A 144179-nucleotide genomic window follows, 5' to 3' on the forward strand; every position below is an offset into this window, starting at 1 on the left:
ATCAAGATTCTATCTACCTCTGCCCTAAAAATATCCATTGACTTGGCCTCCACAGCCTTCTGTGGCAATGAATACCACAGATTCATCAGCTCAGTTCAGTTTAGTTTATTGTCACGTGTACCGAGGTACAGTGAAAAGCTTTTTGTTGTGTGCTAACCAGTCAGCAGATAGACAAAACATGATTACAATCGATCCATTTACAGTGTATAGATACATAATAAGGGAATAACATTTAGTGCAAGGTAAAGTCAGCAAAGTCCGATTGAGGATAGTCCAAGGGTCACCAATGATGTAGATAGTAGTTCAGAATGCTCTCTGGTTGTGGTAGGATGATTCAGTGACAATAGACAATAGGTGTAGGAATAGGCCATTCGGCCCTTCGAGCCAGCACCACCATTCAATGTGATTATGGCTGATCATTCCCAATTAGTACCCCGTTACTGCCTTCTCCCCATACCCCCTGACTCCGCTATCTTTAAGAGCTCTATCTAGCTCTCTCTTGAAAGCACTCAGAGAATTGGCCTCCACCGCCTTCTGAGGCAGCCTGATAACAGCTGGGAAGAAACTGTCCCTGAATCTGGAAGTATGCGTTTTCATACTGCTATATATTTTGCCTGATGGGAGAGTGGAGGAGAGGGAATGGCCAGGGTGCAACTCATCCTTGATTATGCTGCTGGCCTTGCAGAGGCAGCGTGAGGTATAAATGGAGTCAATAGAAGGGAGATTGGTCTGTGTGATGGTCTGGGCTGCATCCACATTTTGCTGCAATTTCTTGCGGTCTTGGATGGAGCTGTTCCCAAACCAAGCTGTGACCACTCTCTGACTAAAGACATTCCTCCTCATCTCCTTTCTAAAAGGAACTCCCTTTTATTCTGAGGCTACGATCTCTGGTCCTAGACTCTCCCACTAATTGAAACATCCTCTCCACAACCACTCTATCCAAGCCTTTCACTATTCGGTAAGTTTCAATGAGGTCCCCACACATACTTCTAAACTCCAGCGAGGAGAGGTCCAGAGCCGTCAAACGCTCATCATATGCATATCATGGATAGTGTACAAAACACCGAACCTTGCCACACATGACAATAATAAAACTAAACCTAAAGTAATTCTGATCATGACATAGAAAGTATGCGATTGCATTGGAGAAAGTGCAGAGATTCACCAGGATGTTGCCTGGATTAGAGATTTTAGTTCTGGGGAGAGATTGGACAGGCTGGGCTTGTATTCCTTAAGGCAGTGACCTGATAGAAGTACAGTTAACCCTTATTTTAACGGGCCCCAATATGAAGAATTTTGGTTATAGCAGATAGACCTGCTCATCCCAGCCAAGGTTTTTGCACCGCCTCCCCTCGACTTACAGCCATGTCTCACTGTCCCCGTCCCTCTCCCCTCACACTCACCCATGTCTCTGTCCCCTTCACACTGATTCACCCATGTCTCCACCTCTGCATCTCCTCTCACACTCTTCCCCCACTCCCTGTAACTCACCCATATCTCCCTCTCTCCCCATCCGACTCACCCAAGTCTCCCCCTGTCCCTGTCTCTCCCCACACACTCACCTGCATATCTCTGTCCCTCCCTTACTCTCCCTCCATCCCCTTGTCTTCCCCTTACTCACCCGTATCTCTGTCTCCCTCTCCCCGTCACTCACCAATGCCCCTATCTCCCCATGTCTCCCCCTGTTCCTGTCTCCCCACGCTCACCCATCTCCCGTCACTCACCCATGCCTCTTCCTCTCCCTCCCCTCTCCCCGTCCTCACTCACCCACGCCTGTATCTCCCTCTAACCCTCTCCCCCCACACTCTCCCCTTGACTCACTCTGCCTGCCCCTCCCTCCTCTCACTCCCCCATGTCTCCCCCGTCCCCACACACTCACCCATGCCTCTCCTCACTCCCCTCGCATTAACCTATGCCTCTATCTTCCCTGTCTGCCCTCACTCTTCACCTGACTCACCCATATATGTCTGTCTCTCTCCCCTCCCATCCCTCTCACCCCATATCATCCCTGTCCCTGTCTCCCCTCACTCACCAATATCCCGTCTCTGGCGCCACATCCCTCTCACCCCTCACACTCACCCCTTATCTCCCCGACACACCCGTGCCTGTCTTCCCCCCACTCACCCGTCTCCCCTCACACTCTCCCCATCAGTCTCCCCCCACTCTCCGTGTCACTTCCCCACTCACACCCATTTCCCCGTCTCTCTACCCACTCACCCTCCATTTCTCCCCACATTCCCCGTCTCTCCCATAACTCCATGTCTCCCCACACTCCCCCGGTCTCTCCACATTCTCCATGTCTCCCCCAGTCTCCGTCACTCCCCCGTCTCCCCGTGCCCATACTCCCCTATCCCCCGGTCACATCCCCATGTCTCTGTGTCCGTGTCCTGACCTTGCACTCTTTTGCCCCCCAAACTCGCCCATATCCGTGTGTCTTCGCCCCTCACCCATGTCTCTCTCCCTCCGTGTCTATGTCTCCCCATGTCTCCACACTCCCCATGACCGTGTCTCCACACCCCGGTGTCCGCACTCACCCATGTTTGTCTCCCCGCGCCGTTTCCAGAATGTTTCCGGGCCGTGTCCGTGTGTTACACTCCCCGTGTCCGTGTGTTACACTCCCGTGTGTCCGTGTGTCACACTCCCCGTGTTCCCCACTCACCCATGGTTTGTCTCCCGCGCGCCGTTTCCAGAATGTTTCACAACCAAGATGGCGGCAGCGCTACGGAAGCCGAGTGGCGGCGCTGCGGTTGCGATTCGTTCCAAACATGGGTCCGGTTGAAGTGATCGGGCCGAGCGGAACAAAACACACCCAACACCAGCTTTCATGTTTTATATTGGATTTTTATGTTAAATAAATAACAACGTTGACAATTACATAAAAGAATGTTCAGAGACCGTGGGCATAAAGACTTTGAGACAACCTTGGATAAGATACAATGGAGGCAGCAGCGACAGAGAGCTGCAGTTGCCCCTCCCCTCCCATCCCCATCCCCCTTCCCTTCCAGACCACAGGTGAGATTCTACCAGAGTCCCACTTTTCTGCCATTGCCCGGCGCTTCACCCCCACTCATTTCTTTCCTCTCTTCCCCCACCCCAAACTTTCTGCTTCCGCACAGACCACTCTCCCCGAAACTCCCTCATTCCGCACTCTAACCTCAGCACACACCCCACCCTTCTCTGGGCATTTCCCCTGCAACCAACATTGTCCCTAACCACCTCCTCCTGCTGCACCACTACCCAGACAACCTTTTCAGGTTAGACAGAAATGTACTTGCACCTCCTCCAACTCATGTTAGATCCAGTGTCCTAGACATGCTGCCTCTACATCAGCGAGATGACTCACTGTGAGATGACAACACTCCTGTTTTGGTCACCTGGAGAATTCATCTTCCCCACGCCGACCTAGGCAGTCCTCAGCCTCCTCCCCTGCTTGTCCAAGGCCAAATACAAATTAGAAGAAACTAGAAGTTGCACCTCATATTCAGTCGAGGTGATATACAAACCAAAGACATGAATATTGAATTCTCCAATTTCAGGTAACCAGCTCCCCCTCTATCCCTTGCTCTCTCCTCCCATATGCTCTGGTCCTCTCACATACTCTTTTTTCAACCCCCCCCCCCCATCATTTAGTTTCCACCCCTCACCCCCAATGCCATCTGCCCATCACCGACATACTTTGTCCACTGGCTTTCCTCTCCTCCCTCATTTGATTCAACGTTTTCGATCAGAATTAATGGTTCCATAATTTGCAGCCCTCCATAGTCTCCAATTATGCTCCCCGCGCCTCGTGCGATCTTCACCCTTGCCCGCCCCACACCCAATCAACCCCTCTGCACCTGGGTTCATCCGACACGTCTCGTGCTGCAGGATCAGGCTGGAATTCCAGTAGTTCACAATATATATTCATTACTTACCGATTGGTGAAAGGCTTTGATAGAGTGGATGTGGAGAGCATGTTTCCACTAATGGGCGAGCCTAAGACCAGAGGTCGGAGCGTCAGAATTAAAGGACATTCCTTTAGGAGATGATGAGGAATTTCTTTAGTCAGAGGAAGGTGAATCTGGAATTATTTGTAGAAGCCAGGTCAATTACTATTTTGAAGGCAGAGATAGATTCTTGATTAGTACGGCAGTCAGGGGTTATGTGGAGAAGGCAGGAGGGTGGGGTTAGGAGGGAAAGATAGATAGCCACGATTGAACGGCGGAGTACACTGGATGGGCCAAATAGCCGAATTCTGCTATCATTTATGACCTTATGATTTTGATGAGGGCACCAAATATAGCACATCTAGGTTTGCTGATGACACTCAGGTGAAGACAGTGTAACTTGTGGGAATGAAGCTTCAAGAACACAGACAGGGTCAGTTAGAAAAAAATGATAACAGTAATTCAATAAAATATTTTAAGAAAGGCTATCCATCTTGGTAGGAAAACGTTTTTCTTCAAATGATGACAAATTGAAAGGTTTTGGGTTCAGAGGAACTCTAGTGTCTCAGCCCAGGAAATACCACAAATTAGCAGGTTAAGGAAGCAATTAGGAAGGCAACCGGTACATTGGCTTTTATCACAAAAGAATTTGCAGACATAAAGATGTCATTCTCAAATTATATTGGTCCCAAGAGAAATTACACTTGAAATAATGTGTGTAGGTCTGGCCTTGCTACCCACGATGAGATATACTTGCAATAGAGGGAGTGTAATGAGGTTTACTGGACAGATTGCTGGGATGGAGAATGGCTGCAAGAGGAGAGGTTACAGTGACCACGCATTTACTCGAAAGTTAATGTGAATCAGAGGTGATCACATTGACACACACAAAATTCCAAACAGGCTCAAAAGTGCAGATGCAACGTTGACATATCAAGAATAAGGGGCTGCAAACCCATAATAAGGGTCAGCCATGAAGATCTTCGGCATCTTTTCCAAAGTTTCCACATCCTTCCTATAATGGGATGACCAGAGCTACATAATACTCCAAATGTGGCTGAACCAAAATCCTATAAAATCAACATGACTTTCTGTCTCTTGTACTCAATACCTTGTCCAGGAAGGTTGCATATGCAGATGACCTTGCCCTTGCCTACCAGGGAGCTGCCCTTGAAGATATCAGCAGAGTGCTAAACCAAGACTTGAAGGGGATGGAGGAGTACTTCACCTTATGGCGACATCGCTCCAAGACAACTATCACTGCCTTTCACCTCAGCAATTGGCTCGCCAATGCAAAGATCCGAGCGTCCTTTTGTGGTGAGCTGGTGAAGAATGAGGAATTCCCCAAGTATCTTGGAGTTGCCCTGGACTGCACCCTCACCTATCGTGAACACCTGAAGAGGGTGGCTGATAAACTGAAAGCAAGGGTCAACATCATCAGGAAACTTGCAGGCAACAGCTGGGGATCCAATGTACACACCCTCCGTACCGCAAGCTTAGCCCTGGTCTACTCAACAGCTGAGTTTTGCTCAACAGCTTGGTCTAATAGCTGCCACACCAAACGAGTTGACACTGTCCTTAACTCTACAATGCGGGTCATCACAGGGACGCTTAAGTCAACACCTTTGCAGTGGCTCCCTGTCCACTCCCACATCGCCACTCCCAGCATACGCAGAAGGGAGAGGATGTTGAAAGATTGGTGCACCATCGAGGCTAACCCTAACCTTTCCATCCATGCTGACTTGAACATACGCCTGAAGTCCCGCAAACCCTTCTGGTCTTCAGCCAAATCTCTGGAAGACTTTGACCCCAAGACTGAGTGGCGCAGAGCCTGGAAAGATGCCAACACCAACAACGGAGAGGTCATCACAGACCCCAGTGAAACCACCGGGATTTGACCACCATCGCAAGCAATGGCTAATCCTGAACAGGATCCGCACCCTCCATGCAAGAACAGCCCATCACCTGCACAAGTGGGGGATGAAAGACAGCCCTTCTTGTGACTGCGGATATCCAGACCAGGCCATCCCACACGTCGTGAATGACTGCTCACTGAGGCTTTTCCCTGGTGGCATCAAGGCCATCCACCCAGCAACTGATGCTGCCCTGGCCTGGATGTCTACCCTTGACCTACAACCTGAGGCTGTGCACTCCATACACAAGACTTTCTGTCTTGTACTCAATGCCTGAGCGATAAATGCAAGCATACTCTATGCCTTCTTTACCACTATTTACTTGTGTTACCACTTCCAGGGAGCTGTGAAATTTAATTCCAAAATCCCTCTGTACATCAATGCTGTTAAGGGTCCTGCCAATAACTGTATACTTTCCCCTTGCATTCCACCTCCCTAAAATGCAACACCTCACATTCAGCTTAAACTCCATCTGCCATTTCTCTGTCCATTTCTGTGACGATCTATTCCTTCACTCTTTGACAACCTTCCTCACTGTCTGTAACTTCAATTGTGGTGTCATCTTCAAACTGACTAACCATCTACATTTACGTCCATGTGATTTATACATATCACAAACAGAGGTCCCACTACAGATGCCTGCGGAACACCACTTGCTACAGACATCCAGCCAGAATAATACCTTTCACCAAACATCCTTTGCACCACCTCGCCCAGGATTCACAGCAACTGGGACCTCAACGCCTGTCATCTCGTCGCCCTTTCTCTCGTCATGCAGCGACTCTCTGTGGCTCCGGTTTCAACATACTAGGAGCATGGAGAACCAGCTGGGAACAGACATCGCGACCTCCTCAATTCACTGTCACTCCGAACACCCTAGCCCCACCCGGCTCAGACATGCCCCGCAAAGAGTGGGTCGCCCTGAACCGGCTCCTGACAGGGGTCGGCCGGTTCAACGCCAACATGCATCGTTGGGGGTTGCTTTCATCAGCAGCCTGCATGTGTGGAGCAGACCAGCAAACAGCGCAGCACTTCATTTTCGACTGCACTGTCCTCTGTCCCCCTGGTGGAGGGGTAGATCTCACGGCCGTCGACAATAGCACATTGCACTGGCTACAGCGCCTGGAGGGCGTCACATAATTCTGCTGCCTCAAACGCAAGAAGATACCTTTCACCACAACTCTGTCTTCTATGGATAAAACAGACCAAAATAATATCAGAGTCATACAGCATGGAAACAGACCCTCCGGCTTAACGTGCCCATGTCGACCAAGATGCCCCATTTACACTGGTCCCATTTGCCCATATTCCTCTAAACCTTTCCTATCTACGTAACTGTCCAAATTTGCAGTCATGTGTATCAGAAAAACTAAGGGGAGGTAGAAAACGAGTGTTGAAAACATGCAGGAGGTCGTGCAGCAATGTGTAAAGTGAATCTCAAAATTCCTTCTCTTTTCACTATGTTCCCTGAAGTGCAAAATGTTTTTCGCACTTTGTTTTCAATTCAGGTTTCCAACATAACCAGTTTTTTTTTTAAATGGTCAATGTTAGGATGAGGAGATCAGCAGAGTTTATTGACAAGCAGAGCAAGCTTAATTATCTTTTTCAGAAAGTCATCAAGCACAAAAGATCAAAGAATAATGGCTGTTTGACATACAAAAATATTTTAATGCAAGTTACACGAAAAGAACTGTAACAAAAAATACAAAGCTTGATCGTTTTAATAGACATTGTGGGTAAGGGGCAACATATCTAGTTTACTTTACTCTCCGAATTTCCATTTGCAGAATATGAATATGCTTTGCCCAGAACGATTCTGTCTCGGAGTAGTTTAAAGAAGGCATAATAATTGCTGAAGAGAATCAATGCAAGAGATATTGTTTGATGCCACTTTTCAGAACATATTAAGGAGTACAACTGATAGAGGATGACGAGTCCTTCTATAATTATAAGAATATTCAGGATCCTCAGTGGTTTATTGAAGAAAAACTGCAGAGAGATAAAATACACCAGAACTTTTACTCAACAGCCACATGTGCAGCAAACTTCAGTCCTGCTACATATTTTTCATTTTTTGAATGAAGGCATCATTTGGTAGCAATGGTGTAAGCAGTAAATTTGCAGCATGCATAACGAACACAGACGAAAATGAGTAGAAATATTACGTCATGATTGATTGATTGAATATTTCATTGTCACATGTGACAAGTCACAGCAAAATTCTTTGCTTGTAAAGTCGCCATATAAAGGGTGTTGACAAAGTTAAAGTATCCCTCACAAGGTCCACCTATGTTCTCCCCCTCCCAGCAGTCCCTCCACGCTGGGTCTCCATGGTTCTTCCCCCTCCCTCCCTCCCTCCCGTGCCTCCATGCTGGGTCTCCATTGTTCTTCCCCCTCCCTCCCTCCATGCTGGGTCCCCATTGTTCTTCCCCCTCCCTCCCTCCCTCCATGCTGGGTCTCCATTGTTCTTCCCCATCCCTCCCTCCACGCTGGGTCTCCATGGTTCTTCCACCTCCCTCCCTACCTCCCTCCCTCCCTCCATGCTGGGTCTCCATTGTTCTTCCCCCTCCCTCCCTCCCTCCCTCCCTCCCTCCACGCTGGGTCTCCATTGTTCTTCCCCCTCCCTCCCTCCCTCCACGCTGGGTCTCCATTGTTCTTCCTCCTCCCTCCCTCCATGCTGGGTCTCCATTGTTCTTCCCCCTCCCTCCCTCCCTCCACGCTGGGTCTCCATTGTTCTTCCCCCTCCCTCCCTCACAGCGGTGCCCCCACACCGGGTCATAAAGAAGTTAAAAATAAAGTGATGACAATAATTTTGGCCTAATTTAAATCGGAACAGAACCATTCTTGTCCAGCTGAGATCCCACAATCACACCTGCTGACCACACATGCCTCCAGCTGGAGATCCATATGCAGTTCTATTCAGCACACTTTTAGGAAAGATGTTATCACAAAATGCTGGAGTAACTCAGCGGGACAGGCAGCATCTCTGGAGAGAAGGAATGGGTGATGTTTCGGGTCGAGACCCTTCTTCAGACTGATGTCCGGGGGGGGGGGGGGGGGGGCGGGACAAATAAAGGATATAAGTGGAGACAGGAAGACAATGGGAAAACTGGGAAGGGGGAGGGGAAGAGAGGGACAGATGAGCTATCTAAAGTTAGAGAAGTCAATGTTCATACCGCTGAGCTGTAAACTGCCCAAGCAAAATAGGAGGTGCTGTTCCTCCAATTTGTGGTGGGCCTCATGACGGTGAAGGAGGCCCATGACAGAAAGGTCAGGCTGGGAGGGGGAGTTGAAGTGCTCAGCCACCGGGAGATCAGGTTGGTTAAGGAAGACTGAACAAAGATGTTGAGCAAAACGATCCTGCGTTTGGTCTCGCTGATGTAGAGAAGTTGATATCTGGAACAGCGGATACAATGAGGTTGGAGGAGGTGCAGGTGAACCTCTGCCTCACCTGGAAAGACTATTTGGGTCCTTGGATAGAGTCGGTAAAGGGACAGGTGTTGCATCAGTCTGTAAAGGTCGGGAAGTTGGAGAGAGGACGACCGTTGGCTGAAAGTAAGTACCTGCTAATAGTGGTAGGAACGGCAGTTTAAAAAGAGCACCAATAGGGCACTGTTAATCAGTCTGTAAAGGTCGGGAAGTTGGAGAGAGGACGACCGTTGGCTGAAAGTAAGTACCTGCTAATAGTGGTAGGAACGGCAGTTTAAAAAGAGCGCCAATAGGGCACTGTTAATCAGTCTGTAAAGGTCGGGAAGTTGGAGAGAGGACCACCGTTGGCTGAAAGTAAGTGAGTGGCAATTACAGTGTAATAAGTCAGTTAGAAGTGAATACGTGGATTGGTTGATCATTTAAGTGAGAAGTCTGGTAAATTGGACAATCAGGCAATTTAATTGGTGATATAAGCAAGACTTGCAAAAGGGTGCAGCCCAGTGAGAAAAGTGCCCAGTGAGAAAAGTGCCCAGTGAGAAAAGTGCCCAGTGAGAAAAGTGCCCAGTGAGAAAAGTGCCCAGTGAGAAAAGTGCCCAGTGAGAAAAGTGCCCAGTGAGAAAAGTGCCCAGTGAGAAAAGTGCCCAGTGAGAAAAGTGCCCAGTGAGAAAAGTGCCCAGTGAGAAAAGTGCCCAGTGAGAAAAGTGCGAGTCTTAGTGCCCAGTGAGAAAAGTGCGAGTCTTAGTGCCCAGTGAGAAAAGTGCGAGTCTTAGTGCCCAGTAAGAAAAGTGCGAGTCTTTGGCTGCGAGTCTTCGGCGAGGAGGCTGAGGTGAGGAGGTTACGATTGTTTTAAGCCTGAACTGTTTATAGACACAAAGTAATGGCGGAAAAGTTGGTGCAGTGTGTTTCCTGCAGGATGTGGGAAGATAGGGAAGTCGCTGGAGCTTCTGGGAGCTACACCTGCAAGAACTGTGTCGAGGTGCAGCTCCTGAATGGACGTGTGGTGGAGTTGGAGAGGCAGTTGGATGACCTCAGGGCCATCCGGGAATGCGAGAGTTTCCTCGACAGGACCTATTGTGAGGCTGTCACGCCAAGGGTTCAGGTCGAGCGAAGGTGGGAGACTGTTTCAGGGGGGAGTGGACGTGGACTACAGGAGACCCCAGTGGCTGTGCCTATTGCAAATAGGTATACCCTCTTGGGAACTGTCGGGGCAGAAGACGTTTCCAGTCCGAGTGGCGGACCTGTTGGCAAGGATACTCGACAGGGGAGACCGAAGTCAGGAAGAGCCGTAGTGGTGGGTGACTCCATCGTCCGAGGGACGGACAGAAGATTCTGTGGCAGGAGGGACTTGAGGATGCCTCCCTGGTGCCAGGGTTCAGCACATCACGGACCGGCTTCAGAAAATCCTAGTGAGGGAAGGCGAACAACCTGAAGTCGTTGTGCACGTGGGCACGAATGACGTCGGGCGGAAGAGGAAGGAGGTGCTACAGCGGGAGTTTAGAGTTAGGAAAAAGACTGAGAAGTAGGACGTCGAAGGTGGTTATCTCTGGACTGCTACCGGTACCTCGTGCTGGTGAGGCCAGGAACAGAGAGATAGAGGGTATGAATTTATGGCTGAGGGGCTGGTGCAGAGAGCAGGGATTTAGATTTCTGGACCACTGGGATCTCTTCTGGGCTAGGGGTGACTTGTACAAAAGGGACGGGTTACATCTTAACAGCAGGGGGACAAACATTCTGGCAGGCAGGTTTGCTAGTGCGACACCTGTGGCTTTAAACTAAGTAGTGCGGGGGAGCGGTTAACAAATTGTGAATATGAAGATGAGGTTAAAGGGAATACAGGAGATATTGCAGAAGACTCTCGGAAGAATGGGAACAGAAGTTCTAGAGGGGAAAAGAGATTAAGGGCAGGGCCATTTGTGACCGATGTGAGAGGGGAGGTAAATACAGAAGTTAAAGTGTTGTACTTAAATGCGCGTAGTATAAAAAATAAAGTGGATGAGCTTGAGGCTCAGTTAGTCATGGGCAAGTATGATGTTGTAGGGATCACTGAGACATGGCTACAAGAGGACCAGGGCTGGGAACTGAATATTCAGGGGTACACAACATATAGAAAAGACAGACAGGTGGGCAGAGGGGGTGGGGTTGCTCTGCTGGTACGGAATGATATTCATTCCCTTGCAAGGGGTGACATAGAATCAGGAGATGTTGAATCAGTATGGATAGAAATGAGGAATTGTAAGGGTAAAAAGACCCTAATGGGAGTTATCTATAGGCCCCCAAACAGTAGCCTCGACATAGGGTGCAAGTTGAATCAGGAGATAAAATTGGCGTGTCACAAATGTAATGCTACGGTGGTTATGGGAGATTTCAACATGCAGGTAGACTGGGAAAATCAGGTTGGAAATGGACCCCAGGAAAGAGAGTTTGTAGAGTGCCTTCGAGATGGATTCTTAGAACAGCTTGTACTGGAGCCTACCAGGGAGAAGGCAATTCTGGATTTAGTGTTGTGTAATGATCCTGATCTGATAAGGGGACTAGAGGTAAAAGAGCCATTAGGAGGCAGTGATCACAACATGATAAGTTTTACTCTGCAAATGGAAAGGCAGAAGGGAAAATCGGAAGTGTCAGTATTACAGTATAGCAAAGGGGATTACAGAGGCATGAGGCAGGAGCTGGCCAAAATTGACTGGAAGGAGGCCCTAGCAGGGAAGACGGTAGAACAGCAATGGCAGGTATTCCTGGGAATAATGCAGAGGTTGCAGGATCAATTTATCCCAAAGAGGCGGAAAGACTCTAAGGGGAGTAAGAGACACCTGTGGCTGACAAGGGAAGTCAAGGACAGCATAAAAATTAAGGAGAGGAAGTATAACATAGCAAAGAAGAGTGGGAAGACAGAGGATTGGGACTCTTTTAAAGTTAACTAAAGTTAACTAAAAAGGCAATACGGGGAGAGAAGATGAGGTACGAGGGTAAACTAGCCAATAATATAAAGGAGGATAGCAAAAGCTTTTTTAGGTACGTGAAGAGGGAAAAAATAGTCAAGGCAAATGTGGGTCCCTTGAAGACAGAAGCAGGGGAATTTATTATGGGGAACAAAGAAATGGCAGACGAGTTAAACCGTTACTTTGGATCTGTCTTCCCTGAGGAAGATACACACAATCTCCCAAATGTTCTACGGGCCGGAGAACCTAGGGTGATGGAGGAACTGAAGGAAATCCACATTAGGCAGGAAATGGTTTTGGGTAGACTGATGGGACTGAAGGCTGATAAATCCCCAGGGCCTGATGGTCTGCATCCCAGGGTACTTAAGGAGGTGGCTCTAGAAATAGTGGAAGCATTGGAGATCATTTTTCAATGTTCTATAGATTCAGGATCAGTTCCTGTGGATTGGAGGATAGCAAATGTTATCCCACTTTTTAAGAAAGGAGGGAGAGAGAAAACGGGTAATTATAGACCAGTTAGTCTGACATCAGTGGTGGGGAAGATGCTGGAGTCAATTATAAAAGACGAAATTGCTGAGCATTTGGATAGCAGTAACAGGATCATTCCGAGTCAGCATGGATTTACGAAGGGGAAATCATGCTTGACAAATCTACTGGAATTTTTTGAGGATGTAACTAGGAAAATTGACAGGGGAGAGTCAGTGGATGTGGTGTACCTCGACTTTCAGAAAGCCTTCGACAAGGTCCCACATAGGAGATTAGTGGGCAAAATTAGAGCACATGGTATTGGGGGTAGGGTACTGACATGGATAGAAAATTGGTTGACAGACAGAAAGCAAAGAGTGGGGATAAATGGGTCCCTTTCGGAATGGCAGGCAGTGACCAGTGGGGTACCGCAAGGTTCGGTGCTGGGACCCCAGCTATTTACGATATACATTAATGACTTAGATGAAGGGATTAAAAGTACCATTAGCAAATTTGCAGATGATACTAAGCTGGGGGGTAGTGTGAATTGTGAGGAAGATGCAATAAGGCTGCAGGGTGACTTGGACAGGTTGTGTGAGTGGGCGGATACATGGCAGATGCAGTTTAATGTAGATAAGTGTGAGGTTATTCACTTTGGAAGTAAGAATAGAAAGGCAGATTATTATCTGAATGGTGTCAAGTTAGGAAGAGGGGATGTTCAACGAGATCTGGGTGTCCTAGTGCATCAGTCACTGAAAGGAAGCATGCAGGTACAGCAGGCAGTGAAGAAAGCCAATGGAATGTTGGCCTTCATAACAAGAGGAGTTGAGTATAGGAGCAAAGAGGTCCTTCTACAGTTGTACCGGGCCCTGGTGAGACCGCACCTGGAGTACTGTGTGCTGTTTTGGTCTCCAAATTTGAGGAAGGATATTCTTGCTATTGAGGGCGTGCAGCGTAGGTTCACTAGGTTAATTCCCGGAATGGCGGGACTGTCGTATGTTGAAAGGCTGGAGCAATTAGGCTTGTATACACTGGAATTTAGAAGGATGAGGGGGGATCTTATTGAAACATATAAGATAATTAGGGGATTGGACACATTAGAGGCAGGAAACATGTTCCCAATGTTGGGGGAGTCCAGAACAAGGGGCCACAGTTTAAGAATAAGGGGTAGGCCATTTAGAACGGAGATGAGGAAGAACTTTTTCAGTCAGAGTGGTGAAGGTGTGGAATTCTCTGCCTCAGAAGGCAGTGGAGGCCAGTTCGTTGGATGCTTTCAAGAGAGAGCTGGATAGAGCTCTTAAGGATAGCGGAGTGAGGGGGTATGGGGAGAAGGCAGGAACGGGGTACTGATTGAGAGTGATCAGCCATGATCGCATTGAATGGCGGTGCTGGCTCGAAGGGCTGAATGGCCTACTCCTGCACCTATTGTCTATTATCTCCTGCGGTTGCAGGGGAAAGTGCCTGGGGAGGGGGTGGTTTGGGTAGGAAAGGATGAGTGGACCAGGGAGTTACGGAGGGAACGGTCTCTGCGGAGAGCAGAAAGGGGAGGAGATGGGAAGATGTGGCCAGTCGTGGGATCCCGTTGGAGGTGACAGAAATGTTGGAGGATAATTTGTTGGATACGCTGGCTGATGGGGTGGAAGGTGAGGACAAGGGGGACTCTATCCTTGTTACGAATGGGGGGAGGGGGAGCAAGAGCGGAGCTGCGGGATATAGAGGAGGCCCTAGTGAGAGCCTCATCTATAATGGAAGAGGGGAAGCCCCGTTTCCTGAAGAATGAGGACATCTCTGATGCCCTAGTGTGAAACACCTCATCCTGGGCTCAGATGAAGCATAGACGGAGGAATTGGGAGTAGGGGATAGACCTTTTGCAGGAGACAGGGTGGGAAGAAGTGTAATCCAGATAGCTGTGGGAGTCAGTAGGTTTGTAGTAGATGTCGGTCACTAGTCTGTCTCCTGTGATGGAGATGGTGAGATTCAGAAACGGGAGGGAGATGTCGGAGATGGTCCAAGTATATTTAAGAGCAGGATGGAAATTGGTGGTGAAATGTATGAAGTCAGTGAGTTCTGCATGGGTACAAGAGGTAGCACCAATGCAGTCGTCAATGTAGCGGACGTAGAGTTCTGGGATGGGGCCAGTGTATGTCTGGAACAGGGATTGTTCGACGTACCCGACAAAGAGGCAGGCTTAGCTAGGGCCCATGCGAGTGCCCATAGCTACGCCTCGGGCATGGAGGTAGTGGGAGGAGTCGAAGGAGAAGTTGTTGAGGATAAAAACCAGCTCTGCTAGGTGGAGAACTGTTAGTAGATGGGGATTGGCTGGTTCTACGGTCGAGAAAGAAACGGAGAGCTTCAAGACCATCCTTGTGGTGGATAGAAGTGTAGAGTGACTGGACATCCATGGTAAAGATGAAGGAGTGGGGGCCTGGAAACCGGAAGTTATTGAGGAGACGGAGAGCATGTGAGGTGTCTTGGACATAGGTGGGGAGGGATTTGACCAGGGGGGATAGGATGGAGCTCGAGGCAGGTGGAGATTAATTTGGTGGGACATGAACAGGCAGAAACAATGGGTCTCCAGGACAATTCTGTTGTGGATTTTAGGGAGAAGGTAAAATCAGGCCATGCGGGGCTGGGGAACGATAAGGTTGGAGGCATTAGAGGGCAGAGCTCCGGAATTGGTGAACTCAGTGATGGTGTTAGTGATTAAGGTCTGGTGCTCATCGGTGGGGTTATGTGAGGAGATTCACCAGCATGGTGTCTGGGATGGAACATTTCAGGTACAAGGAGAAAATGGAGAGACTGGATCAGTTTTCCCTTGAGGAGATTCAGGGGGAATATGATTGAGTAATACAAAATCATCAGAGGTGTAACTAAGGTAGAATGCAAGGCATTTCCCCCATATCAGGGATAGATAAAATCACACGACATATGGTTAGCATAAGGGGCAAGAGATTTGTAGTGTATCTGTGGAGGATCTTTTTCACCCAGAGTGGCGAGTACCAGAAATACCCTGAAAAACTGAAGGATGCAGAGTGGCTGACAGTATTTAATAGTTACAGAGTCATATAGCGTGGAAGCAGCCCAACTGACCCATGCTGACCATCTTGCCCACCAACAACTATTTCCACCTACTATATCCCTCCAAACCTTTCCTATCCATGTACCTGTCCAAAAGTTTCTTAAACATTGTGATAGTACCTGCCTTAACCACCACCGCTGGCAGCTCATTCCATATAATAATCATCTTTGTACAAAAAAAGTTGCCTCTCATGTTCCTATTAAATCTTTCCCTCCTCACCTTAAACCCATGTCCTCTGGTTCTTGATTTTTATTTCCCGTTTGTAAAATTATTGAAAAAGCTATTATTCAACAGCTTGATGTCTTCCAGTCAGGTTTTCGTCCACACCACCGCACTGAGACTGCACTTGTTAAGGTCTCCAATGACATCCACTTAAATGCACAGTGGCAAGATTTCAGTCTTAGTATTACTGGATCTCAGTGCTGCATTTGACAAGGTCGACCGCACCATATTACTAGACCGATTGGAAAACTGGGTTGGCCTTTCTGGCACAGTACTAAACTGGTTTGAAACCTACTTAAAGAACAGGGACTATTTTGTGTATACAGGTAATTACACATCAGAGCGGACAAATATGACAATGCGGAGTTCCCCAGGGCTCCATTCTGGGGCCACTTCTGTTTAACATCTACATACTTCCACTGACTCGGATTATGGAAAACAACAAAATTAGTTACCATAATGAACGACAACACACAAAGTTACATAACAATATCACCAGGGGAGTGTGGTCCATTACAAACACTGAGTCAGTGAACAAATCAACAATTGGATATGCCAAAACGAAACCAAAACTGAGGTCATGTTTTTGGAGCCAAAGAGGAACGATTAAAAGTCAGCGCTCAGCTTCAATCGGCAATATTAAAAACCACGGACAAAGCCAGAAATCTTGGTGTCGTCATGGACTCAGACCTGAATTTCAACAGCCACATTGAGTCAATTACAAAGTCAGCCGACTATCACCTTAAGAATATATCAAGGGTTAAAGGACTTGTGGCTCAGCAGGATTTGGAAAAAACTTGTTCATGCATTTATCTTCAGTAGATTTGACTATTGTAATGCTGTCTTTTCAGATCTCCCTAAAAAAATCAATTAGACAGCTGCAACTGATTCAGAACGCTGCTGCTCGAGTCCTCACTAAGTCCAAGAAAGTGGATCACATCACTCCAGTTCTTGACACTGGCTTCCAGTCTGTCAAATAATTGATTTCAAAATACTACTGTTGAATGAATGAATAAGTTTATTGGCCAAGTATGTGCATATACAAGGAATGTGCCTTGGTGCTCCGCTCACAAATGACAACACAAACACACAGTTAACAATTAAGAATAAAGCATAACACATCAAAACAATAAGGATACAAAATTACAGTCTAAACATGTGGGTGAAAATAAACCAGAGCAAAAAAAGAGACCACAGACTTTAGTTATTGAGTAGAACCACTACTCTTGGAAAAAAAGCTGTTTTTATGTCTGGCTGTGGCTGCTTTGACAGTCCGGAGTCGCCTTCCAGAGGGACGTGCTTCAAAGATTTTATGGCCAGGGTGAGAGGCGGGTCAGAGATGATCTTGCCCGCTCGCTTCCTGGCCCTCAGTGTACAGTTCGTCAATGAGGGGAACGTTGCAGCCAGCAACATACTCAGCTGTGTGAACGATCCGTTGCAGCCTCCGGATGTCGTGCTTGGTGGCTGAGCCAAACCAGACCATGATGGAGAAGGTGAGGACGGACTCAATGATAGCAGTATAGAATTGGACCATCATTGCCTGTGGCAGATTGTGTTTCCTCAGTTGCCGCAGGAAGTACATCCTCTGTTGGGGCTTTTTGACTGTGGAGTCGATGGTGGCCCCCCATTTAAGGTCCCTGGAGATGATGGTTTCAAGGAACTTAAATGACTCAACAGATGTGACTGTGGTGTTGTTGATGGTGAGTGGGGGGAGGGGAGGGGGAGCTCTTCGAAAATCTACAATTAGTTCCACTGTCTTAAGACCATTGAGCTCCAGGTTGTTGCGATGGCACCAGGACGCCAGCTGTGTCACTTCCCGTCTGTCGGCAGATTCCTCCCCATCCTGGATCAGTCCAATCAGGGCTGTGTCATCCGCAAACTTGAGGAGCTTGACAGAGGAGTCTGTGGAGGTGCAGTCGTTGGTGTAGAGAGAGTAAAGGAGAGGGGAGAGTACACAGCCTTACGGTGCTCCTATGCTGAGGGACTGCAGGTCTGAGATGTGCTTTCCCAGCCTCACATGCTGCTTCCTGTCTGTCAGGAAGTTGATGATCCACTGACAGAGGGGTTCAGGCAACAGTCAACTGGGATAGTTTGGAGTGTAGTAGCTCTGGCACAATGGTGTTAAATGCAGAGCTAAAGTCCACAAACAGAATCCTGGCATAGGTCCCCTTGCGGTCTAGGTGCAGGCCTAGGTTAACTGCGTCATCCACCGATCTATTGGCCCTGTATGGAAACTGCAGAGGGTTCAGCAGGGGGTTTGTGATGTTTTTCAGCTGGGCCAGCACAAGTCTTTCAAAGGTCTTCATGGCTACAGAGGTCAGTGCGACAGGCCTGTAGTCATTAAGACCAGTGATCCTTGTCTTTTTGGGTACAGGGACAATAGTGGAGACCTTGAGGCAGGCAGGGACAGTGCAGGTTTGCAGGGACTGGTTGAAAATGTCTGTGTAGATCGGTGCTAGATTTTTCAGCACAGAGCTTGAGGGTAGAGGGCGAAACATTGTCCGGTCCTGGAGATTTCCGGCTTTTCTGTTTCCTGAATAGCCTCTCCACCTCCGCAATTTCTATTGTTGGAGATGAAGAAGTGGCCAGACTGACGTTGGGCAGAGGACGGGGGCCCAGTCTGGAGTCAGGCTGTATGTGCAAATTGGTCTTTGCAAACTGGAGTATGTCTGTGAGTAGGTGTGAATTGCTGCTTGGGGAGGAATGGGTGGGGAAGGATCCAGTCTTTTCAGAACGGTCAGGCTGCGAGTACATGTGAAGTGATGATTGGAGGGGGGGGGGGGGGGGAGGATCCCAGGATTATGTTTCTGTTTCTCGAACCTGCAGTAAAACTCATTCAGGTCGTTGGTCAGCTGATGATTGTCCAAGGAGCGCGGAGGTTTTCCTCTTGTAGCTGATTTCTTGCTAGCCCTTCCAAACTGAAGAAGGGTCATTAGCTGAGAACTTCTTCCTCAGCTTCTCAGAGTACCTTTCCTTGGCAGCTCTGATTCCTCTTCTCAGCTTGTACTTGGCCTGCCTGTAGGTCTGTATCCCCGCTCCTGTAGGCCTCATCTTTTGACTGACAGAGCTGTCTGAGTTCTGCTGTGAACCAGATCCGGGTCTTCGTGGGAATGCAACTGTCCTCGCAAAAGCTGACATTTGATGTCACAGTGTCTATGTACTCCGAGGCTTGTGGTTGCTTCCCTGAACACATTCCAATCAGTGCAGTCAAAGCAGGACTTAGTTTTTCAATGCCCTCGCTTGACCCCCTTTTTGTTGTTTTGACCACAGGTTTAGCAGATTTTAGTTTCTGCCTGTAGGTAAGAATAAGGTGAACTAAACAATGATCGGAGAGACCCAGAATTGCCCGAGGAACAGAGCAATATGCGTGCTTGATTGAAAAGTAGCAGTGATCAGGTGTCCTCTCCCCTCTGGTGGGGCAGGTAACATGAAGTCTGTACTTTTGGAGCTCACGACTGAGGTTGGCCTTGTTAAAGTCCCCCAAAACAATGACCATGGAGTCTGGGAAGTCACTCTCTACCCTCAACACCTAGTCAGTGAGTTGCGTCACGTTTGTGCCTAACGTACGCAGGTTTTAGGGGGGGGGCATACTGTTGGTTTATAAAGCACTGAATGGTTTAGGGTCAAAATACATTTCTGATCTGCTGCTATATTATGAACCATCAATACCTCTCAGGTCAACTGGGACAGGTCAGCTTTCTGTCTCCAGAGTCAGAACTAAACATGGAGAAGCAACGTTTGGTTTTTATGCACCACATATACGAGACAAACTCCCAGAAAAATGCAGTCCGCTGCAACTCTCAGTTCTTTTAAATCGAGGCTAAAGACTATTCTGTTTGACGCTGCCTTTTATTAAATCAAATATTTATTCATTTCTTACACTGCACTGTATCTTTTAAATTTGTATTTTATACCTGTCTTATTCCATTTTAACTTGTTTTTATTTTCTATTCTCTTTAATGACTGTTTTTAATTGCATTTAACTGCTCTTTAATGTTTTATGTAAAGCACATTGAATTGCTTTGTTGCTGAATTGTGCTATATAAATAAACTTGCCTTGCCTTGTCTTGATTCCCCTACTCCAAGTAAAAGACTGTGCATTTACCCTATCTAATCCTCTCATGATCTTACACACCTCCCAGACCCTCATCCTACAGCGTTCCAAATAACAAAGCCCTAGCCTGTTAAACCTCTCCCTATCGTTCAGGCCGCCCGAGTCCTGGCAACACCATCGTAAATCTTCTCTGCACCCTTTCCAGCTTAACAACATCTTCCCTATAACAGGGTGACCAAAACTGAACACAACTCTAAATGTGGCCTCAGTGTCCTGTACAATTGTAGCATGACCTCCCAACCTCTATACTCAGTACTCTGACTGATGAAGGCCAATGTGCCAAAAACCCTTGTGACCACCTGTGACGCTACTTTCAAGGAACTATGTACCAGCACTCCAAGATCCTTTTGCTCCATAACACTCCCCAAAGCTGCAACATTCACTGTGTAGGGTCCTGCCCTGGTTACACATCCCAAAATGCAACACCTCACATTTCTCTTTATTAAATTTCATCAACCATTCCTCAGCTCACCTGTCCAACCGATCATGATCTGTTGCATTTTTCACAACAATCTTCGCTACCACCCACTTACTTCAGTGTCATCTGCAAAATTACTAGTCATGCTTTGTAAGTTCTCATCCAAATCATTGATACAGATGACTAACAGAAATGGTCTTGGCATGAAACCTGAATCAGTAGTCAGTCATTAGTCACAGGCCTAACCCTAACTTCCACCATCACCCTCTGTTTCCTTCCAGTAAGCCAATTTTCCAGATAAGACAACTGCCTCCGTATAGAAGGCCATGGGCCAACTCTGGATGTGGCGGGTGACCACTGGTTGGTGTGGATATGGTGGACCTAATGGCCAATTTCCATGCTCCATCAGTTGGATGTGGTTTTACCTCAGTCTTGGTTCTTGGTCCTCCAAAATATTCTAAATGGAATTTAAACTGGAGGTGGCGGAGTATGGACTTAGCAAGAAGGGCTTCTTGGAGAAGAGCTGCCTTAAGTTTAGTTGCGTCTGGTTGAGTAACTATAGTAGGGTGAAGACTATTCCACGCTTTAATTGTGCGAGGGAAGAATGAATTGCTATACACATCTGTCTTGATAGCTGGTTCTACTTAATAACCAAAGTCTGTAGTTTATTTTTTGCTCTGGTTTATTTTTCACCCACATGTTTACCGTAATGTTGTATCCTTATTATTTTGATGTGTTTATGCTTTATTCTTAATTGTTAACTGTGTTTGTGTTGTCATTTGTGAGCGGAGCACCAAGGCACATTCCTTGTATATGCATAGCATATACTTGGCCAATAAACTCATTCATTCACTACAAGAACATTTAAAAGACATTTGGTCAGGTACATGGACAGGAAAGGACATGGAGTGTTGTGGGCCAAATTTAGGCAGGTTGACTAGTGGAGTGTTAGCAGTTTGGTCACCATGGGCAAGTTTCCGTACTGTATGACCATGACTTCTTGTAATTTAATTTAAATCAGATAAATAAACTGCTGTATTTTGGCACAGTTAACCAGGATAGGACTTATGTATAGGACCCAAAGAAGTGTTGTAAACCAAAGACCAAGGGCTGCAGGCACACAATTCCATGAAGTTGGCATCAAAGGCAAATAGGGTTGTGAAAAAGGCTATTGGTCACTTGCCTTCATTGGTATTGTATTGATTACAGGATAGAATGTCATAGAAGCTGGAACAACATTTTACAGATAGTTGGACTGGTACATGGATAGGAAAGGCTTGGAGGAATGTGGGCCAGGTGCAGGTAAAAGGGACAAGTTTGGTTAGGCAACTGCGTCAGCCTGGATAAGTTGGGCCAAAGGGCCTGATTCTGTGCTTTGTGACAAAGAACATTTCACATTTAAAATAAATACAAAGTAGGGAATTCTTAAAATCAAATGATTACAAATATAGTTGTTATAATAAAAATAGAAAATTCTCTTAAGATGCTAAGCCATACTTACATAAAATCTGAAGTGTGAAACGTCGGAAGGAATTGCCACGTTGTAATTTCCCATAGCTTTGTATACATTCTTATTATGTTTTACTAATACTCCCTGTGGCCACATATACTCTTCTGACCAGCTAGAAGTATGGAACAAATAAAAGCAATCAATATATATTCAAAGTAAAAAATAACCAGCTTCTATTAGTCACTATTCCAAACTTAAAGCCATATTATATATATATATATATAAATAAAATATACGCCAGTAATCTAGGAACTCTGCCCAAAAATATTCAATTCCTGAACTGCAAGGTGGTCTTAATTCCTCAATGCATTCCTCCAAATTTCATGCAATACAACTTTCTTTGGGGTTGAGGGGAAAAAATAGATCAGCCATGATTGATTAACAGAGTAGACCTGATAGGCCGAATGGCCTTATTCTGCTCCTAGAACGTATGAACTTTGCTGAAATTTCAAAGGATACATTCATAACGATTTTTAAAATAATTTTTATCCTACATTACAAGAACACAGTCATTTTGTTTGGAAATAATCTTTAACTCTGTTTAAAGTAGACTGGACGGTAATGTGTTAATGGTTTTAGCATGACACTACATACTCAGATAAACAATACAAATCTGAATAAAAGACAAAAAGGTACGAACCTCATCAATACTTCAACCAAAAATTTGGTAAAAGCAAGGAATGTAGTGCTTGAGATTTTAAAAGTTACTTACGGGTGCTGAAGTACATTGGAACAGAGTGTAGGATCTACTTTCTGCCAACAACCCAGATGTGATGCTGCCTTATGCAGCAGGTCACAATAGCGTGGTGGTAAGAGGTGCCTTGTGAGTATTACACAGGTGCTGACCCAAACCAAGATAAAAAGCTCACACGACCACCTCTTGTCATAATATTGAGTACTCTGTAAAAACATAAATATATTAACATATTACTGAATACATATTATTTTCTTGGGATGAAAAAAAAAAATTTGAGAATTTGTATGCACATATCAATTACACAGAAATTGATTTTTTTAAATGCTGAAATCAAAGATGATTAAGCTAGTGGACAATTCACAAGCCAAAGTCCTTATTCTCTACCTTTATTTACAGGTTTTCCTTTTTCAGTTTACACATATTATCCATTGGTGGATAAACCCACAGAGGAACATGATTTATTTGCACTAACTATTTAGAGATGGAAATAATTAAATATTGGTTTCAAGCAAATCCCATAAATTTTCATGGGGTGTGTCCAAGCAACCAACAAGATGGCACGAACTTACACCTGACTTCGTACTGCTTTTGACAAGGCCCACATGATTCAAAAAGTTAATAAACAGGCGATCTGATACTTGTGGGCAAATAAGATCTGAAATGGGCTGGGTTTTTCTTCCAACTCAAAGTCTATAACAAGTGGTGCACTGCAGTTAATTGGTGCTGGTATTTTGTTGTTTACTGACTTGGACGAGAATGAAAGGGATTTGATTTGTAAGTCATAGAAAATAGGTGCAGGAGGAGACCATTTGGCCCTTTGAGCCAGCACCGCCATTCATTGTGATCATGGCTGATCATCCACAATCAGTAACCTGTGCCTGCCTTCTCCCCATATCCCTTGATTCCACTAGCCACAGGAGCTCTATCAAACTCTTTCAAATTCATCCAGTGAATTGGTCTCTATTGCCTTGTGTGGCAGAGAATTCCACAAATTCACAACTAACTCTCTGGGTGAAAAGGTTTCTCACCTCAGTTTCAAATTGCTTCCTCTTTATTCTTAGACTGTGCCCCTGGTTCTAGACTCCCCCAACATTGGGAACATTTTTCCTGCATCCAGATGGTCCAGTCCATTTATAATTTTATACGTCTCTATAAGATCCCCTCTCATCCTTCTAAACTCGTGAATATAAGCCCAGTTTTTCCTCGTATGACAGTCCCTCCATCCCAGGGATTAACCTCGTGAACCTACGCTGCACTGCCTCAATAGCAAGGACCTCCTTCCACAAATTAGGAGACCAAAACTGCACACAATACTCCAGATGTGGTCCCACCAGGGCCCTATACAACTGCAGGACCTCCTTGCTCCTATACTCAAATCCTCTCGTTATGAAGGCCAACATGCCATTAGCTTCCTTCACTAACTGCTGTACCTGCACGCTTACTTTTAGTGACTGGTGTACAAGGACACCAAGGTCTCGTTGCACTTCCCCTTTACCTAATCTGACACCACTGAGATAATAATCTGCCTCGTTATTGCCGCCAAAGTGGATAACCTCACATTTATCTACATTATACTGCATCTGACATGCATCTGCCCACTCACTCAACCTGTCCAAGTCACCCTGCAACCTCCTAACATCCTCTTCGCAGTTCACACCGCCACCCAGCTTTGTCATCTGCAAATTTGCTAGTGTTACTTCTAATTTCATCATCCAAATCATAAATATTGTAAATAGTTGCGGCCTCAGCACTGAGCCTTACGGCGTACGACTCAACACTGCCTGCCATTCTGAAAAGGACCTGTTTATTCCTACACTTTGCTTCCTGTCTGCCAACCAATTCTCTATCCATGTCAATATCCTACCCCCAATACCATGTGCTCAAATTTTGCTCACCAACCTCCCATGTGGGACCATATCAAAGGCTTTCTGAAAGTCTAGATACACTACATCCACTGGGTCCCCTTCATCCATTTTACTTGACACATCCTCAAAAAACTACAGATTAGTCAAGCAGGATTCCCCCTTCATAAATCCATGCTGACTTGGACCAATCCCTTTACTGCTATCCAAATGCACCGTTATTACCTCTTTAATAATTGACTCCAGCATCTTCCCCACCACCGATGTCAGGCTAACTGGTGTATAGTTCCCCGTTTTCTCTCTCGCTCCTTTCTTGAAAAGTGGGATAACATTAGCTACCCTCCAATCCACAGGAACTGATCCTGAATCTATTGAACATTGGAAAATGATCAGCAATGTGCCCACGATTTCTAGAGACACCTCCTTGAGTACCCTGGGATGCAGTCCATCAGGCCCTAGGGATTTATCAGCCTTCAGTCCCATCAGTCCACCCAATACTATTTCTCGCCTGATGCAAATTTCTTTCAGTTCCTCTATCCCCCTAGATCCTGTCCTCTACTACATCTGGGAGATTGTTTGTGTCTTCCTTAGTGAAGACAGATCAAGAACACAAGAAAATAGGAGCAGGAGTAGGCCAACCGGCCCCTCGAGCCCGCTCCGCCATTCAATACGATCATGGCTGATCCTACCCCAACCCCCTTCCCACTATCGCCCTTCTTCCCACTCAAAAGAACCGTGTGATCTCCTGGGAGAGGCAAAAAAACAGATTAAAACCCAGGCCAATTTGGGAAAGAAATCCGGGAAATTTCTCTCCGACCCCAAGCTAGGCGATCGAAACTTGTCCAGGAGATTACTCAGGTCTTACTATACTAACCATAGCTCATGTCCACTTCCCTGCCCACTCCCCATAACCCCTAATTCCCTTGTCTATTAAAAAACAATCTATTTCTGTTTTAAATTTATTTAACGTTCCTGCATCCACAGCTCCCTGAGGCAGCGAATTCCACAGACTAACCACCCTCTGAGTGAAGAAGTTTCTCCTCATCTCAGTTTTAAGAGCCCCCTCTTATTCTAAGACTATGCCCCCTAGTTCTAGTCTCCCCGATCATCGGAAACATCTTTAGCGCATCCACCCGATCAAGGCCCCTCACGATCTTATACGTTTCAATAAGATCGCCTCTCATTCTTCTGAAAGTAACTGTTCATCTCTTCCACCATTTCCTTGTTACCCATAATAATTTCACCCGTTTCTACCTTCAAGGGACCCACATTTGTCTTTACTAATCTTTTTCTCTTAATATACCTAAAGAAGCTTTTACTGTCCTTTATATTCGTGGTCAGCTTCGCTACGTACCTCAGCTTCGCTACGTACCTCAGCTTCGCTACGTACCTCAGCTTCGCTACGTACCTCAGCTTCGCTACGTACCTCAGCTTCGCTACGTACCTCAGCTTCGCTACGTACCTCAGCTTCGCTACGTACCTCAGCTTCGCTACGTACCTCAGCTTCGCTACGTACCTCAGCTTCGCTACGTACCTCAGCTTCGCTACGTACCTCAGCTTCGCTACGTACCTCAGCTTCGCTACGTACCTCAGCTTCGCTACGTACCTCAGCTTCGCTACGTACCTCAGCTTCGCTACGTACCTCAGCTTCGCTACGTACCTCAGCTTCGCTACGTACCTCAGCTTCGCTACGTACCTCAGCTTCGCTACGTACCTCAGCTTCGCTACGTACCTCAGCTTCGCTACGTACCTCAGCTTCGCTACGTACCTCAGCTTTCCAGCCCGTATTGCCCTTTTGGCTATCTTCTGTTTTCCTTTGAAAGTTGCCCAATCCTCTCGCTTCCTGCTACTCTTTGCTATGTTATACATCTTTTCTTTTAGTTTTATTCCATCTCTAACTTCCCTTGTCAGTCACGGTTGCCTCTTACAAGACAAGACAAGAAAGTTGGTGGAGCTAAAGATAACAAAGGCAATTGTCTAAAACGGAAAAAGATCATCTGGAAAGTTGGGCAAAACAGTAGGAATTTATTCCATGCCAGTGTGATGCTATATATTTTGGAAGATCAAATATGTTGAGACAGAGGCCTTTGGATGCAAGTCTAAAGCTCTCTGAAAATGGTGACACAGCTGGATATGATAATGAAAGGGGAATTCGGTATGCTCATCTCCACAGGCCAGGGCACTGAATGCAAGTTGAAACGTCATGTTGCAGTTGCACAAGCCATAACACTATGAGAAAGATGTGGTAACAATGGGTAGTGAACAGAAAAGATTCATGAGGATGATGCCTGGAATGGGTGATATTAGTTATAAGGGGAAATTGGACAGGCTCAATTTATTCCGGCTAGAACGTAGAGCCGAGGGATGATCTTAGAGGTTTATAAAATTATAAGAGCCATAGATGAGATAGGCACTTAGAATCTTTTGTCATGGCAGGGGAATCTAGAACTAGACCGCACAGGTTTAAGGTGAGAGGAAATAAATGTAAAGGTGATCTGGTAAGTTTTTCCACAGGGCATGATGAATATCTGGAATGAGCTGGCAATTACAAAGTTTCAGAAGCATTTGGACGGATGGGAAGGCAATGGAGGGTTACGGGCCTAATGCCTATGCGTGCAGATAGGCATCAAGGTCAATGCACTTCTCAAATTTCTCTCGACTCTGAAACATTCAGCACTCAGCCAGAAGCAAGAAGTACATGATATATCTCGACTTCTTCCCGAGATCCTCATCATTAAAGAAGCTGGATGTCATTTCACAAAATAAAACAAATGGATGAGCACTGGATTTATTTCTAAAAAACAGAGGGATTAGTCAACATCCCAGATATTGTAATAATATCTGTGCTTCAGGACAACTTACAACTCCAGGCAAATTATTCAGAACTATTCAAAAGACATTTGGACAGCTACATAGATAGGAAAGGTTTAGAGGGATATGGGCGAAATGCAGGTAGACAGCACAAGTGTAGATGATGCATCTTGATTGGGATGAGCAAGTTAGGCAGTGGACTGGTTTCCATGCTGTGTGACTCAATAACAATCACAACAGTGACTATATGGAAAATTGCCCAGGCGTGTAAATAAAGTCCACTATTTATCAATCAATTTATTTTGAATAATCAACAGAGATGAAATGTGTTGTTGACAAGTGTTGTCAAATGGTATTTACTTGTCATTAACTAGACCACTCAGCTCCAACCCTTATCATGGCCCTGGTCCCATTATGGACTGAAAGCAATAAATTCCAGAGACAAGCACAGCAAATAACATTGAAGTTAAGGCACCATTGGCCAAGTATGCATCAAAGTGACTTGTCAAACTGGAAGGAGCATTAAAAAGGGAAAATACTCAAATCTTTGCAATCGTACCGTACTCAAAGTAAGATGTCTGTGGTTGCTGATGATCAAACATCCCAACTCCAAGTTACAAATGCAGAGGCTCCTCAAGGTAGTTTCCTTGGCCCAACAATCTTCACAAATCACCTTCCTTTATTATAAGGTTGGGACTGAGGATGTTGGCTCAATATTCAAATCCAAAAAGTTAATTTCCATTTTAACTCTTTAATGATTAAACAGTTCATGTGAATGTGCAAAATGACTTAAATGCTCAGGCATGAGCTGATAAGTGGCAAGAAACATACATGCCAGAGAAGTGTCTAGGAATGCTCACTTCCAACAAGAGAGAGCACACCCTTCCACCCGTTACATATTAACATCACCAAGTGCACACTATCAAAATCCGGAGCCATAGATTAGAAGAACCTGGAAACAGACCCTTTGATCCCCACTTGCCTTTGGCGACCAAGATGCTCATCAAAGCGAGTCCCAACTGCCTGCTTTAGGCTCATGTCCCTCTAATCCTTTCCTATCCATGTACCTGCCCAAATCTCATAAACGTTATTATCGTACCTGCCTTAACCACTTTCTCCGGCAGCTAATTCCATACATGCACTACCATCTGTGCCAAAAAATGCCCTTCAGGTCCATTTAAAATATTACAGCAGGAATAGTTACAAAGCTTAAAAGACATTTAAACAGATCATTGACTCACAACACAGATACAGGCCCTTCAGCCCAACCTATCCACACTGCCTAAGATGCCCCTTCTAAGCTAGCCCCATTGGCCAATATTTTATCCATATCACTCCAAACCTTTCCTATTCATTTACCTATCCAAATAAACGTTGTTGTTATATCTTCCTCCGGCAACTCGTTCAATATACAAAACATTGTGTGAAAATGTTTTTATGAAATCTTCCCCCTCTCACCTGAAACCTATGCCCTCCAATTCTTGATTCCCCATATGTAGATAAAGCTGTATCACTCTCTCTGTGTCCCTCATGATTTTATACACTTCTGTAAGATCACCAATCAATCATCTACGCTGCAAGGAATAAAGTCCTAGCCTGCTCAACCTCTCCCAATAGCTCAGGCACTTGAGTCCTTACAACATCATAATAGTATTATAATAGCAAGACTTCATGTAGCAGGATTATCAAAACTGAACAGAATTTCTTTGGTGCGACCTCACCAACATCTTGTACAACTGCAACATAACATCTCAATGTCCCTACTCATGGCCTTGATGAGTAGGAACTACTCATCAAGGCCATGAGTAGCTCACGAACAGCTTGCAAAAGCCTTCAACATGATGCCCATTTGTGACATCACTTTCAGGGAACCATGTATGTGTCCCATTCCCTTTCCTTCTACCCAGAGATGCTGCCTGTCCTGCTGAGTTACTCCAGCATTTTGTGTCTATCGTCGGTTATACTTCTTGATCTCTCTGTTCTAGAACAATGTCCAGGGCCCTACCCTGGCCTGACTCTGCAAAATATAACATTGCACACTTAGCTGAATTAAACTTTATTTCCCATTCCTCCATCTACTTACCCACCTGTAAGATGGACTGATCAAGAACCCACTGCAATTCTTAATAACATTCTTCATGACCTGTGATATCACCTGTATCATCTACCAACCTGACATAGCCTTACACATTTGCATGCAAATCGTTGTGGGTGAGAAACAACAATGGGCCCTGCACAAACATCTGCGACACCTAACCCTAAGACACACTAGTAGTCACAGGTCTCCATCCCAAACAAGCTTCCACCACCACTCTTTGCTTCCAGGCCAATTATGGTATTTCTCCCTGAATTCCTTGGAATCTAGCTTTCCGAAGCAGCCTTACATGCAGAACCATATCAAAACCTGAAGTCCATATAAACGATGTCTTCCATCCGCCCTTATACATCTTCTTCAAAACACTCAATCAAATTCTTGAGACATGATCTCCAAGCATAAGGCCATACTGACAATCCTTGATCAACCCATGTCTTCTTATTCCTCAGAATCCCCTCCAGTAAATCCTTGATCAACCCGTTTTCTTATTCCTCAGAATCCCCTCCAGTAACTCCTTGATCAACCCATGTCTTTCCAAATGCACATGCATCTTATTCCTCAGAATCCCCTCCAGTACCTTAACACCCAACATTTATTCTTTAGCTTCTGAGAATTATTGGATATACCCGATCAGGTTCAACTATTTATCTAGCTTCCTATGTTTTCAGATATCCAGCACTTACTCCACTGTAATGTGGACTATCCCCAAGAATTGCCCATTAACTTTCCCAGGTTGTCATATTTGTGTCTTACTCCACTGTAAAAAACAGGAGAAATACTGCTGCTCATCTTCTCTGGCACCATACAGAGGTCCACTTTGTCTCCTGAGCTACTCTTTTTTTCCTTTATATAAAAACACTCTTTAGATTCTCCCTGATCTTTTCTGCTAAAGCTATCTTATGTCCCCTTTCAGCCCTCCTTTTCCATCTCATGTGTAATCATGAATCCCCTTTATTCCATCAGTGATTCACAATCCTAGAGGCCAGGCGAATGATTGTGCCGGTGGTAAAGCACTTTGGGCACAGTGCCAAACTCAAAGTTTCAAAGTAGTTACAAAAATGGACCACAAGTGTTCAGAAACTGTGACAAAATTGGGGAAAGGACAATTTCAACATTAAAGAAGATTGGAAAACAAACTGGGAGCAGATACCTGCAGGTAAGGGAAGTAGGAGTCTTTTTAAACAGTAATAGTTCAGGGCAAACATGTCCCTGCAAGGACAGGAAGTCCAGGGGTCCTTTGATGTCTAGGGTTACCAAGGGTTTGATAAAGAAAAAAAGCAAAGCATATATTTATTATATAGTGTGTGAAGAGGCAGGTCAGGGAGCACCTACAAAAAGATTTGAGAGGAAAGAGGGCCACAAAATATAATTGGGAGCATTGTTGTGTGTTACATGCATTAGTGACTTAGACACAAACACAGGAGCTGTTATTAACAAAGTTTGCTGACGTCCCAAAAATTGATATTTACAGAAGTTAAACAAATACAGTTTAATGTGTTTAAATATGAAATTATCCACTTTGTTTTTCCAAAAGAATGTCAGATTAACAGATTGGCAAAATGGAAGATGCGACCTGGTTTCAATAGACAATAGGTGCAGGAGTAGGCCATTCAGCCCTTCGAGCCAGCACCGCCATTCAATGCGATCATGGCTGATCACTCTCAATCAGTACCCCGTTCCTGCCTTCTCCCCATACCTCCTCACTCCGCTATCCTTAAGAGCTCTATCCAGCTCTCTCTTGAAAGCATCCAACGAACTGGCCTCCACTGCCTTCTGAGGCAGAGAATTCCACACCTTCACCACTCTCTGACTGAAAAAGTTCTTCCTCATCTCCGTTCTAAATGGCCTACCCCTTATTCTTAAACTGTGGCCCCTTGTTCTGGACTCCCCCAACATTGGGAACATGTTTCCTGCCTCTAATGTGTCCAATCCCCTAATTATCTTATGTTTCAATAAGATCCCCCCTCATCCTTCTAAATTCCAGTTTATACAAGCCTAATTGCTCCAGCCTTTCAACATACGACAGTCCCGCCATTCCGGGAATTAACCTAGTGAACCTACGCTGCACGCCCTCAATAGCAAGAATCCTGTTTCCTGTTGTGAGGGACGGTGGGAGAACAAAGGGGGACCCGGTTGGGGGGGGCTTTAGTTTCAGAATCCTCTGCCATGGGGATAAGCCTGCATTTGTTTGTTTGTTCCGGTTAAGGCGCTGTGCACACAGCAACCAGCCAACAGTCGCTTGTCTTTTTCTTTTTTTTTCACTTTAATTTAATTTTAATTTCAAGTTTTCATGGAACTTGTTGTGTGTTGTGACTGTTGGCAGACCAATTTCCCTCCGGGGATGAATAAAGTTCTATCGTATTGTAAGGAAACTTGGTAAATTAGACTTATATTCACCAAGAATAGAGGATTGAGTAGAGATCTCACAGAAACCAATAAAATTCAAACAGGATGCTGTGCTAAAGTACTGACATGCAATTTGTCAAAGGAAACTATAAATTAAAACCAATGCTTTCCAACTGTCAGGTCACCATAGTGTACGCTATCTACAAAGTACACTAGTTATTTCCCCTAATTACCCAAACAGCATTTCCCAGAAAGCAAAAAAAACAGCAACATGCACATGGGAACACCATACGCAGGGGGTATGGGGAGAAGGCAGGAACAGGGTACTGATTGAGAATGATCAGCCATGATCACATTGAATGGTGGTGCTGGCTCGAAGGGCCGAATGGCCTACTCCTGCACCTGTTGTCTATTGTCCTCCAAGCCCCTCATTACTTTAAGAAATATAATTGTTGGCCCTCCAATGCAGCTGTAAATCCTGAAATGTTTATATGTTAAAAAGTATAACAAAAACATCGTTGCAGAGGACACCAAAACAGATTTATGAATCTGTGTTACAAAAAAATGTTTTTTTTCAAGCTCTGTGATGATATACTCCAAATTGTGTGCAGACCCAGAGAGACACCAACTAGAATACTGTGCACAGATCTGAGAAGAACATAATTATTCTCGTGAAAATATTTCAGATAGAGGGAAAAATAAAAGAGGTAATCTCTTTTTGAACTCGAACAGAATCAATAAACCACAAGCTCTCCTGTGTCTTAAATTGTTCATCATTATCTTGAGGCAAAGATCAATGAACCAGAACCAAAATTCTGAATCTCACCATTACAAATGGGTAATATAAAATAATTAAATTTCAAAAAAGGATGGACCATCAATAAAAGTAAATATGAAGAGACAAAAAGCTGGAGTAACTCAGCGGCAGATGGTTCCCTAACCAGTCTGAAGAAGGGTCTCGACCCGAAAGGTCACCCATTCCTTCTCTCCAGAAATGCTGCCTGTCCCGCTGAGTTACTCCAGCTTTTTGTGTCCATCTTCAGTTTAAACCAGCATCTGCAATTCCTTCCTACACATAGTAAATATGAAGACAGGAGACCAAACGTAGACTGGGTAATCGTTTCGCTGAACACCTTCGCTCAGTGTGCCGGGACCCATCTGATCACCCGGTTGCTAAACACTTTAATTCTCCTTCCCATTCTCACACTGACCTACCTGTTCTAGATCTCCTCCATTGTCAGAGTGAGGCTAAACACAAATTGGAGGAACAGCATCTCATATTTCACTTGGGCAGCTTACAGCCCAGTGGTATGAATATTAATTAACTTCAAGTAACCCCAGCATTCCCTCTCTATCCACCAGCTTTTTGTGTCTATCTTCGGTTTAAACCAGCATCTGCAGTTCCTTCAGACATAGTAAATATGAAACCAGTGAAGCATAAAATTCAACTTACAACTCCTTCTGCAAAGCAAACCTGCTGCCCCTATCTGGTCTGACCCATGTGTAATTCCAGACCAAAACAGCATAAATAACAGAATTAGCCAAGCAAGCCACTACAATGTGCAAAATCACAATGCCAACATACCCAACATAACGGATGGCTACAATTGTCATAATAAAATTATCCGTCTCGCTACACTGCTGTTAGATGTCATGGGCTCACTCAAGAATGAGTCATGAACAGTGCTGTGTAATTTTCAACACCAGTCCTAAATCCAATCACATTTGATAGCTTCAATTATATTTGGCCACCAAAACAAGGTGGTAAATGGAGATGTGAATGATTTCAAAATGTGCAACTCATCAGATAATTAATCCATATAATCCAGCATGGTGCAAAATTTGGTTAGCATTCAAATTTTGGCAATTGACATTGCCTAATACTGAAGCATGGATGCTCATCTCCAAATTTAATAACCTCAATATCTATCAAGGAAACAAAAGAAAATAAACTTTCAGTCCTGACTCTCAGAGACTTGTTGACAGTTTACACAAATGGAATAGACAAGCAAAGATTAAGCTGCACCCGACATAAATTTATAGTTATACAGCACAGAAACAGGCCAGGTTCAGCTCAAACTCCATCATCAAGTTTGCTGATGACACTGTGGTGGTGGGCCGGATCTCCAACAACAATGAGAAGGCCTACCGGGAGGTGGCTGATCTGGCACTCTGGTTTCAGGACAATAGCCTCCTCTTGAATGTCACTAAAACGAAGGAGCTGATTGTGGACTTTAGAAGGGCTAAACGTACACGCCACTGGAGATAAATGGGTCTACTGTGGATAGGGTGAGCAGTTTTAAATACTTGGGAGTCCGCATCACAGAGGATCTGACATGGGCAACGCACATTGCCGCACTGGTGGGTAAGGCAAAGCAGCGCCTTTAGCACCCCTTTAGCACCTTAGACAGCTGAGGAAATTCAGTGAGGATCCTTCATTGCTTCTACTCTGGGGCTGTAGAGAGCATCCTGTCCGGCAACATTACAGTCTGGTTTGGGAACAGCTCTGCCGAGGACAGGATGGCTCTGCAGAGAGTAGTGCTTTCGGCAGAACGCACCATGGGAACTACACTCGTCCCCCTGCAGGACCTATACATCAGGAGGTGCAGATCCAGAGCAAGCAAGATCATGAGGGATCCCTGCCACCCCAGGAACAGACTGTTCCAGATGCTACGGTCAGGCAAACGCCTCAGCTGTCACGCTGTGAAAACGGAGAGGATGAGATGGAGTTTCTTCCCACAGGCCATCAGGACTGTCAACTTTTATAACTCCGGAGACTAAATTTTTGTCTACACTATAGTAACTTATTAACTTTATTTATATGCTGTAACTGTAATTCTTTTTTTGTGCACAATCCGCAGGCATTGCCACTTTCATTTCACTGCACATCGTGTATGTGACAAATAAACTTGACTTGACTTTCGTCCATGGCAACCAAGATGCTTAAGCTAACTCCCTTTACTTGTGTCTGGTCCATACCCCGCTAAAGCTTTCCTATACATGAACCTGTCCAAGTGTTTTTAAAAATTGTAAATGTCATCAACACCACTCCCAGCTGACTACCAATACTCATCAAAGCAAGAAAAAACAGCTATATTACCTTGCAGCTTCCATCGCAAAGCATCCTGACTTGTGTATAACAATGTAGTTTCATTTGCAAAATAAAATAAGCTATGTGCAAGTCAAGATCCTAAAGTTACACATTCGTCAATTTCCTTTTGTTATTTACGAAAACTTGTAAATCATTATTTGCAAGCACAATGAGCCTTGAAACATTATACACAATGCATTAGAAACTGCATTACTTACTTTTATAAACCAAACAGGCACAAATGCTATATAATAAGCACTGAGCATTGCATTAACCAGAACTTCCTTCATGCGCCAGTTGAAGTCCATTTTCAGGTGTTCCACTTCATTTCTTATCAAGTCTGGAGACAAGCAGCATGCATGTGTTGGCATAGAATTTAAGCTGTGCAGCTGGTTTGTATGATTTTTTAAAGTTTCCTTCAAAACTGTTAAATAATCTTTACTTCTTTCAACTGCTGTTATTGTTTCATTGGGGCCTATGTTCGCCACAGATGAGAGATTAGACTTTTTTGCATTGTATTTCAAACGGAAGAAAGGGATGTACATTCCAAACCTGCAAAAACAATAAATATAAAGAGCGACTATCATAATTCATTACAAAGACAGGTCTGAAGAAGGGTCTCGACCCGAAACGTCACCCATTCCTTCTCTCCAGAGGATGCTGCCTGTCCTGCTGAGTTACTCCAGCATTTTGTCTACCTATCATAATTCATTGCTGCATTTCTTACTGACAAATATGCATTAATTTATGAGTCAGAAGATCACTCAGCACTTCAGGATTAGAAAAAAGGTATGCAAAGCCCCGTCAGGAAAGGTCAGAGGATTTGAGTTGGGAGAATGCAATGGGGAAAGTGAAATTCTACTGCAAGTCTCCATAAATAAAGAGGAATTTAATATTTTCAGAAAGCTTGATAGTGAAAATCTTCCGGAGCCATAAGAAATTTATCACAGGCTGTGAGCAGCGGAACTGAAGAGTTTGCATTAGCTCTAACTGAGATTTTTTAATCTTTGCTGACCACAAATGTACCAGACAACAGGAAGACAAAAAATGTTGTCTGTCTTTTCAAGAGGGCAGGAGGGAAAAGCCTGGCAGTGACATAGCTACTAATCACATTGTTCAGTATTTGGACCGTCTACTGTGCTTTGGTGATTAAAGTGGCAAACTGGATACTTAAATATTGTAGGATATCCCACCAACCTGTCCACTCAGACAGTGTTTTCCAAAACATAACCACCCTCTGGGTGAAAACAATTCATCAGATTACCTCTAATCCAACATCCCTCACCTTCACCTATTCATTTGGCTTTTATACAACTCTGCTATGGGGAAGAAAATGTCTTATTTTTTTGCAGCTTTGTCAGTTTCTTCATCAGACAGCTCTACTCCATGGAAAACAAGCCCAGCTCATCCTTCCCTTGCAACACCCTGGTGAAATTTCTCTGCATCATCTCCAGTGCAATCACATTCTTCCTATAGTGTGTCAGTATTCTTACTGCAGCCTAATCCATATTTTATAATGTTGGACTATAGCCTCAATTGTGCCCTGTATATTCTGTGCACCATGTTCACTATCTTACTCACCTGTTCTGCCACTTTGTACACCAAGGATCCTCTGGTTTCTGGTCCTCAATATTCCTGAGGGCACTACCATTCATTATTTATTCCAAAGCCATATTAGCTCTTCCCAATGTGAATAATATCACTCATGAGAATTAAATTTCACTTTTGATTACTCTGCCATCTTAATAAACTCACCAATATCATCATAGTCAGTGAAATATGGCACAAAACAGTCCCCACCGACCATCATTCACACTAATCCTATTTTATTCAACTCAACTGACATTCGAGAGTGGCTTAGGTGGGGCATTTTGGTTGGCATGGACGAGTTGAACCGGACCTTGTGGGAAGCTGGAGAGGAAATTGAGGAGGCCCTTGCAGCAGTATTTGCATCATCTTTGGCCACAGGTGAAGTCCTTAAGGCTGGGGGGCGCCTAATGTACTGCTATTAAAGAAAACCAGCAAGGACAAGACACGGAGCTCCAGGCATCAGCCTTGACTTCAGAGGGGATTGTTGGTCAGAATTTCCCAACATTTGGATAGGAACGGACAGATTAGGAATAGTCAGCATGGCGTGGTGCAAGGGAAACATAGAAAATAGGTGCAGGAGTAGGCCATTCGGCCCTTCGAGCCTGCACCGCCATTCAATATGATCATGGCTGATCATCCAGCTCAGTAACCTGTACCTGCCTTCTCTCCAAAACCCTTGATCCCTTTAGCCACAAGGGCCACATCTAACTCCCTCTTAAATATAGCCAATGAACTGGCCTCAACTACCTTCTGTGGCAGAGAATTCCAAAGACTCACCACTCTCTGTGTGAAGAAATGTTTTCTCATCTCGTTCCTAAAAGACTTCCCCCTTATCCTTAAACTGTGACCCCTGGTTCTGGACTTCCCCAACATCGGGAACAATCTTCCCGCATCTAGCCTTTCCAACCTCTTGTTTCAATAAGATCCCCCCTCAGTCTTCTAAATTCCAGTGAGTATAAGCCTAGTCTATCCAGTCTTTCTTCATATGAAAGTCCTGCCATCCCAGGGATCTATCTGGTGAACCTTCTCTGTACTCCCTCTAAGGCTAGAATGTCTTTCCTCAGATTAGGAGACCACAACTGTACACAATACTCCAGGTGCAGTGTCACCAAGGCCCTGTACAACTGCAGCAGAACCTCCCTGCTCCTATACTCAAATCCTCTTGCTATGAATGCTAACATACCATTCGCTTTCTTCACTGCCTGCTGCACCTGCACGCTTGCTTTCAATGACTGGTGCACCATGACACCCAGGTAACGTTGCATCTCCCCTTTTCCTAATTGGCCACCATTCAGGTAATACTCTGCTTTCCTGTTCTTGCCGCCAAAGTGGATAACCTCACATTTATCCACATTATATCGCATCTGCCATGCATTTGCTCACTCACCTAATCTATCCAAGTCACTCTGCAGCCTCCTAGCATCCTCCTCGCAGCTAACACTGCCACCCAGCTTCGTGTCATCCGCAAACTTAGAGATATTGCATTCAATTCCCTCATCCAAATCATTAATATATATTGTAAATAACTGGGGTCCCAGCACTGAGCCTTGCGGTACCCCACTAGTCACTGCCTGCCATTCCGAAAAGGACCCGTTTATTCCTACTCTTTGCTTCCTGTCCGCCAACCAATTCTCTATCCACCTCAACACTGAACCCCCAATACCGTGTGCTTTAAGTTTGTACCCCAATCTCCTATGTGGGACCTTGTCGAAGGCCTTCTGGAAGTCCAGATATAACACATCGACTGGTTCTCCCTTATCCACTTTACTAGCTACATCCTCGAATAATTCTATAAGATTCGTCAGGCATGATTTGCCTTTCATAAATCCATGCTGACTTTGTTCAATGATTTCACCACTTTCCAAATGTGATGCTATCACATCTTTAATAACTGACTCTAGCATTTTCCCCACTACCGATGTTAGGCTAACTGGTCTATAATTCCCCGTTTTCTCTCTCCCTCCCTTTTTAAAAAGTGGGGTTACATTAGCTACCCTCCAATCCTCAGGAACTACTCCAGAATCTAAAGAGTTTTGAAAAATTATCACTAATGGTGAAACGGTGTCCACAAATCTGATAGGTATATTTTAAGAGGTCACCAAGATGACTGATAAAGGAAGGGCAGTGGATGTTGTCTATATGGACATGAGCAAGTCCTTTGACAACGTCCCAGATGGCAGGCTAGTCTGGAACAATAAGAGTTCATGGAATCTTAGGTGAGCTAGCCAACTGGATTTAAAACTGGCTTGGAGGAAGGAATCAAAGCGTAACTGTGGAGGGTTGTTTCTCTGATTGGAGGCGTGTGACCAATGGAATGTCACTGGGGTGAGTGCCAGATCCACTGCTGTTTGTTATCTACATTAATGATTTGGATGATAACAATATAGTTAAAATTGTTAGTAAATTTGCAGATGAAGCCAAAAATGTTGCCTAGTTTGGCACATCAAACCAGGATTGAATGTAGAATTTGTGATTGAAAAAGAGAAAATAGAAGTCGTCCATTCGGCCCCTTGAGCCAGCACCACCATTTAATGTGATCATGGCTGATCATCCAAAATCAGTACCCCGTTCCTGCTTTTTCTCCATATCACTTAATTCCGTTAGCCCCAAGAGCTAAATCTAACTCTCTTGAAAACACCCAGCAAATTGCCTTCCACTGCCTTCTGTGGCAGAGAATTCCGCAGATTCATAACTCTCTGGGTGAAAATGTTTCAGCACCCCACTGGTCACAGCCTGCCATTCTGAAAAGGACCTGCTAATTCCCCTTGATGTTATGTTAGTTATACAAGACATTTTTGAAGCCACTGGAGTACTGGTGTACCGTGTTCATTTTTGGGCACCCTGCTGTAGAAAAGATGCCACTAAACTGTAAAGGGTGCAGAGTAGATTCACAAGGGTATGGCCCAGATTCGAAGGCCGATGCAATAGGGAGAGGTTGATCAGCTTGAACTTCATTCCTTGGAATACCAGAGGCTTTGGGATGATCTTCTTGAGGTGCATAAAAACATGAGGTTAACAGATAGAATTAATGCAGAGTTTTTCCCCAGGGTAGGGGAATCAAGAACTTTGAGTTTTAAGATGAGAGAAGAAAGGTTTTAATAGGAAGCTGAGGGACAACTTTGAATGCACCGTGGTGGATATATTTGAGCGCGTACATGGATATGAATGGTTTACAATGATACGGGTCAAATGTGGGTAAATTGGACTCGCTTGGTTGGCACAGACAAATTCGGTCAAAGGTTCTATTTCCATGGCATATGGCACCATGACATGGGCAAAAGCAAATACTTGAAGAATTCATTTCTCTCCACAAATGCTGCCTGATTCTGAGTTTCTCCACCAGTTTGTATTTGTCTCAAGATTCCAGCATCTGCAGTCTCTCATGTCTCCATTAGAACATCTGGGATTTGGAATACATTCTCGAATGTACTGGGCATTGGTTAACAGTCAGTCGGAATAAAATCATCCAAGTAAACAGAGCGTTACGATTGGAGAGGCGGGGGGTTTAGTGAGGATCCGAGGGGGGATTTTCCCCCACATAGAATGGTCAGAATTTGGAATGCACTGACTGAGGTGGTGGAGGCAGAGGCTCGCACAAAATTTAAAAGCATCTACACATATAATTGATTCACAAAGGAAGAGAAGGCGATGAACCTAATGTGTGACAAAATGGATGAGTAGAGATGGGTCCAATGGTCAGAATGGACATGGTGGGCCAAAGGCCCCGTTTCTAGTTTAGTTTATTGTTACGTGTACCGAGGTACAGTGTAAAGCTTTTTGTTGCGTGTTAAACAGTCAGTAGATAGACTATAGGTGATTACAATCAAGCCGTCCACAGTGGAGATACACAACAAAGGAAATAACATTGGTGCAAGATAAAGTCCAGTACAGTCTGATTAAAGACGGACTGTCCCAGGCTCCATTGTGGTTTATAGTAGCTCAGTAGTGCTCTCTAGTTGTTGAACATCTCCAGGTTTGCAGATGACACAAAGCTGGGTGGCAGTGTGAGTTGCAAGGAGGGTGCAATGAGGCTGCAGGGATGACTTGGATTTTGGATGATCAGCCATAATCAGATGGAATGACGGTGCTGGCTTTAAGAGCCGAATGGCGTACTCCTGCACCTATTTTCTATGTTTCTGTGAAAGGATGGTCCAGTTGCCTGATAACAGCTGGGAAGAAACTGTCCCTGAATCAGGAGGGTGTAAGTTTTTACACTTCTGTAGCTCTTGCCCGATGGGTGAGGGGAGAAGAGGGAGTGACCGGGGCGAGATGCTATGATTCACTTTAGCGTTGACAGGTTGTGATGAGTAGGGTGACATGGGGATCAGTGCTGAGACTCCAGTGTTCATAAATTATCTCAATAATTTAGATGAGGAGACAAAGGTACTATATCTCAAATTAGTGATGATGATCATCTGGGTAGTAGAATAACAGAAGGCAAATTTGCAGGGATGCAGAATTGCAAAGGTCCAGGATGGGAACAAAGCGATTATTATCTCATGGATTGGTAGCAACACAGAAGAATATCAAATAGTATCATAGAGTTATGCAGCACGGAAGCAAGCCCTTCGACTGAACTCATCCATGCCTACCAAGATGTCTAGCTCAGCTAGTCTCATTGCCTACATTTAGCCCAAATCACTCTTAACCTTTCCTATCCATGCGCCTATCTATGCACCTTTTCTATCCATGTCTAAATGTCGTTTAAACACTGTAATGTAAACATTTGAACCATTCAATATATTTGACGGTCTGCACTAAAATAAGCCTACTACAAAAATCCAATTAAAAATTGAAGAATCAAAATTAGGAAGCAATTTAATAATTCAAAATCTTTTCAGAGAAGTCAGCAATTAGTGTAAACCCTTGTTATAATGGACCATGGGGTGGGGGGGGGGGGATTGTCTGTATAACCGAGTGATTGCCACTTCATGAATGCACCTGCAACACCAAATGTTTGACATAGCAGTTCGGATCCATTTAACACATCAGTAAAGGGTGAACCATGGTATGGTAAAGATGCATCGTAATTCTTATATCCTTGCACTCAAGTTTAAGACATGATAGCATTCCATAAGTCTTTTTGATTTATTTTGTTCCTGTCCAAACCATTTTAATGATGGGCCTCACTCAAAATGAATCTTGGAATAAACTATTTTTCTCAACGAAACACAAAATGCTGACTCAGTGGGTCAGGCAGCATCTGTGGAGGGAATTGAAGACAACGTTTCGGGTCTGAAGGGCCCTGACCTGAAACTTTGTCTATCCATTCCCTCCCTAGATGCTGCCTGACCCATGTTCCTCCAGCACTTGGTGTTTTGCCCTGCAGTTTATTTTGTCTCTATTCTTCTTAACCCCTGTTTTAGATACGTTCAATATCAATAAGCTATTTTCCAGTTACCTCATTGTCCTTGTCCCACTAATTTGTTTTTAACCAAGAACATCTTCAAGCATAAGAAATGCTCTTTGAATTCCCATTTAAATGTTCGATTATACTAGTTATTTTTCATGAACAATAGAAAGTCTTTGGAAGTTGGCAACTTACGGATAACAAAGGAACAATAAATTCAAAAAAGAATAAGTTCGAAAGAGGTAAATGAGTGATCGGCACAGGCTCCACCCTGTTCCAGTCAAAACTGCGAATCGAGTTGTTACAAAAATAACTGACTGGCGTACTGAGATTTTACCTCCATGAGAGGCCTGAAAAATAAAAAGATAAATTAAGATGCTTGGAGGCAATACAAAATTCAAGAGTAACACATTGAAAATGGGTCTGATATGAAATTGCTATTTTTGGTTCTACATCGAGGTAAAACGCTACCAATCTTAATCTGCATTCCTATTTTTAGATTATCCAAGTTTCACATCCTCAGAGAAGGCAGGAACGTTGGGTACTGATTGTGAATGATCAGCCATGATCACATTGAATGGCAGTGCTGGCTCAAAGGGCCGAATGGCCTACTCCTGCACCTATTGTCTATTGCCTGCACTTAGTTCATATCCCTCCAAATCCCATCCTATCCATGTACCTGTCTAACTGTTTATTAAACGACGGGATAGTCGCAGCCTCAACTACCTCCTCTGGCAGCTTTGTTCCATACACCCACCACCCTCTGGTCCTCGATTCCCCCACACTGGGCAAGAGACTGTGCATCTACCTGATCTATTCCCCTCATGATTTTGTACACCTCTAAGATCACCCGTCATCCTTCAGCGCTCCATGGAATAGAGAGCCAGCCTACTCAATCTCTCCCTAAAGCTCACACCCTCTAGTCCTGGCAACATCCTTGTAAATCTTTTCTGAACCATTTCAAGCTTGATAATATCTTTCCAATAACATGGTTCCCGAACTCTACCTACGCTACATCGACGACTGCATTGGTGCTACCTCTTGTACCCATGCAGAACTCACTGACTTCATACACTTCACCTCCAATTTCCATCCTGCTCTTAAATATACTTGGACTATCTCCGACATCTCCCTCCCGTTTCTAGACCTCACCATCTCCATCACAGGAGATAGACTAGTGACTGACATCTACTATAAACCCACTGACCAGCACAGCTATCTGGACTACATTTCTTCCCACCCTGTCTCCTGCAAAACGTCTATCCCCTACTCCCAATTCCTCCGTCCACGCCCGGGATGAGGTGTTTCATACTAGGGCATCAGAGATGTCCTCATTCTTCAGGAAACAGGCCTTCCCCTCTTCCATTATAGATGAGGCTCTTCTACATCCCGCAGCTCCGCTCTTGCTCCCCCTCCCCCCATTCGTAACAAGGACAGAACCCCCTCATTCTCACCTTCCACCCCATCAGCCAGCATATCCAACAAATCATCCTCTAACATTTCCGTCACCTACAACAGGACCCACTACTGGCCACATCTTCCCATCTCCTCCCCTTTCTGCGTTCCGCAGAGACCGTTCCCTCCGTAACTCCCTGGTCCTTCCTACCCAAACCACCCCATCCACAGGCACATTCCACTGCAACCGCAGGAGATGCAACACCTGTCCCTTTACCTCCCCCCTGAACTCCATCCAAGGACCCAAACAGTCTTTCTAGGTGAGACAGAGGTTCACCTGCACCTCCTCCAACCTCATCTATTGTATCCGCTGCTCTAGATGTCAACTTCTTTGCATCGGCGAAACCAAACGCAGGCTCGGCGATCGTTTCACTCAACACCTTCGCTCAGTCTGTCTTAACCAACCTGATCTCCCGGTGGCTCAGCACTTCAACTCCCCCTCCCAGTCTGACCTTTCTGTCATGGGCCTCCTCCAGTGCCATAGTGAGGCCCACCGGAAATTGGAGGAACAGCACCTCATATTTCGCTTGGGCAGCTTGCAGCCCAGCGGTATGAACATTGACTTCTCCAACTTTAGATAGTTCCTCTGTCCCCCTCCTCCTTCCCAGTTCTCCCTCTATCTTCCTGTCTCCACCTATATTCTTCCTTTGTCCCGCCCCCCTGACATCAGTCTGAAGAAGGGTCTCGACCCGAAACGTCACCCATTCCTTCTCTCCTGAGATGCTGCCTGACCTGCTGAATTACTCCAGCATTTTGTGAAATAAATACCTTCAATTTGTACCAGCATCTGCAGTTATTTTCTTACACTACAAAATATTCTAAATGCGGTCAAAGTCTTAGACAACTGCAACATGACCTCCCAACTTCTATACTCAATACTGACTGATGAAGACCAATGTGCCAAAAATCGTTTTGACCATCTTATTTACCTGCGACTCGACCTTCAAGGAACCATGCACCTGCACTTAGATCCCCCTGCTCTACAGCACTCCCCAGAGGCCTACATTTTACTGTGTATGTCTTGCCCTTGTTAGACCTCAAAATGCAATACCTCACACTTCTGTATTAAATTCCATCAACCATTCCTCAGCCCACCAGGCCAATCGATCCAGATCCTGCTACAATCTTTAACAACCACCTTCACTATCTGCAAAATAACCCACGTTTGTATCATTAGCAAACTTGCTAATCTTGCCCTGTATGTTCTCATCCAAATCATTGATGTATATGACAAACAATAACTGGCCCAGCACCGAACCCCGAGACACACCACTAGTCACAGGCCTCCAATCTGAGAAGTAACCTTCCACCATCACCCTCTGCTTCCTTCCAGGGGGCCAATTTGCAATCCATTCAGCTATCTCTCCTTGGATCCCATGCAACTTTAGCTTACAGAGCAACCTACCATGCGGAACCTTGTCGAACGCCTGACAGACATCTAGGTACACAACATCTACAGCTCTGCCCTCATCACATCTTCAAAAAAAAAATCAGATTTGAGAGACACTACCTCCCATGTACAAAACCATGCTGACTATCACTAATCAGCCCTTGCCCATCCAAATGCCTGTATAACCTATCCCTCAGAACACTCTCTAGTAACTTTCCAACTACAGACGTTAAGCTCACCGGCCTATAGTTCCCAGCATTTTTCCTGCAGCCCTCCAGTCTTCCGGCACCTCTCCTGTATTTAAGGACGACTCGTAAATTTTAACCAGGGCTCTTGCAATTTCCTCTCTAGTTTACCGCAATGTCCTCAGATATATCTGATCACACCTTGAAGATTTGTCTACCTTCATGCACGATAGCACCTTCAGTACTTCTTCGACAGTAACACTGACTGCTTTCAAGATACTTCCATTAACTGCCCCAAGTTTCTCCATCCGACTGTCTTTCTCCTTGGTAAACACAGGAGAAATACTCATTGAGGACCTTGCCCATCTCCCGTGGCTCCACACAGAAATGACCGCTTTAATTCCTGAGGGGATCCAGTCTCTCTATAGTTATCCCTTTTCCACTTATATATTTATAAAATCTTTTGGGTTTTTCCTTAATGCTACCCGCCAGAACTATTTCCTGGCCCCTTTTTGCCCTTCTCATCTCCCTTTTTAGTTTCCTCGTTAAATCCAGAAACTCCACCAGGGATGCACTTGATCCCAGTTGCCTTTACCTGTCGCATGCATCCTTCTTGTTTTTGACCAATGCCTCAATTTCCCTTGTGAGCCAAGCTTCCTTACGTTTGCCTGTTTTGCCCTTCACTCTAACGGGGACGTACATATGCTGAGTACATATCCCACTTGGCTGATCTTCTTTTCCCCTCAAATAACCTGCCCCAGTCAACTTGAGTGAGACCTTGTCTCAAACCCTCAAAGTTGGCCTGATCCCAGTTTAGCATTTTAACATGTGGATCCTCTCCGTCCCTATCCATAACTATCTTAAACCTAATCGAACTGTGGTCACTGGTCCCAAAAGGCTCCCCCACAAACACTTCATTAGCTTGCCCTTCACAATACTAGATCCAGTGTTGTCCTCTCACGTGTCTACATACTGTTTAAGAAAACTCTCCTGAACACTTTTGAGGAATTGCACCCCATTTAAACGTTTCACACTATGATTTTCCCAGTCAATATTGGAAAGGTTAAAATCCCCTACTCTAACAAGCTTATTTGACCTACAGCTGTCTACAATCTCCTGTTATAAGTTCTAAACTCCATTGGCCATTTCGCAGCCCATATCTACAACTGATCTATCCATCTTTTGACATCCTTCACTGCCTGAAACTCCACAAATGTTGGTGTGGTCTGCAAATTTTTTAACCATCCCATCTACGTAAAAATCCTATATCCAAGCTTCGATCTCCAGTGACATTTATTTCCTTGGACTCGCTGATGTTACCTTCCTCCATCCGGGGATCAAGTTGGCTTCAGACTCTGACATTTTGGATTGATTCCTATTAATTTGATACAGAAAAACAGCAAGCAGATGTTCCTGATTTACTTTTGCCACACCCTGTCTTATGATGTTGAAAGCGGCTTTCCCCTTATTTTCTGGACCATTCTTATCACTTTCAATAACTGCCTTGAAACTTCCATTGTTGTTGCCATTATCACTAAAATGTTCCCCATTGACATTTCAACCACCTGTCAGCTAGATTTCTAATACTGACCTTGATTAAAAACTGCACGCTACTTACCTCTTTCACAACTGCTATAATAAAACGACGCGCCAATACAATAGTAATGAGGATTAATAAATTGTGATCAATCAGATGGAAGTTCTATAATGGAAAGAGAAGAAACAGTTCAGCCAAGGCAAATATTCTGGAGCAGCGATTTGTTTATTCAGACCATGAAACAAATTAAACAGACGTTTCATCTAATCTAACATTGGACTCTATATGTTCAATTAGTTAAATGATCATTGACAAAACATTACAGAATATACACAATTTTTTTAAACAACTAAAGAATCATGCAGACTTTACAGTGAAAATGTCCCCACTAGGAGATAATTTTAAACATTCTCACATAAAACTCCTAACAATATCAACAACCTACTACCAAATGTTCATGGAAACATTATGGAAATTTATATTGACATAGTTCTTTTCACAAGCAGAGTCATAGAAACATAGAAAATAGGTGCAGAAGGCACCTATTTCGATGCAGGTTGGGCGGCCACGGTGGCGCAGTGGTAGAGTTGCTGCCTTACAGTAAATGCAGCTCCAGAGACCCTGGCTTGACCCCGACTATGGGTGCTGTCTGTGCGGAGTTTGTATGTTCTCCCCCTGGGTTTCCTCCGATATCTTCGGTTTCCTCCCACACCCCAAAGACGTACAGGTTTATAGGTTAATTGACATGGCAAATGTAAAAAATGTCCCTGATGGGGGATAGTTAAGTGCGGGAATTGCTGGTCGGCGCGGACCCAATGGTCCGAAAGCATCTGTTCCATCTCTAAACTAAACTAAAGGAATAGGCCATTCGGCCCTTCGAGCCAGCACCGCCATTCAATGTGATCATGGCTGATCATCCAAAATCAGTACCCCGTTCCTGCTTTCCCACCTTATCCCTTGATTCCATGAGCCCCAAGAGCAATATATAACTCTCTCTTGAAAATATCTAGTGAATTGGGAGTTGGGAGCATAGAGTACCTCCTCTATTTATGCACTAACCCTAAACCTAATGAAACATTCACATTACCTTTGACTGAATTCACCAACTAGAAAGTTTGTTAATTTTTAGGACCTCAACTGTATTTTTGATGGCAGGTTGCACCCCCCCCCATCTTTAATGGGCCTTATGTTTCACTAAATTTGTACTGGCTTTTTACTCTTCCAGGAACATGCTATTCTTGATGTTATCCTTGCTAATCAAGAACCTGTCAATTTCTGCCTTAAAAGTAGCCAATGACTTGGCTTCCACAGCCCTCTGTGGCAATGACCTCCAAATATTCACCACCTTCTGACTACAGAAAGTGCTCATCTCCTTTCCAAAGGCACATCCTTTTATTTTGAGGCTATGCCCTCTGGTCCTAGATAGTGGAAACATCCTCTCCACATCCACTCTATCCAGGCCCCAAAGAGCTCCCCCCCCCCCCCCAATCCTTGTAAACTCCAGGAAGCACAGGCCCAGCGCCCTCAAACATGCATTATACATTAACCTAATCATTCCGGGGATGTTCACCACCCCACTTTACACAGTGGTCCCAATTTTGCCAGACCTGAGACTCTTTTCCTTCTTAACCTTTCTATTCTATTAGTTCTGGAAATTTGAGTAACTTCTCCTGCACTCTCCTTCCCTTTAACTTCATCCATACATTACCAATTTGTTTACCTTCACCCCCCATTATTTAGTTTAAAGCCCTATCTATGACCCTTGTTATGCAGTTTGCCAGGATCCTAACCCCAGCCAGGTTCAAGTGCAGTCCTTCCCATCGGAACAGCTCCATCTGTAGAGATGGTTCCCGGACACCATTGTATCTTTAACTACTTTAATGTACACATATCACTGCCCTAGCTGCACATGGTCTGTCACGATCACTGGAGCCCCTGCTAGGGGTGGGGAAGCTACAATTATACCAACCGGTGAGGGAGTGGTTAACATGGACATCGTCACTATCAATTAAAGGAGTACACACATATCATCTACATCCTTCCTCTACAAAACAAACAGTGAGTGACAGGGCGACCACGTCCCATGCGCTAGGGTAAATGCAGACAGTAAGGCACAGGAATACGGAATCACACGTAATCGCCGTAACGGACAGGCGGCCTGACCAGGCGACCAGACCGGGTCCGAACCTCGCCATCACCTCCTTCCCCGACGGGAACAAGCGGGGACGGTGCCGGGGCACGGGGTGGGCTACGGACGGGAGAACCCCTGGGCGATGAAGGCAGCGGGGGGGGCGGCGAGGAGGAGGAGGAGGGCGAGGAAGCCGGAGAAAACGGGACCGCAGCCGGAAGACGGACAGGAGAAGGACCGGGGGGGGGGGGGCCCAGAGGAGCGGGCAAGTCACTGGGCCGCGAAAGTGGCAGTGGAGGGGCATACGGAGCCGCCGGGGGAGGGATGGGCTCGTTCACGAGCCGGAGATGCTGGCGGGACCGGCGGTACACCTTGCCGTCATGGTTGACCAGGTACGAACGGGGGGAGCCAGCAGAACCGACGACCACGGCCAGTCTGGAGCGGCCAGAAATGGACCTCATACGGACGACCTGGCCGGGAAGAAGAGGGCGGAGGACACGGCAGGACTCGTCGTGGGAGCGCTTCTGAATACCGTGTCTGCGGGCAATGCGTTTCCGGACTAAGGCAGGTTTAAGGGCAGAGGGAGACAGGGACTGTTGAGACACCGGGACCGTGGGCCGCGTGACACGGGACATGAGACGCTGAGCCGGGGAACCCAGGGCATGATCGCGGGGGATGTTGCGGAGGTTCAGCAGGGCCAGGTAAATGTCGGAGCGGGACAGGCGGCAACGTTCCAACAGTCCTTTAGCGCTGCGGACCGCGCGCTCGGCCAGGCCGTTGCTCTGCGGGTATTCCGGGCTGCTGGTGTAGTGCCGAAAATTCCACCGTTCAGCAAAAGCACGGAACTCGGCGCTGGTGAACTGGCTGCCGTTGTCCGATTGCATGCTGGCTGGGGACCCGAAGGTGGCAAAGTGGCGGCGTAGCTTCTCGATGACCGCGGAGGAAGATAGGGAGTGGAGCTGGTCAACTTCAAACCAGCTGGAGTAAGAGTCAACTAGCACCAGAAAGTGCTTTCCGTGCCATTCGAAGATGTCGGTTGCCAGCGCGGACCAGGGCAGGTTAGGGGCTGGCTGCTGCAGGAGCGGCTGCCGCTGTTGCTGTGGAGCGAGGCTGTTGCAGGTAGGGCATGCGGAGACTCTATCTCGGAAATAGCGAGGCATGTCAGGCCAGAAGAACTGACTCTGAGCGATGGAAAGGGTCGCTTCGGCCCCGGGATGGCCACGATGAGCAGTTTCGAAATATTGTTCTTGTAGTGCTGCGGGCACCACCACCTTGTGCCCCTTCACAATCACACCCTCACGCAGCACCAACTCGTCACGAACCAGGAAGTAAGGCACCGCTGCGGCCGGCAGGGAAGAACGGCGGCCTGGCCAGCCCCGTTTGATGATCGCGGCCAGCTGTTGTAGCGAAGCGTCAGCTGCCGTGTGCTTGGCCAGGGACTTCAACTGACTGGAGGGCACGAAATTGACGTTTAGGACTATCAGATCGGACGCCTCGTATGGATGTCGGGTTGTGGATGGGAGGGGCGCCCGAGACAGCGTATCAGCAACAAACATGTCCTTGCCCTTTCGATAAACCACGGTGAAAGTAAAACGTTGTAGCTGGAGCATCATGCGCTGGAGCCGGGAGGAGGCCACGTGTATCGGCTTATTGAGGATGGTAACCAGAGGCTGGTGGTCCGTTTCAACAGTGAAGCAAGTGCCCAGGATATAGTCCTTGAATTTGGAGCAGGCAAAAACAACTGCCAGCAGCTCCTTCTCAATCTGGGCATAGCGTTGTTCCGCGGTCGTCATCGTGCGGGATGCATAGGACACCGGCAGTTGCACCCCGTCGTGGACCTGCAGGCAGGCGGCCCCTAGGCCAAACTTCGATGCATCACATGTGAGAACGATGGGGCGCTGGAGGTCAAAGTACTTCAACGTAGGCATGCTGATCAGCTTAGATTTGAGGGTGTCGAATGCTTTCTGGTGTTGCGGGAACCAGGCCCAGGCAGCGTCCTTTTTCACCAGGTCCCTCAGAGGGGCGCTCAGTTCACTCAGGTCGGGGATGAACTTTCCCAGGTAGTTGGCCATGCCCAAGAAGCGCTGTAGGCCAGGCACGTCAGCAGGTGCAGGCATCTCGGATATTGCGGCTGTCTTTTGCGGGTCGGGCTTCAGCCCTGATGCTGTGAAGACGTGTCCCACGTAGGTGACCTCAGGGACCCGGAACCGGCATTTCTTCGGGTTGAGCTTCAGGTTGACATCTCGGGCCCGCTGTAGCACCTGGCGAAGGTGGTGGTCGTGCTCAGCGACATTCTTCCCGTAAACCAGAATGTCGTCGACAATGATGGCACACGGGAGCCCAGCAAACAGTTGTTCCATGGTCCTTTGGAACACTTCGCTGGCAGAGTTGATCCCAAACGGCATGCGGAGGAAGCGGTACCTGCCGAAGGGGGTGCTGAAGGTCGTCAGGTGCGAGGATCGCTCGTCCAGAGGTATCTGCCAGAACGAGCTCTTGGCATCGAGAACCGAGAACACAGTGGCAGGGCCGACCTGTGCAGCAACATCCTCCACTGTCCGCATAGGATAATGCGGGCGCTTGATAGCCAAGTTCAAGTCCTTAGGGTTGATGCAGATCCGTAGTTCACTCTTATCCTTCTTCGCAGCGACGACCATAGTGGAGACCCACTGGGTGGGGACCGTTACTGGCTTCAAGATGCCCGTGGCCACCATCTCGAGAAGAGTGGACTCGACCTTGTCTCTCATGGCGAAGGATACCCGATGCGGGGGACGGACAACCGGCGTGATGTCGGGGTTGAGGGCAATCTTGTAGCTGCAGGGCAACTTCCCCAGCTTCGAGTCAAAACGGTCCGGGTACTCGGCCAGCGGGTTTAGGGGTGCCTCCACCATGTGGACATCGCTGTGGAATCTCACCAATCCGAGGTCCTGGCAGGCCTCCACGCCGAGCAGGGGGACACATTTACCGTCTAGCAGAAAGAAAGAAAGGGGCCGAGAGGTCTTCAGCACCTTGCAGTGGAGAGTGGCCTTCCCCACAGGAACAAGTACACCGCCCCCATATGCACGCAAAACAGCACTGTCTGTAGAAACGAGCTCATTATCTCTTATCTTCTTGAATAGGCTTGTTGACATAACATTGGCAGCAGCCCCCGTGTCCACCTTAGCAGAGAAGGCCATGCCATTCACCGTGACTCGGACGGTTGGGTCTGTTATCAGAGCAGGTGCACCTCGCAGGGAAAACACACTCATTTCGCTCTGGGAAGAGCCAGAGTCAGACAGGGGGAGTTCATCATGCTGGAGATGAGAACCAGACGCGGTATCATCACGTGTCAAGTAGCGAGAGGGTTTCTGCCGTGGCTGTGCAGGGTTCCCACGGGAACGGCAGGCCGCCGAAAAGTGGTTGGGCTTATTGCAGAGATTGCAGGTTTTCCCCATCGCCGGGCAGACATTAAAACGATGCGAAGTAAAGTTGCAGTTCGGACAGCGTTGGCGCGGCCTAGAGCTCGGCGTCGGGCTTGCCCTCTGTCGCCGAGGAGCAGAGGTGAAGCTAGCTGCGTGGACCACAGGGTCCGGTGGCTGTACAGCAGAGGAGACAGCCTCAGCTAAACGAGAGGCATACAACGCCTCATGGAATGTCAGATCAGGCTTACGTAGCAGCTCTGAGCGCAGCTTACCATCCCGTAGACCAAAGACCAAGATGTCGCGGGTTAGAGTCTCAGGGGTGAGGACGTGCAGGTCGCATCGGCGAGCCATTCGGCGCAGCGCGGCCACGAAATTGTCAACAGATTCCCCAGGGTTTTGGCGTCGGGAGATCAGTTTAAAACGCTCTAAGATGTGGTTCGTGGGGAGGTCACACATAGCCGTAAATTTAGCAAGCAGACATACCGGGTCCTGGACACTCTCGCCTTGTCCATAGATGAATGACTCCGACCGCTCAAGCGCTTCGGGACCAGCCAGGTTCAGTAAAAGGGAGGCTTTGACCGCAGGGGCCACGGCAGGGTGAGCGATTGTGGCATAATGCTCAAAGTCACGTCGGAACACACTCCAGCGATGAGTGATGTCTGCATCAAAGACCAAGATGTCAGGTTTGCGACAGGCAGAGGCCATCACGGCACAGGGAGGGGGAACTGGAACTAAGAAAACAAAACCCGACAAACTGAAGACGCAGGAAGAACCACTTCTGACACCATGTAGAGATGGTTCCCGGACACCATTGTATCTTTAACTACTTTAATGTACACATATCACTGCCCTAGCTGCACATGGTCTGTCACGATCACTGGAGCCCCTGCTAGGGGTGGGGAAGCTACAATTATACCAACCGGTGAGGGAGTGGTTAACATGGACATCGTCACTATCAATTAAAGGAGTACACACATATCATCTACACCATCCTTCCCCAATACTGGTGCCAATGTCCCACAAATTCAAATCCACTTCTCCCACATACTTTTAGGGCGGCACGGTAGCGCAGCGGTAGAGTTGCTGCTTTACAGCGAATGCAGCGCCGGAGACTCAGGTTCGATCCTGACTACGGGTGCTGTACTGTAAGGAGTTTGTACGTTCTCCCCGTGACCTGCGTGGGTTTTCTCCGAGATCTTCGGTTTCCTCCCACACTCCAAAGACGTACAGGTATGTAGGTTAATTGGCTGGGTAAATGTAAAAATTGTCCCTAGTGGGTGTAGGATAGTGTTAGTGTGCGGGGATTGCTGGGCGGCACGGACTTGGTGGGCCGAAAAGGCCTGTTTCCGGCTGTATATATATGATATGATATGATATGATACTTTTCTTTGAGCCACAAGTTCAACCCTTTAATCTGCTTGACGCCAATACCAAAGATAGATACAAAATGCCGGAGTAACTCAACAGGACAGGCAGCATCTCTGGAGAGAAGGAATGGGTGACATTTCGGGTGGAGACCCTTATTCAGACTGACGTTGGGGGGAGAGAGATAGATAGATAGATAGATAAGGAAGTGTGTAGGTGTGAGAACAGGGCAAAAGGAAAATGTAGAATAGATCTTTGTTGGCTGGGAGAAGGTAACGACAAAGCAAACAGATAAAATGTAGTCGGAGACAGTAAGACTGGTCAGAGAACTTGCCCTCTCTCCCCATCTCTCCCCCTTGCCAGTTCTCCGACAAGCCTGTCCCTCTGAGTTACTCCAGCATTGTGTCCATCTTTGGTTCCTTCATACACACCCGATACGATGAACTTCGTTTATCCCAGGAGGGAAGTTGATCTGCCAACAGTCATAAAACACAAAATACATGAATATGAAATTAAAGAATGACCCTGTGCCAATTTGATCGTGGCTCAGGTAGCAATCTATAGATTATTACCTTTTTGGTAGGGTATGAAACCGTGGAGAGGTATCTTACATGTTCCGATAAGATCACCTCTCATTTTTCTAAACTACAAATAACTCAGACCCAGCTTCTTCAGCTACTTCTGATAGGACAATGCCTCAAGCTAACAATTTGTTTGGTGAGTATAAGAAAATAACTGCAGATGCTGGTACAAATCGATTTATTCAGACTGAAGAAGGGTCTCGACCCGAAACGTCACCCATTCCTTCTCTCCCGAGATGCTGCCTGACCTGCTGAGTTACTCCAGCATTTTGTGAATAAATCAATTTGTTTGGTGAGCCTTGTTTGGATTGCTTCCAATGCCAATATATCCTTTCTTAAACAATTCCAATAAGCATTAAAAACAAGTAGTCCCAGCATTTGTCCCTGGTGAACAACACTATCAACAATCCTTCAGTGTGAAATAATGTTTAGAGTCTCTGCTTTCTACCTTTAAGCCATTTTCCTGCCAATATGGATATGAGATTAATTCTATGAGGTTCAATTCACAAATCACTTTTGATTTTTATCAAATACTATCAGGTACCATCATAACAATTAAGAGACATTTGGACAGGTACAAGGATAGGGTAGGTTTAACATGTTTTGGGCTAAGCACGGGCAGGTGGGACTGATGTAAATGGGGCATATTTATCAGTGTGGGCAAGTTGGCCAAAAGACCTGTTTCCATGCTGTATGACTTTGTGACTCTAAATACACACTTATTACATTGCCTTCATTAACCTACTGTTACCACATCAAACAATTTAATAGTCCAAAACGGATTGTTCGCACAGCTGAGAAGGTTGTTGGCTGCAGCCTTCACCCCTCCCATTGACGAACTGCACACTGCAAGGGCCAGGAAGCGAGCGGGCAAGATCATCTCTGACCCCTCTCACCCTGGCCACAAACTCTTTGAAACACTTCCCTCTGGAAGCCGACTCCGGACTGTCAAAGCAGCCACAGCCAGACATAAAAACAGCTTTTTTTCCACGAGTGCTAGTTCAACTCAATAACCAATGTCTGTAATCTCTTTTTTGCTCTGGTTTATTTTCACCCACATGTTTAGACCGTAATGGTGGATCCTTATTGTTTTGATGTGTTTATGCTTTATTCTTCATTGTAAACTGTATGTTTGTGTTGTCATTTGTGAGCGGAGCACCAAGGCACATTCCTTGTATATGCATACTTGGCCAATAAACTTATTCATTCATTCAAAAAGATTAGCTTTTAACAAATCCGCCACGTCTCCTCTTTCTCAATTCAAAGTCCTCCAGCTGTTATTAAAGTTTTCCCGGAAGCCCAAAGCACCAAGCTCCCAACAGAGCACAATAGGAGCAGTGGACATTATGGCAGCATTTGTTGTTCTAGATACAGACAATATAGCAGTTAAAGAAATTGCTAGAACAATGTTATGAATTTCAAAGCAGAATATATATTAACGGAATTACATTTTCCTTCATAGGATGTGCTTAAACTTGAATGTCCTATTAGGTATTTGGAATTTATTAAAACATTTGATCTAAAGAACTCATAAATCATCATAAATAAATGTTAGAATAATAACCCGTTACCCACCAGTGATGTAAATGAGGGCGGATGAGCAGGGGGATACCACCATACTGTTTTATAGATGTTGATATAATGAACAAACACAGCTATGAGGTGGCAGAAGAGAAGATGAAGTTCAAATAGAATGCTTTTCTCAAGAGGTAGTTCAGGAATCTTGCTGTGTTTCAAAGGAATCACAGTCTGGGTTGCGAGGGGAGGACTTATCAAGCCAGTTCCCGACCCACTCCTAAAATAAAGAAACAAAAAAAGAAATCAGCTGATGTGATATTTCATTTGATGTTATAAGGCCACCAGTGGCATGACATTATCTATGAGAAATTAAAGAAATCACACAATTACTTAATCAAACATTATTTTTCACTTCTCACGGTAAATTAGTATATTTTCCCTCCTCACCCAGCTTTACTAGTACATGAACAAAAAACAAGGTGCTGGAGAAACTAGGCAGATCAGACAGCATCTGTAGAGGGAAAGGATCTTACTGCAGAAAACCATTCAAATACAAAATATGCATTTGATCATTGGGCTGCTGTTCAGCAGAAACAACCAGTTAAATTCACTCTTTCAGAATTAGTTCTTTAGTCCCAGATATCATAGCTTTTCAAGTACAAAGCATAGATTGCTTGAAACATGACAGTTTAGGTCTTTCAGGTGGTGAACTACTCTCTCTAGATGGTGTGTCGTAACCTGACCACCTCCTCAATCCTTTTACCAGTTACTGTACAGTCTCGACCTGAAATGTCATCCATTCCTTCCATTAGTCCCCTGATCTGATAAGGGGACTAGAGGTAAAAGAGCCATTAGGAGGCAGTGATCACAACATGATAAGTTTTACTCTGCAAATGGAAAGGCAGAAGGGAAAATCGGAAGTGTCGGTATTACAGTATAGCAAAGGGGATTACAGAGGCATGAGGCAGGAGCTGGCCAAAATTGACTGGAAGGAGGCCCTAGCAGGGAAGACGGTAGAACAGCAATGGCAGGTATTCCTGGGAATAATGCAGAGGTTGCAGGATCAATTTATTCCAAAGAGGTGGAAAGACTCTAAGGGGAGTAAGAGACACCTGTGGCTGACAAGGGAAGTCAGGGACAGCATAAAAATTAAGGAGAGGAAGTATAACATAGCAAAGAAGAGTGGGAAGACAGAGGATTGGGACTCTTTTAAAGAGCAACAAAAGTTAACTAAAAAGGCAATACGGGGAGAAAAGATGAGGTACGAGGGTAAACTAGCCAATAATATAAAGGAGGATAGCAAAAGTTTTTTTAGGTACGTGAAGAGGAAAAAAATAGTCAAGGCAAATGTGGGTCCCTTGAAGACAGAAGCAGGGGAATTTATTATGGGGAACAAAGAAATGGCAGACGAGTTAAACCGTTACTTTGGATCTGTCTTCACTGAGGAAGATACACACAATCTCCCAAATGTTCTAGGGGCCGGAAAACCTAGGGTGATGGAGGAACTGAAGGAAATCCACATTAGGCAGGAAATGGTTTTGGGTAGACTGATGGGACTGAAGGCTGATAAATCCCCAGGGCCTGATGGCCTGCATCCCAGAGTACTTAAGGAGGTGGCTCTAGAAATAGTGGAAGCATTGGAGATCATTTTTCAATGTTCTATAGATTCAGGATCAGTTCCTGTGGATTGGAGGATAGCAAATGTTATCCCACTTTTTAAGAAAGGAGGGAGAGAGAAAACGGGTAATTATAGACCAGTTAGTCTGACATCAGTGGTGGGGAAGATGCTGGAGTCAATTATAAAAGACGAAATTGCTGAGCATTTGAATAGCAGTAACGGGATCATTCCGAGTCAGCATGGATTTACGAAGGGGAAATCATGCTTGACAAATCTACTGGAATTTTTTGAGGATGTAACTAGGAAAATTGACAAGGGAGAGTCAGTGGATGTGGTGTACCTCGACTTTCAGAAAGCCTTCGACAAGGTCCCACATAGGAGATTAGTGGGCAAAATTAGGGCACATGGTATTGGGGGTAGGATACTGACATGGATAGAAAATTGGTTGACAGACAGAAAGCAAAGAGTGGGGATAAATGGGTCCCTTTCGGAATGGCAGGCAGTGACCAGTGGGGTACCGCAAGGTTCGGTGCTGGGACCCCAGCTATTTACGATATACATTAATGACTTAGACGAAGGGATTAAAAGTACCATTAGCAAATTTGCAGATGATACTAAGTTGGGGGGTAGTGTGAATTGTGAGGAAGATGCAATAAGGCTGCAGGGTGACTTGGACAGGTTGGGTGAGTGGGCGGATACATGGCAGATGCAGTTTAATGTAGATAAGTGTGAGGTTATTCACTTTGGAAGTAAGAATAGAAACGCAGATTATTATCTGAATGGTGTCAAGTTAGGAGGAGGGGGAGTTCAACGAGATCTGGGTGTCCTAGTGCATCAGTCAATGAAAGGAAGCATGCAGGTACAGCAGGCAGTGAAGAAAGCCAATGGAATGTTGGCCTTCGTAACAAGAGGAGTTGAGTATAGGAGCAAAGAGGTCCTTCTACAGTTGTACCGGGCCCTGGTGAGACCGCACCTGGAGTACTTTGTGCAGTTTTGGTCTCCAAATTTGAGGAAGGATATTCTTGCTATGGAGGGCGTGCAGCGTAGGTTCACTAGGTTAATTCCCGGAATGGCGGGACTGTCGTATGTTGAAAGGCTGGAGCGATTGGGCTTGTATACACTGGAATTTAGAAGGATGAGGGGGGATCTTATTGAAACATATAAGATAATTAGGGGATTGGACACATTAGAGGCAGATAACATGTTCCCAATGTTGGGGGAGTCCAGAACAAGGGGCCACAGTTTAAGAATAAGGGGTAGGCCATTTAGAACGGAGATGAGGAAGAACTTTTTCAGTCAGAGGGTGGTGAAGGTGTGGAATTCTCTGCCTCAGAAGGCAGTGGAGGCCAGTTCGTTGGATGCTTTCAAGAGAGAGCTGGATAGAGCTCTTAAGGATAGCGGAGTGAGGGGGTATGGGGAGAAGGCAGGAACGGGGTACTGATTGAGAGTGATCAGCCATGATCGCATTGAATGGCGGTGCTGGCTCGAAGGGCTGAATGGCCTACTCCTGCACCTATTGTCTATTGTCTATTGTCCAGAGATATGCTGCCTGTCGCGCTGAGTTACTTCAGCATTTTGTGTCTATTGCACAGCTCACACAACATTTTTTCAGAGCAACAATTTCAAGCTCAGACAATATGCTTGTAAACCTCATCCAAATACTTCCCAATACAATCATGATGCCTTTCCTGTATCATAGAGTCCGAGCCATGCAGCACAGAAACAGACCGTTTGGCTGACGATGTCCACGTTAAAAGTTGCACATAACCCACACCAATACTATTTGTCCATATTAAGTTCATAACCTTCCAAGTCTTGGTGATTCAAGGACTCAAACGGAATGCTTTTTAAATATTGAGTATCTGCCTCCACCACCCAAGGCACTTAAGTATGCTGATTAGGTATCTTGGGGTCCAAGTCAAGTTTCCCGAAAGTTGCAACACAGATTGAAAGGGTGATGAAGCAGATATATAGCACAATTCTCTTGATAGGTCAGACCACAGAATATAACAGTCGGGATGGAGACAGAAGAGAATGCAGATTCTGGAGGAAAAGACAAACTGCTAGAGGAACTAAGTGGGCTTGGCAACATCTGCAGAGGGAAATGGACAGAGAACATTATAGGTCAGAAGTCTGTATCTAGACTGAAAGAGTGGAGGGAGGATAGCCAGTATAAAAAGGTTAGGGAGTGGGGTAAGATTTGGCAGAGGGATCCTGTTGAGATGGGGTAGATTGGTGAATGGAGTCAGTTGGGGAAGAGTGATGGAAACAGCAACAGATACTGGGAAGTGATTAGTGGAGGGAACAAAGGGCTGCAGATGAAGGAATTAGAGAGGAAAGGAATGGAGAGTCATCAATGAAGCAGAGAAAGAATTTGAGAGTAATTTTGGAACAAAGATGCGCACTTAACCAATAAAGAGGCAGGTGAACATGGGTCTCATGTAAGTGCCCACTGTTGTCTTTGATTAGTAGAAAGTGGGAGTTGAAAGAGAATTTATTCAAGGTAAGTGCAGATTCTACTAGGTAGAAGAACGTGTTGGCAATTGGAGAAATAGAGAACACCAAGACCTTCCTGATGGGAGCAGAATGTGTTGGGATTGGACATCCATGGTGAAGATGAGGTTGCAGGGGACAGGAAATTGGATTTGTTGAAATGGTGGAGAGCAAGTGAGGTTTTCCAGATGCAGAAAATGATGGGAGAGACATCAAGAAGATAAAGAGTCAAATTAGGAGGAATTCAGTGTGCCAAGAGCATGCAGAAACAACGTGCCTGGCAGTGCTGTCTTGTTTATTCATTGGGTAGGAGATAGAAACAAGCAGTAGTGGATTTGTGAATCATAAGGTTGGAGGTTGCGGAGAGAGATCACAAATGACCAGATCTGTGATGGCATGGAGACAGTGGCCTGGTATTCATTGGGGGAACATGATCAAGAGGTATGAGGGATGTTGTGTTCCCACTTTAGGGTAGATAATCAAAATAGATGGTGTTATAAACAATGAAGACGATTATTCCAAAATTACAATAAGATCTTGAACAGCTCATCAAGCAGACAGAGGATTGGTTAACAAAGTTTAATTCAGATAAATGAGCAGTATTGCTTTTTGGGAAGTCAAACCATGGCAGGATCTACACAGTGAATGTTAGTATCTTTGAAAGCTTTTTAGAGCAGATAGATCTTGCAGTACGAGTACATAGTTATCTGAAAGTCGCAGCCCATTCCTCAGGCTAGTTAAGAATCTTGACGTGTTGCCCTTTATCAGTCAGGGAATTGAGTACAGAATATGGGAAGCTCTGTTCTAGGAAGGAACTGTAGATGCTGGTTTAAACTGAAGATAGACACAAAGTTGGAGGAACTCAGCAGGTCAGACAGCATCTCTGGAGAAAAGGAATAGGTGATGTTTTGTGTCAAGACCCTTCTTCAGACTGAGAGTCAGGGGATTCTCTCTCAGTGGACTCCCTTACTCTCAGTCTGAAGAAGTTATGTTATAGTTGAACAAAACATTGGTGAGACTTTTGGAGCATGGTATTCAGTTCTGGTCACCCAATATAGGAAAGATGTCAATATGCTGGGAGAGTGCAGCAGATTTACGAGGATGTTGCCAGGGCCCAGAACCTAAGCTGCAGGGAGAGGTTAGGCAGATTAGAACATTATTCCTTGTAGTCAGAAGGGGGTGATGTGCAGAAATACATAAAATTATGAGGGGAATAAATAAGGTGAATGTTTAGTTTAGAGATACATCATGGAGAGAGAGTCCTCAGTCAACAAGTCCACAATGATCATTCATCAACCATTCACACTAGTTCTATGCTGTCCTATCTTCTCATCCAGTCCTTACAAACTAGGGGAAATTTACAATGCCCCAAGTCACCCACAAACCCACTTGTTTTTGGGATGGGAGAGGAAACTAGAGCACCCAGAAGAAACCTACATGGCCACAGGTTGAACATCCACACTCCACATTCGGGGTTAGGATCAGGTCTCTGATGCTATGAGGCGGCAGCTCTACCAACTGCACCACTGTATCACCCAGAATCTTTTTCTTAGAGTAGGGAATTCAAGAACTAGAGGGCACAGGTTTAAGGTATGAGGGGAGATTTAATAAGAATCTGAGGGGCAACCTGTTCACACAAAGCGTAGGGGGTGGGGGGTGGAATGAGCTGCCAGAGGAAGTGATTGAGGCAGGTACAATAACAACATTTACAATATATTTGTACGGGTATATGGACAGGAAAAGTTTAGAGGGATACAAGCCAAACGTAGCAAACAGCACTAGCTTGGATGGGGTCTCCTGGTCAACAAGGACAAAATGAACTGAAGAACCTGTTTTCATGCTCTGACTCTATCACAAATTATCGGCGTCCCAGCACGGATCCCTGTGGAACATCGTTGACACAGACCTTCAGCTAGAATGAAACCATTTCACCAAAGATTTAGATATAATAGTGCTACAAATTTAAATTATTCCTTCATGTTAATAGATTTAAATCTTGTATGTTTAATAATAATAATAATAATAATAATAGTAATTTTGGAAATCATATTGCAATTGTACCAGAAGTCAAACACATGCATGGCATTTTCATAATTCCAAGATGCAAATCTATCCCACTCCCATGAAAAAATAATAGACCAGTCAATAATACTATACAGAAGGCTCCAGGAATGATTTTCTTTACCTGGTTCTTGACCGTACTCCTGTAATGGGCGAGCTGGTAGAATAGCCAGAACCTCCTAATGTTCCAGATTCATTGAGTGGTGTTCTGCAATACGATGTCCTACTTGGCCCTCTTCTGCCACCTGCCATGCCAAAAGATGGAACTTTATTTTTCACCCTTGATGTTTTATCTTGCATTCAAGGGCTTGCTGTAATGGAATAGAACAAAATGTATTTTACATCACCATCTATATTTCTTGGTATTGAATCACAGGACTTGTGGAAACTATCATAACAGTAAACATTAGTTCCACAATCAAAGGATAAACGTTGCCCATGACAGGAAGATAGTAGGAAATCTTGCCTCATAGCAGAGGTGCCAAAAGCTAAAGGGGATAGGTTAAGGGTAAGTAGTTTGGAGGGAATTGGAGGAAGACATTTCATCCACTCAAGGGCTGGTTGGACCTGAAATGCATTGGCTGACCAGGTTGCAGAAGCTGGTCTAGAGCATCTCTAGAGTAATGGAATGGGTGACGTTTCAGGTCGAGACCCTTCTTCAGAGGGCGTCGTCCCGTCACCCAATGCTTCTCTCCAGAGATGCTGCCTATCCCACTGAGTTACTCCAACTTTGTGTCCTGATCTAAACTAGTTCCCTTTGCCTACATTTGGCCCATATCCCTCAACCTTTCCTCTCCGTGTACCTGTCCAATTGTCTTTTAAATGCTTTTATAGCTCCTGCTTCATCTATTTCCTTCGGCAGCTAGTTTCATATACCATCACCTTTTGTGTGAAAATGTTACTCCCTCAGGTTCTCATTAAATCTTATCCCTCTCACATTAAACCAATGTCCTTTGGTTTTTTGATTCCCCTGCCCTATGTAAAAGACCCATGCATTCATCATATCTATTCGCCTCATGATTCTATACACCGGAGATCATCACTCAACCTCCTGAGCTCCTGCCCAACTTCTCCCTATAGGTCAACACCTCGAGTCCTGGCAACATCTTTATAAATCATCTCCCCTTCTTCAGAGGGTCTCAACCCGAAACATCACCCATTCCTTCTCTCCAGAGATGCTGCCTCTCCTGCCGAGTTCCTCCAGCTTTTTGTGTCTATCTTCGTCTTAAATCAGCATCTGCAGTTCCTTCCTATACATAGTTTAGAAGGGGCATCTTGGTCAACAAGTTGGGCTGAAGGGTCTGTTTCCGTGCTGTACAGATCCAAATGTACTTTCGCCTGGGGCTATTTGATATGACAAATTACAATTGGGAATTCTGATTAAATTCTTCCATCGCCCAGAAAATCAATGGTGAGAATTGCCAACAACTGTACCCCAAAAAAGAGGCCATTTTAGCAATTGATGTGCCATCTGTAACCAAAGTGATCTGTCCATTCCTTCCACAGATGCTTACCCACTGAATTCCTCCAGCACTTTGATTTTTGATCAAGATTTCGGCCTCAGCAGTTTCACCTTGAAGAAACAAAGAATTGGACACGAGGAACGTGGATAGGCGACATTTCGGATAGAGACCCTTCAACTAATTGTTGAAGTAAACTTCTATCTGTATTAGGCAAATACAAGCAAGGCATTACTGGTAGCTGAATCTTTCAGGGGAATACCGACACAGTAATTAATAAGTATACACTAACCAACGTGGTACTGAGATCGTATGCATGCAACTATGCTGCAGCGTGCAGTTTCCTTTGTCCGATCCTGCACACACCAGCCCCTGTAACTCGTCGTCAAGGAGACTTGCATGAAGCGATGTTGTGGTGGGAACCACTGGGAGAGGTGGAGGGCGAGCTCTGCCACCGCGGCCATCTATCTCCGGAGAGGGAAGCCTCGCCTCGGGGAGGACACTGGGTTTCAAGAGGAGACCACCGATGTCGAACAGCTCCGGCTCCAGCGCTGGCAGAGAGAGGCGCCGGGCTGGATCGGGCTTGAAACAACAGAGCGGCCGCTCCCACGCCTGTGGCACAAACTAACCGTCTTTCAACGACAACTCACCGGACTTGCGGCGCATCGAGCCCCGCGGCGCTGTCGGTGAAGACGCTGCCGGTGAACGAGAAGACGCCGGTAGAGCCGGAGCGGGTGAAGGCGGGGGAGGGGGCTGGACCCGGAGCGGGCGGAGACGGGGCCCGGAGTCGGTTAAGGGCGGGCGGGGACGGGGCCCGGAGCGGGTGAGGGCGGGGACGGGGACCGGAGCGGGTGAAGGGCGGGCGGGGAGCGGGTGAAGGCGGGGACGGGGCCCAGAGCGGCAGTGCCTCGCGTCGGAGTGAGCCGGGCCTTCTAACCCAGCGCGCGTGCGCGGGCAGAGCGCGCCACACACGCCCGACGTGCTTACGTCACACGGCCATTGTGTTTCGTGCACGTCCCGCGCGCCCCCGACACATAAAAACGGACAACAGGTGAATCTGTTGGGAAAACAAGGTACAGACGCCGGTTTAAATAGAAGGCGGACACACACAGTGCGCGGGAGCAACTCAGCGGGTCAGGCAGCGTCTGTGGGGACAGGGAACGGGGATGTTTCGGGTCGAGACCCTTCCTCCCATTCACTTACAAAGCCCTGGACGGGCTGCCCCCCCCCCACCCCCCATATCAAACATCTTATATCTCCAGGTCAATCAGGGCGGCCGACTTGGGGCTACTCACTATCCCGCGGTCTAGGCTTAAGCTCAGGGGTGACCGCGCTTTTGTGATTGCAGCTCCAAGACTGTGGAACAGCATCCCTCTCCCCATCAGAACTGCCCCCTCCATCCACTCCTTTAAGTCCAGGCTCAAAACCTATTTCTACGCCCTAGCGTTTGAGGCTCATTGAGGAGGCGCTGTGAACTGTTTATGTATGTGCTGTTATGTTTGTGTGCCATTGTATGTTATTTTCTTAGTATCTGAACTGATGTACAGCACTTTGGTCAACGTGGGTTGTTTTTAAATGTGCGATACAAATAAAATTGACTTGACTTCCTCAGACTGATGTCAGGGGGGGGACGGACAGAGATAGGATGGAGTTGGAGACTGGTGGGGGAACTGGGAGGGGGGGTGGAGAGAGAGGGGGGGGGTGGAGAGAGGGGGGGATGGAGAGAGCGGGGGGGGGGGGGGGGGGGATGGAGAGAGGGGGGAGGATGGAGTGAGAAGGGGATGGAGAGAGCGGGGGGGGGGGGGGGGGGGTGGAGAGGAGGGAGGGGATGGAGAGAGAGGGGATGGAGAGAGGGAGAGGATGGAGAGAGAGGGGGATGGAGAGAGAGGGGGAATAGAGAGAGGAGGAATAGAGAGAGGAGGGAGGGGATGGAGGGGGGGTTGGAGAGGGATGGGAAGCAGCGACTATCTGAAGTGGGAGAAATGAATGTTGATACCAAAGATACTAGAGGAGCAAGATGAACCACCCCGTCGAAATTGCCTATACTGAAGGGTAGTAGCAACGGAACAGAACCTCCGCCATTTTAGTAAGCAAATCCCGCCGCTCGCTCTGCCTCTTGCAGTGTAATAATAATAATATATTCCTTTATTCGTCCCACACCGGGAAAATTTACAGTGTAATCAGTGTTGTGTGATGATGGTACCATTAAAATGCAGAAAATACTCTCACATTTTTTTGTTAGTTTTATTTTAAAATCTTTTCCCCCTGCTTAATTTCTCTGATTTTATTATTTTTTACTATTTCTGCCATTTCCCTCCCATCCTTCCTCCCAGCCCCCTTTTGGGCCGTTTCCCTTGTATTGCTCAAACACACTTTGCACAAATTTAACTTATATATATATATATATATATATATATATGAATGTGTGTGAGAGAGGTAAGGTAGAGATAAATAGATCTCAAAGTTCCTTCTCATGGATCAGAAGCAACTTTGATTTTAAGCACGCTCTTTTTCTCTCCTCATCTTATTTTTCACATGATGTGCATAAACCATAAAGGTGATTCGACCATTATGTTTTATGCATATGCATATATACACATATATATATCTAGTTACGGTCTTGTGATTTCCTCTAATTATTTGTTTAGCAACTATTTTCTTTCAACCTCTCTCCCTCTCTGGATATATGTATATAGAGAGAGATATATATATGTATAAAATCAGTCATGCACACACTTCTCAGCACATGGTTCTCCTTATCATGATCACTGTTCTCTCACATACATTTCATTAGGGCCTACCCATACACATTCACAATCAGTGACATCAATCTTATTTCCAGAAATCCTAATATTGTGAACAAAATAACTATGAACACATGTCATGATTGTTTTTCATTCTTTTCATTCTATATCAGTGTAATAAAATGTAATGCATACGTACCTGCACTGATACAGAAGTGCTAGCTTTAGACATGAATAATGTACATTGATACCATAGTTTCATTTTGAATTTAACATATAATTGAGGGGGCCGGTGCAATATAGTGCTAACCTTCACTTTTGTGAAAAATGAGTTACATGCATTGACACGATACTTACCCACTACCCTACAACCTGTAAAACATTCAAATTTAAATTCAACCGATAAGTTGGTCAAATAAGATAGGCACCTTTATGTTTTTTTTGTGATTTATGGATTTTTCAAATGTGAATATCTCATAATGACACATTTGTGGGTTAGCAGTACTTTGCACCAACCCCCTCAATTTTACATCATTCAAAAATGCACTTCATAAACAAGGATAACACTTTTTATTTCTGTCATTCGTGGTAAGATTTACATCATTTTGTGTGCGAGATATACAGGGTTGCACTGTTTCGCATATCAGCTAGCCAATGAAAAGATCAGGTCCTGATTTATACCAGCTCTTCACCTCCCCCCACCCCTTGTCTGAAGAAGGGTCCCAACCTGAAACATCACCCATCCTTTTTCTCCAGAGATGCTGCCTCTCCCGGTGATTTACTCCACCACTGTGTCTATTTGAATTGGATTCATGCTTCTGTACCACGTCAGGCACCATTGGTCATTTTAGTGGCTGTCAAGGGTTTGTAACTAATCAATTCACCAATTCAAATTTTCTTGGCTCTACATATAAAGTTAAATGTCTTTTCAATTATATTGTGGATACAGTAGAGTTTGATTGTTTGCAAATGCCTAATATCTGCTTCCATGACTTTTTAAAATAAAACTAAAAGAGATACAGCTAGTGGAGGTGAAATTAAAATTAACAGAGAAAGCAAAGAAGAACAGTTCATTAAATATGATCAATTGGCCTGATACAGACAGAGTGGATCTCTAGTGCAAATATTCAATCAGTAACATCCAAAGTTTAAAGATCACGAAGCAGCAACTCTTCAAGAAATAGTTATAAATGTCAACTATCAACTTATCCAAGAAGTTGAACAAAAATAATTGTTTGCAAACATTTTATATACGAAGAAATCGCAGAGAGTTGTGAACACTGCCCAGTCTAGCACACAGAGTCTGCTTACGAAAATGGCGCTGAAACGTACCCATGACCTACTACGGTTTTTTAGAGTCGAGTGGTCTATCTTGCTCCTCTAGTATCTTTGGTCTGAATAAAACCACTTTTGTTACTTTTTAAAAACAATTTAACTAATAAACTTTAATAAATGCACTCCCCCACCCCCCAGGACCAGCGGGAGGACCAGCGTGCCCCGCGCCTGACCTTCCTCCCGTGGTGCAGCACGCAGCAGAGGCGGCGACAGAGGATTCACAAAATGGCTGCCGTCGCCGTCGCCGTCACTCCCCTCCAATAGTAGGCGAGCTGCAGGAGAGGCTTTGATTCCATGCCCAGACAGCAATAGAAATGGGGCCGAGGTCAGTGCCTTCTCCCTGTTGACTCTCGCCCACCACAGTCCCGGGAGACGCTCCCCGCCCGACAACGGGTCACCGCCGTTCCCAGCAGATTGGGCCGAGCTGCAGGAGACGCTTTGGCTTCACATCCTCCCACAAGAGAAACGGGGCCGAGGTCAGTGCCTTTTCCCTGTCCCCCCTTGCCCGCCTACGGCCACGGGGGCACTCCCTGCCCGGCAACAGGTCAATGGTTGGGCCGAGAGGGGAGGGAAGGGAGGAGAGGGGAGGGGGGGAGAAGGGAGAGGGGGGGGAGAAGGGAGAGGGGGGGGAGAAGGGAGAGGGAGGGGGAGAGGGAGAGGGAGAGGGAGGAGGGGAGAGGGAGGGGGTAGAGGTTAGGGAGGGGGATAGAGGTGGGGAAGGGGAGAGGGGAGGGAGGGGTGATGGGAGGAGGTGGGGAGGGAGGGGGATGCGGGGGAATGGAGGGAGGGGTCATGAGGAGGGGGGAATGGGGGGAGGGGGATGGGGAAAGGGGTGGGAGGGGTGATGGGGAGGGGGACGGGAGGGAGTGGTCAAGTGGATGGGGTAGGAGGATGGGGGGGTGGAGGGAGGGGTCATGGGGAGGGGGTCGGGGGAGAGGGGGGGGATGGGGAGAGGAGTCGGGGGAGGGGATTGGTTTGGACTAGTATGTTCATAAACCTACAAACAAGCAACATACAAGAAATTGGTTATGCTATTCAGAAAACAAAGGAAACCTATTCTGTTTCCCAAGCAAGGTTATGACTTCAGGATGTTCATCAAAGTTTAGTAAAGAGGGGTTTAATGACTGGAAAAATGCAAGCAATCTATTACGTCGACATGAAGAAAGTTCCTCACATAGGCAAGCTTTAATTTCACTGTCGATGCGCAAAAACATAGGTGAACGTGTCGATTCCCAACTTGTGAAACAAATGGAGACTGACCAAAAGTATTTGCCGCACACTTCTAGAGCGAATAATTGAAGTTGTAAAGTTTTTAGCAGAACGAGGCCTTTCATTACGTGGTAATGATGAAACTGTTGGCTCTCCTCATAATGGAAATTATGGGGTTGTTAGAATTACTGGCCAAGTTTGACCCCTTTTTTGGCAGAGCATATAAATACTCATGCAAACAAAGGAAGGGGACATAAATCATACCATCTAAAACAACATGTGAGGAATTCATCAATCTGATTGGATCCAGCATACTGGATCACATTATCGGTGAAGTCAAGAAATACAAGTATTATTCTGTTTCATTGGATTCTGCTCAGATATATCTAACGTGGACCAGCTGACTTTGACTGTGTGCTATGTTTTGCCGTCTGGATCAGTTGAAAGGTTTGTGCAGTTTTTGGATATGGAAGGTCATAGTGCTGAAAAGCTCACTCAAAGTTGACTTGCCTTTTTAAAGGAAAATGACATTGATATAAAAGACTGCCGTGGTCAAAGTTATGACAATGCCAGCAACATGAGTGGCAAGTATAGTGGCTTACAAGCACAAATTAAAGAGCTGAATGAGTTTGTGGATTACATTCCATGATTTGCACATTCACTAAATTTGGTTGGAAAATGTGCTGCTGAATGTTGTCAAGAAGCATTAATTTTCTTTGACTTTGGGGAAATCATTCTCCGCCGACAAGCAAATTCTATATTTCATTAAATCAAGATTGGCCACAGGAAGACTCGAGTTGACAAATGAGGCACAATTAGTTCTCGGCCGAATAGATATATGTCAAAACATAAGCGCTACTGCGCACGCATAAATTTACAATTTGACACTGACACAATGTGGGAACTCCAACACGGAGACCACATAAGGTCATAAGTGATAGGAGCAGAATGAGGCCATTCCTCCCATCAAGTCTACTCCGCTATTTAATCATAGCTGATCTCTCCCTCCTAACCCCATTCTCCTGCCTTCTCCTCGTAATCCCTGACACCCAAGAGATAATCAAGAATCTATCTCTGCCTTAAAAATATCCGTTGAGGGCCTCCGCAGCCTCTGTGACAAGGAGTTGCACAGATTCACCAGTGGGGTTAAAGAATTGCTGACGTAAGTGCAAGTTTAAATCGGAGCGTGCCTGCACATGCAAATTGATAGGCTAATCGGCCACTTTAAATTGCCACTAAATTGTAGATGGGTTGTAAAGTTTGGGAAAAATTGTGGAGAATTTGGGGAGAATAAATGGTGATTCGTGTCGGATGTGTAAATGGGTGCTTGAAGGTCAGTATAGACCCGATGGGCTGAAGGGCCTGTGGCTATGCTGTGTGACTCTATAAGATCCTTATGAGTCATAAATTTCACACCATCATATTTCTCAGCCATCATTAACCATCTTTTCATCCAAGTGTTCTCTTTCTGAAGTACTCAAAGATCAATAGAGATTCTAAGATATGGCTTGTTTTCTCTTCAGGAAAGAAGGCTGAAGGTTAAACTAATGGAAATCTTTAAAGTGTTGAAAGATTTTGAAGGAGCGGGTGCAGAGAGAGTGTTTTTATTTGGGGGGGGGGGGGAACAAAACCAGATTCAAGATAATGAAGAAATCCAATAGCAGCAGGAGAAATAAGATTGTGGTGTAATTGAAATAATGACTATCTGAGACAAGGGAACATGGAACATGGAACAGTAATAATAATAATAATAATAAACATTTATTTTTTGTAGCGCTTTTCCAAATGCTCAAAGACGCTTTACAAAAACAGTCAGGACATAAAAACAAACAAACGAACTGTCCTGACGGAGAAGCGGCGAACAAATAGCGCCAGCGTCCTCTCACGTCAGGGTCCAGCAGTACAGCACAGGAACAGGCCCTTTGGCCCACAATGTCTGTGCTGTTCATGATGCCAAGACCAACTCTTACCTGCCAGCACATAATCCATATCCCTCCAGTCCATTCACATCCAGGTACCTATCTAAAAATCTCTTAAACACCACTGTCGTATCTGCCTCCACCACCATCCCCAGCAGCACATTGCGGGCACTCATCACCCACTGTGTCAAAAAATTGCCTTGCACATCTCCTTTAACTGTTGGAAGAACAGATGAAAGAGAAGGGAAGAGAGGATAATGGGGTAGATTGAGATGAGAGGCAAGAGGATGATTATGTGGGTCAGTATGGACTGGTTGAGCCAAATGTGTGGTCTATTCCATGAGATGTGACTCAGAGTAAAATCCTCTGTAGGACCATTGTGAATGAACATTGGGAGGGGTTCAGCCATACGAAGTTGATCAAACACTTATCTCTATAGGGGCGGCAGAGTGGAGCAGCAGTAGAGTTGCTGCTTCACAGCGCCAGAGACCCGGGTTTGCTCCTGACTACAGGTGCCGTCCATCTGAAATTCGTATGTTCTCCCTGTGATTGGGTGGGTTTTTACAAATTCCAAAGATCTACAGATTTGTAGGTTAATTGGCTTGTGTAAATTATCCCTGGTGTGTGAGATATTGCTCGTGTACAGGTGATCGTTGGGCTCAGTGGGCCAAAGGGCCTGTTCCTATGCTGTATCTCTGAACTAATAAACTAAGCTAAAACTATTCCATAAAGGCACGAGTTCTTTCCCTTTTCATCAATCGCTCTCTATTGTCTGAGTGAAGACTGGTTTATTGACATCAGTGCATCTGCCACAAGCTTCTATCTGTGAACTTTGGTGATCTTCCAGGGCCTCGTTATGAGTTATTTCATTTTGTTACGTCAGAGGAGACTTGGTAGAAATATAAAAAATTATGAGAGGCATCGATAAGGTCGACAGTCAAAACCTTTTTCCCAGGGTATTAATGTCCAACAGTAGAAGGCACAGATATCAGGTGAGAGGGCACAGAGACGTGCGGGGCAAGTGTTTTACACAGAGGGTGGTGGGGGCCTGGAATGCGCTGCCAGGGGTGGTGGTGGAGGCAGATACGATTGTGGTGTTTACGAGGATTTTAGATAGGCACTTGGATATGCAGGGAATGGAGGGATACGGATCATCACAGGCAGATATGATGTTTAACTTGGCATCATGTTCAGCACAGACAGTGTGGGCTGAAGGGCCCCGTTCCTGTGCTGTACTGTTGACAGTGTGGGCTGAAGGGCCCATTCTTGTGCTGTACTGTTGACAGTGTGGGTTGTAGGGCCCCATGTTCCTGTGCTGTACTGTTGACAGTATGGTGCTGTAGGCCCCGTTCCTGTGCTGTACTGTTGACAGTGTAGTGCTGAAGGGCCCGTTCCTGTGCTGTACTGTTAATGTTGTGGGCTGAAGGGTCCTTTTCCTGTGCTGAACTGTTCTCTGTTCTGTACGTCCTCTGTTCTACGTTACCTCCAGCAGAAAAGAGAACTTCCAGGCCTTAATCTGGAATGAAGTTAATTCCCTCAATAACAACCTCTAACCCACTGCATTGTTTTGTTCCCTGCAGTAAAGAAGACTGCAGATCCTGGAGCCATGGTCAAAAAACAAAGAGCTGGAGAAACTCAGCGGGTCAGTCAGCATCTGTGGAGGGACTAGACTGATGACGTTGCGATCGGGAGCCTTCTACAGACTGATTGGAATGGGGGTTGGTGGGGAGAAAGCAGATTCCATCAGTCTGAAGAAGGGTCCCAGTCCAAAACATCATCCATCTACTCCCCCCACAGATGGGGCCTGACCCGCTGAGTTCCTCCAGCACTTTGTTTTATGCTCAAGTTTTATGCACTGAGTGCAGTGCAGGAACAGGTCCTTCAGCCAACAGTGTCCTTGCCATACATGATGCCTGACCAAAGTAATCATCTACTCTTTTTTTTTAACCTAAAAGTTTGTACTTTGTAAACACTAGTCAAAAAGTGCCACCTTGTATTATGTGATGTTGTAAAGTGGACGATACTTAATCTTGAGCATAAAACAAAGTGCTGGAGGAACTCAGCGGGTCTGGCCCCATCTGTGGGGGGAGTAGATGGATGACGTTTTGGACTGGGACCCTTCTTCAGACTGATGGAATCTGCTTTCTATCCCACCAACCCCCATTCCAATCAGTCTGTAGAAGGCTCCCGATCGCAACGTCATCAGTCTAGTCCCTCCACAGATGCTGACTGACCCGCTGAGTTTCTCCAGCTCTTTGTTTTTTGACCATGGCTCCAGGATCTGCAGTCTTCTTTAGTTTAGTGATACAGTGTGGAAATAAGCCCTTTGTTTCAACGAGTCCACGTCAACCCATTCACACCAGTGCCAACCTATACACTGTACAGAACAATGACACGACAATGTACAGAAGCGAATTAACCGACAAAACTTCATGTTTTTGGAGTGTGGGAGGAAACCAGAGCTCCCAGAGAAAACCCACATGGTTACAGGATGAACGTACAAACTCCGTACAGACAGCACCCGTAGTCGGAATCGAACGCGGGTGTCTGGTGCTGTGAGGCAGCCACTCTGCTGCTGTGCCACCGTGCTGTTCTTAAGGTCAAGGTTCTAAGGTTAGATTTCACTGCATAATGGTATCAGGACATCAATGCACAGTTGGTTGCTCATCTGTTTGGCAAATTAGATACGGTTTGGTTTAATTTCAGACCCTAATGAAAATGTTCCAGATGGTGCATGCATTTCAAAACCTCAGTAATACTGAGACATCTCAGATATTATGTAATATTTAATAAACTATGGTGATTACTGGTGTGCTGGAAATCAATACACAGGCTCCTTTGAAATTGGCAAACTAAAATAATTGGATGACTATTTAACAAATGTGGACATTTACTTATCTTTCTGTTGCTCACTTCATTTATAGAATTAGCATGAACACATAATATTGTTCATGAACCATTATCAGTTACGGAATACATGTTGGATGTTTGTGAGATTCACAGTGTAGGTAATTAAAACAGGACAACAGGTTGGATACCAAGCAATGCAAGTGTAGAGTTAGGTATCACAAAACGCTGGAGTAACTCAGCAGGTCAGACAGCATCTCAGGAGAGAAGGAATGGGTGACGTTTCGGGTCGAGACTCTTCTTTAGACGTAGAGTTAGAGTCATTCAGCACAGCACAGGCCCTTCGGCCCACTGAGTCCATGCCAACTAATCTTCACGTTTTTGGGATGTGGGAGGAAACCGGAACACCCACACAGTCACAGGGAGGACGTGCAAACTCCACACAGACAGGGACCGAGGTCAGAATTGAATCTGGATCTGCAGCATTGTGAGGCAGCAGCTCTACCCGCTGCACCACTGTGTTGCCCTTTTGACCAGGCTGGATTTTATCTAATTTCCGAATGCAAATGTTCATTTTACTTCCCCTTTCTTGGGCGGCCCCCATGTGAAGAATGACTGATTTCAACTCCAGTTTTCAGGTGCGGGGGATACCTGCACGTGATTTATTTTAACATTGGAAGGATTATGTTGCACCATCTATGAGATGAGAGGGCAAGCTCTTGGTTCAGACACATGAATACAATGGATCCTCTTCTGGAACAGCACGCAGAGAGCTGCCAGGTTCCGGCAACATCTTGCAACTTCCACTTCTCTGTAAAGTTTGATCTTGGCCCAAAGAGATACACAATTTCTTACTTTCTTGCTATAAGGCCGGGTGTGGTGGCGGCACTGGATGGGTGAAGTAGGGGTGGGCTTGGCCCAGCGCCATGTCCGACATCGGCTCCTTCCACCGCCGCCCCGTGCAGCTGCCCCAGGCAATGCTCGATCCGCCCGCTCACCCCCCTGACTGCTGTAGGACCTCCCGCGGCCACCTCCATCAACACCACCCACCGCCCGCCCACGATCACCGCCAACCCACCATCCATCTGTCCCCTCCACCAGCATCACGGGCAACACCACCACAAACCCACAGTCCATCCCCTCCACCAACACCACCGCCCGCCCGCAACCACTGCCAACCAACCCACCGTCCATCTGTCTCCTCCACCAACACCACTGTAAACACACCATCCACCTGTCCCCTCCAGCAACACCACTGCCAACACCACTCCCCCCCTGCGACCACCGCAACCCCACTGTCCATCCCCACCGCCAACACCACTGCAACCCCACTGTCCATCCCCACCGCCAACACCACTGCAAACCCACCATCCGTCCATCCCCTCCAGCATCCGCCCCTTTGCTTCTAGAATCTGGAACATAGAACAGCACAGCACAATGCCCACTTCCGCCCACAATGTCTGTGTTGGAAATGATGCCAAGACCATCTCTTATCTACCTGTGCATAACCCATATCCCTCCATCCCTTGCATATCCATGTGCTATCTAAAAGCCTCTTAAACGCCACTGTCGTATTTGTCTCGACCACCACCACCCTCTGTGTAAAAACATTGCCACACACATCCTTTTAAACTTTGCCCCTCTCACTTGAAAGCTCTGCCCTCTAGTATTTGAGGCCATCGCTTTAATCTGTGCACCTAACCAAGGAACCATGGTTGATAAACACAGCACATTATAAAGATGGCGCGGTCCAGTCCAGTCGCCGTCGTGGTAGCTCTGCGGGAACTGTGCGTTTTCAACTGGTATGTTTACTTTAAAATTATCCCTAAGTGCTCTAGCGTGTGCTAACACTTAGCATTAACCAATGTACGACCGGGAAACGCTCGAGCGCTACCGGAGCACCATTAAACAGAAAACTACTCACCGATTACCGATAGAGATCATCAAAGGAGCGCACCGCGGCAGCAGCAGTGGGAGCGCAGATCAGTGGGAAAGTCGGAAAAAACACCGAGGGAAGCGAGGGGGGATTCGGAACAGGCTGAGAACCCAAGCCTTACGTCCACCTCTGCCCAGCATACTTCTGGCCAACGTCCAGTCCCTGGAGAACAAGCTGGATGACCTCAGGGCAAGGATCAGATTCCAGAGGGACATAAAGAACTGTAACATCCTTTGTCTGACCGAAACATGGCTGACCCCGCTGGTGCCTGACCAGGTGATCTGCCCATCCGAGTCCTTCACTGTTTTCCGGGCGGACAGAACGGAAGAATCCGGGAAATCCAAGGGCGGAGGAGTCTGCTTCTTGACCAATAATAACTGGTGCAATCCTGGAAATATTAAGACGCTTTCTCGTTCCTGCTCGCCGGACCTGGAACATCTAACTATCTCATGCCGACCATTCTACCTACCCCGGGAGTTCAGCTCGGTGATCATCACAGCCGTCTATATCCCACCGCATGCGGACATCGACGTGTCCCTGTCGGCCCTGCACGATGTGTTGTGTCAACACCAAAACAAGAACCCTGATGCGGCTGTGCTGGTGGCTGGAGACTTCAATAGGGGAAATCTCAAAAAGGTCATGCCCAACTTCTACCAACACATCACGTGTGTCACCAGGGGGGATAGAACTTTGGACCACTGCTACACGCCGTTCAGGAAAGGCTACAAGGCCGTTTCTCTCCCTCCTTTTGGAAAATCTGACCACGCTGCCATTTTCCTGCTGCCGGAGTACAAACAACGGATAGTACGGGAAGCGACAGTGACGAGGGATGTAAAACGGTGGGCTGACCATTCAGAGGCCATGCTGCAAGATGCACTGAGCGAAGTCGACTGGAATATGTTCCAAGCAAGTTCCAGAGACGTAAATGAGTTTGCGGAAGCGGTTACGGACTTCATTGCCACAATAGCCGATACCATCATCCCCACGGTAAGGGTCAGTATCTTCCCTAACCAAAAACCCTGGGTGGACAGGTCTATTCGCGTGGCCTTGAATGCTCGCACCGCTGCTTACAACTCCGGCCTGGCATCCGGCAACATGGACCACTACAAGGGAGAGTCCTACCAACTGCGAGGAGCAGTGAAGGATGCAAAAAGGAGGTACCGGGACAAGATGGAGTCACAGATGGAGCAGCAGGACACCAGGCGCCTTTGGCAGGGGCTACGGACTATAACTAGCTACAGGTCCAACACCCCCTCAACCGGAAGTGCCGGCTCCTCCTTAGCTGATGACCTGAACTCTTTTTATGCACGGTTTGAGATGGGTAACACCACCAGCTCGCCGTCTAAAAACAGCACCGAAGGGGCGCTGGCTAGCGAGGCTGGAGGGGGATCCACCCCCGGGGATGTGCACACATTCTCGGTGTCCGAGCATGAGGTGAGGTGGGCTCTGACACGTGTGAACACGAGGAAAGCTGGAGGCCCAGATGGTATATCTGGGCGAGTACTAAAGTCTTGTGCTACTCAGCTTGCTCCAGTGCTCACCACAATATTCAACCTCTCCTTGGCAAAGTCCGTGGTCCCTGCATGCTTCAAAAGATCCATCATTGTACCGGCGTAAGAATGCCTCTCCAGCGTGTTTAAATGACTACCGACCGGTGGCCCTTGTTATACTTCGTGGTCCGGTACCTGTTGTACCTTTAGTGACTCTGGAAGGACCACAAGTACACGTGTATAAAAGGTTACATTGCTGGAGCTCAACTCCAGGCTGTTTATTCCGTGGCCACCTGCATCCAGAGTGACCACCTACTCACACCCATCACTTATATACACAGCCATACAAAGTAGTTCTTGGATACACAAAGTAGTCCCAGCAATATCACAACATCCCCCTTGTCTTATATAAAATTGTTTTCTTTACCATTCGAGGGCTAAAATATATTTAACAAACAAAACCAAAACACCATTGCTATTTGCAAACAAAACCAATAACACAATTAAACACAATTGCTTTTTTCGCCATCATGGTGGTCACTCCTCTGCGGAATTTCACACATCGCCGGGGGTCACTCTCCGTGTGGTCACTCACTCCGGGTGGTCACTCATCTCCGTGTGGTCACTCACTCCGTATGGTCACTCACTCCGTGTGGTCACTCCACAGATATATACATTTATACAAAAACATCAAATATAATACATTAAGCTTTCAGTACACAGATCACTACACAGGTCATTAAACACAAAATATTCATTTTGTTCCATATCTTCCCCTCAAGAAGACGTGCTGTGTAGATCAAACGTAGTGTAGGCTCTAGATGCTCCACCACCATGATTTGCCTCCCACTGCTGGGTTCCCACTGCTGGGCTGGCACTGCTGGGCTCCCACTGCTGGGCTGGCACTGCTGGGCTGGCACTGCTGGGCTCCCACTGCTGGGCTGGCACTGCTGGGCTCCCACTGCTGGGCTGGCACTGTTGGGCTCCCACTGATGGGCTCCCACTGCTGGGCTCCCACTGCTGGGCTGGCACTGCTGGGCTCCCTATTGCTGGGCTGGCACTGCTGTAATCGCGGTGCGATCGCACCTCCTCTGAAGTGCGCGCTGGCCCCGCCCACAGGTGCTCCACGGCAGCTGTCGCTCAACTTTTCGAACGCGCTGCCGCTAGCCCCGCCCACAGGTGCTCCCGTCCCCGCCCACAGGTGCTCCTGGCAGCTGCCGCGCAATTTGAACGCGCTGCCGCTGCCTTGGGCCCAGGGCCGTCCCGACTCTACGGTCGACGCGCCTCGGTGAGTATGTAGTGCCTTGGCCTTTACCGGCCGCCACACCTCCGCGGGTGGTCGGTCCCTCCGGTCGCCGACCCCCTCCGGTCGCCGCACACCTCCGTGGGTGTCGGTCTCCTCCAGGGCTCTCCCGGTCGCCGCACACCTCCGTGGGTGTCAGTCTCCTCCAGGGCTCTCCCGGTCGCCGCACACCTCCGTGGGTGTCAGTCTCCTCCAGGGCTCTCCCGGTCGCCGCACACCTCCGTGGGTGTCAGCCTCCCCCGGGGCTCTCCCGGTCGCCGCACACCACCGTGGGTGTCGGGTCTCCTGGTCTCCTCTGGTCGCCGCACACCTCCATGGGTGCCGGTCTCCACCGGTTGCCGCACACCTCCATGGATGTCGGGTCTCCCGGTCTTCCCCGGTCACCGCACACCTCCGTGTGTCCGGTCTCCCGGTCTCTCCCTCGCGAAGCAGTCGCAGGCTTCTAATCTCGGCCTACACAGGTGCTGGGGCGCGACGTGGGCCTACACGCACCGCCCCCAGCAGCTTGCAGCGTCACGTCGGCAATTCGGCGCCGACTTACTGAGCAGGTAACTATACCAACTCACACTGGCCCTGTCAGGATGCACTCCAAACGTCCCGTACCGAGCTGGAAACTTTTCTTTCGTTTTGTTTCCCTTCAGGGCTCTTTTATTTTTTAAATTATTTTTAAAAAAAATCTTTTCTGCTCGGGCATGCTTCATTCCCTCCCTAGGCGAAACACCAAGCCGCTGCCACCATGTTGTTCTTCGTGGTCCGGTACCTGTTGTACCTTTGTTGTGACTCTGGACGGACCACGAGTGCACATGTTTAAGATGTTATCATGGTGCAGCTTGTACTCCAGGCTGTTTATTCCAAGGCCGCCTGGATCCAGAGTGACCGCCTAATCACACCCACCACTTATATACACAGCCATACAAAGTAGTTCTTGGATACACAAAGTAGTCCCAGCAATATCACAACAGCCCTCACCTCCGTTGTCATGAAATGCTTTGAGAGGCTAGTCAAGAAGCACATCTGCGTCCTCCTTCCTCGCAACATGGACCCACTACAGTTCGCATACCGTCCGAACAGGTCCACGGATGATGCGGTCTCCCAGGTTCTACACACCGCTCTCTCTCATCTGGACAGCCAGGGGGGCTATGTGAGGATGCTGTTCATTGACTTTAGTTCAGCATTCAACACAATAGTCCCCAGCGGACTGGTTGAGAAGCTGCTGGAACTGGGGCTTAGCACCCCTCTGTGTGCCTGGGTCCTGGACTTTCTCACTGCCAGGCCCCAAGTGGTCAGGATGGGGGAACACACATCTAGCTCCCTCACCCTGAACATAGGATCCCCCCAGGGCTGCGTCCTTAGCCCCCTACTGTACTCCCTGTACACACATGACTGTGGGGCCAGGTTCCGCTCAAACTCCATCATCAAGTTTGCTGATGACACTGTGGTGGTGGGCCGGATCTCCAACAACGATGGTGGCTGATCTGGCACTCTGGTATCAGGACAATAGCCTCCTCTTGAATGTCACTAAAACAAAGGAGCTGATTGTGGACTTCAGAAGGGCTAAACATCCAAGGACGTACACGCCACTGGAGATAAATGGGTCTACTGTGGACAGGGTGAGCAGTTTTAAATACTTGGGAGTCCGCATCTCAGAGGATCTGACGTGGGCAACGCACATTGCCGCACTGGTGGGTAAGGCTAAGCAGCGCCTTTACCACCTTAGACAATTGAGGAAATTCAGAGTGTCTCTGAGGATCCTTCATTGCTTCTACTCTGGGGCTGTAGAGAGCATCCTGTCCGGCAACATTACAGTCTGGTTTGGGAACAGCTCTGCCCAGGACAGGATGGCCCTGCAGAGAGTAGTGCGTTCGGCAGAACGCACCATGGGAACTACACTCATCCCCCTGCAGGACCTATACATCAGGAGGTGCAGATCCAGAGCAAGCAAGATCATGAGGGACCCCTGCCACCCCAGTAACGGACTGTTCCAGATGCTACGATCAGGCAAACGCCTCCGCTGTCACGCTGCGAAAACGGAGAGGATGAGATGGAGCTTCTTCCCACAGGCCATCAGGACTGTCAACTTTTATAACCCCAGAGACTACATTTTTGTCGACACTAATAGTAACTTATTAACTTTATTTATATGCTGTAACTGTAATTCGTTTTTGTGCACAACCCGCAGGCATTGCCACTTTCATTTCACTGCACAGTATGTGTATGTGACAAATAAATTTGATTTGACTTGACTTGACTGTATGAAAGGGAGGATATTCTGCTGTTAAACAATGCATTTCCCATACTTTCAACAGCCGTCTGATAACAAGGCAACGTGCTGGCATCAAAATGACCAATAACTGTAATAAAGTTAGACTTTACTTACCAGGCACAATATGGGTGGTGTTGCTGGAAGGGACAGATAGACGGTGGGTTGGCGGTGGTATTGGCGTGGTGTTGGCGTGGTGGTGGTGTTGGTGGTGGTGTTGCTGGAAGGGACAGATAGACGGTGGGTTGGCGGTGGTATTGGCGTGGTGTTGGTGGTGGTGTTGGTGGTGGTGTTGCTGGAAGGGACAGATGGACGGTGGGTTGGCGGTGGTATTGGCGTGGTTGTGGTGTTGGTGGTGGTGTTGCTGGAAGGGACAGATGGACGGTGGGTTGGCGGTGGTCGCATTCAAGAGAGAGCTAGATAGAGCTCTTAAGGATAGCGGAGTCAGGGGGTATGGGGAGAAGGCAGGAACAGGGTACTGATTGAGAATAAGAAAATAACTGCAGATGCTGGTACAAATCGATTTATTCACAAAATGCTGGAGTAACTCAGCAGGTCAGGCAGCATCCCGGGAGAGAAGGAATGGGTGAAGTTTCGGGTCGAGACCCTTCTTCAGACTGATGAAGAATGATCAGCCATGATCACATTGAATGGTGGTGCTGGCTCGAAGGGCCGAATGGCCTACTCCTGCACCTATTGTCTATTGACAATTTGAACCAAAGAATGTGAGACAATGAAATTTAAATAAATAATGTTGCCCTTTGAGTGATAGCAGTAATGAGAATATCTCTCTTTGCCTTTATAAAAAATATATTCTCTGATACATAACGATTGGCATTTCCACCAATCTTTCTATGTGATATTCCCCCTCCTCCTCATTTATTTGCAGAGTTATTTTCCTCCTGCTGCAGTTCCTTCAGAACCCATCGTTTATTCATTTATTCTTACGGTGGCGCAGTGGTAGAGTTGCTGCCGTACAGAGCCAGAGACCCGGGTTCGATCCTCATTACGGGTGCTGCCTGTAAGAGTTTGTACATTCTCCCCATGACCCCGTGGGTTTTCTCCGGGTGCTCCGGTTTCCTTCCACATTCTAAAGACATGCAGATTTGTAGGTTAATTGGCTTTGGTAAAATTGTAAAATTGGCCTTGGTGTGTAGGATAGTGTTAGTGCACGGGGTGGCCGCTGGTCGGCGTGGAGTCGGTGGGCTGAGTGGCCTGTTTCCATGCTGTATCTCTAAAGTAAACTAGTGCACGGGGTGATCGCTGGTCGGCGTGGAGTCAGTGGGCTGTAGGGCCTGTTTGAAGGGCTGTGTCTAAAGTAAAGTCTAAAGTATTCTGATCTAGGTGTGACTGGGGATCAAATCAGATCAGATAATAGTAAACGTCAATACAATCATGCCAAACTCATGTAGAATAGGTAGAGCAAAGGGAAGGTGCAGAGTGAGAAGTAGTTGTTCCTGAGTCTGGTGGTGCAGCTTTCTGTACCTCTCGCCTGACAGCAGCAGGGAGAAGAAGGAATGGCCAGTCTGGGACAAGTCTGCAATTATGTTCGCTGCTTTCCTGAGGCAGCTTTTAAGTGTAGATGGAGTGTACGGTGGGGAGTGTGGTGTGTGTGGTGGACTGGGCTACATCTACAATGGTGGGGAGTGTGGTGTGTGATGGACTGGGCTACATCTACAATGGTGGGGAGTGTGGTGTGTGTGGTGGACTGGGCTACATCTACAATGGTGGGGAGTGTGGTGTGTGTGGTGGACTGGGCTACATCTACAACACTCCACAATTTCTTGTGGTCTAGGACAGGGCTGTTCCCAAACCAAGCTGTGCTGCAACCCGACAGTATGCTTCCTATGGAACATCTGTAGAGGTTTGTAAGAGTCACTGGTTGAACCATGACAGATAATTCTTTAATGGACTTCTGTACATGTGAGAATAATAAACTGAACTAATGTTGTATTACTCCAGTACTTTGTGTCTTGTTTTGTAAACCACCAACTGCAGTTGTTTGTGGATAAACCAATATTGCTAGTGTTACATGCAGGAGTACCAACATCTCCCTTCTTCCTTAAACTCACGTTGTCCCCTGGGGGAGTGGACCTTCCCTTGTGTGAGGGGTCACCCTCGGGACTTGGCCCCTCATTCCCTGAGCATCCGCCAATCCCTCAGTGTTCCTCGGTATCCATCATTCCCTCAATGTCCATCAATGTCCCTCATCCCCTCAAGTGTCCCTCAGTTCCTCATTCCTTCAATGTCCCTCATTCCCTCAACATTGGTCAGTGTCCAGTGCTCCCCCACTGACTACCAGTCCCTCAGTGACTCTCAGTGAGCATGGGTTGGCAATCAACCTTGCCAAGTGCCACTTTGGTGTGACCACGATTGACTTCCTCGGCCACCGTGTGACTTCGCAAGGCACGGTTCCCCTGCCGGACAAAGTCGACGCCATCCGCCGGTTTCCCCGTCCATCCTCGGTGCGTGGCCTGCAGGAGTTCATTGGCATGGTGGCTTTTTATCACCGATTTCTGCCATCCGCGGCCCACATCATGCGGCCGCTATACGAGCTGCTGGCGGGGAGGCGTAAGGACGTCGTGTGGATCGACGAGGCGGTAACAGCCTTCGACGGCGCGAAGGAGGCCCTGGCTCGGGCTGTGCTGCTGGTTCACCCACGGGAGGATGCCCCGACAGCCCTTACGGTGGACGCCTCAGAGTCAGCGATTGGTGCCGTACTGGAGCAACTGATGGACGGGGGTTGGCGGCCGCTGGCCTTCTTCAGCCGGCACCTCAACAACGCCCAGAGGAAATACAGCACATTCGACCGCGAGCTCCTAGCTCTGTACCTGGCGGTGCGCCACTTTCGCTACTTCCTGGAGGGCCGCCCGTTCACCGCTTACACGGACCACAAGCCGCTCACGTTCGTCCTGGCAAAGGTTTCCGACCCGTGGTCCGCCCGACAGCAGCGCCAGTTGCCGTATATATCCGAGTACACCACCTCCATTCGCTTCATCGAGGGGAAGGAAAACCGGGTGTCCGACGCGTTGTCTCGCCCCGCCGTCAATGCCATTTTAGAAGTGGCACCCGGCATTGATTATTCTGCCCTGGCGGAGGCCCAGATAACGGACAGTGAGATGCCCGTCTACCGGACTGCCATCTCTGGCCTCCGCCTTCAGGATGTCCCCCTCGGCCCCGGAGGAGCGACGATACTGTGCGATGTGTCGGCAGGTCAGCCGTGCCCCATCGTCCCAGCCGCGTGGCGCCGGAGGGTGTTCAACGTGGTCCACGGGCTGGCTCATCCATCCATCCGGGCGACAACCGCACTGGTAGCTGCGCGGTTCATGTGGCACGGTCTGTGCAGGCAGGTTGGCCACTGGGCCCGCACCTGCATTCCGTGCCAGACGGCGAAGATTCAACGCCACGTCCGGGCGCCACTCCAGGAGATCGGTCTACCCTGCCGGCGTTTAGACCACCTGCACGAGGACATTGTGGGCCCTCTCCCGCCATCCCAGGGCATCACCCACCTCCTCACGGTGGTGGACCGCTTCACGCGGTGGCCGGAGGCCATACCACTGGCTGACATATCCACAGCCACATGCGCTCGTGCGTTGGCTGCACATTGGATCGCTCGCTTTGGGGTGCCGGTGGTCATCTCGTTGGACCAGGGGCCACAGTTCACCTCTGAGCTGTGGGCGGCCATGACTCACCTGTTGGGCATGCGGCTGCACCACACCACGGCCTATCACCCGCAGGCAAACGGCCTGGTGGAGAGGTTCCACCGGCAGCTGAAGACAGCGCTGAAGGCGCGATTCTCCGGCCCCGACTGGATGGACGAGCTACCATGGGTCTTGCTGGGCATCCGGACTGCGCCTAAGGAGGACCTCATCTTCAGCGGAGCTCGTGTACGGGTTGCCGCTCACGGTGCCCGGGGAGTTCGTGCCCTCGTCGCCAGGGCAGGAGGAACCGCCCTCGACAACCCTACAATGCCTTCGAGAGCAAGTGGGCAAGCTCGCACCCGTGCCGACGTCCCGCCACGGGACATTCCGCCCGCATGTGCCATCGGCTCTCCGGGAATGCGCCTATGTGTTCCTGCGCCTTGACGCCCACCGGACGCCGCACCAGAGGCTGTATGAGGGCCCGTACCGGGTGCTGGAGCACGGACAGACAACCTTTGTCTTGGATATGGGGGGCTGGCTGGAGGCCGTGTCAATTGACCGCTTAAAGCCGGCGCTCTTGGACATCGACCAACCGGTTGCTGGTTGCCCAGCCTCGGCTGCGAGGTCGCCCCCCTTCGCGGGTCCCTCCACCTATCCCCCCACCTGTCCCCCCACTTGTCCCTCCTCCTGTCCCACCACCTGTCCCTCCACCGGCCCCTCTGTCGGCCGATTTCCGTACGCGGTCCGGTCGGGTTGTGCGCCCGCCAGTGAGTTTCGTGCCTCCGGTTCTGGGGGGGGGGGGGTTGGTCCTGTGGCGGCTCCCAAGGGTCGGGCCATAACACTACCGACCCCTCGGCACGGGAATAGACTGATTTAGGGGGGCGGCCCTTTATAAAGGACGGGGTTTTAGGTGCGATCGCTCTCTGGCAGACTCGACTGGTCTAGAGAACGTATTAAACACATCGCTCCCGAAATACCCGGCTCCTCACCTTTATTTCAAGCTTTTTCGACGCGTCACAGAGAGGTCATTGATCCCAGACCACTATGGCAGGCAACAGAAGAGATGTTTGAGTCTCTGGCTGAAATTCTAAATCTTCACTGACCATAAGTGAAGTATCAGATGACTGGAAGACAACAAATAACTGGCTTGAAGGTAGGAAGCAGAGGATGATGGTGGAGGACAGGATGCAAAGTACCGGAGTAAATCAGCGGGTTGGGCAACATCCCTGGGGAACATAGATAGTGGAGGACAGGATGCAAAGTACTGGAGTAAATCAGTGGGTTGGGCAACATCTCTGGGGAACAGAGATAAGTGACATATCGGGTCAGGACCCTTATTCAGACTAATTATGGGAGAGGGGGAGTGGGGTAGAAAGCTGGGAGAGGAAAGGCAGGAAGAGTCTGGCAGGTTATATGTGGCAAAGGTGTGGGTGTGGGGGGGGATAGGCAAATAATTGGAACAAAGGCCAGAGATTTAAACAAAGTGTGAAACAGAAGGATTGAAGAGTTGTGAATTGTGAAGCCAATGTTGCCTCACTCTAGCGATCGAGGAGGCCCAGGACAGAGAGGTCAGTGTGGGAGTGGGGGCTAAAATCGTTAGCAATCAGGAGATCCAGTAGGCCTCGGTGGACCAAGCGCGTGTCTGGTCTGGCCGATGTACAGTGAGCCTCATTGGGAACACGGAAGCAGCCGGAGGTTAGAGGAGGTGCCCTTGATCCTCTTTCTCAACTGGATTGGCTGCTGGAGTCACAGGATGGATGTGAGGGGGAGGTACTGGAATAGGTGTTACATCTCCTGCGGTTGATAGGGTGGTGAAGTATGCTGGCCTTCATTGGTCCCGGAATAGTTGGGATGTTACGTTACAGTTGTACAAGACATTGGTTAAGCTGCACATGGAATATTTTGTTCAGTTTCAGTCACCCTGCCAGGGGAAAAATGCCATTAAACAGGTGCAGCAAAGAGGGTGAGGCGGGTGAGGGGGGTGGGTGAGGTGGGTGGGTGAGGCGGGGTGAGGTGGGTGAGGCGGGTGAGAGGGGTGAGGTGGGTGAGGCGGGGTGAGGGGGGTGGGTGAGGCGGGGTGAGGCGGGGTGAGGCGGGTGGGCGGGGTGAGGTGGGTGGGTGGGGTGAGGCGGGGTGAGGGTGCAACACTCAATATTGCTCGCATTCTGACAATGTGTCAGGTTACAGAGCTGTGTCTCGGATATGGCGTTGATCAACACCGGGGCCACAGGGACGGCCCTCTCTCCCTTCCTGTTCACCATCTGCACCTCGGACTTCAGATGTAACTCGCATTCCTGCCACCTACAGAAGTTTTTAGGTGACTCTGCAATTGTGGGCTGCATCAGTGAGGGGAGGGAAGCTGAATACAGAGGTGTAGTCAATGACTTTGTTGAGTGGTGTGGGCTGAATCACCTGCAGCTCAACACCGATAAGACTAAGTAGTTAGTGGTGGACATTAGGAGGAGAGGAACACCCCTGTCCCCTGTCTCCATCATTAGTGTGGATGTGCAGTTTACCAGGGATACAAATACCTTGGAGTAGATTCCCAGACACTAAACTGTACTGATCCAGGAATGCTGAGGCCCTGTACATGAAGGGACAGAGCCGGCTGTTCTTTTTGAGAAGGCTCCACTCCCGCAACATCTGCAGTGAGATGCTATAGATGTTCTACCAATTGGTGGTAGCCTGTATCATCATCTTCGCTGTTGTGCCAGGGCAGCAGGGCGAAGGCTGTGGATACCAATAGGATCAACCAACTCATCAGGAAAGCTGGCTCTGTCCTGGGGGCGGAATTGGATTCATGAGAGGTGGTCTTGGAGGGGAGGATGCTCCTCAAACTGCAGCGCATCTTGGATTATACAGCTCGCCCTCTCCGTGACACACTGGTCAACCTGAGGAGCACCTTCAGCAACAGACTGGTTCCACCAAGGAGCAGCACAGAACGCCGCAGAAGATCCTTCTTCCCTGTGGCTATCAAACTGTACAACTCCTCCCCCTTCTGTCGTGGGTAGACTGGTTCCCCTTCCTCCACCCCAATCTTTACACATCCCCAATCCTTTCACTTTAATTTTATGTATCGTGTGTTTTATGACTATTGGAAGATCAATTTCCCTCCTGGGATAAAGTTATTTCGTATCGTATTCTGTTCTTTCAATTTGTCAAATTAGTTCAACACATCTGACTTCGTCCCTTTCAGAGTGAAGGGAAGATAATGAAGAGGTGCAGTCAATGAGGAGGGGATCTTCGCCGTGGCTTTCAGGAGCTGCTGCAAGAGTTTGAGCAGGAGGAACAGCAACAGGAATCCGCCGGAGTCTTCCTTGGTCACCAATGATGGAACGCTGACCAGATCCTATTTACAGCACATTCAGGTAACATAGGCAGCACGAGCTCAGCAGCAGAAAGCCCAGAGGAATATAGGTGTATGGTGAAAGTGAAAAATACATTGGCAAGATAAAAAGTGCAGTTAGAAAATGTCTGGTAAAATATGAAAAAAAGCTCTTCTATGTTCAATGAATTTGTGATGGGAAGTAGAATTAGAAAAAAAGGAGTTCAATTATAGATTACAGCCACACCCTGGGTTTGGAGAGTAAATCCGATTGAATCCCGATGCCTTAATCAGTTGCACAGCACAAACAGGTCCAGCCCACCGTGTCCATGTCAACCATCAAGTGTCTTTTACACCTCATTTATCAGCTAAAAAACTTTTCACACAGAGAGTTGTGAATCTGTGGAATTCTCTGCCTCAGAGGCAGTGGAGGCCAAATCACTGGATGCATTCAAAAGAGTTAGATAGAGCTCTTTGCGCTAGCGTAATCAAAGGGTATGGGGAGAAGAGGAACAGGGTACTGATTGTGGATGATCAGCCATGATCACATTGAATGGCGGTGCTGGCTCGAAGGGCCGAATGGCCTCCTCCTGCACCTATTGTCGATGTATCTATGTGTCTGCTTTATCCACCTCCCTGGCAATGCATCCTGGGCACCAACCACTCGACGGAATAACAACAAAACAACCTTGCCTCACACATCTTCGTTAAACGTTCTCCCTCTCTGAAAGCTAAGTCCTCTTATCTTCAACATTTCACCCTGGGGAAAAATGTTTTGATTGTCTATCCAATCTATGCCCCTCATAATTTAGAAAGTTTTATCAAACCTCCCACTCAGCCTTCTACGCTCCAAATGTGTCCAACCTTGTAGCTAAACCATGCAGCATCCTGGTAAACCTCTTCTCCACCCTCTCGAAAGCCTCCACATCATTCCTGCAATGGTGTACAGTGCTGCACACAATACTCCAAATGCGGCCTAACCAAATTTTAATAAGGCTGTAACTTTACTTTCCGACTTTTATATTCGATGCCCCAATTGGTGAAGGTTGGCAGACCACAAACCTTCGTCACTCTATCTCCTTGTGCTGCTATTTTCCAGGAGCAATGGGCTTGAACCCCAAGACCACTCTGTCCATCAATGCTGCTATACTTTAACTGGATGCTTTCTTTACCTTCGACCTCTCAAAGTGTAACAGCTCATATTTGCTCAGGTTAAACTTCATCTGCGGGGGGCGCTAGTGTGCATGTGATGTAATAGACGTGTTTTGCTAGAGCTCCCCTCCGATAAATCGAGATTAAGGAATAAAAGACTATTTATAGTACAACTCCCACTTTAAGTTGTGTCTACTGCTGTTATAACAGACCGACATAAAATGACAACGCAGAAGTCGTCCAGAAAGCAGCCAGCCGTCAGGAAATTTAATGAAAACCCAGCATCGTCACTGGATGAGGAGTGGCCTAGTGGTGGAGAGCCGGAGCTAATCACACTATCGGCAGAAGGAACTCCTGAAACAGCCATCATTCTTACAGCTATAAATGAAATGAGCAAGAAGATGGATGACCGATTTAATACCCTGGAGGTGTCCCTCCAAGTTACCCAAGCCACTCTGACTGAACATGGAGCACGGATATCTATGGTAGAAGATGCGAGCAGTGACCATGACACTCGACTAATTCAGTTGGAGCAGCAGTGGCTAAGGCTAGAATATGCTAACAAGGCCCTCCAGGATAAAGTTATTGATCTGGAGGCGCGCTCCAGACGCCAGAACATAAAAGTGGTCGGACTACCAGAAAAGATTGAAGGCGGCCGCCCCATGGAGTTCATTGGTAACTTTATTCGGGACTTGTTGGGGGCAGAACATTTCTCGATGCCCATAGAAGTTGATAGGGCGTATAGGCTGGGAGGACAACCGGCTAACGATCTCGCGCGCCCCAGAGTCATGATAGTTAAGATCCACAGCGGCCATCAGAAAGAGCGGATAATGCGACTGTCACAACAACAATACCCGCTGAACTACAATGGGAAGCAAATTCACATTTTTCCTGATCTCCCGGCAGAGATAATGAAACAACGTCGTCTTTTCGAGGTCACGAGGAAGAAGCTCAAAGAGGCAGGCCTGCGAACCGGATATATCTACCCTGCTCGCCTCCGGGTTACCCAGGGTATCGACACGTCGATATTTAGCACCCCGGAGGAGGCCAAACTATTCGCGGATAACCTGCCGCCCAGCCCGGTGACAACGGTGGGCTAATGTCGGCTAACAGACTAACACTGACTAGCTGGTCTCCAGACCAGCTGTTTCAGCCAATCTCAACGTGGGGGCATGGTCACCCTCTTGTCGAGTAAGCTTAAATCCTGAGGATACAAGCTTTTGTCCAAGTGCACTGACTCTCCCATGTCTATCCATGTTTAAGCCGCTGGCCCGGAGTGGACGGCGGGCGTCGGCTAACATGCGAACGAGTTAACTCTGAGCCATGGACATGGTCATTCACACGAAAGGTAGACGTTGGACTCAATAGATTTAACTTTAACTTTGTTTAATGTGCTTAATTCGTTTCAGGAATAGGATGATTTTACAGGATGGGTTCCTGCTAATTTTTCAAAGGGAAACGTTTTTTTTGTTGAACAGATCCGTAATTTTGTTTGTTCATCGGAGGGGATGCCGACTGAATTTGTAGTTAACTAGCTAGCGGTTTCACAATTTAGCCTTTAGCTAGCCTTTGGGCTTAACAGGCTAGATAGTTGAAGTAACCCCCGTTTACAGTATGTTAGGATATTTTCTCTCACTTTGTTTGGGAGAGTGGGGATGGGGGGAGGGAAAGTCCGAGTTTTGTGTGTGTTTTTGTGTTGGTGGTCTTCCTGTTTTTTTGTTTGAGGCAAATTATTATGTCGCTGCTTATGTAATACAATTTACACCTTCTGATGGTACCTGGGGATGATGATGTGCGTGGGAGGGTTACCATGGTGAGCTGGAATGTCCGCGGCATGGGCCACCCAATTAAACGAGCTAAGGTTTTTCACATCTTAGGTCTTTATCTGCCGACCTTGTGTTCCTCCAAGAAACTCACATTAGAACATTGGGGCAGAGACAGTTGCGCTGCAGATGGGCAGATCAGATATTTCAATCCACATTTTCTAGCAAAGCCCGCGGGGTGGCAATTATGGTTAAGAAAAACATAGATTTCAGACATATTTCTACAGTAAGTGACCCGAATGGTCGATTTCTCATAGTAACTGGGTACCTTTACTCTGTTCATGTAACACTGCTTAACATTTATGGTCCGAATATTGATGATGCAGCTTTCTTTCGCAAAATCTTTGATAAGCTACCTGACCTTTCTAATACGAATGTGATTGTTGCAGGGGACCATAACACAATCCTTGACTGGCACCTGGATAGGTCATCAAATAAAATGTGTAGCCCTTCGAATGCATCCACGGTTTTGAAAAATCTCATCTCCTCCACCAATTTAGTTGACATTTGGAGGATACAGCATCCCACAGACAGAGAATACTCTTTTTTTTCTAAAATGCACAATTCATACTCTCGTATCGATTATTTTTTATTAGACTCGAAACTCATACCTAATGTAATAAATACCAAATATCATAACATTTTGATCTCAGATCACGCTCCAACCTCAATTATCTTTGACTTTAAGCTGCTAAATGGCGACTACGCCTTTCCTTGCTTAATGATGGAACTTTCTGTAAATACATGTCTGAAAAAATTACAGAATATTTGGAGACCAATGACACTTCTGATGTCTCGGACTCCACCTTGTGGGAAGCTTTCAAGGCAGTTATGAGGGGTCATATTATTTCGTATGAAGCGTCTTTAAAGAAATCCAGAGAGAGACGTCTACAAGAAATTGATTCGGAGCTTTCTCCAATGGAGACGTTGTATCGGAGCACAAACAACCCCCAAACGCTGCAAAATATGCTCAGTCTTAAATATGAGTATAACACGATTCTAACAAATCAAGTCAGTGACCAGCTACTGCGACTGAAACAGCGATATTTTGAATTAGGGGACAAACCGCATACATTGTTAGCCCGTCAGCTTAGAGGGCAACAAGCAAGTAGGGCCATACATATAATAAAATCAGGCAAGGGTGTTGCTTTAACCGATCCAAAATTAATAAATGAACGCTTTGAGGAGTATTATCAAGAGCTGTATAAATCCAAAGCTAACGGTGATATCAATGCATGGTTAAAAAAGTTGGACATACCAAAATTAGATAGTGCCTCTTGTGAGGCCTTAAACTCAGAACCCTCCTCTGTAGAAATCAAGGATGCAATTAGGTCGTTGCAAAACGGCAAGAGCCCTGGGCCAGACGGTTTTGGAGTCGAATTTTATAAGAAGTTTACTGACCAGGTAACTCCGATTCTGCACAGGATGCTCTCCCACTCAATCGAGTTGAAAAAGCTCCCACCGTCATTGTACAATGCTAATATTTCTCTCTTATTGAAACAAGACAGGGATGAAACCAATCCCTCCTCATACCGACCAATTTCTATGCTTAATTTGGATTTCAAGATTTTTACTAAAATAATGGCGACTAGACTAAATAAGTGTATAGAATCCATTATCCATACGGATCAGACCGGGTTCATCCCCAATAGGTTCTCTTTCTTTAATGTTAGAAGAGTAATGAACATTATGTATCACAAATTCGATAGTTCTTCCAAACAAGCCATTCTGTGTTTAGACGCAGAAAAAGCTTTCGATCAGGTTGAGTGGGGATATTTACTCAGAGTGCTGGAAGAGTTTGGTCTTGGAGCCTCTTTTATTTCCTGGGTACGTCTTATATATGCTCATCCCACCGCTTCCATACTCACAAACCAGGATAGGTCACCCCCTTTTGCCCTTCAGAGGGGTACGCGACAGGGCTGCCCCCTCTCGCCACTCCTCTTTGCGTTAGCCATTGAGCCGCTGGCAATCGGCATAAGAGGGCATGCGCTTATAAAACCGATAATACTGGGTGGGGTGGAACATAAGATTTCGCTTTATGCGGATGATATCGCCATCTTTGTATCTGACCCTGAACATTCTGTTCCTTACCTATTCCAGCTTATTAATTCCTTTGGCGAGGTCTCAGGTTACACTATAAACTGGCAGAAGAGTGAACTTATATCGATAACAGCAGAATTAGCCAACATGCAGTTTAAAACAAATCCGGATAGTATAAAATATCTGGGCATTAAAATATCTAAAAACCCCAAGACCCTTTTTAAAATTAACTTTACCGAAAGGTTGAACAAGCTAAAGGAGAACATAGAGAAATGGAGAACGTTGCCTATTTCCTTGATTGGCCGCGTGAACGCAGTAAAGATGGTCTCCCTGCCGAGATTTCTGATTTATTTCAGAATGTTCCTGTTTTTATCCCCAAATCCTACTTTAAGTTAATCGATTCTATCATTATGCCATTTATTTGGGGATATAAAGCACACAGGATCTCAAAAGCTTATCTTCAAAAAACGAGGGAACATGGGGGACTGGGGTTACCGTGCTTTTTATATTACTATTGGGCGGCCAATGTTAGAGTCATGGTATACTGGCAGTATGCATATGAACGGGGAGTTGGATATGACCTGCCACCTTGGCTGGCGATTGAAAAAAGCTTAACCCCAAAAACTTCTCTCCCTGCTCTCCTTTTTTCATTACCCAGATCTCTCACCTCTCTTAGAGAGGATCACTTCATTCTGTCCAATGCTCAGAGAATATGGCACCAAATTAGGAAAGCTTGTGAGCTTCCGAATACGTCAATGCACGCCCCAATCTGGCATAACCACGCTTTCCCCCCATCATTTACAGACACAGCATTCAAAGAATGGAGCTGTAAAGGGATAGTTACAATAAAAGATCTTTACATAAATAGACACTTTGCATCATTTGATCAGCTACAATCCAAGTTCTCATTGCCCAAAACTCAATTCTTCAGGTACTTACAGCTGAGAAATTATGTTCGACAAAACAATTCGCTTTTTGAGTCCCTGCCCGAAGACGACTTGTTGTCCAAAATTTTGCTGGGTCCCCCGGAAGCAAAGAACCTAATCTCATCGTTTGTAGGTATCTTTTTAAACAAACTAGATAAATCTACTTTAAAAATAAAACAAACCTGGGAAGAAGACCTTAACATTGAAATTGATGACGATGTCTGGAAGGAAGTACTGAAAAGTATAAAATCCTGTTCTATTAATTCTAGGCTACAACTGATTCAATTCAAGGTTATACACAGATTACACTACTCTAAGGTTAAGCTGCATAAAATCTTTCCTGATCTCTCACCTTTGTGTAATAGATGCAAGACCGCTGAGGGTACACTCGCTCACCACTTTTGGACTTGTCCAAAACTTCACAACTTTTGGTGTCTTTTATTTCAATGGTACTCCACTGTTTTAAACGTCACTTTAACTCCGGACCCTGAAACTGCTCTATTCGGGTATTCCACAACGCTTGAGAAGCTAGACCATAATGCTCGCACAATCTTGGTTTATGGTATGGTAATTGCCAACAGATGTATTTTGAAACTATGGAAATCAGACTCTGCTCCTCAGTTTGAGACTTGGTTAAGAGAATTAATGGGCATATTACACGTAGAGAGGTTGAGATATGAATTGTCTGGCAACCCTCAAAAGTTCTTCAACATATGGAACCCAGTGCTGCAGCATATTAAGGACAAGTAAAACTATCCCCTCAATGCCACATGCTTTTGTACCTTCTTTGAATCCAGCAGTGAAAATACTGAAATATTTGACTTGTGAAAATTACCTTGCCTCATGTTTTTGTGCTTTTGTCTTTTTTTGTTACATTGTAGTTATGTTTTTTTAAAATGTATTTTTATTTATTTATTTGTTTGTTTTTGTTTGTTTGTTTTCATGATTATGTAGGGAAGGGGAGGGATGGGGTTTACTGTTGTTGTTATATGCATTGTAATCAATTATAAAATTAAAAAAATTAAGAAAAAAAAACAAAACTTCATCTGCCTTGTCTCTGCTCACAAGAGACAAAGTGCTGGAGTAACTCAGCGGGTCAGGCAGCATCTGTGGAGAACATGGATAGGTGAAGTTTCACAGAGTGCTGGAGTAACTCAGCGGGTCAGGCAGCATCTGTGGAGAACATGGATAGGTGACGTTTCACAAAGTGCTGGAGTAACTCAGCGGGTCAGGCAGCATCTTTGGAGAACATGGATAGGTGACGTTTCACAAAGTGCTGGAGTAACTCAGCGGGTCAGGCAGCATCTTTGGAGAACATGGATAGGTGACGTTTCAGGTTGGGACTGTTCATCAGACTGCTATATCCTATTGTTAAACAACCTTCCTCATTAGTGTTGTCGGCGGCGCACACAGTTGCAGCGGCTCGATGTCCTCCCGGTCAGTGCTCGTGTATGTGTATGTGTGCGTGTTGTTTTGTGCCCTGTGTACTTACTGTCGGGCGAACAACGTCTACGGCCGGCAGGATCTTCTTAGGATTGGAGCCGGTCGCGAATGGGGGGTTACCGCCGAGTTTGTCCGCTCATACAAGATCCCGGCAGACATAGCGAGGAGCCCCGACTCTCCGTGGATCACCATCCCCGCGGGGAGGAGGCGAAGGCGGCGCAGAGAGAGAAGGCAAAAGCGAGGCGGCAGGGCCGGCGCTCTGGTCAGGCTACGGAGGCAGCCACTGAAACCACCGCTTCCCAGCCTGTTTCTAACGAACGCCAGATCCCTCGCTAACAAGATGGATGAACTTAGGCTGCAGACTGCAGCTAACAACGCCGTGAAGGACAGCTGTATCCTGTTGATCACGGAGACCTGGCTTCATTCTTTCATTCCGGACTCTGCTATCGAGCTAGCAGGCTACACAGCACAGCGTCATGACAGGACAAGAGACTCTGGTAAGAGCAGAGGTGGAGGGCTCTGTGTGTACGTGAACAACACCTGGTGTACAAACACAGTGATTGTAGACAGTCACTGCTCCCCGGACTTGGAGTATGTGACTGTTAAATGCAGGCCCATTTATCTCCCTAGAGAGTTTACTGTTGTCATGATAACTGCTGTGTACATACCACCGGATGCTAATGCTAACTCGGCTATCGGATATTTGTATGGTAGCACTAGCAGTCAACAGAGCATATATCCTGACGGTGTTCACATCATAGCAGGGGACTTTAACCACGCGGACTTGAAGAAAATGCTCCCCAAATTCTATCAGCATGTTAAATGTGCTACAAGAGGAGCTAACACACTGGACAAGGTCTACTCCAACATCAAGCTGGGCTACAGGGCTAGACAACTACCACACCTGGGTCAGTCGGACCATATGTCCCTGTTTTTAATTCCTGCATATGCCCCCCTCAGGAAAACCGCTCCTACCATCACAAAGACCATCACAACTTGGCCTGATGGTGCATCTCAGCAGCTGCAGGACTGCTTCGACAGGACCAACTGGGATGTGTTTGAACACCGGGACCTGGAGGTGTTCACAGACAGTGTACTATGTTACATTAAAAACTGCATGGACACTGTCACAGTGGACAAACGCATCCGGGTCTACCCCAACCAGAAGCCCTGGATGACCCGGGAGGTCCAGCGGCTGTTAAAAGAGAGGAACACTGCTTTTAGGTCTGGCGATAGGGCTTTATACAGCATGGCCCGAGCTAACCTGAAGAGAGGCATCAGAGAGGCCAAATTAGACTACAGGAGGAAGATAGAGGACCACCTGGACAGTAACAACAGCAGGCAGGTGTGGCAGGGGATCCAGTATCTAACCAACTATAAGACCAACCTTGGAGCTGCTGAAGGTGACGCCTCGTTGGCAGAGGAGCTGAACCTCTTCTTTGCTCGCTTTGAAGTGGAGCCACCCGAGACAGCCATATCACACCACATGGTCCACAGCAGCCTAACCCTCAAGATAGAGGAGCATGAGGTGAGGCGCACGCTGCGGGCCATCAATCCAAGGAAGGCTACTGGACCCGACGGCGTCTCTGGACGCGTGCTGAAGGACTGCGCTGACCAGCTGGCTGGAGTCTGTACGAGGATTTTCAACCAGTCTCTGGCCCAGTCCACTGTTCCATCCTGTCTGAAGTCCGCAATCATAGTCCCCTTGCCCAAAAAACCCCACATTTCCAGCCTCAACGACTACCGGCCAGTCGCACTCACACCAGTGGTGATGAAGTGTTTTGAAAAACTGGTCCGGGGTCATATCACATCACTCCTGCCCCGAAGCTTTGACCCCCACCAGTTTGCGTACAGAGCGAATAGATCCACAGAGGACGCTATAGCCACAGCCCTCCATGCTGCACTGTTCCACCTGGAGCAGCCGGGGAGCTACGTGCGGATGCTCTTTGTGGACTACAGCTCTGCCTTTAATACAATCCTTCCCCATAAACTGGTGGACAAACTGGGGGACTTGGGACTTCCACACTCCACCTGTATGTGGATAAATAGCTTCCTGTCAGCTCGCAGCCAGAGAGTCAGAGTGGGCCATCACACATCCACGGCCCTCAGCCTCAGTACCGGCTCTCCACAGGGCTGCGTGCTGAGCCCCCTGCTCTACACCATCTATACACATGACTGCACCCCCGCCCACCACAGCAACACCATTGTCAAATTTGCGGATGACACTACGGTGGTGGGACTCATCACCGGGGGGGACGAGTACGCCTACCGGGATGAGGCGGAGCAGCTGACAGTGTGGTGTGGAGAAAATAACCTGCTCCTCAACACCTTAAAGACAAAGGAAATAATAATAGACTTCAGAAAGAATAAAACGGACATGGTACCATTAACTATCAGAGGGGACTGTGTGGAGAGGGTGGCGGATTTCCGCTTCCTGGGAATCCATATTGAGGAGGACCTGACGTGGAGCGTGAACACCTCTGCGCTGCTGAAAAAGGTCCAGCAGAGACTGCACTTCCTGAGGGTGCTCAGGAAGAATAACATCACTCAGAGACTGCTGTTGTCCTTTTATCGGTGCTACATTGAGAGCATCCTAACATACTGTGTATGCGTATGGTACACCAGCTGCACAGCGGCTCAGAGGAAAGCGCTCCAGAGGGCCATTGACAACGCCCAGAGGATTGTCGGCTGCCCTCTACTTACCTTGGAGGACTTACACAGTTCCCGCTGCATCAAAAAATCCCAGAGTATTATAAAGGACATTTCCCACCCCGGACACTCCCTGTTTGAACTGTTACCGTCAGGCAGACGGTACAGATCTACAAGGACAAGGACAAACAGACTTAAAAATAGTTTTTACCCCACTGCTATAAAGGCACTAAATGTAGCCGCCAAGGAACGCAGGGGCGATACATAATAAGAGACTGTGAAATCGACAGAAGGATGTAGGGTTGGGTGTTTATGCGTGCTATTTTCATGATATTTATTTTAGTTGTTTATCTTTTTTTAAATATTTTACCTTGTATGTATCGTTAGCTTTTAGAATGTTTGAATGGTGCACTGACTGGCTGACATTTTACAATTTCGTTGTACATGGCTCATGTTACAATGACAATAAAGGAACTATTCTATTATCTGTATTTCATCATTCCATATTTTGTCTGAATGATGTTCAAGATCTGTAATGTAGATTGGAAAAGAGATTGTTTTAAGGATTTCAAGATGTAACGTGCAGAATAAATGTGAAACTGGAGGGTCTTGTTTGCTGCCACCTGATCATTGGCTTGTGGTTCTTTTTCCCAGGCGCACCTGGCCTGCAGCGGTGAGCTGCAGGTGCAGCAGTGAAGTGCAGCAGTGAGGTGCAGCGGTGAGGTGCAGCGGTGAGGTGCAGCGGTGAGGTGCAGCGGTGAGGTGCAGCGGTGAGGTGCAGCGGTGAGGTGCAGCGGTGAGGTGCAGCGGTGAGGTGCAGCGGTGAGGTGCAGCGGTGAGGTGCAGCGGTGAGGTGCAGCGGTGAGGTGCAGCGGTGCAGCGGTGAGGTGCAGGTGCAGCGGTGAGGTGCAGCGGTGAGGTGCAGGTGCAACAGTGCAGCAGTGAGGTGCAACAGTGAGGTGCAGCAGTGAGGTGCAGGTGCAGCAGTGAGGTGCAGCAGTGAGGTAAAGGTGCAGCAGTGAGGTGCAGCAGTGCAGCGGTGCAGCGGTGAGCTGCAGGTGCAGCTCGGCAGGTTTCAGGGCCACCAGGGGATGATGAGCAGCATTTTCAGCAGTAAGCAGACGGCAGCGTTCAGCACTGAGCTGAGGGAGGCTGTGTGGCAACGAGAATTCCTCACTGACGTCCTGATAAAGAGGAGGTGACAAGTACAGGTATTAGCACCATCCAAACCACACACTTAAACACTTGGCCATCATGAGATGCAAAGGTGACAATGTGTTGGATAAATAGAGGAGTGAAATGTAAGCCAGAGGGAGGTGTGTGGGTGCAATGGTCCAGGCGAGGGGAAAGAGGGGTGAAAGAAATCTGGAGACTGAGGTGACCCAGGAGGAGGAGGTCCTGGTGGAGGAGACCCAGGAGGAGAAGCCCCAGGTGGAGGAGGTCCTGGTAGAGAAGCCCCAGGATGAGGAGGTTGTGGTAGAGAAGCCCCAGGAGGAGGAGGTCCTGGTGGAGAACTGGGAGGCTGCCATTGTCCCCACCACCAACACCCCAGCCCTGATGAGCTCTGGTGAGGACTCCAAGAGACTTTATATATTCAGTGAGCAACAGGAGAGTTACCTGGTTGAGTGGTGTGAGATGTAAATGTGAGTGCTCACAATCACGATGCCAGAGACAAAGTCGTGGAAACAAGAAATTTATTCACGAGTCTGCAGAACCGGGTGCCTCTCCAAACCGAGACACCCCGAGACAAAGACAGTGCCTTCTCTTTATACAGTACAACTTCGTTGAATCTCCCTCCCTTCTGCTGAATCCTCCTCCCCTTCGGGCTCCTTCCAATCAGAGCGCTGAGGTGCACAATCTTCTGTACCACCCCCAGGTACCCCCCCAGATCATACATTGTATGTGCATGGCAATTGGCAGTTCCCCAATCAGGGGCGTATTTGCAATATTCATTTACCTCGTTGAGCAAGCGCAGTAGTTATCCACATGACCCTTAGTTACCTTCACAACCCATTTCAACCCATCCCTGCTGCTTAGACACTCTCCTAAATTTATGGCTCTTTGTCCAGCCTGCCTCTATCCCCGTACCACACTCTCAGTGCTCCAACGAACTCGGTGGTAGTTCAATCATCCAGCCTATCTCTACCCCTGACAGTTTAATAGCCCTGTCCTTGGTAGAGTGGTTGTTCCAGTATCCTGTTTCTGGTGGTTTAATCATCCTGTTTCTCACAATCCATCCTTTTTCTTTTGCTACGCATTCTCTGATTAAACCCCATTTTCAAACTCCTTTGTCTCCAACTGATGTAGCATTCTCCTAATTTCCTTACTCTGGGAATCCAAAACCTCCCCTGGCCGCATTATCATGATTTTCTGCACCTCCCCTCTTGTCCCCATTGGCACTGCTACAGCCTGCATCTGACTTATGCTCCTAGTTATGAGCTCCCTAAAACAAGGTACACAACAGGGGATAAAGATCAGCCCAGCCAGTGCACATAAGATCACCTGTGCCACCGTTCTCCACCATGATCCTCCCAGGAGGGAATCCCACCATCCAATGCCCATAATTGAGTTCCACTTTTGTATCGGAACATGCGCCAATTTCCGGATTCCTTCGGATATGTCCATTACTGCCTGTCCGTTATTGTCAATATTCAGGCAACAATTAGAGAGGTTGAATTTCCCACATACCCCTCCTTCTTCGGCTAGGAGGTATTCCAGGGCTAATCGATTTTGGTATATTGCTGTTCTCATCTGCGTTTGCTGCTTTGCCAACATTTCTAGTGCGGCAGCCGTTCGATTAGTGATCACCTCTAATACAGCCTGTAAGCGTATTATCCGGTTTAGCATGTACACCGGGGTACGATATCCCCAGGAACCATCCTGAGCCCAGGTGGCTGGCCCATAATATGAAATGAGCAGTCCTTGACATCCAGCGTCTGAGCAATCCTGGTAGCCAGGTCCACAAAGGGATTCCCTCCCAATTCAGGAATTTCTATCTGCTCCTGTATCTCTTCGTATAAGGATACATGTACTTGAGGTCTCTTAGTTGGGGCCGGTGGGGCTGGTCGGGTTATCCCTTTTGCTCATAGCCAGTTTATTAGGATTTCCTTTTCCTTGTTTAAATATTCCTCCAACAACTGGGACCCCGTCCCCATTGTCCAGCTTTCCATAAGCAAAGCCATCTCTCCCCTCTGGGGCAGGTGCTATACATCCTCATTCCTGTGTATCCCAAATTCTGCACTAAGTAGTATTCTACCCCCACCTCCTTACAGCTGGTTCTGGTCCTATGGGTATAACATGAGTCATGCGCATAAGAATGATAGGTAAAAGACCTTCTGGTTTGTCCGCCATACCTGATGGGGCGGTAACATTTATCACAGCTGTCCATGCATTTACTTACAGTGGCAACCATCATGAGCACCAGTGCCACGCACTGCATTGTAATCTTCTAGTTCAATCGTTCTTTCTCAAAGATCAGAGTCAGTGGTTTCCTCCCTTGCCTTACTGTCCAGTCCTCCTCAGCCGGAGGTTCCACTGGTCCCTTTATCCGCGCTGCGTGTGTCCACCCTTTCTCTTTCGTCCGCACTGCCGTCTCCGTGGTCAACAATACCAAATACGGACCAGTCCAACGGGGTTGCAACTTTTCCTCCTTCCACGATTTCACAAGAACCCAGTCTCCCGCCTTCACAGAATGGATTGGAAAGTCGAGAGGGGGACTCTGTGCCAGCAGCCCCTTGGTTTTTAATTCTGCATTAGAACAAGGTACTGCCAGTAGATAGTTCTTTAAGAAAACATCACTACCCTCTAGGGTGGGTATTCCTTCTATCTTTCCCTATTAAGGTAACCCAAACAACATTTCGTAGGGGGATACTGCTATATCTTTTCGTGGGGCGGTTCGAATTCTAAGTGAGCCACCACCACTAGGAGGTATTTCCATTTCTGTATCCTGGGGAGTTCAGTAAAATCTACCTGTACTCTCTGGAATGGTCTGATGGCTAACTGTTGACCTCCTCCCGGTATTGCCCTCATCACTTTCTTATTTATCTTCTGACAGGTGACACAGCTTGAGACTGCTTGTTTAGCCAGAGTATATATTCCCCTACAAGCATAAGTACGTAAAAGAGTATCACATAATGCCTGAGCCCCCCAGTGTGACTGGGAATGTAATCTCCCCAATAATTCTCTGATAACCTCCTTATTTAGCAGTTGCTTCCCATTTGGTGTCCACCACCGTCCATCTTTTGCTATTCTCGCTCCCAACTCATTCATCCTCTCTATTTCGAATTCGGAAAACACGGGTATCTTCTCTATCCCTTCCCTGAGAGGTATCAGAGACATCATCTTTACTGTCCCCTGTACCACCGCCCGCTTTGCCATTTCGTCCGCAGCTCTGTTTCCCCGAGCCTCTAGAGAATTTCCCTTTTGATGTCCCGCCACATGTACTACTGCTATTTGCTCTGGCTTTGCTAATGATTCCAAGGTTTTTTCAATCAACTGTTCATGTGCTAACTCCTTTCCTCTCGCTGTTATCATTCCCCTTTCCTTCCAAATCTTTCCAAAGGTATGTACCACCCCAAAGGCATATTTCGAATCAGTATATATGGTGCCTTCTTTGCCTTCAAGTAACTCCAATGCCCGCATCAGGGCATAGAGCTCACAGGACTGGGCTGACCAGCTCCCAGGTAATCGCCCAACCTCTATATCACTTAATGTATTCCCGTCAATTATGGCGTATCCACTGTGTCTTTTCCCATCTATGCACCGAGATGACCCATCTATAAACCATCGACCTCCCTCAGCCAGAGGCTGTTCCTCCAGGTCTTCCCTACTCTTGGTCTCTAATTCTATTATTTCGCTACAATCATGTTCTGGCTTCTCTGTCCCTTTTTCCCTTTCTTCGGGCGGGTACAAAAACTGAGATGGGTTTAAGTTTTTGTCCGTAATCAGGGTCAAATCATCCTTTTCCATTAGGATAGCTTCATATTTTAATATCCTTGAGTCTGTCAACCACCTCTGAGACCTCTGTGCCAATATTGTTCTCACCGTATGTGGGGTGGAGACCACCAAAACCCCCCCAAAGGTCAATTTCCTGCTCTCCTCTACTAGGACCGCTGTGACTGCCACTGCCTGTATACAGACAGGCCATCCTCGTGACACTGGGTCCAATATTTTTGATAAAAATGCCACGGGCTGCCGGTTTCCCCCCCTCCTTTGAGTCAATACCCCGAAGGCTATCCCATTTTCCGCATTTACAAACAGATGTTGGGCAAGGCGTTTCTCAGCCCCTCTAGGTCTCGGGTCGCCCAAGGAATATACTGGGTTTGTCCTGCCTTTTTCAAAAGTAATGGCATCATTCTCCCCATCAGCTCCTGTCTCTCGTTCACCATCTCCTGTTGTGGTTCTATCTGTATACTTTCCCATCTCATTCTTCTCTGGGCATACCCCTGGCTTTCCTTTCTTTTTCTTTCCATATCTTTTTCCATCTCCCTTATCTCTATCTCTAAGCGCTTTATGGATGCCTCTATTTCCCTTCTACACTCCCTTGTTTTTTCTTTCCATCACTTTCTAATTCTGCTTCATTCTCAGTTTTGCCCTCTCTCTGCTGCCTGCTGATTACTTGCCTGTGTTTCTGTGTTGCTGCCTCCCTCATACTCCTCATTTGCTGCCTGACAGGTCCCATAAATCTTTCTGTCCCTGAGGTCCTGCAGCCTTTTTGCCTGCTTCCAGTTCCCGTGCTTCTTGCTTCATCCTTTCCTTTTCTCGCTGCCCCCTTCTCTGTCTATATTCCTTTATGTCTTGCCCATCGTTCCAAGTTGTGACTTCTCCCTCTATCTCCACTATTCCCTTTTACCAAAGGGCACTGCTTTGTTCCGTCCTGTCCGGAATAGGGAGGTGGATACCCAGGGTCCCTTAGGCTGGGGTACAGAGTTGATTTTTTTTTCTTGAAGCTCCTGACTTTCATGCTGTTTTTCAGGTTTTTCACCCTTGTTTGGGGTGCTATTCTTTTCCTGCTATGCTTTTCTCAGCCTTTCTCCTTCTATTCTAAACAATTTAAGTACGTCTAGTTCTTTTTCCTTTTTCGTTACTCGGGTTTCTGATTTATCCTTAGGTTTATAGTTCTGAATTAACACTCCCATTTCATCACACATATTTATATCAAAATATAAATATATCGAAATTCATATCAAAATTTATATCATATTTATATCATTCCGTGGGCCATTTCGTAACCAATTTTTCGTCCTTTTTTTCCCATTTCTCAGAGTGTTTTTTTTAATATCCTCTTTGGATATGGGGAACTTCCTACTTAGTAGTTCAACTGCAGTTATTTTATTCATTGTATTCGTCTTATGTTAGTGCACTTGGTCAGTCAGTTTAAATCCAGTCCTTGTTCTCACTCCGTTCCGTCTCTATAGTCACTATGCTACCTATTACGCTATTTCTATCTTTTATAGTTCTACTATATTCCTTTAATATTTATTCTGAGGCATCGGCAAGCCTGTGATTCCTGCGATTCTTTCAAGATTTATTCTTCGCTTTCCCCCACTAACTAGGTGGCCCAGGTACTTCACCTCTTGTTCCACAAATTGGATTTTAGTAAACGTACCTGGGGAACCCAACAGCCTGCATAACAACTTTCCTCCAGATTAGGGGAAGCTTTTGAATTAACAAACACATTTAATGCCTGCCGTACCCAATCCTCATCGGAGCCCAGTCGTGGCCACCAGACTGAACTCCCTCTTATTGGTTCCTTTGGTCAATCAAAATAACAGAACTGAATCATTTTTGTCTTCTCCAATCCCTGGGTTTTCCCTGCCCCCAATTATTCTTAACACAAGAATTACCCATCCTCCCTGTCCGACTTATCCCGTCCGACAGAATCCTCCCTGTCCGACTTATCCCGTCCGACAGAATCCTCCCTGTCCGACTTATCCTGTCCGACAGAATCCTCCCTGTCCGACTTTTCCCGTCCGACAGAACCAGCATTCGCCCCAACGGACTATCAGGCGGAATGCTGGGGTTGGGCTTACCGCCCTTCCCCTCCCTTTCCCGATCGGAACTCCCCTCCCAATCTGTTATCCTCCCGATCGGAATTTCCCTCCGATCTGTTATCCCTGTCCGACTTTTCCCGTCCAACAGAACTCAATCGCCCGAGTAATACTTAATAGTCAATTTTCTTACCCGGGTCCTGTGCACAGAAATTGCTCGATTGATTATCCTCCCGATCGGAATTTCCCTCCGATCTGTTATTCCGGATTCCCTCTTGTTTCCACGAGTCTCTTGTCCGGATATCACTCGCTCAAACCGCTGATGGCAAGCAAGGAGATCAGGGACTGCTGAAATCAGCAGGGTGCACCTTCCCTTCCTTTCGTGCCTCCGCCAAGCGGCCGAAGTGGCGATCCCGGACGAGCCCCCAAGCTTGTGAGATGTAAATGTGAGTGCTCACAATCACGATGCCAGAGACAAAGTCGTGGAAACAAGAAATTTATTCACGAGTCTGCAGAACCGGGTGCCTCTCCAAACCGAGACACCCCGAGACAAAGACAGTGCCTTCTCTTTATACAGTACAACTTCGTTGAATCTCCCTCCCTTCTGCTGAATCCTCCTCCCCTTCGGGCTCCTTCCAATCAGAGCGCTGAGGTGCACAATCTTCTGTACCGCCCCCAGGTACCCCCCCAGATCATACATTGTATGTGCATGGCAATTGGCAGTTCCCCAATCAGGGGCGTATTTGCAATATTCATTTACCTCGTTGAGCAAGCGCAGTAGTTATCCACATGACCCTTAGTTACCTTCACAACCCATTTCAACCCATCCCTGCTGCTTAGACACTCTCCTAAATTTATGGCTCTTTGTCCAGCCTGCCTCTATCCCCGTACCACACTCTCAATGCTCCAACGAACTCGGTGGTAGTTCAATCATCCAGCCTATCTCTACCCCTGACAGTTTAATAGCCCTGTCCTTGGTAGAGTGGTTGTTCCAGTATCCTGTTTCTGGTGGTTTAATCATCCTGTTTCTCACAAGTGGTATCAATCCCACCCTCAACGGTACGATGACAACCACCGGCAGTGTCGCAACACGGCTGGGAAGACAGCTCTCCTTGAAGCAAAGGCCAAGGAGTACCCTGGTTGCACCTGTAAGTACAAACCTCCTGTTGTGTGCTAGCTGTGGTCTGCATTCTTTTGCAAGCAGGCAATCCGCACTGAAATGTATCTTTTTATTTATACAAATGAACAACTAGGTGTTTTTTTCAAAAGTCAGAGGACAAGACATGGAAAGCTGTCCCAGAGTGCGAATAAGTCCGGGTCTGGTGCCAAGAGCCTGACGCAGAGGCAGGAGTGGATCATACAGACGTGGTCCTTTCTGAGGTCACACATTGGGTGAGTGGAAGCCCGACAAAGCCAGAATACAGTGGGTATCATAACACAATCATTGTGAAAATGACATCTTGCTTGTCATGTCCTGATGGTCTTGAAAGTCTGTAACTTCACGTTTATCTCCTTCCAGTTTGACAAGGGGTGTACCACATTCCAAGACCTTGAGTGAGGACGAATGTGATCCTATGGAGGGACCCTCTGGATCCACCATTCACCCGCACAGCAAAGGGAGCAATACCACGGGCGGCTCCAGTGCATGGCCCCCCATGCCCCCCCACATGCCCCCCATGCCCCACCATGCCCCACCACATGCCCCCCCATGCCCCACCACATGCCCCCCCATGCCCCACCACATGCCCCCCACATGCCCCACCACATGCCCCCATGCCCCACCACATGCCCCCACATGCCCCACCACATGCCCCCACATGCCCCCCATGCCCCACCACATGCCCCCCCACATGCCCACCACATGCCCCTCCATGCCCCCCACTCCCCCCCCCCCATGCCCCACCACAGTGGAGGAAGGACAGGCAGGTCTGCAGGACCAAATCAGTGATTGAAGCACGGACGATGAGTTCTCTTCTCATCCATCCATTCATCTTTCTTTTTGGACAAAAGTTAATTGCCTCTACCTTACTCATTTATGTTTCAGCTGATGCAACAGGTGGAAGATTCCCACAATGTCGTGCAGACCATGGCACGGCCGCTGCCAACACATGAGCAGGCTGTGGACAGCTTTCTGGTTTTTTTGAGAACCCAGATAATCAAAATCCCAGCCGAGGCGTGGTGTGACTGCAGCATTGTTGCGTTGAGGATGGCCCATGACTTCTCCCACCAGGTTAATATCTTCAGTGAATCTTGTGTGGTGTTGTGGAAAATTGACCTCAAAATTAGCCATTAATTTTTAAATTGATGTTTGAAATATTTAAAATTATTTCATGTGTGTCGCACAATCTGCTGCAGATGGGAAACGTGGGACAGCAACAGATGGGACAGGTGTGATGGGACCACCACAGCAGCACTGTCACCACCACAGCAGCACTGTCACCAGGTACCACCACAGCAGCACGCTCACCAGGTACCACCACAGCAGCACGCTCACCAGGTACCACCACAGCAGCACGCTCACCAGGTACCCAATTAATTCTTTGGGGGGGAGTTGGACTTGACATTACTCAATGCCAGGGGACTATTGGCTGGAGACACACGCACCTGCGCAAGGGACAACAGAGTGGCCCCCCAGAACGGAGAGCCCGGCCTCAAGTTCTGACGGCAGTCCTCATGGGCCAATGTATAACCGGCCACATTAAACATTTTTACTTAGACGAATCTGTTTAATGTTAAAAATCTCTTTTTTGGTAGTTTTTGTAATTGGTTTATATTTTCCCACAGATTTTTGCATGTACTTATCCACCTTTTATAGGAATTTAGTTTGTTTGAATAAAGTTGATTTTGGACATTTTGACAAAAAATTGATGTCTGAAGTTATTGCATTTCTAAGTACTTTCTCATGGCATCTCTTTCAAATATTTTAGTTTCGTTTATTTTGACCAATGAAATAAACACAGACACAGGCATTACACTGCATTTAATAGCGAAGTCTTTTCATTTATTTAGATCAATGAAGCAAACACAAACACAAGCAATTCACTGCATTCAAAGGTAAACTCTTATCATTTCTTTCTATCAATGAAACAAAACAAAGACAACCATTGCAATGCATTGAAAGGCAAACACTTATCATTTACTTCTATCAATGAACAAACACATACACAAGCATTTCACTGCATTGAAAGGCAAACTCTTTATCATTTAAAACAAACACAAACACAAGCATCTCACGGCATTGAAAGGCGAACTCTTATCATTTCTTTTGACCATTGAAAAAAACCCAACACAACTTGAAAAAGAAACTCCTTTGGGAGGGTGTGGGGGGCCCTGGATAGGGGCTTGGGTTGTGGTCTTTTGGGGGTTCTCTTCCTGGAGTGGTGGACATCTGCTTGTGGAGTGGGCAGTTTGCTGCTGGTCTTCAGATCATGTCATTCTGCTATGGTACGCTGCCTAGTTCGGAGTTGTAGTAAGTGCAGAGATGGTCTCTCTGCTGCTTGGTTTTCTTGGCGGAGGTGTTTCCTGGAAATATCCCCAGTCCCAGCAGTGTGATGTTGCCTGGTGTGATGTTGCCTGTCTGGTTGTCCACTCGGTCACCCTCCACCATGGTTGCTGCTGCTGCACTTCTGCTACGGATCAGGTTGTGGAGGACACATGCTGCTTAGACAATGGTCTGCACATTCTTGGGCTCCTACTGCATCGTAGTCAGCAAGCATCTGAATCTGCAGGTGAGGATGTCAAAGGCATTTTCCACCACCCTTCTAGCCCTGGATAGCCTGTAGTTGAAGATCCTCTGCTCCCTTGACATCCCCCTGTGAGAGTATGGCTTCATCATCCATGACCTGCGTGGGAAGGCATCATCACCAACCAGGGTGTATGGGATGGCAGGGTTGTCTTCTTCTGGCAGAGGTTCTGGATCAGGGAAGCCTGCTCTTCCTTCCAGTGCTTCCCCAAGGGAGGTCTCTCTCCAGATCCCACCATCTGCGACACTGCCAGGTGTGCCCACATGCACATACAGGAAGTTGTAGTCTGCATCCACCACAGCCATGAGTACGATGGAATGGAACTTCTTGTAGTTGAAGTACGTGGAACCTCCATTGGGTGGACACCTGATGGCCATGTGCTTGCCGTCCACTGCCCCACATGTGTTTCGAAAGTTCCATCTGGTATCAAAGCCCTGCGCCACTCTTCCACTCATCTGGTGTAGAAGGACAATGCATGACTTCATCTTCATAAACATTGATGATGGCCTCACAGGTCTCTCGGACAACCTTGCTGATGGTGCTGTGGACCACAAGAAAGCTGTAGTAGAGGCTCTTGAAGGAGTCTCCTGATGCAAGGTAGCGGAGGGTGATGGCTAAGCGCAGGCCTGGTTCCAGTGGCTTCCTCATGAAGGTCTCCCTTTTCTCCAGGAGAGGATCCACCCGTGACCTCAGCTCGTGAAACACCTCAGGAGGTAGCATAGTGAAGTTTCTGAAGGCAGCCTCATCTTCTTGCTGGAGCTCAGTCATCAGGTTGTCACACTGGCCGAACCTGGGTCTCTTCCCGGACAACCACACAGACCTCTTCTTGGGTTTCTTCTTCACCATTCTTCTTTTTCTTCTGTCTATCAGAATTTGAAGCGCGAGGGCCATTGCAAGCAGCAGGGCTTGCATTTGATGAAAGAGCAATGCCAGCATTTTCTGCTTCCTGGTAAACATGATGCAGATTGATCGGTCACCAGACCCACACCCCTTCGGCGCCAAAATTATGTGAAATGGCTACCCCCCCGTTGTCATCAGTTGTGACCTGGCTGATCACTCTCAATCAGTACCCCGTTCCTGCCTTCTCCCCATACCCCCTCACTCCGCTATCCTTAAGAGCTCTATCCAGCTCTCTCTTGAAAGCATCCAACGAACTGGCCTCCACTGCCTTCTGAGGCAGAGAATTCCACACCTTCACCACTCTCTGACTGAAAAAGTTCTTCCTCATCTCCGTTCTAAATGGCCTACCCCTTATTCTTAAACTGTGGCCCCTTGTTCTGGACTCCCCCAACATTGGGAACATGTTTCCTGCCTCTAATGTGTCCAATCCCCTAATTATCTTATATGTTTCAATAAGATCCCCCCTCATCCTTCTAAATTCCAGTGTATACAAGCCTAATTGCTCCAGCCTTTCAACATACGACAGTCCCGCCATTCCGGGAATTAACCTAGTGAACCTACGCTGCACGCCCTCAATAGCAAGAATTTCCTTCCTCAAATTTGGAGACCAAAACTGCACACAGTACTCCAGGTGCAGTCTCACCAAGGCCCGGTACAACTGTAGAAGGACCTCTTTGCTCCTATACTCAACTCCTCTTGTTATGAAGGCCAACATTCCATTGGCTTTCTTCACTGCCTGCTGTACCTGCATGCTTCCTTTCAGTGACTGATGCACTAGGACACCCAGATCTCGTTGAACATCCCCTCTTCCTAACTTGACACCATTCAGATAATAATCTACCTTTCTATTCTTACTTCCAAAGTGAATAACCTCACACTTATCTACATTAAACTGCATCTGCCATGTATCCGCCCACTCACACAACCTGTCCAAGTCACCCTGCAGCCTTATTGCATCTTCCTCACAATTCACACTACCCCCCAGCTTAGTATCATCTGCAAATTTGCTAATGGTACTTTTAATCCTTCATCTAAGTCATTAATGTATATCGTAAATAGCTGGGGTCCCAGCACCGAACCTTGCGGTACCCCACTGGTCACTGCCTGCCATTCCGAAAGGGACCCATTTATCCCCACTCTTTGCTTTCTGTCTGTCAACCAATTTTCTATCCATGTCAGTACCCTACCCCCAATACCATGTGCTCTAATTTTGCCCACTAATCTCCTATGTGGGACCTTGTCGAAGGCTTTCTGAAAGTCGAGGTACACCACATCCACTGACTCTCCCCTGTCAATTTTCCTAGTTACATCCTCAAAACATTCCAGTAGATTTGTCAAGCATGATTTCCCCTTCGTAAATCCATGCTGACTCGGAATGATCCTGTTACTGCTATCCAAATGCTCAGCAATTTCGTCTTTTATAATTGACTCCAGCATCTTCCCCACCACTGATGTCAGACTAACTGGTCTATAATTACCCGTTTTCTCTCTCCCTCCTTTCTTAAAAAGTGGGATAACATTTGCTATCCTCCAATCCACAGGAACTGATCCTGAATCTATAGAACATTGAAAAATGATCTCCAATGCTTCCACTATTTCTAGAGCCACCTCCTTAAGTACCCTGGGATGCAGACCATCAGGCCCAGGGGATTTATCAGTCTTCAGTCCCATCAGTCTACCCAAAACCATTTCCTGCCTAATGTGGATTTCCTTCAGTTCCTCCATCACCCTAGGTTCTCTGGCCCGTAGAACATTTGGGAGATTGTGTGTATCTTCCTCAGTGAAGACAGATCCAAAGTAACGGTTTAACTCGTCTGCCATTTCTTTGTTCCCCATAATAAATTCCCCTGCTTCTGTCTTCAAGGGACCCACATTTGCCTTGACTATTTTTTTCCTCTTCACGTACTTAAAAAACCTTTGCTATCCTCCTTTATATCATTGGCTAGTTTACCCTCGTACCTCATCTTTTCTCCCCGTATTGCCTTTTTAGTTAACTTTTGTTGCTCTTTAAAAGAGTCCCAATCCTCTGTCTTCCCACTCTTCTTTGCTATGTTATACTTCCTCTCCTTAATTTTTATGCTGTCCTTGACTTCCCTTGTCAGCCACAGGTGTCTCTTACTCCCCTTAGAGTCTTTCCGCCTCTTTGGGATAAATTGATCCTGCAACCTCTGCATTATTCCCAGGAATACCTGCCATTGCTGTTCTACCGTCTTCCCTGCTAGGGCCTCCTTCCAGTCAATTTTGGCCAGCTCCTGCCTCATGCCTCTGTAATCCCCTTTGCTATACTGTAATACTGACACTTCCAATTTTCCCTTCTGCCTTTCCATTTGCAGAGTAAAACTTATCATGTTGTGATCACTGCCTCCTAATGGCTCTTTTATCTCTAGTCCCCTTATCAGATCAGGATCATTACACAACACTATTTGTGGTCAACACTCCCACCCTGTGCTGATCCGCTGCACTGCAGGCCTATCGAATATGTGGACAAAATTCTGGTTTGACTCAGATGGTCAGGCAGCATCTCTGGAGAACGTAGACAGCAGTGTCTTTTTGTGCACATGTTTACTATGTTGCCTGCATTGCACCCCGTACCGCACAGTGAGAGGAATTTATTTTGTCAGAGGGTGGTGAATCTGTGGAATTCATTGCTGCAGAAGGCTGTGGAGGCTGTCAATGGATATTTTTAAGACGGAGATAGATTCTTGATTAGCAAGGGTGTCAAAGGTTACGGAGTCTGAAGGAGGGTCTTGACCTGAAATGTCACCTGTTCCTTCTTGCCAGAGATGCTGCTCGACCTGCTCAGTTACTCCAGCTCTTTGTAGAGAAGGACATTGGAACATTTTCCCAAATTTCTAGGACATTGGAACCAGTTCTGGGAGAGGTGGGACCAGTACAAACGGGACGGTCTGCACCTGAGCTGGAATGGAACCAATGTCCTTGGGGGAGTGTTTGCTAGTGCTGTCTGGGAGGATTTAAACTAATGTGGCAGGGGGATGGGAGCATGAGCAGAGAGACAGAGGGGTGTAAAATGAGGGTAGAAGCAATAGGTAGCCAGGTGAAAAGTAAAAGTGGCAGGCAGACAAATCCAGGGCAAAAATCAAAAAGGGCCACTTTTCAACATAATTGTATAAGGGGTAAGAGTGTTGTAAAAACAAGCCTGAAGGCTTTGTGTCTCAATGCAAGGAGCATTCGGAATAAGGTGGATGAGTTGAATGTGCAGATAGTTATTAATGAATATGATATTGTTGGGATTACGGAGACATGGCTCCAGGGTGACCAAGGCGCGAGAGCTGAACATCCAGGGATATTCAATATTCAGGAAGGATAGACAGAAAGGAAAAGGAGGTGGGGTAGCGTTGCTGGTTAGAGAGGAGATTAACACAATAGAAAGGAAGGACATTAGCTTGGAGGATGTGGAATCGATATGGGTAGAGCTGCAAAACACTATGGGGCAGAAAACGCTAGTGGGAGTTGTGTACAGGCCACCTAACAGTAGTAGTAGAGTTGGGGATGGCATCAAACAGGAAATTAGAAATGCGTGCAACAAAGGTAAAACAGTTATAATGGGTGACTTCAATCTACATATAGATTGGGTGAATCAAATTGGCAGAGGTGCTGAGGAAGAGGATTTCTTGGAATGTATACGGGATAGTTTTCCAAACCAACATGTAGAGGAACCAACGAGAGAGCAGGCTATTCTAGACTGGGTATTAAGTAATGAGGAAGGGTTAGTTAGCAGTCTTGATGTGCGTGGCCCCTTGGGCAAGAGTGACCATAATTTGGTTGAGTTCTTCATTAGGATGGAGAGTGACTTAGTTAATTCAGAAACAACGGTTCTGAACTTAAAGAAAGGTAACTTTGAGGGCATGAGACGTGAATTGGCCAAGATAGACTGGCAATTGATTCTTAAAGGGTTGACGGTGGATATGCAATGGATGGCATTTAAAGACCGCATGGATAAACTACAACAATTGTTCATCCCAGTTTGGCAAAAGAATAAATCAGGGAAGGTAGTGCATCCGTGGCTAACAAGGGAGATTAGGGATAGTATCAAAACAAAAGATGAAGCGTACAAATTAGCAAGAAAAAGCAGCCTACCAGAGGACTGGGAGAAATTCAGAGTCCAGCAGAGGAGGACAAAGGGCTTAATTAGGAAAGGGAAAATAGATTATGAAAGAAAACTGGCAGGGAACATAAAAACTAACTGCAAAAGCTTTTATAGATATGTGAAGAGAAAAAGATTAGTTAAAACAAATGTAGGTCCCTTGCAATCAGAAACAGGTGAATTGATCATGGGGAACAAGGACATGGCAGACCAATTGAATAACTACTTTGGTTCTGTCTTCACTAAGGAAGACATAAATAATCTGCCGGAAATAGCAGGGGACCGGGGGTCAAATGAGATGGAGGAACTGAGTGAAATCCAGGTTGGTCGGGAAGTGGTGTTAGGTAAATTGAATGGATTAAAGGCCGATAAATCCCCAGGGCCAGATAGGCTGCATCCCAGAGTGCTTAAGGAGGTAGCCCCAGAAATAGTGGATGCATTAGTGATAATTTTTCAAAACTCTGGATTCTGGAGTAGTTCCTGAGGATTGGAGGGTAGCTAATGTAACCCCACTTTTCAAAAAGGGAGGGAGAGAGAAAACGGGGAATTACAGACCAGTTAGTCTAACATAGGTAGTGGGGAAAATGCTTGAGTCAGTTATTAAAGATGGGATAGCAGCACATTTGGAAAGTGGTGAAATCATTGGACAAAGTCAGCATGGATTTATGAAAGGTAAATCATGTCTGACGAATCTTATAGAATTTTTCGAGGATGTAAGATGATACAAAGCTGGGTGGTAGTGTGAACTGTGAGGAAGATGCTATGAGGTTGCAGGGTGACTTGGACAGGTTGTGTGAGTGGGCGGATGCATGGCAGATGCAGTTTAATGTGGATAAGTGTGAGGTTATCCACTTTGGTGGTAAGAATAGGAAGGCAGAGTATTATCTGAATGGTGTCAAGTTAGGAACAGGGGACGTACAACGAGATCTGCGTGTCCTAGTGCATCTGTCACTGAAAGGAAGCATGCAGGTACAGCAGGCAGTGAGGAAAGCCAATGGAATGTTGGCCTTCATAACAAGAGGAGTTGAGTATAGGAGCAAAGAGCTCCTTCTGCAGTTGTACCTGGAGTACAATGTGCAGTTTTGGTCACCAAATTTGAGGAAGGATATTCTTGCTATTGAGGGCGTGCGGCGTAGGTTTACTAGGTTAGTTCCTGGAATGGCAGGACTGTCATTGTCATATGTTGAAAGACTGGAGCGACTAGGCTTGTATACACTGGAATTTAGAAGGATGAGAGGAGATCTTATCGAAACGTATAAGATTATTAAGGGGTTGGACACGTTAGAGGCAGGAAACATGTTCCCAATGTTGGGGGAGTCCAGAACAAGGGGCCACAGATTAAGAATAAGGGGTAGGCCATTTAGAACTGAGATGAGGGAAAACTTTTTCAGTCAGAGTTGTGAATCTGTGGAATTCTCTGCCTCAGAAGGCAGTGGAGGCCAATTCTCTGAATGCTGTGGCGGTCCCTGGGGATCAGGCCACTCCTTGGGTCAGCCCCCTCTTCACGTGACGGACAGGCGTAAGGGGTTAAAAGCCAGCCCGTTGGGAGGCGTGGCTCATCCTTAGGTGGACTACGCTGTGAGCTGGAGCTCACAGCCTAATAAAGACCTATATCCAAAACTGCCTGGCGTCCTGCCTTTTCTCTGGCCTCCGCCAGGCCACTACACTGGTGACCTCGACATCCATCACGCGTCGTGATGTATCGCAGTAATGCACAACCCGGTCCTGCCGACCTCGATGCCGTCTCCCTCAAACTCCCGAACCTGTGGACCGAAGAGCCTGAGGTCTGGTTCCAGCAGGCAGAGGCACAGTTTGCTGTGCAAGGCGTGACCGTGGACGAGACCAAATATTTCTACGTCGTCGGCGCCCTGGACCAGGAGACAGCTAAGCGGAAAAAAAACTACCTGACCCCCCCCCCCCGCGGCTAACAAATATGCGGGTCTCAAAGACCTCCTTATCAGGAGGTTCGGCCTCAGCGAGGCCGAGCGGGCAACTCAAATTATGAGCAAGGGGGGCCTCGGGGACCGACGGCCGTCGGCCCTTCTGGAGGACTGCCAGTTTGTGTTCCTGCGCAGCGACGCGCACCGATCACCTCTCCAACGGCCGTACGAGGGCCCCTTCCGGGTCCTGCAACACGGCTCGACCACATTCGTTCTGGACATGGGGGGTCGCAGCGAGACTGTTTCGGTCGCACGGCTGAAGCCGGCACACGTGGACATTGATCGGCCGGTGCCGGTTGCGCAGCCCCGCCCGCGCGGTCGCCCCCCCGTCCACGTTACCCCCGCCAGTGTCTGCTACGACCCCTCCACCTGTCGGTCAGTCGCCGGTCCCTGCGCCGGTCATGGTGCGCACCCGGGCTGGTCGCCTCGTGCGCCCTCCTGTCCGTTTTGTACCTCCGGTTCTTGGGGGGGGGGGGGGTCCTGTGGCGGTCCCTGGGGATCAGGCCACTCCTTGGGTCAGTCCCCTCGTCACGTGATGGACAGGCGTAAGGGGTTAAAAGCCAGCCCGTTTGGAGGCGTGGCTCATCCCTAGGTGGACTACGCTGTGAGCAGGAGCTCACAGCCTAATAAAGACCTATATCCAAAACTGCCTGGCGTCCTGCCTTTTCTCTGGCCTCCGCCAGGCCTCTACAATGCATTCAAGAGAAAGCTGGATAGAGCGGAGTCAGGGGGTATGGGGAGAAGGCAGGAACGGGGTACTGATTGAGAATGATCAGCCATGATCACATTGAATGGTGGTGCTGGCTCGAAGGGCCGAATGGCCTCCTCCTGCACCTATTGTCTATTGTCTATTGTAACTAGTAGAGTGGATAAGGGAGAACCAGTGGATGTGTTATATCTGGACTTCCAGAAGGCTTTCGACAAGGTCCCACATAAGAGATTAGTATGCAAACTTAAAGCACACGGTATTGTGGGTTCAGTATTGATGTGGATAGAGAACTGGCTGGCAGACAGGAAACAAAGAGTAGGAATAAACAGGTCCTTTTCAGAATGGCAGGCAGTTACTAGTGGGGTACCGAAAGGCTCAGTGCTTGGACCCCAGCTATTTACAATATATATTAATGATTTGGACGAGGGAATTGAATGCAATATCTCCAAGTTTGCGGATGACATGAAACTGGGGGGCAGTGTTAGCTGTGAGGAGGATGCTAGGAGGCTGCAACGTGTCTTGGATAGGTTAGGTGAGTGGGCAAATGCATGGCAGATGCAGTATAATGTGGATAAATGTGAGGTTATCCACTTTGGTGGCAAGAACAGGAAAGCAGACTATTACCTGAATGGTGGCCGATTAGGAGAAGGGGCGATGCAACGTGACCTGGGTGTCGTGGTGCACCAGTCATTGAAAGTAGGCATGCAGGTGCAGCAGGCAGTGAAGAAAGCGAATGGTATGTTGGCATTCATAGAGAGGGGATTTGAGTATAGGAGCAGGGAGGTTCTGCTGCAGTTGTATAGGGCATTGGTGAGACCACACCTGGAGTATTGAGTACAGTTTTGGTCTCCTAATCTGAGGAAAGACATTCTTGCCATAGAGGGAGTACAGAGAAGGTTCACCAGATTGATCCCTGGGATGGCAGGACTTTCACATGAAGAAAGACTGGATAGACTCGGCTTGTACTTGCTGGAATTTAGAAGATTGAGGGTGGATCTTATAGAAACTTACAAAATTCTTAAGGGGTGGACAGGCTAGATGCAGGAAGTTTGTTCCCGATGTTGGGGAAGTCCAGAACAAGGGTCACAGTTTAAGGATAAGGGGGAAGTCTTTTAGGACCGAGATGAGAACATTTTTTTTCACACGGAGAGTGGTGAATCTGTGGAATTCTCTGCCACAGAAGGTAGTTGAGGCCAGTTCATTGGCTATATTTAAGAGGGAGTTAGATGTGGCCCTTGTGGCTAAAGGGATCAGGGGGTATGGAGAGAAGGCAGGTAAGGGATACTGAGTTGGATGATCAGCCATGATCATATTGAATGGTGGTGCAGACTCGAAGGGCCAAATGGCCTACTCCTGCACCTATTTTCTATGTTTCTATTTCAAACATTAAAATAGTATGTTAATTCGATTTTTCTGCATAACTTCAAGTCTACCTGGATTTGGTCTTTATGAATGTCATGGGAAGGCAAAGCACCATTAGTTTAATGAGATGAATGTTTTAAATAAATGATAGCGTTTCCAAATTGTTTGGAGAAAGCTCTTGTAATGCAGGGTGCTGGAATCTTGAGCAAAAAAGTACCCTGAGGGTCAGGCAGCATCTGTGGAGGAAAGGAGCAGATGTATTTGATCAGAACCGTTCAGACTGGAGTAGGGGGAGAAAGCTGCAAAAGGGATGAGGTGGCAAAAAGCCTGGCAAATGAAGGGTGGATACAGGTGAGAGGATGGGGGGGGGGGGGGGTGATTGGTAGATGGGTGGAGTAAATGACAAAGGCTAGAGGTGACAAGCGAAGAGAATGTGTCAGAAGGAGGTGTGTGAAATGTAAAGCCAGAGGGATGTGTCGGTATAATGGGGCAGGGATGTATGGGATTCTGATGTGAAATGAGCATACTGGGGGAGCCCCCTTCTGTCCCTGCACCCCCACCCTGGTGAGCACACTTCCCCAGCACCTGGGTCACTGCTCCTTTCCCCTCTGTACGCCCATCTCCCATCCCCATGACCATAGTTCCATCTTTCCCTTCCACCCATGTCTCTCCCTCTGGCTTTGCATTTCAATATTCTTCTGCTTATCTGACAATATTTGTCTCATTCCATCTCGAGCAGTTGTCACTTACTCCACCCATCTGTCAATCACACTTCCTCTGTATCCACCTATCACTTGCCAGACTTTGTCCTGCTCCCACCTCTTCCAGCTTTCCACGCCCTACTCCATGTGTGTGAAGGGTCCGGACCTGAAATGACCTCTGTCCATTTATGTTCAGGTAGATGGCACCTGACTTGTTGAGAACCTCCAGCGATTTGTTTTTAGACTTAGCCATTGGGGGCCATCTCCCCTCCCATATTCTCTGGGTTAATCTTTCCCAAAGATTTATCCCGATGAAACCTGAGGATTTTAAATGGGGTCTTACCTTTTTACCGTCTCCCTAAAGACCAAAGTCAGCGAGACATTGATTTACAGAAAAGTAAAATACGCCAGTAATGATATGAAATCTCCTAATCTCCTTCACGCCCTCACAAACAGCAATACTTAAACTAGTTGAGAGCCCATTTATCATGGACCTAAGGAAATTGATGACTTTTTTGCAAATGTTCAAAGCTTTTGGTGCATTAAGCAGAAACATGTAGCATAATATGGGCTGGCGCCCATAGTCAGGATCGAACCCCGGCCTCTGGCGCTAATGTTACCAGCTGGTGGTGCCGTGATGGCAGCCTCGCCAACAGTCTGTCTGTCTTTTCGTCTTTTTTGTTATTTTTTGATGTTTTAAGAGTATGTGTTAAAGGTTCTCTGGTTTATTTTATGTGGGGGGGGGGGGGCGGGGGCGGGGGCGGGGGGGGGAGGGGGTCAGGGGAAACATTTTTTCAATCTCTTACCATGATTTCTAGATCGTATCTCCAGTCGCTCTGCGACCTAACATCATGGAGATGGCGGCCTTGCTCGAGACTGACTTTGAGACCCACAGAGGGGCCATGGACTGACCATCGTAGCCTGCGATCCCTTGCCGGGGATCGACGCTCAAACCTCGGTCTGCAGTCTTCAACATCGAGGAGCTCGCAGTCTCGGGTAGAGACCGATGTCGGGAAGCTCCAAAGAATGACGAATGTTCGACTAACCCCAACCCGGGGTCCGATCGCCCGGCACGGGGAGCTTGATCACCCCAAGGCTCGAGGCCGCCGACCGTGGGAGGATAAAGACGGGAAGAGTGATGTTTTTTTAAACTTCCATCACAGTGAGGAATGTGGAGGAATCACTGTCGTGGATGTTCATGTTAAAATGTATTTGGTGTGTTCTGTTGCTTTTTATTGGTATGACTACGACAAATGAAATTCCTCGTATGTTGCAAAACATACTTGGCCAATAAAGTATGATTATGATGGAAGGCAGCAACTCTACAGCTGTGCCACCATGCCACCCCATGCTTGAATCGTGAGTAAATAACTCATGATTCAAGTAAATAAGTAGATAATTAAATAAGTGCTGGAGGAACTTGGGGGGTTCGGCAACCTCTGAAGAAATGGACAGATGACTTATCGGGTCAGGAGTCTTCAGACTGGAATACGGGAGAAAGCTGGAAATGAGGTGGGGGTGGGGCACTGCCTGACAGGTGATGGGTGGATACAGGTGAGTGGGTGATGGGCAGATGGGTGGAGTAAGTGACAAAGGCTGAAGGTGAAAGTGATAAAACATGTCGGACAAGGACAAGAGCTGTGAAATGTAAAGCCAGAGGGAGGTGGGGTGGGAAGGTAAAGGGGAAATATGGGACAAGGAGATGGGAGATGAGCGTACTGACGAGGGAAAGTCCTTCTTCCCCTTCACTCCCCACCCTGGTGTGCACATTCTCCACCACCTCACTAACCCCACTAACCTCACTAACCCTGGTCCTTTCCTTTCTGATGTAAGCTCAGTGCTCTCCTTATTTGGCATTTTGTCCCTTTCACCTTGAGCCTTTGGCACTGACTCCACCCGTATGCTCATCACCCCTTGCACCTATCCACCTATTTACTTGCTGGCTTTGTCCTGCGTGCCTCTGCCTCTTTTCACTCTCTTTCATCAGTCTGAGGGAAGTTCCTGATCTGAGATGTCATCTGTCCATTCCACTTGCGGTCAGGCAGATTGTGCCTGAACTGCTGAATGCCTCCAGCACTTTGTCTTTTGACATAGCAATGTTCCCTGGTTAAAGTAATTGTAGTTGGCCCCTGTTACGAGGAAAGTAGAGTTTAATATTGTGGCTAAGTCTCACTACGTTATTAATCCTGCCCTTCCAAGTACTGTAGTTTTGCAGTTGGTTTAAATCTCAGATTTGGATATATCTGCATTGCCACAATTTCCTCGCCCCTCTTCCTCTGAAGGATTGACCAATTCCAGTTATTTTCCACCCAGTTTCTCCAAAGACTGGTCATATGGTGCTAGAAATAACTGCTAGGGTTAGACAGTCTCTTCCCAATTTGCCAATGTCGGCATGTCCTGGGGCAAACGTCTTCCCCATCATTGTTATTGTGGTTTGTAGCTGATTTAATTCAAGGGATGTTTTCATTTAAAGTAGTGTCTGTGTCATGGGTATGTTTTCACCAGATATTCTGAACACCCTGGATGCACCTGTTGGTGTACAAGCTTTGATGCCCATGGTAAACACCAGCAGTTTGGCACATTCACAGAGCACTGTTTGTGTGAAGGGTTTGGTTTAACTGGGGTGTTGCTGTGCCAGTTGATCAAGTCAATGTATTCTGCTAACCTGTAGGATTCATTGCTGGATTCGCACTGTATTTTAGAAAGCTAATGGAATGTTGGCCTTCATAACGAGAGGATTTCAGTATAGGAGTAAAGAGGTTCTTCTGCAGTTGTACAGGGCCCTGGTGAGACCACACCTGGAGTATTGTGTACAGTTTTGATCTCCTAATTTGAGGAAGGACATCCTTGTAATTGAAGCAGTGCAGCGTATGTTCATGAGATTAATCCCTGGGATGGCGGGTCTGACATATGAGGAAAGATTGGAAAGACTGGGCTTGTATTCACTGGAGTTTAGAAGGATGAGGGGATCTTATAGAGACGTATAAAATTATAAAAGGACTGGACAAGCTAGATGCAGGAAAAATGTTCCCAATGTTGGGGGAGTCCAGAACCAGGTGCCACACAATCTAAGAATAAAGGGGAGGCCGTTTAAAACTGAGGTGAGAAATGTTTTCACCCAGAGAGTTGTGAGTTTGTGTGATTCTCTGCCACGGAGGGCAGTGGAAGCTAAATCACTGGATGGATTTAAGAGAGAGTTAGATAGAGCTCTAGGGGCTAGTGGAATCAAGGGATATGGGGAGAAGGCAGGCACGGGTTATTGATTGTGGACGATCAGCCATGATCACAATGAATGGCGGTGCGTACAGGCTCTAAGGGCCGAATGGCCTCCTCCTGCACCTATTGTGTATGTTTCTATGCATGGGCGTTCCCGGAGAGATTTCTCCAGGCACTGTCCACGTTTCTGGGTGTTCATTTTGGAGAAGGTATAATTTTCTCATTACCCTCCTGCGGTCTCTAAATGTGGTAAATGTGCCCATCCAAAATGATCAAAATGTTGTGCCTCGTGTTTTAAAAGTATGTTTATGTTCCCTGGTATGTTTTATGTGGGGAAACTTTTCTCAATATCTTGCCTTGTTTTCCAGATCGTATCTCTAGTCGCTCTACGGCCTAACGTCATGGAGCAGGCGGCCTTGCTCGAGACTGACTTTGAGACCCACAGCGGGGCCATGGACTGACCATCACAGTCTGCGATCCCTTGTCAGGGATCGGCGCTCCAACCTCGGCAGGCTCCGTCCTGCTCCCATCCGTCTGCTCCCCCCCACCTGTATCCACCCGTCACTCGCCAAGCTCTCTCCCCCCCCCAGGTCTGGGTTTTAAATTTCGCACCTCGGTTTTAAATTTAGCGTCTCGGTTTTAAATATTTTCTCAGTTTTAAATTTTGCGTCTTGGTTTTAAATTTTGCGTCTCCGTTTAAAATTTTGCATCTTGGTTTTAAATTTCGAGTCTTGTTTTAAAATTTTGTGTTTTGATTTTTAATTTTGTGTCTCGGTTTTAAATTTCGTGTCTCAGTTTTAAATTATGCGTCTCGGTTTTAAATTTTGCATCCAGGTTTTAAATTTCGAGTCTTGGTTTAAAATTTTGTGTATTGATTTTAAATTTCATGTCTCGGTTTTAAATTTCGTTTCTCAGTTTTAACTTTAGCGTCTCGGTTTTAGATTTTGTGTCTCGGTATTTAATTTTGCGTCTCGGGTTTTAAATTTTGTCTCGCCGTTTTAAATTTCGCATCTAGTTTTTAAATTTGGAGTCTTGGTTTAAAATTTCCTGTTTTGATTTTACATTTTGTGTCTCGGTTTTAAATTTCGGGTCTGGGTTTTAAATTTCGCACCTCTGTTTTAAATTTAGCGTCTCGGTTTTAAATATTTTTTCGGTTTTAAATTTTGCGTCTCGGTTTTAAATTTTGCGTCTTGGTTTTAAATTTTGCGTCTCGGTTTTAAATTTTGCAGCTAGGTTTTAAATTTCGAGTCTTGGTTTAGAATTTCATATTTTGATTTTTAATTTTGTGTCTCAGTTTTAAAGTTCATGTCTCGGTTTTAAATTCCATGGCTCGGTTTTAAATTTCGTGGCTCGATTTTAAATTTAGCATCTCGGTTTTAAATTTAGTGTCTCTTGAAATTTCGGGTCTCGGGTTTTAAATTTTGAGTCTGTTTTAAATTTTGTGTCTCAGTTTTAAATTTTGTCTATTGGTTTTTAATTTTATGGCGCGGTTTTAAATTACATGTCTTGGTTTTTAATTACGCGGCTTGGTTTTAAATTTCATGGCTCGATTTTAAATTTCGTGTCGCGGTTTTAAATTTTGTGTCTCAGTTTAAAATTTTGTGTTTCGGTTTTAAATTTCGCACCTCGGTTTTAAATTTAGCGTCTCGGTTTTAGATTTTGTGTCTCGGTATTTAATTTAGCGTCTTGATATTTAATTTAGCGTCTCAGTTTTTAATTTCGAGTCTTGGTTTAAAATTTTGTGTTTTGATTTAAAATTTTGTGTCTGTGTTTTAAATTTCGGGTCTGGGTTTTAAATTTCGCACATCGGTTTTAAATTTAGCGTCTCGGTTTTAGATTTTGTGTCTCGGTATTTAATTTAGCGTCTTGATATTTAATTTAGCGTCTCAGTTTTTAATTTCGAGTCTTGGTTTAAAATTTCGTGTTTTGATTTTGAATTTTGTATCTCGGTTTTAAATTTCGGGTCTGGGTTTTAAATTTCGCACCTCGGTTTTAAATTTAGCATCCCGGTTTTAGATTTTGTGTCTCGGTATTTAATTTATCGTCTTGATATTTAATTTAGCGTCTCAGTTTTTAATTTCGAGTCTTGGTTTAAAATTTCGTGTTTTGATTTTAAATTTTGTGTCTCGGTTTTAAACTCCGTGTTTTGATTTTAAATTTTGTGTCTCAGTTTTAAAGTTCTTGTCTCGGTTTTAAATTCCACGGCTCGGTTTTAAATTTCGTGGCTCGATTTTAAATTTTGCGTCTCGGTTTTAAATTACACGTCTTGGATTTAAATGTCATATCTCGTTTTTAAATTTAGCGTCTCGGTTTTAAATTTTGTGTCTCTTGAAATTTCGGGTCTCGGTTTAAAATTTTGTGTTTCGGTTTTAAATTTTGTGTCTCAGTTTTAAATTTCGTGTTTTGATTTTAAATTTTGCGTCTCGGTTTTAAATTTCGTGTTTTGATTTTAAATTTTGCATCTCGGTTTAAATTTTTGTATCTCGGTTTTAAATTTTGTGTCTCGGTTTTAAAGTTCATGTCTCCGTTTTTAATTCTGTGGCTCAGTTTTAAATTTCATCTCGGTTTTAAAGTTCATGTCTTGGTTTTTAATTCCGCGGCTAGATTTTAAATTTTGTATCGCGGTTTTAAATTTCGTGGCTCGATTTTAAATTTAGCATCTCGGTTTTAAATTTAGTGTCTCTTGAAATTTCGGGTCTCGGGTTTTAAATTTTGAGTCTCAGTTTTAAGTTTTGTCTATTAGTTTTTAATTTTGTGTCGCGGTTTTAAATTACATGGTTTTTAATTACGTGGCTCGGTTTTACATTTCGTGGCTCGATTTTAAATTCCGTGTCGCGGTTTTAAATTTTGTGTCTCTGTTTAAAATTTTGTGTTTCGGTTTTAAATTTCGTGTTTTGATTTTAAATTTTGTGTCTCGGTTTTAAATTTCGTACCTCGGTTTTAAATTTAGCGTATCGGTTTTAGATTTTGTGTCTCGGTATTTAATTTTGCGTCTTGGTAATTAATTTAGCGTCTCGGTTTTAAATTTTGTCTCTGGGTTTTAAATTTTGTGTCTCGGTTTAAAATTTTGCATCTAGGTTTTAAATTTCGAGTCTTGGTTTAAAATTTTGTGTTTTGATTTTAAATTTTGCGTCTCGGTTTTAAATTTCGTGTCTCAGTTTTAACTTTAGCGTCTCGGTTTTAGATTTTGTGTCTCGGTATTTAATTTTGCTTCTCAGATTTTAAATTTTGTCTCGCGGTTTTAAATTTCGCATCTAGGTTTTAAATTTGGAGTCTTGGTTTAAAATTTCGTGTTTTGATTTTAAATTTTGTGTCTCGGTTTTAAACTTCGTGTTTTGATTTTAAATTTTGTGTCTCAGTTTTAAAGTTCGTGTCTCGGTTTTAAATTTTGCGTCTCGGTTTTAAATTTCGGGTCTGGGTTTTAAATTTCGCACCTCGGTTTTAAATTTAGCATCCCGGTTTTAGATTTTGTGTCTCGGTATTTAATTTATCGTCTTGATATTTAATTTAGCGTCTCAGTTTTTAATTTCGAGTCTTGGTTTAAAATTTCGTGTTTTGATTTTAAATTTTGTGTCTCGGTTTTAAACTCCGTGTTTTGATTTTAAATTTTGTGTCTCAGTTTTAAAGTTCTTGTCTCGGTTTTAAATTCCACGGCTCGGTTTTAAATTTCGTGGCTCGATTTTAAATTTTGCGTCTCGGTTTTAAATTACACGTCTTGGATTTAAATGTCATATCTCGTTTTTAAATTTAGCGTCTCGGTTTTAAATTTTGTGTCTCTTGAAATTTCGGGTCTCGGTTTAAAATTTTGTGTTTCGGTTTTAAATTTTGTGTCTCAGTTTTAAATTTCGTGTTTTGATTTTAAATTTTGCGTCTCGGTTTTAAATTTCGTGTTTTGATTTTAAATTTTGCATCTCGGTTTAAATTTTTGTATCTCGGTTTTAAATTTTGTGTCTCGGTTTTAAAGTTCATGTCTCCGTTTTTAATTCTGTGGCTCAGTTTTAAATTTCATCTCGGTTTTAAAGTTCATGTCTTGGTTTTTAATTCCGCGGCTAGATTTTAAATTTTGTATCGCGGTTTTAAATTTCGTGGCTCGATTTTAAATTTAGCATCTCGGTTTTAAATTTAGTGTCTCTTGAAATTTCGGGTCTCGGGTTTTAAATTTTGAGTCTCAGTTTTAAGTTTTGTCTATTAGTTTTTAATTTTGTGTCGCGTTTTTAAATTACATGTCTTGGTTTTTAATTACGTGGCTCGGTTTTAAATTTCGTGGCTCGATTTTAAATTTTGTGTCTCGGTTTTAAATTTCGTACCTCGGTTTTAAATTTAGCGTCTCGGTTTTAGATTTTGTGTCTCGGTATTTAATTTTGCGTCTTGGTAATTAATTTAGCGTCTCGGTTTTAAATTTTGTCTCTGGGTTTTAAATTTTGTGTCTCGGTTTAAAATTTTGCATCTAGGTTTTAAATTTCGAGTCTTGGTTTAAAATTTTGTGTTTTGATTTTAAATTTTGCGTCTCGGTTTTAAATTTCGTGTCTCAGTTTTAACTTTAGCGTCTCGGTTTTAGATTTTGTGTCTCGGTATTTAATTTTGCTTCTCAGGTTTTAAATTTTGTCTCGCGGTTTTAAATTTCGCATCTAGGTTTAAAATTTGGAGTCTTGGTTTAAAATTTCGTGTTTTGATTTTAAATTTTGTGTCTCGGTTTTAAACTTCGTGTTTTGATTTTAAATTTTGTGTCTCAGTTTTAAAGTTCGTGTCTCGGTTTTAAATTTTGCGTCTCGGTTTTAAATTACACGTCTTGGATTTAAATGTCATATCTCGTTTTTAAATTTAGCGTCTCAGTTTTAAATTTTGTGTTTTGATTTTAAATTTTGCGTCTCGGTTTTAAATTTTGTGTTTTGATTTTAAATTTTGTGTCTCGGTTTTATATTTTGGGTCAGTGTTTTAAATTTCGCACCTCGTTTTTAAATTTTGCGTCTCGGTTTAAATTTTTGTATCTCGGTTTTAAATTTTGTGTCTCGGTTTTAAAGTTCATGTCTCCGTTTTTAATTCTGTGGCTCGGTTTTAAATTTCATCTCGGTTTTAAAGTTCATGTCTTGGTTTTTAATTCCACAGCTGGGTTTTAAATTTCGTGGCCCGATTTTAAATTTCGTGTCTCAGTTTCGTGTCTGTTTCCGTGCTGTTTCCCTGAAGTAAAAAGGGAAAAGTGAATCAGAGAGAGGCGAGAGTTTTTGGGCCTGTTTCCAGCCGACTTTTGCCCCCTGTTCCCAGCGGAGGGCGAGAACATGGCTGTTTCCTCCCCTATCCACAAAAAAATCACCATTCACCCCCCTTATCCAGAATCCCCATGAAGGACAATATCTACACTGTATTGGTGGTGGTGCCAGATGCGAGAGAGGGGGCAGAGAGAGTGGGAGACTGAGGGGAAAGAGAGTGGAGAGAGGAGGAGGGGAAGAGTTGGGAGCGAGGGAGGTGGGAAGTGGTAACAAATATTAGCTTAGTTTAATTTATTATTGTAAATGTACTCTTATAGTGATTGATCCCAGGGCGGAGTTTCCCCCAGACCGGTCCCCACTGCGGATTTGGTCAATGTGGCAGATCTCGCTGTGAGGGGCTGGGGGTCCCGGAGCGGGGCCGTCGATGGGATCATCCGTCCGGGACTGACAGCTGGAAGATGCGGCGGTGAATGTCAGCAGCCGGAGCCCGGAGCGGAGAGACTGCGGCCGCCTCTGGGATGCGCTCAGGGCGCGGGTTTATTAATGAGCCGCAGCGCTGAGGTGAGCGGATATTTCACCGCGATCTTCACCTGCTCCCTGAACTTGGACTGGGTCGCCGCGTAAATGAATGTGTTCGTGCAGCAGCTGAGATTCCTCAGCAAATACCCGACGTGGTGAAAGATCACTTGAGAATCATTCTGATCAGTTCCAATGTAACTAGTAGAGTGGATAAGGGAGAACCAGTCGATGTGTTATATCTGGACTTTCAGAAGGCCTTTGACAAGGTCCCACATAGGAGATTGGTGTACAAACTTAAAGCACACGGTATTGAGGGTTCAGTGTTGAGGTGGATAGAAAATTGGTTGGCGGACAGGAAGCAAAGAGTAGGAATAAACGGGTCCTTTTCGGAATGGCAGGCAGTGACTAGTGGGGTACCGCAAGGCTCAGTGCTGGGACCCCAGTTATTTACAGTGTATATTAATGATTTGGACGAGGGAATTGAATGCAACATCTCTAAGTTTGCGGATGACACGAAGCTGGGTGGCAGTGTTAGCTGCGAGGAGGATGCTAGGAGGCTGCAGAGTGACTTGGATAGATTAGGCGAGTGGGCAAATGCATGGCAGATGCAATATAATGTGGATAAATGTGAGGTTATCCACTTTGGCGGCAAGAACAGGAAAGCAGAGTATTACCTGAATGGTGACCGATTGGGAGAAGGGGAGATGCAACGTGACCTGGGTGTCATGGTGCACCAGTCATTGAAAGCAAGCATGCAGGTGCAGCAGGCAGTGAAGAAAGCGAATGGTATGTTGGCATTCATAGCAAGAGGATTTGAGTTTAGGAGCAGGGAGGTTCTGCTGCAGTTGTACAGGGCCTTGGTGGGACCGCACCTGGAGTATTGTGTGCAGTTTTGGTCTCCTAACCTGAGGAAAGACGTTCTTACCTTGGAGGGAGTACAGAGAAGGTTCACCAGATTGATCCCTGGGATGGCGGGACTTTCATATGAGGAAAAACTGGATAGACTGGGCTTGTACTCGCTGGAATTTAGAAGACTGAGGGGGGATCTTATAGAAACATATAAAATTCTTAAGGGGTTGGAGAGGCTAGATGCGGGAAGATTGTTCCCGATGTTGGGGGAGTCCAGAACCAGGGGTCACAGCTTAAGGATAAGGGGGAAGTCTTTTAGGACCGAGATGAGAAAACATTTCTTCACACAGAGAGTGGTGAGTCTGTGGAATTCTCTGCCACAGAAGGTAGTTGAGGCCAGTTCATTGGCTATATTTAAGAGGGAGTTAGATGTGGCCCTTTTTGCTAAAGGGATCAGGGGGTATGGAGAGAAGGCAGGTACAGGCTACTGAGCTGGATGATCAGCCATGATCATATTGAATGGCGGTGCAGGCTCGAAGGGCCGAATGGCCTACTCCTGCACCTATTTTCTATGTTTCTAATCCATGTGATCTGATAATAGACGAAGTTTACAACGTTCGTCAGCCACAGGAGGATGAAACTGCCGGAGATGGTGAAGAGTAAAACCACAGACCTCCTCCTGCTCTCCATCTCCGGGTCACTGCGGTTCTCCCCCTTGCTCTGACCCCTCAGCCCCTGACGGACCGACTGGCCACTAAAATGTGCCGGACTGTCAGAGCGTTGAGCAGCAGGATCACAGCGAAAGGGAGGAATGGAGTTTAAACCTCAGTACAGCATTAACACTGCACACAGGGGTGATGGACACGAAACTCGAATAAAAGTAATGATATCGGAGCTGAACCAAAATGACCTCGGTGATCAGGGTGAGTAGATCGGCCGCTGCCATGGCCACCAGGTAGCGAGTGGTGCAGGTGGAGAGGCCGCACTTTCCTCGGGACAGGATCACAATCGCCAGTAAATTCACTGCGGAAAGAGAAGGGGACGGACACTGGGCATTACTGCACACGGTCTCCGGGGCTGAATACCGGCTCGACTTTCATATCATGTCATATCATATCATATATATACAGCCGGAAACAGGCCTTTTCGGCCCACCAAGTCCGTGCCGCCCAGCGATCCCCGCACACTAACACTATCCTACACCCACTAGGGACAATTTTTACATTTACCCAGCCAATTAACCTACATACCTGTACGTCTTTGGAGTGTGGGAGGAAACCGAAGATCTCGGAGAAAACCCACGCATGTCACGGGGAGAACGTACAAACTCCTTACAGTACAGCACCCGTAGTCAGGATCGAACCTGAGTCTCCGGCGCTGCATTCGCTGTAAAGCAGCAACTCTACCGCTGCGCTACCGTGCCGCCCAGCTAAAGATCAGGAGTGTTGGAGTCGGTGCGCGGCTGCAGGTTTACCAATGTCAGACCCGGCTCCGACTGTGCTTCAGGGGCGAAGAGATAAGGCGACGGGCGGGGTAAAGGGCGAGGAGGGAACGAGCAGCCGCCCGCTACAATAGGCGGAATGGTCTTTCTATAGTTAACCCTGTTCACAGTCGCTGATGGGCCGGTTTCACAGACTTAACCGTGACCGGCCGCGATTAACCAGTGCTCTGGGAACTCGGCATCTGAGGGGGGTGGGGACGGCCGGGGAGGGTTCCAGAGGGAAGGCAGGGACAACTTAGGGTCCGGCAGCAGAGTGGCTCCGTTAATGGATTCATTCCACAGTAAGTTCAGTTCAGTAACAACACACGCCGGTAGATCCGCGGCCACTGGTTCAGGATATCCACTCGATCCAAGCCTTTCATTATTCTGTACGTTTCAATGAGGTCCCCCCTCGTTCTTCTAAACTCCAGCGAGTACAGGCCCAGTGCCCACAAACGCTCATCATATGCTAACCCACTCATTCCTGGGATCGTTCTTGTAAACCTCCTCTGGACCCTTTCCAGAGCCAACACATCCATCCTCAGATACGGGACCCAAAACTGCTCACAATATTCCATAGGCGGCCTGGCCCGCGCCTTCTGGAGTCTCAGCATTACATCCATGTTTGTATACAAGCCCTCTTGATATAAATGCTAGCAATGAATTTGCCTTCCTTACTACCGGTCCGACTTGCAAAGTAACCTTTTGGAAATCCTGCACCAACACTCGCAAGTCCTTTGCAGCTCCGATTTCTGGGTTCTCTCTCCATTTAAAAAACAGTCTACGCCTTTATTCCCACGAACAAAAATCCCGCGTCTCTCGGCAGGGAAGACGTACACCGTGCTGGAAGACGGGTCTCAGCCGGGGGTGGTTCCCCGTGCCCTGCTCGGCATCTTCCACATGAGCAGACAGCAGACTGACCGGCCCGGCCTGGAGCTTCAACATCAGCATGTCCTACCTCGAGATCTACCAGAAGGTGAGAGCCCACGCACTCGCACGCACACTCATTCTCTCCCAACTAACTCTTTCTCTACCCCTCTCTCTCCCCCCTCTCTCCCTCCCCCTCTCTACCCCCCCAGGTGCTAGACTAGATGGAGCCGGGGAACCACGACTTGCCAATACGGGAGGACCGGGATAAGAACATCTTCATTACGAGACTGACCCAGCAGGGCCGTTTTTACAGCATTATGGGCCCCCGGGCAAAGCAGTGTACTGGGGCCCCTACCGTTACTCTCCCCCACCCCCCTTTCCCTACCAGCCCCCCCTGTCGTGCCGGCGAAAAGCACTTACCGAAAAGCGATGGACTTAGGGTGCTACATTGTTGCAAAAAGCACTTACAGATCGCTGTGAGAAGCACTTAGTGACCAAAAATGTTGCGAAAAAAGCACCTATTGAACCTACATTTTTAAAGTAGTACTAGAAGAAGTGTGCCCGTTGGGCCCGTCCTCGTAGGGTTTCCATTGTAACCGGGAGGGGAGTGGGGGTAGGGAAGGGGGAGGGAGGGAGTAGGGAGGTGTGGAGGGGGGAGGGGAGGGGGAGGGAGGGGGGGAGGGGGAGGGAGGGGGGGAGGGGAGGGAGGAAGGGAGGGAGGGAGAGGTGAGGGAAGGGGGTAGGGGGGAGGGGGGAAGGGGAGGGAGGGGGGAAGGGGAGGGGGAGGGAGGGGGGGAGGGAGAAGGGAGTGAGGGGGGAGGGAGGGGGACCTCCCCTTTTCCCAGTACCCCTCTTTCCCCATTGGGCCCGTGCTCGTAGGGTTTCCATTGTAACCGGGAGGAGGGGAGGGAGGGGGAGGGAGGGAGGAGGGAGGTGTGGAGGGAGGAGGGGAGGGGAGGGGGAGGGGAGGGGGGGAGGGGGGAAGGGGGAGGAGGGAGGGAGAGGGGAGGGAGGGGGGTAGGGGGGAGGTAAGGGGGAGTGAGGGGGGAGGGAGGGAGGGGGATCTCCCCTTTTCCCAGTACCCCTCTTTCCCCGTTGGGCCCGTCCCTGTAGGGTTTCCATTGTAACCGGGAGGGGTGGAGGGATGGTGGAAGGAGGGGGGAGGGGGAGAGGGATGGAATGGTGGAGAGAGGGGGGAGGGAGTGGGGGAGGGTGGGATGGAGGGAAGGAGGGAGGGGGGGAGTTAGGGGCTGAGTGGTGATGGAGGTTGGGATTGAGGGGGGAGGGAGGGGGGGAGGGAGTGGGGATGGAGGTGGGAAGGAGGGGGGAGGAAGGGGTTGATGGGGGAAGTGGGACCTCCCCTTTTCCCAGTACCCCTCTTTCCCCCACCACCAAGCCCCCTCCGCAACGACCCCTGTTGTCCCCAGTCCCCATTCACAGACCCCCCCCCCATTCTCTCTCTCCCCATACACACTCTCAGTGCTTTTTTCGAAACACTTGCCCCGGTGGCCCACGAGCATATGGGCCCAATGCTGATCTGTGTATGTTAAGTGACTTGCAATAAAAAAATATACTTTAAAAAGAGATAAGTGCTTTTTAAGTGCTTGTTTTGAAACATTCGCGGTCACATAGTGCTTCTCACTGTAGCACCCATCTCAAGTGTGCCCGTTGGGCCCGTCCTCGTAGGGTTTCCATTGTAACCGGGAGGAGGGGAGGGAGGGAAGGGGGAGGGAGAGAGGTGTGGAGGGAGGAGGGGAGGGGGAGGGAGGGGGTAGGGGAGGGGAGGGGGGGAAGGGGAGGGGGGGAAGGGGGGAGGGAGAGAGGGGGAGGGGGAGGGAGAGAGGGGGAGGGGGAGGGAGGGGGAGGGGAAGGGCGGAGGGAGGGGGACCTCCCCTTTTCCCAGTACCCCTCTTTCCCCATTGTGCCCGTCCTCGTAGGGTTTACATTGTAACCGGGAGAAGGGGAGGGAGGGAAGGGGGAGGGGGGGAGGAGGGAGGTGTGGAGGGAGGAGGGGAGGGGGAAGGGGGAAGGGGAGTGGGGGGAGGGAAGGGGGAGGGGAGGGGAGGGTGGAAGGGGAGGGCGGAAAGGGGGGGAGGGGGGAAAGGGGGGAGGGGGGAGGGAGAGAGGGGGAGGGTGGAAAGAGCATTCCTCTCCCCATCAGAACTGCCCCCTCCATCGACTCCTTTAAGTCCATGCTCAAAACCTATTTCTACTCCCTAGCGTTTGAGGCTCATTGAGGAGGCGCTAATCAGATGTACAGCACTTTGGTCAACGTGGGTTGTTTTTAAATGTGCTGTACAAATAAAATGGACTTGACTTGACAGCTCTTCGCAACAATGTAGCACAGGGGCATTGTGACGTCACACGCTGAATACCGCTGGGGGGGGAAGGGGGGTCAGCTCGAGTCCATCTCACAGGGGCATTGTGACATCACAATCCGCACCGCAGCGCCCCCCTTCTGTCAAAACTTCGATAAATCAGGGGGGGCAGCACTTTTAAACCTCTGTAACTTAAAAAATATGCGTCCGAATTAAATAAAAATATAATTTTCCAGCAGCGAACCGCATGCTGATTAAGGCGGTACAAAAATCGTGGCGCTACGGTTCACCGTTTTGCCGGAATTGCCGTCTTCAGCCGACATCAGTGGGATATATATATATAGATACAAGATCTGAGTTTTAATAGTATATAGATTTATTTATTGCAAGTCACTTAACATACACAGATCAGCATGGGGCCCCTATGCTCGTGGTGCCCCATAAAGTGCCCATCAGGCCCATGCGTTAAGACGGCCCTGTGACCCAGCGGGTTGTCGGTGTGATGTATATGTAATATAAATGAGGCCAAGAGCAGAAGCTGGCCAATGGGCTTGTGCCTCGTGACTGAGGTCAGGTGACCTTCTAGAAGTTTCCTGGTGAAGGATCATTAATAAAAATCTTCTTACAAGAAGTCGGGCGTATATTCATTGTGCTAGCCACAACAGAGTCTTACAGCGGACATTACATGGTGTCAGAATGTCTGGACTCAAGCCACCGGGACCACTCTCCCTGCAAGGGAACTTGGCCAAGAATTATAAGGATTGGATAAGGGCATTCCAGCTGTACGAGACGGCAACAGAACTGACGAGTAAGCCAGAAAAGATTCGGAGTGCAACATTCCTCCACGTAGCAGGGCCGGCCGCTCAGCAGATTTATGAGACTTTTCAGTTTGCCCAGGACGAATGTGATTAAAATACAACCGCTGAAGAATAAGTTTCAGACATACTGTGAACCAAAGAAGAACTTAACTGTCTCAATATATATATCTTTAATACACGTGATCAGCAGCGAGGGGAGACCTTCTCCAGCTACCTGACTGCAGTTAAGTCTTTAGCTAATGATTGCGAATTTGGCATTATCCATGACTCATTGCTACGAGACAGAATTGTTTGTGGCATCACCAGCCAGCCGCTCCGGGAGAAACTACTACAATGCGATGATTTAACACTGTTAAAATGCAGTGATATGTGTTTGATCGCCGAGGCATCAGCCATCGACACCGAAGAGACTGTTGATTACGTGAAGCGGGACAGCGCCGGTCGGCCATGGGGCCGAGGCAGGGATTTACGACCCAGCCAACCACAGACAGGAATCCGTGATTCTGGTAAGGATACCATCTGTCGGTCATGCACCCGCTGGCATAAAAGCAACTACTGACACACTCAGTACATGCGATGTCACACCTGCGGAGAGATTGGACATCTTTCCAGATCCCCGACTGCCCGGAAATGGAGCGCCCACCAGCCGCCCACGGTCCCGACCACATGACCGGCTAATCAGACAGAAGGCCGGGGACTGGAGCCGTGACGTCCGCGACGTTGAGTTCCACATCAACACTTCTCCGCTGCCTGAACCAGTGGACGACGACGTGGATGTATCCCACATTGACACTGTGATTGACGCTGTGATTGAGTCGATGCGTGAATGGGGACATATGTGCAGCATCAACAATGTGAACATTGAGTTCAAACTTGACTGGAGCTCAAGTTGACATCCTGCCAGAGCACTTGTTCAGAAAGACTGGTCTTGCCTTACTGACCACGAACGTAACTCTGAGATCATACTCTGGACATACAACGAAGCCTGTGGGACAGATGCCCTGATGCCCTTATGGGGTCGACTCTGTTACAAAACCCTCAGGTGGTGCAGAGTCTGGGCTACTTTATAAATAACTCTACCTGCGACTGCAAAGGAATCTCTCGGTCTCTGTTGACTCCTGTGCTGGTCGTGATTCAAATCGGTTTTAAATTTCGCATCTAGTTTTTAACAAGTTTTTACAAATTGTGTCATTATCTCACCCTGCCTCCTGATACCCTTATGGGGTCGGCTCTGTTCTTGCAGAACACTCAGGTGGTGCAGAGTCTGGGCCACTTTATAAATAACTCTACCTGCGACTGCAAAGGAATCTCTCGGTCTCGGTTGACTCCTATGCTGGTCATGATTCACATTAATACTGTTGTTAAACAATCACACTGCATGTAATTACTCATTTGTGGCTCAGTTAGTACAATGCAATACTACTGCAGTAAACTATAAACATCAAATATCTCTAGTACAGTTTACACCCAGGTGCTCCACAAGTCTTTGGTTTTTTCCGGCTTGCGGAGACCACTTGCTGAAGTTTTCCCTGGTGAAAGGTAGGGTAGGTACGTCATCGGGCTCATCAGGTGGGTACCCTCCTTCCTCGATGTTTCATTGATAAGCCCACAACGTCTCCAGGGAGCTCAACGTTAGGGTTAGGGTTAGGGTTTAGGGTTTTAGGGTTAGGGTTAGGGTTAGGTTGTGATTTATCGGACAGTGGGACAAAATGCCCTCTGGTGCTCAATTATCTCTGCCTGGAGATTCCTTTTCACCATGTACTGCCACTTTGCTCTGGCCCACGGTCTCATCACCCTCGTACAAATCTGTTGACCTTTGCACTTGCCCTTCTGTAGATTTTTAGGAGTCAGTCAGGGTCCACCCTAAGTTTGAGTTTATGCTTGGTTGAGGCCCTTGGCCTCTCGCGTCTAACGCTTCAATCCATATCCCCTCTGCCCTCTTCCTACACCCGGTTGACCAATTTATGTTTGTTTCTAGGCCCATGATCTCTAGGGACTGGGTCCCGTGCTGCTGGGAGTGTCAACTACTGGGTATGGACTTTATGTGTTGCTGAGGTGTCCTGTCAGGCTGACTCTGAGGCTGTTAGCTGTTTCGCCTATGTACAGTAAGTTACACTCCTTACATTAAACTGCATACACCCCATTGTTTTGCTCACAGGTTATCCTCCGTGCTATCAAGTATCTCTAGTACAGTTTCTACAATGCAATACTAGTGCAGTAAACTATAAACATCAAATATCTCTAGTACAGTTTACACCCAGGTGCTCCACAAGTCTTTGGTTTTTTCCGGCTTGCGGAGACCACTTGCTGAACTTTTCCCTGGTGAAAGGTAGGGTAGGTACGTCATTGGGGGTCATCAGGTGGGTACCCTCCTTCCTCGACGTTTCATTGATAAGCCCACAACGTCTCCAGAGGGCTCAACGGTGAAACCTGGCGTCCCAGGTACACCCCCCTCAGTTCCATACCCTCCTGTTTTAATCTTGCAGCTCAACTCGCAGCTCTACTCAACTTCTAGCCGATAAGGGGTTTTAAAGGGTAGGTTGATGTCCCTACCTTTCTGGATTTACTCCTCCCATGTGCTGAGTCCTGGGACCGGTGACTGGGTAACAACCCTCCAGTTTCGCTCTTGCTGTAGCTTCATCAGGGAAAAATCAATAACTACTACTGGTCGGTGGGGAGTTTTAAAGGGTGGGTTGAAAATCCCTCCCTTTCTGGGTATGTCCATCCCATCTGCTGACTTGGGACTGGTCACTTTGGTTGGGACTGTTGATGTCATCCCTATTCTTTGTGTTTGATTGTTTGTGTTCCTGGCCTCCTGCTGTTTTATCTGCTGTTAATGTTTTCAGCATTCCTCTGGCCTCCTGTCTTTATCATGTTCTGCAAGTCTTTGTTGTGGGCTTTGCAAACCTGTACCTGGTTTGCGTGGAGCTAGTGGCCGTTGTGTGGTGGTGGGGGGGGGGGGGTGTCTGAGGTGGGAGTGGGTATCGTGTTGTGAGTGTGCAAGGGTCCTATCACTCCCTTCAATTGTCTGTCTTTTCTGGGGGAGCTAGGTGTGTTCCAGGTGTAATGGGGTGGGGGGTCTCTGGGTCTAGAGGGTACTCGGATGGATCATCTATTTACAAAGGTTTAAGATCCTCTTTTGGGGGTCTTTTGGGTTGTTTGGGGAGGTCCTATGCAACCCGATGTTAGGGTTAGATTCTGTGGGTGGGGGTTATTTCCTATCCTTGTTGAGTTGAGGGTAGGTGCCAAGGGTCTTTTTGGGGCTGTTTGGGGTGATCCAGTGCCGTTCCGTGTTAGGGTTAGCTTTGGGGGGTGGCACAGGGGCCACCTCTGACGTGCCGTCTACCTTGCTGGGGTTTGAGGGTGGGTGCCTAGGGTTTTTTGGGGACTGTTTGGGGTGGTCTCCTGTCACCCTGTTCTATGTTTTTGTCTATTACCCAGTGGGAGCAGGCCCCATATTGACATTAATTTGTATCCCTACTGCTCCCCTTGTCTGCTGGTTTTATCACAATCTCATTTTTATCCCTCAGCTCTGCCATGGTCTCCCTCTCTTTTCTGGTGAGGTTCGGCCTATCCTTTGTCATGGGCATATCACAGGCTGTTTTGGTAATGTTCTTTTAAAATGTGTCGTGTTTGTTTGGCTTTACCCATGTTCCAGCATTAGAGGCCAATTTTTGCAATGTTTCCTGGGTGGGATTTGTCGGTTTTACAAATTGTGTCATTATCTCACCCTGCCTCCTGATACCCTTATGTGGTCGGCTTTGTTCTTGCAGAATCCTCAGGTGGTGCAGAGTCTGGGCCTTGTTATCAATATCTTGCCCTGCTTCCTGGTGCCCTTATGGGATCGGCTCTGTTCTTGCAGAACTCTCAGGTGGTGCAGAGCCTGGGCCTTGTTATCAATATCTTGCCCTGCTTCCTGATGCCCTTATGGGGTTGGCTCTGTTCTTGCAGAACCCTCAGGTGGTGCAGAGTCTGGGCCTTGTTATCAATATCTTAACCTGCTTCCTGATGCCCTTATGGGGTCGGCTCTGTTCTTGCAGAAACCTCAGGTGGTGCAGAGTCTGGGCCTTGTTATCAATATCTTGCCCTGCTTCCTGGTGCCCTTATGGGGTCGGCTCTGTTCTTGCAGAACCCTCAGGTGGTGCAGAGTCTGGGCCTTGTTATCAATATCTTAACCTACTTCCTGATGCCCTTATGGGGTCGGCTCTGTTCTTGCAGAACCCTTAGGTGGTGCAGAGTCTGGGACTTGTTATCAATATCTTACCCTGCTTCCTGATGCCCTTATGGGGTCAGCTCTGTTCTTGCAGAACCCTCAGGTGGTGCAGAGTCTGGGCCACTTTATAAATAACTCTGCCTGCGACTGCAAAGGAATCTCTCGGTCTCGGTTGACTCCTGTGCTGGTCATGATTCACATTAATACTGTTGTTAAACAATCACACTCATCCCCCTCCCCTCTGCATGTAATTACTCATTTCTGGCTCAGTTAGTACAATGCAATACTACTGCAGTAAACTATAAACATCAAATATCTCTAGTACAATGCAATACTACTGCAGTAAACTATAAACATCAAGTATCTCTAGTACAATGCAATACTACTGCAGTAAACTATAAACATCAAGTATCTCTAGTACAGTTTCTACAATGCAATACTAGTGCAGTAAACTATAAACATCAAATATCTCTAGTACAGTTTACACCCAGGTGCTCCACAAGTCTTTGGTTTTTTCCGGCTTGCGGAGACCACTTGCTGAACTTTTCCCTGGTGAAAGGTAGGGTAGGTACGTCATTGGGGGTCATCAGGTGGGTACCCTCCTTCCTCGACGTTTCATTGATAAGCCCACAACGTCTCCAGAGGGCTCAACGGTGAAACCTGGCGTCCCAGGTACACCCCCCTCAGTTCCATACCCTCCTGTTTTAATCTTGCAGCTCAACTCGCAGCTCTACTCAACTTCTAGCCGATAAGGGGTTTTAAAGGGTAGGTTGATGTCCCTACCTTTCTGGATTTACTCCTCCCATGTGCTGAGTCCTGGGACCGGTGACTGGGTAACAACCCTCCAGTTTCGCTCTTGCTGTAGCTTCATCAGGGAAAAATCAATAACTACTACTGGTCGGTGGGGAGTTTTAAAGGGTGGGTTGAAAATCCCTCCCTTTCTGGGTATGTCCTTCCCATCTGCTGACTTGGGACAGGTCACTTTGGTTGGGACTGTTGATGTCATCCCTATTCTTTGTGTTTGATTGTTTGTGTTCCTGGCCTCCTGCTGTTTTATCTGCTGTTAATGTTTTCAGCATTCCTCTGGCCTCCTGTCTTTATCATGTTCTGCAAGTCTTTGTTGTGAGTGAGTGGGCTTTGCAAACCTGTACCTGGTTTGCGTGGAGCTAGTGGCCGTTGTGTGGTGGTGGGGGGGGGGGGGTGTCTGAGGTGGGAGTGGGTATCGTGTTGTGAGTGTGCAAGGGTCCTATCACTCCCTTCAATTGTCTGTCTTTTCTGGGGGAGCTAGGTGTGTTCCAGGTGTAATGGGGTGGGGGGTCTCTGGGTCTAGAGGGTACTCGGATGGATCATCTATTTACAAAGGTTTAAGATCCTCTTTTGGGGGTCTTTTGGGTTGTTTGGGGAGGTCCTATGCAACCCGATGTTAGGGTTAGATTCTGTGGGTGGGGGTTATTTCCTATCCTTGTTGAGTTGAGGGTAGGTGCCAAGGGTCTTTTTGGGGCTGTTTGGGGTGATCCAGTGCCGTTCCGTGTTAGGGTTAGCTTTGGGGGGTGGCACAGGGGCCACCTCTGACGTGCCGTCTACCTTGCTGGGGTTTGAGGGTGGGTGCCTAGGGTTTTTTGGGGACTGTTTGGGGTGGTCTAACCCTAACCCTAACCCTAACGTGTCCAACCTCTTAATAATCTTATACGTTTCGATAAGATCCCCTCTCATCCTTCTAAATTCCAGTGTATACAAGCCTAGCCGCTCCAGTCTTTCAACATATGACAGTCCCGCCATTCCTGGAATTAACCTAGTGAACCTACGCTGAACGCCCTCAATAGCAAGAATATCCTTCCTCAAATTTGGAGACCAGAACTGCACACACTACTCCAGGTGCGGTCTCACTAGGGCCCTGTACAACTCTGCAGAAGGACCTCTTTGCTGCTATACTCAACTGCCCTTGTTATGAAGGCCAACATTCCATTGGCTTTCTTTACTGCCTGCTGTACCTGCATGCTTCCTTTCAGTGACTGATGCACTAGGACACCCAGATCTCGTTGTACGTCCCCTTTTCCTAACTTGACACCATTCAGATAATACTCTGCCTTCCTATTCTTACCACCAAAGTGGATAACCTCACACTTATCCACATTAAACTGCATCTGCCATGCCTCCGCCCACTCACACAACCTGTCCAAGTCACCCTGCAACCTCATAGCATCTTCCTCACAGTTCACACTACCACCCAGCTTTGTATCATCTGCAATTTTGTTAATGGTACTTTTAATCCCTTCATCCAAGTCATTAATGTATATTGTAAATAGCTGCGGTCCCAGCACCGAGCCTTGTGGTACCCCACCAGTTATTGCCTGCCATTCTGAAAGGGACCCATTTATCCCCACTCTTTGCTTTCTGTCTGTCAACCAATTTTCTATCCATGTCAGTACCCTACCTCCAATACCATGTGCTCTAATTTTGCCCACTAATCTCCTATGTCGAACCTTGTCGAAGGCTTTCTGAGAGTCAAGGTACACCACATCCACCGGCTCTCCCCTGTCAATTTTCCTAGTTACACCCTCAAAGAATTCCAGGAGATTAGTTGAGTTTGTTTAGACTCAACATCGGCCAAGCTGAAAGGTGTAACATCATTGAAGACGACCTTGTGTTTGTGGAGATGGACCAAGGCTTGGTGCATTTTAATCAAACCGTTCACCATTGCTATTTATTCTCTGTACTCTCGCACAAATTGCTGATATATTTGGAGAATTTGTCTTCCCATTTTACACTCCAAATAAAATGGCAACTGTTACCATGATGGCGGGTGTTGTTCTGCAGGCCTCCTGTGTCACTGAATATAGGCAAATATAGACTGAATATAGACAGAAATCTGTTCTTGCCAGTCCTTGCCACAGTGGGACCGTGTTGAAAGTGGGCTTTTCATTCCTTTGGTGTTAATTTATTGGAAAAACTGGAGCCTTTTGTCACACAAGGCCTATTCTCTGCATTGCCTTCCTATTTGGGATTAGCAAACGAGTTTTGGAATTGTGCTGGGGAGAAGTGTGGCAGGAATCGGTCAACTGGGCAGCACAAATACGAAAGGTGCAATCAGTCTAATGTGATGATACTCTCGGTCGAATAGCCAGCCACAGACAGAGGAATAGATGTAGTCAGATCACAGAAAGATGCAAAAGATACAGTTATTGTGATTGGTGACTTTAACTTTCCCAATGTTGACTGGGACCTCTAGGCGGTGCAGAATTTTCTACTTGTATCCAAGTGGATTTTTAAAAACATGTGGAGAGTCCAACCCAAGTAGGGACCGTAGTGGACCTTGCACTGGGAAGTGAGTGCGGACTGGTGCCTGGTGTTTCAATGGGATAGCATTTCAGCAATAGTGATCACAACTCCTGACTTTTGGGACAAAGACCCATCATTTATTTATTTGCCCCTGTATTCCACAATTTGAGATTTGTAATAGAAAAAATAATTTCTACATGGTGAAACCACAATGTATAAAAATACCCTTTAATAAAATCTGACAATGTGCACTTTAACCACTCGTGATTTTTTTTTCTATTACAAATCTCAAATTGTGGAGTACAGAGGCAAAACAATAAATGATGGGTCTTTGTCCCGAACATTATGGAGGGAGTATGGAAAGTACTAACCTGGGGAAAACAAATTACATAATTAGGCAGGAGCCAGGGAGAGTAGATTGGGTGCTGGGGGATATGGGGGATGGCAACATCTGGCATGTGGGAGACATTTAGAAACATAGAAACATAAAAAATAGGTGCAGGAGTAGGCCATTCGGCCCTTCGAGCCTGCACCACCATTCAATATGATCATGGCTGATCATCCAGCTCAGTAGCCTGTACCTGCCTTCTCTCCATACCCCCTGATCCCTTTAGCAAAAAGAGCCACATCTAACTCCCTCTTAAATATAACCAATGAACTGGCCTCAACTACCTTCTGTGGCAGAGAATTCCACAGACTCACCACTCTCTGTGTGAAGAAATGTTTTCTCATCTCGGTCCTAAAAGACTTCCCCCTTATCCTTAAGCTGTGACCCCTGGTTCTGGACTCCCCCAACATCGGGAACAATCTTCCCGCATCTAGCCTCTCCAACCCCTTAAGAATTTTATATGTTTCTATAAGATCCCCCCTCAGTCTTCTAAATTTCAGCGAGTACAAGCCCAGTCTATCCAGTCTTTCCTCATATGCAAGTCCCGCCATCCCAGGGATTAATCTGGTGAACCTTCTCTGTACTCCCTCTAAGGCAAGAACGTCTTTCCTCAGGTTAGGAGACCAAAACTGCACACAATACTCCAGGTGCGGTCTCACCAAGGCCCTGTACAACTGCAGCAGAACCTCCCTGCTCCTAAACTCAAATCTTCTTGCTATGAATGCCAACATACCATTCGCTTTCTTCACTGCCTGCTGCACCTGCATGCTTGCTTTCAATGACTGGTGCACCATGACACCCAGGTCACGTTGCATCTCCTCTTCTCCCAATCGGTCACCATTCAGGTAATACTCTGCTTTCCTGTTCTTGCCGCCAAAGTGGATAACCTCACATTTATGCAAAGTGGATAACCTCACATTTAAAGGGCAGCTGATCACAGTTCAATAGGAGGAATAAGCACGGTCAGGATGGAACCCGGGGTCGAAGCGGGCGAGCCCGGCTCGCAAGAGAGGGAGGCGTCAGCCACCAGGGGGCCGAGCCACTCCAATGGGAACATGGTGTGCTGCGGGTGCCACCAACACTGAGAGAGCTGCCGCTGACGTCTCCAGCGCAATCATAAATGTTCAAAGAGTTTGCAGACCATTGGAGTCAAGGATACCGGATGAAAATTGGTTGGATTTGAGCTCGTTTTGTAAATTGGAGAGATGTTTGCATTATGCCAATCACTCCGTAGTTCTCCGGTAGAAATTGATTTCTGGAATAATATCTGGAGGATTGGAGTAATGCTTGAAGAACATGATTTCAAAACTCTGGCGGGTTTGCCGTCTGGGCCACAGGCTTTACAGGGTTCACTTCAGACAAAAGCTTTTCAACTCCCTCTTTGGCGATGAGCAAGTCGCCAATGTCAGGCACGCTACTGGGGCCAAGATCTAGAAAATCAAATTGTTTTTCTCTTGTAAAAATCGAACAATCAGTCTGAAGAAGGGTCCTGACCTGAAATGGCACCTACCCATGTTCCCTTGAGATGCTATCTCAACTGCACTTTGTGTCTTTTTTTTCAAACCAGTGCCTGCAGTTCCTTGTTCACCAATAAGTTTAAAATTGATTTGGATTAGTGATCTGCATTCTATTTAGTGTTGTGCAACCTAAACTGTTAACCATTGGTGTGGCAATGGTTAATGTGTTAATTGTCATAATTATAGCTTGTTTACTCTTAATTGTCACAAGGAAGGATTTGACAGGTGATAGGAATTTGTTTGTCATGTGCTTAAAAAGGAGATTTTTGGTCAGTTGTCGAGTGAGCCTCTGTCGGTTAAGTTGTGGAGAACCAAAGCTGCGAAGAGATGGATGCACTGGCTGTTATCAGAGCCATGGAGTGGCAGAAGGTACGAGAGTTTTGTTTTCCAATGTTGAAGGTTGGGTGTGTTTCTGAATAGTAACTTAGCAGGTCATTTGCTTTGGGGCGGTAAAGACATGAACCTCTCTGCTTTACAAAATACAAGTTTATAACATTACCAAGATGCTGAGCAGATCTTGATGTTGCAGCTGGATGAATGCTATACACTTGATCAGACTGGACCTGGATCTGGGCTTTGTGATGCATTTAGGTATTCCTTTTGCCTTTGAGTAATGAACAACATGCCAGGGAGGTGTTAAGCTTCTATTGTGCAGTCAACAAGGTCATTGTTCATCACAGTTTTCATGAACTGAATTTTCCTACTGTTGCCACTTTTGTTGACCACAAGGCTGGGAGTTTTTTTAATGAGTTTTAATGACATGTGTGGCAAATACAATTTGTGGACAGGCTTTTGATGCCAACAGTGAAATGTAGGGGAAAGAGTTGCTTTTGTAATATGTAATAAAATTATGTCCTTGGTTTAACTGCCTGAGTTGAGGAAAGGGACTGTTCTACCCTCAATTATTTCCACTGTCTGCCCAGCTACTGTCTTAAGTGTTTGTTAATTTGAGAATATCGAAATGTGGGAGGCTTGAAGCTGCTCCTTGTGTAGGCATGGATTGTTTTACTTTGTTCTATATTAATATTGATTTATTTGTGTTCTGTTTGCTTGTTTTAATTAGCGAGTTTTCACTTTGCAATGTTTCATTGCCTGTTCATGGTGAAAATAGTGATGTTTAACTGCTGATGGACTGCCAGATTGCATTTAAAATCCTTGAATGTTGGGGCTATTAGTTTGAGCAGTAGGACAACTTCCCCAGCCATCCTTGTGTTTTCATCACCCAAAATGTTTAACTGCACCAGTAACTTCCAGCTCAATCTGGTCAATGTGTTTGTTCCCTTACATATGCTGTGCTTAAAGTTTTAAGTTTCCTTTTGTCCTAAACGTTTGTACACTAAGATGACCAAGTTTGATACAAAAGTGGGTGGTATTGCAGATAGTGAAGATGGATGTGAAAAATTGCAGCAGGATCTTGATTGGTTGAGCAGGTGGGCTGAAGAGTAGTTGATGTAATTTAATACAGAGACATATGAGATGTTGCATTTTGAAAAGTCTAACATGGGCAGGGCCCACACAATGAATGGCAGGGCTCTGGGAAGTGTTGTAGAGCAGAGGGATCGAGATGTGAAGGTACATAGTTCCTTGAAGGTGTCATCAGGTATTTATATTGTAAATAGCTGCAGTCCCAGCACCGAGCTTTGCGGTACCCCACTAGTCACTGCCTACCATTCTGAAAGGGACCCGTTAATCCCTACTCTTTGTTTCCTGTCTGCCAACAAATTTTCTATCAATGTCAGTACCCAATACCATTTTGCCCACTAATCTCATATGTGGGACCTTATCAAAGGCTTTCTGAACGTTGAGGTACACTACATCCAATGGGTCTCCATTGTCCATGGACAGGTGAATTATTGGGTCAGGAGCCTTCAGAGTGGAATACGGGAGTAAGCTGGAAATTGGGTGGGGCACTGCCTGACAGGTGATGGGTGAATACATGTGAGTGGGTGATAGGCAGATGGGTGGAGT

General features: G+C 46.8%; 2 protein-coding genes and 2 long non-coding RNA genes across 10 annotated transcripts in view; 2 read left to right on the top strand and 2 right to left on the bottom strand.

The window, feature by feature from the left end:
* LOC144589986 (importin subunit alpha-7-like) overlaps window positions 1-2758 on the bottom strand; it is a 61494-nt gene extending 58736 nt beyond the window's left edge. For 2 of the 3 annotated variants that reach the window (XM_078394901.1, XM_078394903.1), the window contains exon 1: window positions 2535-2672. In XM_078394901.1, coding sequence (XP_078251027.1) covers window positions 2535-2538 — 4 coding nt within the window. In that variant the 5' untranslated portion in view covers window positions 2539-2672. Of the gene's footprint in view, window positions 1-2534 lie in introns of all 3 variants that reach the window. The other variant, XM_078394902.1, reaches the window with a different exon arrangement.
* Window positions 2759-7551: 4793 nt separating this feature from the next.
* On the bottom strand, window positions 7552-63967 carry LOC144589981 (transmembrane protein 39B-like). Of its 5 annotated transcripts, none has more exons than XM_078394892.1 (10): window positions 63697-63967; window positions 63101-63159; window positions 61711-61897; window positions 55472-55691; window positions 46506-46589; window positions 42053-42207; window positions 35136-35469; window positions 22728-22915; window positions 22007-22127; window positions 7552-7828 (listed from the first exon to the last, which is right to left on the bottom strand). In XM_078394892.1, the coding sequence occupies exons 3-10, from the start codon at window positions 61884-61886 to the stop codon at window positions 7592-7594; spliced, it is 1515 nt and encodes a 504-aa protein (XP_078251018.1). In that variant the 5' UTR covers window positions 61887-61897; window positions 63101-63159; window positions 63697-63967; the 3' UTR covers window positions 7552-7591. The 5 variants fall into 5 exon arrangements, with proteins under 5 accessions (XP_078251018.1, XP_078251020.1, XP_078251021.1 ...); XM_078394894.1 differs by lacking the exon at window positions 63697-63967 and adding an exon at window positions 63339-63668; XM_078394895.1 differs by lacking the exon at window positions 63101-63159 and having other exon boundaries at window positions 61711-61831.
* A 37778-nt stretch (window positions 63968-101745) lies between these two features.
* Window positions 101746-105428, top strand: LOC144589985 (uncharacterized). Its single transcript, XR_013546111.1, has 3 exons — window positions 101746-101770; window positions 105114-105225; window positions 105347-105428. It is a non-coding gene; the product is annotated as an uncharacterized LOC144589985 (long non-coding RNA).
* A 28294-nt stretch (window positions 105429-133722) lies between these two features.
* Window positions 133723-144179, top strand: part of LOC144589983 (uncharacterized) — an 11425-nt gene continuing 968 nt past the window's right edge. The window contains exons 1-2 of the long non-coding RNA XR_013546110.1: window positions 133723-133856; window positions 134793-134919. This is a non-coding gene — a long non-coding RNA (uncharacterized LOC144589983). The remainder of the gene's footprint in view (window positions 133857-134792; window positions 134920-144179) is intronic.

Source organism: Rhinoraja longicauda, unplaced genomic scaffold (assembly GCF_053455715.1).
Source record: "Rhinoraja longicauda isolate Sanriku21f unplaced genomic scaffold, sRhiLon1.1 Scf000094, whole genome shotgun sequence".
Classification (NCBI taxonomy): domain Eukaryota; kingdom Metazoa; phylum Chordata; class Chondrichthyes; order Rajiformes; family Arhynchobatidae; genus Rhinoraja; species Rhinoraja longicauda.

Coding starts and splice junctions, on each gene's coding strand:
- LOC144589981 (XM_078394893.1), bottom strand. CDS start 61,886: ATGCAAGATAAAACATCAAGGGTGAAAAATAAAGTTCCATCTTTTGGC. Junction 55,692..61,710: donor GGAGTACGGTCAAGAACCAG/GTAAAGAAAATC, acceptor TCTTTATTTTAG/GAGTGGGTCGGGAACTGGCT. Junction 46,590..55,471: donor CGCCCTCATTTACATCACTG/GTGGGTAACGGG, acceptor TTTCCATTATAG/AACTTCCATCTGATTGATCA.